We start from the raw sequence: 125,672 nt of genomic DNA on the forward strand, positions 1-125,672 counted from the left end.
GGGTTCATATTCAGGTTCGTGCCCATCTCTACTTCTTAAGTCACAGTGAGTGGCCCTGACACTATGGCAGCTAAGCAAAAGACGCGTTAAAGAACAGGCAGCAGCCAGACTCCAGGTTGACTAATTAGTAATCTTGATTGTGAATAAGAATAATGGATGGGATATAAATCACGCTCCTGATGAAGTGGGCACGAAATCTGTGATTTGCAGCCGGCCCCAGATTGAGCGTGGAGGATAAAGGTCTTAGCTTCTTATATATCCCTGTTGGAAGAATATGGAATAAAGGACAGCAAGAACATCGTCATTAGGAGGGGTTTACCTCTGTAGTCTGTGCATACTTCTGGACACTTTCTGTCTATGCTGCTATTACTACTACTGTAGAGTTTATCTGAATGTTTACAACTACTACTGTAGAGTTTATCTGAATGTTTATGCTACTGTACATGAATGTAATTTGAATGAATTTGATACTTTTCATGTTAAAAGTTTGCACTGCATATTGCACTGGCACTTTAAGAACTTTCAAAGTTTATTAACTGATTGATGTTTTGTTTGGTTTCCGTGGGGGTTTCCCCTCTGTGCTGCTAAGCAAAGGACACCAGCAGCAGAAAGCTACTGAAAGAGCATCAACCAGCTCTACATATTTGAGAAGAACCTCCTCAGTGTGGCTCTCCTTTAATTATTGCTTTTTCTTTCCAATTTTCTCCCTAACCTGCATAATGTGAGCCTTTGCAGGAACTGGGAACTCAGAGGACGAAGGAGACTCCTCCTCCACGTGCATGCCCACGTGGATGAGAGCCAGCCTTTCCTTGCATTGTGTATAAAAATACACAGAAAGGGATGGCAATGACAACGCTGACCATGCCATCTGCTGCTCCCCTCCTGGCACAAAGTAACCTTTGATCCCTATGAGCCACGCATTGCCAATGCCATTGTCCAGGAAAAGCTGAAGAAAAAGTGCGTTCATGTGCGCCGCGCACATCCCGCCAATGAAGTGAATACTAAGGACTCAGTCTCTCCCTTTTGGAACCAATTGGTTTCATGATGAGTGTAGACAGACTTACTGTTAAGGAAAATGAGATGCTGCTGGATAACCAAGCCCCTCTGCCACTGCCTGGCCTGCCTGTGCAGCCTCTGTATGGTAAGAACCACAACAAAACATGAACTTTTCAGTGGGGGGGTGGTCATTACAGCCCTGTTTCCCAGATTTGATTCAGCATTCCAGAAGCTGCTTTAATGAGCCAAAACAGCAATCTCTGTGTGTATTTTTGTCTCATTGATTTCATTATGCACACCCCTAGTCAGGAATCGTTTTTAGAAACTGACACATTTCCACTGAAGAAACTAGGAGGTGGCTAAAATTCTAGAAAATCCTGGTTGACTTAGGGCCAAGCTACACATGACAAATGACACTTGAACAGCAAGTGTATTTCTCCCTGTTCACTTGCCCTCCACTCAATCCACTTGCCGTTCAAGTGTCATTCGTCATGTGTAGCTTGGCCCTTACATAAGAAATTCAGCCAACTCTACTATTCCTAAGTCAGATAACACAGCTATACAGGAATTTCCTGAAAAAAACTTATCTAACATGACTAAAAGAGCAGATAAAAACTAATTGTGCAAATACAGCTTAATAAGTATTAAAATATGTCTCAGGCTACTGCCTCCAAGATCTGTCCTAAGTCTCTTGAGATTTTGTTACTTCTTTTTTTTAAATTCTTAGTTCATTTTACAAAAATAAAATGAGCACTGTTTTCTTTATGGAGGAAAACACAAGACAACATTTAATATTAACCACAAAGGCTGCTGTTAGAATTTCAAGGTCAAATTACATTATGAAGTACATGTATTAGGACAGTAGTCTTCCACCCATGAGTTGGGGCCTCAGGTGTCTATGAGCCCCTGCTTTGGAAAGCACCTATTGCTAGTGTGCATCTGTAGAGAGCACAGGTATCATGTTTCCTGCCTTTTTGTATGCATGCTGAGAATGGCAGCAGGACAGCAAGGCAAAGTCACTCAGCAGTAAAGAGGATTCCACGATGACTCTGTCCCTTGGCTTCTTGCTGCAGCACACCTCCTGGGACTCAGTTTGTTTCTCCTATCCCTTGCTCTCTTGATTTGCTGCTCGCAGTTCTGGCCTTGATATCATATGACAGCAGTATCATATGACTTCCTAATTTATACTTGCAGATCAATGGGTACCATGCTAGGAGTGGTCCAGAGCTGTCAACTCTAGCCTGGGAAACTGCTGGAGGTTGATTACCCTAGATGGTTCCCAGATTTAGAAATGCTGAAAAGCCCTGTATTAGAATACCACAGCAAACTGGTATGACGGGAGAGCAATATCAAGCAGAAAGGCAATGGATGGAGGGAGGTGTTGAATTGTTCATGGCCTGGACCTTCCTTCTACAGTCCCCTTCTTCTGCCTTCTTCTCCCAGCTGGGATCCAAAATTGGAACAAACCTGGCTTGGGGAAAGCATCTAGGAAGGGGACAGTGGGGGAATCAGTGGGTGTAGAAAGTTTGAAAATGATTGCCCACCTCCTGCTTCTCCACAAATACAGCCTGCCATCTTACAGCTGTTTGGCAAACTGGCATCTGACATAAAGGTCTACTGTCATAACCAGCAGCGGCGCTAGGGTTTTTGGCATCCCCCCCCCAAGGGCACACATACACGCACCGGCCTGAGTGATAATGTCACATGTGACGTCATCACGGGAGCGTGCACGCCGCCAGCCCGATCGCTGTGGTGGGTGGCTAGGATGCCACGCGGGTGGCCTCTGAGCTCTAGAAGCCAAAAAACAGAAAAAGGAAGTATGCCAAAGCGTAACTCAGTACAATATTATTGTCTATACCACAGTACAATTATCAATATGTCTACATTGAGTTTTCAATGATCTACAACAATTCAAATATACATGCATAGAGAGAGAATAAATTTCAATATAGTAGAGTTTTCTCCAAATTAACTTATAGCGCCCGAAGGTATACAGTTCCAAAAAGGCTGGTTGGTAACATCCAAGGTTGCAAAGTTGCAAAGGACGGGTAGCAAAGCAGGTGGCAACGAGCTACACCGGTCTCATTCCTTCGGCTCGTTTCAGAAATAGTCCTTCATCAGGCCACAGTTATCCTACAATTCATATTAAAAAATGTCAATACCAAACCATTCAGGAATATCCCGGTGGTTTCATATCTCCAGCCATACTTACTATTTCATCAGGCGAAATTCATGTAGAGAGTCAACCATCAAATAATATCAAATGCTGAAATCAGATGACCAGGGCACGCACTTCATCAATTAAATACAGAAGCTCAAGGCTAATTAACAATTAACATTACATAACTTCATTTAAAGGGGCTTGACTACCAAATCTATTGCACTTTTCCCAAACTCATTTCTATATTCCATTAACATCAGCAAGGCCAACATGAATTGCACATCAACCCACAATCAAGAACTAGACCAATAAATACATTTTTTCAGAACCGTTTTTATGTTCAATTATCTCACATGCGACCAATATCGATTATGCAACAGGGTGGCTCTCAGAGATTCTTGAGAGAGTACCTTCCGACCGATTACATCACCAAACTACATAAAATCACTACGTTTAAAGAGGTATATCTAATAAATATATTGCACTTTCCTCATTGCACATTCCCCATTGCAAACCAAAAATAATTTCAGTCAGAGGGAAACAATTTGGTGAGGGGGGGAGGGAGAACCCAAATTAAAGGAACACCGAATAATCAATGTCATTATTCAGACCCTCTGGTATCATGGTGTGTAATTTAAAAATCCACCTAATTTCAGCCTGTAGGAGAAGGCGTTTATTAAAACCAGTTCTCTTAACCACCTCCAAGACAGAGTACCTAAAAGTTCTATCAGTTCCATGTCTATTCCGCAGATGTTGATAAAGGGGCGTATCTTCACTCTGGTTTCTGACCCTCGATATATGTTCCTGTATGCGTGAACGCACTGGACGGCTGGTACAGCCTACATATAGTAATGGACAACTGCACTGCAAGAGATACACTACATTATTAGTGTTACACGTGGAGAAGTCCCTAGGTGTTATAGGGTACCGTAGTTTGGGGAATTTCATCTTCCTGAGGTCTACGCAGAAAGCACACACACTACAATGCCCGCATGGAAAGTGTCCAAGCGGTAAATTATTTTGTTTAATCGGGCTCAAGAAATCGGAATGTACTAAGAGGTCCTTTAAACTCTTGGTCCGACGGTATCCTATTTTGGGCGGAGTTGCACAGCCCGGAATATCTAAAAGGACCCGCCAGTACTTTTTGATAATTCCCACTATCGATTCGGCCAGGGGAGAGTGGTCAATTGCCCAGGTGATACCCGTTCTCCCTGTATCGCGTTGCCTATAGGAAAGCAATTGTGAGCGGAGCGATCGATCTGCTCTTAATTTGGCCCGGGAGATCACCCAAGATGGGTATCCCCGCGCCATAAAATCATTTGCCATTCTACTAGCTTCTTCCTGATAATGACATTGAAAAGAAGCATTTCTTTTAATACGCAAGAATTGCCCCACCGGGATGCTTCCTACAACCCTTCGTGACAACAGTTAAGTCTTTTGTAAAGGATACTACCGATTTCATTAAATTAATAGAGGATATGGAAGTTCCACCTGAGGCTTACCTGCTAACACTAGATGTGCAGTCACTTTACACCTCAATTCCCCATTGTGAAGCTAGGACAGTAATAGAAGGGACATTAAATATGCGGTCCACCCCCTTTCCCCCGACCAGTTTTCTTTTGGATTTCTTGGACCTCATAACTGAAAAGAACTACTTTAGATTTGAGAACCAATTTTTCTTTCAAATTAAAGGGGTCGCGATGGGGTGCCCCGCGGCCCCAAGTATTGCAATTTTGTTTATGGCGTCTCTGGAAAACAAGTACTTATATGACCCGGAAAGCAACCCATTTTTTGAACAGATTATTTGCATAAAGAGATACATAGATGACATTTTTTGCATAATGCGCACTCCTGCAGCAGTGGAGAGTTTTGTAGAATGGCTGAATAACTTGGATGAAAATATACGATTTACACATCAGGGGAGTGGGGATAGCATCCCTTTCCTGGATGTTGTGGTGTTTAAGAGGTCAGCCACGTCTTTAGGAGTGAGGCCCTTTAAGAAACCCACAGATAGGGCAGCCTATCTACAGTATAATTCCTACCACCGAACAGCTCTCAAAAAGAACATCCCGGTGGGGCAATTCTTGCGTATTAAAAGAAATGCTTCTTTTCAATGTCATTATCAGGAAGAAGCTAGTAGAATGGCAAATGATTTTATGGCGCGGGGATACCCATCTTGGGTGATCTCCCGGGCCAAATTAAGAGCAGATCGATCGCTCCGCTCACAATTGCTTTCCTATAGGCAACGCGATACAGGGAGAACGGGTATCACCTGGGCAATTGACCACTCTCCCCTGGCCGAATCGATAGTGGGAATTATCAAAAAGTACTGGCGGGTCCTTTTAGATATTCCGGGCTGTGCAACTCCGCCCAAAATAGGATACCGTCGGACCAAGAGTTTAAAGGACCTCTTAGTACATTCCGATTTCTTGAGCCCGATTAAACAAAATAATTTACCGCTTGGACACTTTCCATGCGGGCATTGTAGTGTGTGTGCTTTCTGCGTAGACCTCAGGAAGATGAAATTCCCCAAACTACGGTACCCTATAACACCTAGGGACTTCTCCACGTGTAACACTAATAATGTAGTGTATCTCTTGCAGTGCAGTTGTCCATTACTATATGTAGGCTGTACCAGCCGTCCAGTGCGTTCACGCATACAGGAACATATATCGAGGGTCAGAAACCAGAGTGAAGATACGCCCCTTTATCAACATCTGCGGAATAGACATGGAACTGATAGAACTTTTAGGTACTCTGTCTTGGAGGTGGTTAAGAGAACTGGTTTTAATAAACGCCTTCTCCTACAGGCTGAAATTAGGTGGATTTTTAAATTACACACCATGATACCAGAGGGTCTGAATAATGACATTGATTATTCGGTGTTCCTTTAATTTGGGTTCTCCCTCCCCCCCTCACCAAATTGTTTCCCTCTGACTGAAATTATTTTTGGTTTGCAATGGGGAATGTGCAATGAGGAAAGTGCAATATATTTATTAGATATACCTCTTTAAACGTAGTGATTTTATGTAGTTTGGTGATGTAATCGGTCGGAAGGTACTCTCTCAAGAATCTCTGAGAGCCACCCTGTTGCATAATCGATATTGGTCGCATGTGAGATAATTGAACATAAAAACGGTTCTGAAAAAATGTATTTATTGGTCTAGTTCTTGATTGTGGGTTGATGTGCAATTCATGTTGGCCTTGCTGATGTTAATGGAATATAGAAATGAGTTTGGGAAAAGTGCAATAGATTTGGTAGTCAAGCCCCTTTAAATGAAGTTATGTAATGTTAATTGTTAATTAGCCTTGAGCTTCTGTATTTAATTGATGAAGTGCGTGCCCTGGTCATCTGATTTCAGCATTTGATATTATTTGATGGTTGACTCTCTACATGAATTTCGCCTGATGAAATAGTAAGTATGGCTGGAGATATGAAACCACCGGGATATTCCTGAATGGTTTGGTATTGACATTTTTTAATATGAATTGTAGGATAACTGTGGCCTGATGAAGGACTATTTCTGAAACGAGCCGAAGGAATGAGACCGGTGTAGCTCGTTGCCACCTGCTTTGCTACCCGTCCTTTGCAACTTTGCAACCTTGGATGTTACCAACCAGCCTTTTTGGAACTGTATACCTTCGGGCGCTATAAGTTAATTTGGAGAAAACTCTACTATATTGAAATTTATTCTCTCTCTATGCATGTATATTTGAATTGTTGTAGATCATTGAAAACTCAATGTAGACATATTGATAATTGTACTGTGGTATAGACAATAATATTGTACTGAGTTACGCTTTGGCATACTTCCTTTTTCTGTTTTTTGGCTTCTAGTTACTTGAGGAAGTATACTCTCCCTCCTTACTGTTCCCCGGCCTCTGAGCTCTCCCACTTGGTTGCCCTGCGCCGCTACAGATGCCTGCCCTTGGCTGCTGCGCCCGGCTGGGGCCGTGTGCTGGCAGCGGCACAGGGCGGGAGGGCTAGGAGGCTGCAGCTCTGTGGCACATGCTCCCACCCCCCACGCCTCCTTCGGCACCCCCTCCAGCACCCCACGCCCTGAGGCCACCGCCTACCTGGCCTCAATGGGCACGCCGGCCCTGGTCATAACTTATAGTTTGGCCTATAGAAATATCAAGGGGGGGACAACACTAGTCTTTGTCTACCCCTGTTGCCCCATCCCTATACTGTTTATTCCAGGAGCCTTCCATCTTCTGAGGGCCAACTTATCTGATGCTTCTGGTAGATCAGAAAGCGAGCTAAAGCAAACACACCTTTTTGCCAGTGGTGGTCATATGCTTCACTATGACAGCAAACCAGTTGTGGAAATCCTTGCAAATTTACTAAAAGTAGGCTCTGAAAGATGTTATGACCTACGCTTGTGATCACATGACTTTTCCATGCACTTGTTTCAATGAACAACACACTAGAAGCATTATCTGGTAGAAGCATTATCTGAATTCTTTCTTAGAAGCGGTGTTTTTTTGTTTTTAGAAATGATAGTACAAGTGATTGTACTGATGGAAAGGTTAAGCAGAAAACTGAGCTACTTAGCTTATTCATATATTTGTATGGGTCATTCCTAGCAAAAGATCTTCCATCTCAAGACCTAGTTCATGACTTCCCTTGGCCTGGTTATAAAAGGGCAATAGTCTGTAACAGCGTGAAATAGATTGAGCTCCATGCTTCAGCTCCTGACCTTGCCTGCGTGAACAGAGTGCAATAAGCTGCACTGAGTTCTGTTTCGCAAACATACATTGGAAGCCATCGAGTCCAGCTAACAAATTTTGCCAAGGGTTAGATATTTAAAAGAGGGAAAGCCTATGTCTCTATAAACCAAGAATCAAGATACTTAATTGCATTTTCTTTATCTCAGGAGTGGGAGAGATTAATAGTGGAAGAAAAGACATTCAAATGAGATGTGACATTTTGCTACCTTCCTTTCAGAAAGCCCAACTGAAACGTGGACAGAATCTAACTTTTTACAAGGAGGATTTAGAATTTTGCACTAAGGAACAAAATCACAAGTCCTGTGGTTAGAAAGCACACATTCTGTGCTTGGGATTACTCATGCCAATAATCTATTTACTAAATCTACACAAGTTATTTTAGTTACATTTTTCGGAAGGGTTTCTTACTGTATAGGAAATGGAGGTGAAAAGTGTGACTTGTGGAAAAGTGTGGTGGGGGCCACTTCGCATATTACATTTTTAAAAATACCCTCAGGGAAAAATTATACTTTGTTTGTCTCCTCATAAGTCATTTAGGCTTTAAAAACAGCCAGAGAAAGATTAAAATGATCTGGGCTGAGGAAGGAGGGATTAACCTTTTACCTTCTGCCATTTTCCTAACCAAAAGTGTTTCTTTGCTTGGGCATGCTATTCACTCCTGAAAAAAGAGAGATGAAAAGTATGTGCCTGTCTTTTTTCCTTGCCAGAATTAATAACACCCAAAAGGAGGAGGACAGTTCTGAAATGATGCAGAGGAAAATGTTTTTTTCTTTAAAATTTAAAAAAAAAACCTTTTCCCTGCACCAGTCCTTTTTACTTCTCCCCAGGAGATGCTTGTTAAAGCTAAACTACACATCTGGGAGTCAGATGATCACCCCCCCTCGGGGGCATACATTTTGGCCCTAACATGTTTTAGCATGCACATTAAAATATATAAAGTTTGAATTTGAGAGAATCTGTTTGCAAACACATGAATTATACAGGTAAACACCAGGGAATTACAATGGGCTGTAGTTCACTATTGAGTGTACAATGAATGACACAAAGTTGGATTCATTTTTGCATAACATGTGACTATACAAGACCAAACCTCTATCTTTTGCTGTAGGCAGACAGCACTTCAAGGCAAAAGCAGAAATAGGAGCAGCCGCCATTGGTAAGACAAAGTAAAGGAAGGAACTGAGCCTTAAGCAGCCACACAAGAGCTGCAGGGATACAGATATTTGCATAATGGGCACTCTAGGGAACCAACTATAAGGAGAAGCATAGTCTTTTCATTGCAATGATGTACTTAGGAGATAGGTAGTGCACACACAGCATTTTCTTCCCCCTCCCCTTTCTCCAAAGCATGCCTTCTCTGTGGTGGCCCCTACCCTATGGAACAGCCTGCCTGAGGAGGTCAGGAGAGCACCCGTGCTCTTGGCTTTCTGCAAACAATGCAAAATTGAATTTTTCAAAATGGCTTTTTTATTCAGATAGGAGGGCAGTATTGTAGGGAGGGGGTCTCGGATGTTTCGCCAATGAGTTGGGAACCATGGGCTCCACCATTATGTTGCTTTACATATTATCGGTTGCATTGAACATGTACTCGTATATACTGCTTGTGCTTCATGTTGTCTAATGTCAATCCTAGAACTGATTGTGTTCTGTTTCAGCAATCCTTCAACCTTGTATTGGATCCTTGCTAATGCTATGTCTCTGTAAACTTGTATTCATCTACCCTATGACATTATTTTATGGAAATGTCCTTGATACTGTATGGAAATGCCTGCCCTTGTCCTTGCTACTGATTGTACTGATCTCACACTATGTAATCCGCCTTGAGTCTCAGTGAGAAAGGCAGACTATAAATGACATAAATAAATAATAAATCAATAAACACAAAGGACACTCAAGCATACTAAAACAGAGAGTACCTAAACACATCCCCAGTTGAATCTCCTCAACAAATAATCATTAACAACATCTGAGTATCAGATTACCCATGGTGGGAAGAGAAATTGCCTTTCAACCTTCTGCTCTTCAAACTTCCATCACAAACTCCAGTTCCATCATGCAGAAAGGTTTGTCTCTGCAGAGAAGGAAAAAGTAATGGAATTGTTTACCAGAACATCCTGTATAGTTCAGGAACAAATTGTGTGTCAGATTCAGAAAGGTGCTAAAGCATCCATCAGTCGTAATATCAGGAAACAGAAAAGTTGGTGTCACACACAAGCTATAAGGCCTGCAGCAATCTGGGTGGGAGTTACCCCTCTGAGTACAGTATTGCCAATTACAAGAGAGCATCAATAAAATATATACTAGAGACATTAAAAAAGAAAAAAAAATAGAAGTAACAATTCAACCATAAAGATTCCTCCAGGCTGCAAAAGCCACAGAATACATATTGGGCTCAAGAGAAATTTCAAGTCAGCTTTATATGAAGCAAGAGGAAAGGGTGGGAACACTGTAAGTAGCAAGTGGGGGCCATGGAAGTAAAGTATTTCATTTCAAAATAGGAAAGTGGAATAAAGTTTTATTAAAGGGGTATATTCCAAAAGGCAGAGTCTATTCATCAAACAAATATCATGCAAATATGTGAGGATGGTATTTTTTCAGCCATATACCATTAACATATAAACTGAGGATGATGAGATATGTACCAAGTTAGACCACTGGTCAGTCAAGGCCACTATTGTCAGCTCCAGCTGGCAATGGCTCTCCAGCAGAGGTCTTTCACACAAGGCAGATGGGTGGTGTCCCTCTCCCCCTTTATTTCCTCTTTCCCTTTCCTGCTTCCTTTTCTCCTTCCCACCAACATACCTGCCTCTCAGTCATCCACTTCCTCCCCCCCTCCCTTTCCTCTCTCTGGCAGGAAAAGTCTGCCCAAGTTACACAGTGGTTTCCAGCCCTCGGCCAGGCCCACTGGCATGGTGACTACAGCAAGTGCCAGGCCTGGCCCAATGGTGCAATGGCTGCCAATGCCAGACCCGGCCAAGTTGTGTTGGTAGTGAGTTTCTGCTAGTCACTGCTGGGCTTGTCTCCACAATAAGTCCTCCACCATCAGGGGACATGGCAGTGGAGGGAGGTGGGGCAAGGCCTTTTCCAGGGCTGTTTTAGCCTACCAGTCAACACCTGCTTTTCCTCAACAGCTTTGATTTACAGAAACCAAGGTTTGGGAGTATTGTTGCTGTTGCTTAGCAATCACCAACTGCTACTGAGAGCTCAGTAGGCATTATTTTCTTAATCCTACAGGCATTTTCTGTTGTGGGGGGGATTAATCCCCTGATTTGTACTTATTTATTTTATACATTTCAGAATTTCCTGTGACTTCTTTAGGTTTTAGCGAAATTCCCTCCAGTCGGCCCCTAGCACCTTTTTGCAGTTCTAGCAATTAAATCATGTCTGTGCCATGGTTTCTTACTGGAGGAACAAAATGTCATAAGTAAAGGAGGGAAGTCTTCCATTTCCATTCTTTTACTTCTAAAATCCCTTTTATATGATGCCTACAAGAGAAAATTCAGTTTTCATTTCCTCAGACAAATAATTGCAAAATAAAATAGGTCTTTGGCAAAAACCTTTTCTTGGATCCAGACATTATGCCACAGGTACACCACAATCAAAACACATTTCATACAATTAATTGTGTGGTAGAGGGGCAGGGGAATGAATAATGTGAACTCCACAACTTGAGATTATACATATTCATTCCCTCCTGTCATTCCATTCTGAAATTCACTATTGACATCCAATGGATGTCAGAGTCTGTAAATGTGAAACTTTTTCACTTCTTTGAATAGAAATTTAACATGGACAGCACATTAGACATAAATGAACAACTGCCTCTATTGAATGTGATCCTTTTTTTTTTTTTACTGAGGTCGGGGAGAAAGAGAAAAAGAAATACACCTTTTCATCTCTACAATGCATTATGAAATCATTACCACATGTGGGATTTATGGTCAAGGTCTTTCTCTTCCTCTGAGATCCCTAAGCTACCAGCACCTTCACCTACAAAACTCTGTGTGCAACTCGTTTTGCAAATGCCTTTTCTGCCATCTAGTGGCCATTCTTTATAAAGCCTTGGAAATGTGCTTTAAAATAACAGCACTTCTCAATAGGGGCTTTGCTACTCAGTGGCTCTGAAAGTGAACCAGACTTGTATTGTAGCCATTATGCAATAGTCTCTCAACTGACTTTTCAATGACAGCAGTTCAGTAAATGGAGGTTGTTTTGCTATGGAAGAACAGTGATGTTTCTATTTACTCTTTCTCAAAAAAAATCCTCTCTAGATTGCACTCCAAAGAGCAAAACAGTAAAGGCATTGCTGTTGACGATGAGGCTGTCATTATTTTTTGTGAAATAAAGAAAGACTGAATAGCGTTAGAAACAGGATGTGTATTTTACTCTTGTATTTCTCCTGTCTATAGGTTAGTCATGTTTGCTATATCTGCTTTCCTTTATAAGAGGGCTAATATTATACAGAGTTCATTTAGAAAAGGTGATTTTGGTACATATAAATGTCTCGCCTTCTTATGGTGCAATCCTAAACAGAGTTACTCCAGTCTAAGCCCATTGAAGTCAATGGGCTTAGACTGGAGTAACTCTGCTTAGGATCGCACTGCAAGTTATTTACTTCATTTATTGCCTTTCTCCTCAGTGAGGATTTTATCATCATGACAAACTTGTGAAGTAGGTTAGGCTGGCAGTGTGTGACTGGCCTAAGGGCACCCAGCAAGCTTCTCTGACAGAGTGGGGATTCAAACCTGGTCTCCCAGCTCTCTTCCTTGCTATGCATTTGGGGCTATTCATAGCTCACTTTCCTCTTAAGTAAAGCTATTGATGGTGAGTTTCTACCAGCCGACAGGCATGAAGGTGTATCTCTTGACATCCTGCCTGCCCTCTTCATTGCTACATCTTGTGAAAGAGGTTACTTCCTTAATTTTAGTTTCTCATGGTGCCAGTGGTGCCCTGGCACAGTAACACCAAAACCATCCACACCACGAAAAAATTCACTTCTAGTGCCCAGCAAGAGAAAGAAAAATCAAAACAAATTTGCTCCTGAAAAAGTCAGGAGGACAAAGGGGAAAGGAGAACTGTGGGTTGCTGCTGGCATCATCTGGAACTGCTGTTATCACTCCATGTATAACTGATGGGAATTCTGCCATAATGGAGCTCTGTGAAAGCACCACAGAAAGGTTTGTGATTCCTGAATATAAACCCAGAATAGAGCAATGTTAAGACCCATCTTCATCTTTCCTTATATATTTCTAAAATTGCAATCCTAAACAGAGTTAAATCCTTCTAAGTCCATTGAAGTCAGCAGGCTTAGAAGGATGCAGTGCTGCTTAGGAGTAAGACTGTATTCTAAATGCATTTGCTCTGATTTTCCTTCAATGAATGATCTTGACTTTCAGTAAAATGTAATGGAATTCTGTCTTAGGACATTCTAGCTTGTAATATGATGGTGGAGAGTGTTCCCAAGTCCTAGCTGACTTATGGCAACCCATGCTGGGGTTTTCAAGGCAAGAGACTAACAGGTGGTTTGCTATTGCCTGCCTCTGCAACCCTGGCCTTCATTGGAGGTCTCCCATCCAATTACTAACCAAGGCCAACCCTGCTTAGCTTCTGAGATCTGATGAGATCAGGTTCACTAGGCTTATTATTTTATCTGAAACTAAAGTTAAAAAAACAAAGACAGCAAGTTTGGGAAATTCCAAGCATTAAGACAAAAACTCTGCTTAAATTTTTCTTCCATTCCAGATTTTTTCCCTATCTGCTTGTTTCCAGGCATTCCCTAACAATCTGAGGTTAAATATGCATTTACTGTTGGATTTTGCTACTGTTAAAACAGATTAGCTGAATCCAGTTCAGGTCATGTCAGGAGGACTGTGCTTGTGTCATGGGAGACAGAAATGCTGTCCCTGCTTCACTGGCTCCAGGAGAGCCATTTTAGATTCCAGAGCAGACTTCAGACCTCTTCAGATCACTACACCACTCATAAAGTCCTAAAACTTCGTATTTCATGAGTACACAGGTTTACCAAACCAGATTTTTATTATCCAATAAAAAGACCACTTAAGCATAGAAGTTATTAAACTTGAACTGCCGTGAAAGATGAAATATACAGTATATGCAGGCACGGAGAAAGGCCAAAAGCATGAAAAAGCTAGCCAGAGACTGATTCTTGATTCCCATTAACTATATAAACACCTGTGACACTGAGAGATCTCTGTCTTTTGGTGCTACACCTCTGAAGATGCCAGCCACAGCTGCTGGCGAAACGTCAGGAACTACAATGCCAAGACCACGGCAATACAGCCCGGAAAGCCCACAACAACCAACTAACTATATAAAACTTCTGTTTCTCTAGTTAATCCACGTGGAAGGACTGGGGAGACTCAGGCTCAATTCCTCACTCAACCATGAAGCTCACTGGATGACCTTGGACCAGTCTTACTCTCTCAATCTAAACTACCTACCAGATCTGTTATGAGGAGATGTTCTAAACTCCTCGAAGGAAGAGTGGGAGAAAAATGTTGTAGACAGCAAGATACTCATTTTGCACTTTTCTAAGAGAAGATGTTTTTCTATCCATCAGTACAATGAACTGGTCCACCCAAATGTGATAGCAAACATAGCATTTTCTGCCCCCATTGTGACAAACCCCTCACTGGAAACTTTGTACCTTACATGAATGTATACTCACATGCACAACACTATTCCACCAACTATCATCCTCAAAAAAGTATAGTATGCTAGTGCATTTTAGACACTGCAGAATTTTTTCCCATTTACATTTCTTTTAATTAAATTGAAGGTTGAATTGCCTGTCTTTCAACATCCGCCACATTTCAGATGGGACATCAGGAATTAGTTATCCTCTCCTCAAAGTGTCATCAATTTCTTAGCCTCACAAATGTGTTTCTGTTCTATGTGGAATACAGAGAATTAATTAGTCGTTATTCACTAGAGAATCTTTCCATCTCCATTATTTAATTACACGCTTAGTTCTTCACACCAAAAATGGTTCCCTTTTAACTACTTTAAAACATCAGAAGGGCAGATCCTTTTTTTTTTACCTCAAAACACACTTGTGTCCAAAGTCTGGGTTTAAATCCTGGTTTCAGTTATTTTTTTAAAGAAATAAAAGCACACAGAGCTCATGTGTAAAGCAAAATGGTAATTCACCCTTGAAAACTGCAGAAAGCAGCATTTAGTTTTTTTAAAAAAAGAAAATAAGTCCCAATCAGCCAGTAACATAAACACAGCACTTGAAGTGAGAAATAAATTGAACCCTGCAGCAGTTACATTTTTTTCCCTTCTCTTATTGTTTTTTTTTTTTAAAAAAATTAAAAAATTCCTTGCTGGCACTAGGTTATTTGCGCCCACGTGGTAAACAATGGCTTGCAGATTCTGACAAAACAAACTGCTGGGATGATTATTCATCCCTCCATGAGAGTGCACACTGAGTGGGGGAAGGGGGGGCTCCACGTTCTAAATTTTCTGAGGCAGACCCATGTGAATCTCAGCTCAGTCAAGTGTGCTACAAACTGTCACAATGGTCCTTGGTGCCAAGAAAAGCAAATTTAGGCAAGAGTGGCAAGCCTGAGTTGCATTTTAATAGCTTGTCAGTTCCACGAGCGCGCACACACAGACACACACAAACCGACCACCTAACCTTTTCTGCCACTCTATTTATGGTGCAATCAGAAGTGGAGTTACCCTTCTAAGCCTATTGACTTCAATGGACTCAGGGTGTGGCTCTGAAGGGCGTTTAGGACTGGACAGCTAAAGGTCTAAGCTGAGTCACCATTACAAATATGATCACTCTTCTGGACTACAGAAGTTTTAAAAAGTAAGCCTACCAATCATGATAATTGTTGCTGAAATATCAAATTCTACAGCCCACACTTTCAGGTCATCCCACGGAGCATCAGACAGAGATTAAAAAATCCATCTTTATTTGGGGATTTTCACCATCTCCTTTCTGGAGGAAGATATAAAAAGAACAATAAGTCGGCATGATAAATTATGATAGAAAGAAATTCACCACCACCACAACAAGAGCTTAGAATTTGAAGGTGTGTTCTATTTATGCAACCAAGACCCACTTCTAAAAGTTATTTAAAGCTCAGCACTCTCACCCCTTTCTAGTTCTACAATCCCAGAGTCATTTCCCTTTGGAAAAGCATTTTTCAGAAGCCCCAATTAACCTTGATTGAATTCTGCCTTAGTAATATCAGGAATTTTAATTGACTGGGAAGGTGCTCATAAATCTCTGCTCAAAATACAGCTTGGCCATTAGCAAATCCCCTGCTGGCACAGCTAACGTGTCACAGAGAAGGACTTCACTATTCTAAAGATAAGATGCTTTGGCAGATGATAAAAACAAACATTCTGAAGAATTAATTCCCCAGTAGCCAGGTCTTGGTCTATGAGAATTCTTGCTTCCCAGACTTATTTAACTGTGTGGCTAACAATTAATGAGCAACATCATCAGGGGCAAAATGGCTAAAAACAAACAAATTGAAATTGAACCCAGGCAAGATGGAAGTGATGCTCGTTAGGAAAGCAGAGATCTTAAAGGACATTGTTATACCCATTTTCGATGTAGTTCATCTGACCCTTGCAGGCTCGGTTAAGAGCCTAGGGGTTATACTGGATCCAGTGCTACTACTAGAAAAGCAAGTTAAGGCAGTGGCAAAAATGCTTTCTACCACCTCACTCTAGCTTGGAAGATGGCTTCCTACCTCGACATGGCCAATCTGGCCACCTAGATCCATGCTATGGTAACATCAAGACTTGATCATTGTAATGCACTATACATAGGTCTCCCATCTAAGTTAACTAGGAGACTCCAGTTGGTACAAAATGCTGCAGCTTAGTTGTTCTCAGGAGCAAGCAGGAGCATGAACGTCACTCCCATCCTGCAGTCACTCCATTGGCTACCTATCAGTTACTGTACAAAGTATTAGCTATCACATACAAGGTTGTTCACAGCCTTGGTCTGGTATACCTATAGAACTGCCTCTCTCCCTATGTCCCTTCATGGCAGCTTCACTCATCTGAACGGGGTCTCCTACAGGTGCCACCACCATGCACATTGGCGAAATCAACAGCCACCAGTACACATGCATTCTCTGTGGTGGCCCCTGCCCTATGGAACGGCCTGCCTGCACTCGCCCACTCTCTTGCCCCCACTCTCTTGCCACCTCTTCAGATTCCTACATGAGTGGCTTACAATTAAAATCATTACAATATAAAAAGACAGTCATTAAAAACAATGGTAGATTCTCATGTAAAAGATTAAATATGAGTATTCCGCAGTTTGCGTCTCCTACCAAACCTAAATCTATGTTATTGCTTTACCAACATAAAATGCATCTTCTATAATACTAGACAATTTGGCATGTTTATTTGTTTGCAATCCTAAGCAGGTGTATTCAGAATGCTACTCAGATATATTCAGTGGGGCTTACTCCCAGGAAAGTCTGCTTAGACTGGACTTGTTTGTTTTCAACAAGCAATACTGTGAAAATACCCAGTACTTGAGAGACAGCTGCAAAATGCAGCATACTGTGCTATAGGCTGAAAAATGTATCTTAGTTTTGCCATCTGAAAGGTAGTAAAAATAATAGTTTAAATTATTTTTAAACACAAAAGAAAATATTATTTGCATAGAAACTCTCATACATCATAATGGGATTATAGGACTTACAGCACTATGGATATCTAATTACACTTTGTAACACTGAAAACACTGAACTCTTCAAAAGCTTTATAATCATCATACAAATCATAATATGTTAACTGTAGAAACATTAGTCACATTTAAACAATAAATGTTTCCTTGGGAAAATGTAGCACACACAAGAATCACAATTCTGTAATGCCACAGGTCACCTTATATAAAAATCTTGCTATTACATTTTTAGTGATTTTTTTTCCCCATTAGATGGAATGGATGTGATTCTCTGGTGTGATGCTGGTTCCCTTGCTTCACTTTGGTTCTGGGGGGATTCCATTCCCTTGCTTCAGTTTGTTTCTGTTGGGTTAAGTTGCAACAGTGTACTATGATTCAATTTGATTTTCCCATAGGAAACAATGGCCAAATTTTACTGAATTTTACCAAATTAATTCTGTAAAACTTAGGAATATCATTTTTTTGATTCAGAATACCCAGATTTCACCAAATCAGTCAAAATTCGATATTTTAATCCAAATTCCAAATCAAACTGTGCGCCTCCAAAACAAATCACTGCATATGACTTCTTCACACTTTCCCCATACTTTTAAATCATGCCCATATTTGGAGTTCTTCTTATCTTCCACTCCCCTAAAATTCAAATTGTCCAAGAAGAATAAAAAATTCTTGCTTGGATCCCATCCCATTGCAGCAGAGACACCATCCTCTTCTCAATGCAACTAAATATGCATAAAATCTACCTCTAAGCCCCCAAACCTTGGTAGCTGGTTTCTGGATTCTACCGGCTACCTCAGCTCCATGACTGGTCTATTCTTGCTGGGATCACTGAACGTACTCCTCAGTCTGCTCTGGGATCCTATGGTCTACAACAAGCCCCCAACACACTGGATCCTTCCTTCTTCCTTCTGATTTCTACACAGAATAGGAAAGGTATATCATTTCCTCCCCATCTTAACCTACCCCCCTCCCCATTTTCCAACTCATACTGTACCAATTACCTCTCTACTAGAAAGGACCTCAGATTGAAGACACTCGCTTCTCCTCTGTCCTGCTCCCCATTTTCCCATATTTACTTTCCTAGCTTGTCCTGCTGCAAACTGGAGTAACTCTGATTGATTGTTTCTGGGTGTTGTTAGGAATGTGTTATTTGCTTGTGCTTTGTTTTAATATCTGCTGGTATTTACTCAAGGTAAATTCCTCCCCCACTCTTAATCTTGTACCAAAATCCTCAATAAACTCCATATTTCTTTTAAAACCTTCAAATGTATTGTCCTATTCCTGCTGAATCACACTCATTATGGTGACTCACAGCCACCCCTTGCACAAACAAGAAAGCTAATTCCCCATGTCAGTCTATACACATATGTTCACATGTTTTCAGGGATGTGGTGGTAACACAAGGAAACCAGCCGTCATGATAGTTAGAGAGCTGTCCTCCATGTCAGTATCTCTAGGCCCTGCTCCTCTGGATCTCTTCAGGAGATACTGCCAATCAGCTGTAGAATAGGCCACAACTCCTTAAAGAGGAAGTCTCCAGCAACAACCTTTTCCTCACCCCAGGGTGGCTTCCAGTCAGGTAAGGGGAGACCCCTTACCTCTCCCCCGAACAATTAAGAGTTCTGTGAAACTCAAAAGCATGCATTCTCCAGCACCAATAAGTCTAATAAAAGATACCGTTTTGCTCATGTTGTATCCCTTTCCCTTTGGATTATGCAGGGCAGGTATCTCTACTGAACAGAACAAATTATGTGAGAAGACTCACTACAGAAAAGATAAAATACTCAAATGACTTGACTTATGCAAAATAAAATTAAACTACAGAATACAATCCAGTGTCCAACAATGTACATGCAATTCCATTTTGATCAATAAGGCATGTGTACTTGGGTCACATGGTTGCTGCCTTAAAGCATATGAATGAAAACACTGCCACATAATCAATATTTACAGCAAGAGGGACTTGTACAGATGCTCTGAATGAAGGTTAAGCAGTAGCATTTTTTACCTAAAAAAATTCAAAAGTAGATTTTTCAAATTATTCAGATTTACATCTTGTTTTGTAGTGTGTGTGTCTGTGTTGGGGGGGCGGGGTGTCAATCAGCTTTTTGTCCTCAAAATATCTGAACGACATTAAACAGTTGGAGATAAACTTTTTAAAAGCCAAGGGTTGGATCCAATGAACTTTTTCTTTGGTGAAAAGGGGAGGAAAGTCTGTTTTGACTACCTGAAAAATCTTTGCTGGGGATTATGGGACCTGCATAGAGAAAAGCCATATGGGATGGGGCTGTGGTAAAGAGGGATTGACCAGGATTGAGTCAAAAAGCTGGCTGGATCCAACCCCAGATCTCTCCAAACTCAAATGGAAAGGCAAGAACTTTGCAAAGAGCTGCAAGGCCTTTTATGTCAAGGGTATATCTCCAGTGGCCTAATATAATGTGGTTGGAAGTGAAGGTTCAACAGCTTACATCAGAGGTGACTATACAGAACAGATCATTAGAGTGAAAAGTTTCATGTGTTTTGGAAAATGATCAAATGAATTATATGCCTGACATACACACATTCCACACATTGTGAAAAATGCCTTTAGGTAGAATGAGAAAGTGACATTCATGATCGGTAGTTAGCTGTTTTCTTGAGCAGCTGGGAGCAGAGGTCTTGGTTTTTGTTACCTATTGATTTAGAGAAATTCTTCCTTTCAACCTCACCCCACCCACCCTATCTAAAGCCTGTGTGTATTGCAGAAAAATCTGCCTTCTCTCTCTCTAACTTAGAAGTCAGCTTGAACAAAAGCAACAGCTCTTACTTCTAAGTAAGTATGCTTACAATTCAAGTATACATTGGCTTCAAAATAGGTACTGCATTTTTACTAGGTTTTGGACATCATACAATTGTTCTGTGATTTTTATTTTTATTAGATACAAATAAAGTACAATTTTAGTTCATGGTTTTACTGGGATAAGTATATGTAACCAAGTGGACTATAGCCTTAGTGTTTTTGTGTGTTGTGTGTGTGTTTGTGTTTTGCCCTAGTGGCATATACAATGGTTTTCATGAACATGTACCTTATATTTAAGAATTTTTTTCTTCCTTTGGCAACAGAAACACCTCCATAGCACAATTTATTGAATTATCTCACAAGCTATTTCTCAGAAAATCCATTCACAGAGTTGTATTAACAGTGTATTTGTTTCTGTTTCATAAGATCTCTAGTGTAAAGCACAGGGAATTGTATTCCCCATGTTGCAGCCTATCTCCAAATACAATTATTTGGAAGTAGTGGGAATACTGAGCAGTCCACATTTAATATGGGTTGCAAAGTACAGAGAAACGAAGACCTGTCAGGGAAAAGGCATAAAAATGCAGTACCATTTCCTGATTCTCACCTTTGTGAACTGTTTATAGTGTGAGTTTTTACCTGAAAGAAGCAAGTGCAAGTTTTCAGGGAAGATAGAAACAGGACATAAGGAACCAGAATACAAGGACATTTGGGTCAGCTTATTAAAAAGATTCTCATGATCACATTTAACACATTGAAGTTCACATAAATATTTGTGGAGTTTAGCTAGTTGAACCATTTTTACCCAGTAATTCACACAAACCATTCAAATTGCTATACTCCATTTTTAATGCTGTTCTGAATATGCTGAACTGCCAGCCAAAAGAACATTTAATCAATTACATATTTCCTTCATAACCAGTCTTTGGATTGCTTCCAGTGCACATCTTCTTGTAGGTGACAGTCTCTGGATTGCAGGGCTGTGTAATTTGGGGCAATCCAAAAATTGTTTTGAGGTGCAGTGGGCATGAAGCTGTTCCAGTTCCTTATTCACATCTCTGCCCAATACAAGCTTCTGGGAGGCAGCCCAAACAGGAGCTCTTAGCTCCAGAACCAGTGTATTGGCACCAGATGGCCAGATTCACTGTATCAAGGTATACCCTCCCCAGTGTGGACCCAAAGCAGCTATGAAGGGCCCACCTTTCCCACCAAAATCCAAGTTTGTCTGCTTTGGCTGAGCAGCTCCAAGTAGTTGTGGTTTTAAAGTTTTTTTTAGTCCCACCCTGATGAGCAGTTATAATTTAGCCTTTTTAGCCCAGTTCAGACATTTGATTGGGGGGGGGGGAGCAGGAGCCCTCTTCTTCTGTGAAGGAAATGGAACTGGATATGGTGTGACATTCAAGTAAACAACAACTTTATTGAGCAGGCAGGAATGGTATAAGGACAGTCAGGGAATAAAAGAGCTGAAGTAAAATTTGTTGGTAGAACAGAATACTCTTTAAATCACAGGCAAAATAGGTTTCTTTAAGCTTAGTTTCTATGTTCTTGTTCCTTACTATAAGAGGTGTTTTGTTTATTACTTAGGTTGCAGCAACAATGTTTTTTACAACTCAGGTTTCCAGACATTAATTCAAAACTGTTTCCCCTTTACAACAGACCCGGGGTCCTCCTCAGAGCCAAACCCCCTTTAGACACTGGGCAGGTATTACTATTCTTCACCTGCTAGAATAGGAGTCTCCACTTACTACCAAACCCTCTTTGCCAAAACACACACGTTCTATCATGGCTGTGTAAACAGATTTCAGTTTGTGCTGGCTTTTATTCTTAGAATTCTTAACAAACACTGGTGTTACAGTTAGGGCAACAGATTTCTTTTCCCTCATGCCAGAGGAGAACCTGTCTGACCTTCACTGTCGGACGGTTATACACGTTCTCCTCAAAATCCTGTCAGCAATCCTCTTGTCCTAAAGGTGGATTCTGACTGGCCAATCAGAGGGAAGGGTGAAGCCTGCCAATCAAGTTCTTATTCCAGGGCGTTGTTAACTCCTCCCTTTCCAACTCTCTGAGTGCTGCACCTAGGAAACCCTCCTTTACAGTGCTTTCCATCACAGCAGCTTACATTGTTCACCTGTCCTCCATTTTATACTCACAGCAACCCAGTGAGGTAGGTTAGACTGAGCATGCGTGACTGGCCTGAGGTCACCCAACAATAACTGGGCTTTGGAGCAGGAAGTCATGTAGGCCAAAACAGTAGTTCTGGCGCCCCCCAAAAAATCTGTGAAGCACTCAGATTCTCAGATTCCATTGTCATATACATAAACTTTGGATCAGCACCTTCCTCAGCTTAGTATTAACCTTATTTATTGCTTTTTGCAAAATATATGTTGTCTTGAAAGCTGTTAAGTACTTTTCATTTTTATATTTTGATCATTATTATGGTTTTTTATCTGGTTTTACCTGATTCTGGTTAATTCCTGGAAAGGTGTCAGGAGCTGTAAACTTTGAACAAATGCTACAGACCCCCTTATCTATACCTGCTTTGATCCATAATGTAGTAATTCACATGTTAGTGGCAAAATGGTTACAACACTACTAATATCAAGAGGCTTGAAATCTGACAAAGATGAGTTTCATTCTCAATTTTTTTTTCTTTTGACTTTAAGTGGAAGAAAAAAAGAACATCAGGATTTTTCTAACATTTGAATTAAAAACACATTTTTATTTCTTTTATACCCCACCTTTCTCTCCAATAATGACCCAAAGCACCATATATCATTCTCCTTCCCTCCATTTTGTCCTCACAACCACCCTGTCAGGTAAGTTACTCTGAAAATGTAGGGTTGCCAACTCTGGTTTAGGAAATTCCTGGAGATTTGGGAGGATGGAGCCTAGGGGAGGGGAGGTTTGGGGAGGGGAGGGCAGGGAGCTCAGCAGGGTATAATACCATAGAATACACACTCCAAAGCAGCCATTTTCTCCAGGAGGTCTCTATCATGTGAAGATCAGTTGTAATTCTGAGAGATTTCCAGGCCCTACCTGGAGGTTGGAAAGCCTATTAGAGTGTGTGACAAGTCAAAGGTCACTTGGCAAAGTTACACAGCAGAGTGAGGATTTGAACCTGGGTCTCTCAGCTCCTGTTCACACACTCTAACCACCACACCACACTGGCTACAAATAATATATTAAAACTTAGATACTGGGTTAAGAACATGCTTCATACTATGCATTATGTTTTAGATACCTGAGAAGAGATATAGCTGTGTGCAACTGCACAGACAGCTTTAAAGGGGGATTAGACAGATTCATGGAAGATATGTAGCTACTAGCCATAGCGACTAGAGGGAACCTCGAGATTCAGAGTCAGACAACCTCTGAATACCAGAGCCAAGAGGCAACATTGGGGGAAGGCCTTGGCCAATATGGTCTGTTGTTGGCAAGAATAACTGGTTGGCCACTGTGTGAGACATGATGCTGAACTAGATGGACCACTGGGCTGATCTAGCAGGGCTCTTCTTACCTTCATATGCCACAGATCTGGTACCTGCCTACATTTTGCCAAGATGGGTTGTGTTGCCTACCTTTCTCCCCTAAGAGCATCCAAAGCAACTTCCATTGTTCACTTCTCCATTTTATCCTCACAACAACCTGTGAAGTAGGTTAGGCTGCGTGTGTGTGACTTGCCCGAGGTTACTCAGAAAGAATTGGGCCTTGGCATAGGTCCACATGAGGACAGCTGACTGTAGTGGTGTATGATACGTGGTGGAGTAAGCTTTATTTTGGGGCACAAAGGGCATGTGGCTTCCCCTCTTTTCTGCCTGAGCATTTCTCCTGAGGGCAGCCAGTTTGGAGCAGCTTGCACAGGAACTGGGCTTTGGTGCCAGAAGTATCATAGGTCTACCTGGAGGGCTGAGACACCTGACTGTGGGGGTGTATGATATGTGATGGAGTAAGACTCATTTTGAGATGCAAAGGGCATGAACCTGTTCCAATTCCTTATTCACATCTCTTCCCAATACAAGCTTCTGGGAGGTAACCCATATAGGAGCTCTTACCTCTAGAACCAGCGTTTGGATTGGCACCAACGCATGTCTTTTTGTAAGGGACTGGAGTGCAGGGCTGTCTGATTTGGGGTGATCCAAAGATGGTTTGGGGGTTCAGCTTCCTCCCTCCCCCTTACTGACTATACATTTCTTCTTAGGCGAGCCCACTTTGGAGCAGCTAGTACAGGAGCCATCATAGGTTCACTTGACTGTAGGAGTGCATGACATGTGGTTGAGTAAGCCTCATTTTGGGGTGCAGAGGGCATGTATTTGTTCCAGTTCCTTATTCACATCACCTCCCAATACAAGCTTCTGAAAGGCAGCCCATATAGGAGCTCTTAACTCCAGAACCAGTCTTTGGATCAGTACCAGCACACATTTCTTCATAGGGGACAGTCTCTGGAGTGCAGGTCTGTGTGATTTGGGGTGATCCAAAGATTGTTTATGGGTTCAGTTCCCCCCCTTTCTACTTGTGCCTTTGTCCAGGGGGGAACCCTACATTGAAGCAGTTAACTCAAGAACAGGGCTTTGTAGGAGGACCCAGCATAAGTCCATTTAGAGGGCAGAGCCCCCTGAATATGAAGGTGTATGTGCTCCTTCAAACTTCATTTTGGGGTGCAGAGCTTTTTCAATTTTCCCCAATATTTGTGTTTGGATTTGCGAATAAGGAACTAGGAACTACGAACCAACTTCAGCTTCATGTGTCATTGACTAGTTATTTTTTTCTGACCAAAAACTAGAAACGATCGACTTTGCTTGCACTGACAGTGAGACACTTGCATAGCTGACTGACAGAAATGATAGTTACATGCCTTTTAGCACTCAGGATAAGATCAGAGAGAGTGAGGGGGTTGTTTGGGGGGGTTATTTTTGTTTTTTCCAGTTTTTTGCAGCTGTCATGCTCCACACCAAATAAAGTTGTCTCATTGATCGTTTTCTTGGATATATTCAGCAGTATGATATCCCATTCACTCTCATCTAGTTCCCAATGAAAATAAATCCAGAAATATAATGTTAATTTAATCATAACCCACTTCACTGGGATAAATCAATACATGCCTCAGTACTAACCTTAAGTCAAATTACAACAAAGATATCCTGAACCTGCTATATACCATTATCACCTATATTTCCATTGTGGGGATGTTCTTCATCTTAAACAGCATTACAAAGACCTTATATTTTCCTTAGAATTATGTGCAGATATTGAGATACAGAGGTTATTGAATTTTTTTTTTAAAAGATGCACCTGTGTGAGGGGCGGGGGGGAATCACCACTGAAATAAATATATGAAACCAATTTGTCACTTAACGCAAAGCACAGTTGTGCTGACAGACGAGAATCGCAAAGGGATTGATTACAAATCAGATGACACTCACCCACCCTCATATCCTCACTTTCCTACATTAAAAATAAATTCTCATTCATTTTGGATGTGCCTTAGTATAGAGGACAGATTATACCTCTGAGCCTAAGGGGTACAGTAAACATAATGTCCCTTCTCAGCCAACAAATGAGTTTGTCTCACATAATAGAGTTTCATAAACAAGATAAGGGAACAGAAAAACAGACTGTGTGATCAGTAGAGAATCTGATTGCTATTAAGGAATTGTTTCCATGAAGGACAAGCTCAAAATTTCATCCTTTACTATAGATATCATAAGGGAGAACAGCAGCTGGGTAGGGTTGGTGTTCACCAACTGAAGGTGAGAAGGCCCCAGAGGGAGAGTTTAATCTTAATGACACCACCCTGTCAGAATTTTGTTTCCAGGAAAGAAGCAGGCCTTTTAATTTTGAGACATCTAATATTTTTGTTCTACAGCTGTCCCAGTCTATCATTAAAGAGAAATCAATACTTCCAGAGCACAAACAAACCTCCGTAAAAACTGCAGACAAATTTTGAATTACCTTCTAGCTCCTATTTATCCTTCCCTCCCAGCTAAAAAAAACCAGAGCATAGTAACCCAAGTATCTTCTTTGGGGCAAGAGTGCTTTTTGAATTTTGTATTAGTTTGGATCAGATCATAGCTAGCATATGAGGAAAAAAATAGTAATTCAGCTCCTGTGCAACACATGTAACTAGTGCTGGGCATAAAATAAAAAGTTGACTCAAGCACAAGTATCTCTCCTTCTCTTATGCCCTTTTCCATTTGAAACTTCTTCTACTAGTGGACATTTTCCAAAATAATGTAAGCAAGGGCCTCTATCGAATAAACAACACCCTACAATTTTCCAGAAACAAAACCTATGGCTAGATAAAATAAAACATGGCCCCAATGGGAACTATAAATTAGCTATTATGGAAATAAAAATATTATTCCAACACAAAGTGCAACAAATGTCATATACAATATTGTCATCAACAACTACTGATGAACACATATATTTGGGGACAGGAGAGTGATGGTTCTATTTGCCCCGGTTTCCATTGTTAAGGAAACAGACATTAAGTTAGTAAAGCTACACTACTCGTACATATAGAAATAAGTATGGGGACAGAGGAATGGGTTTACTCAAAACATTTTTCATTTGACAAGCATCAAGTATGGAAAGCTGGATGCAGGTCAGAAAGAAAGGACGTTGGCAGGGGGACAAGGCATAACAGGTTCACAAAATATGGACCTTCAGTCCCGTGGAGGACGCAGCCACTGACAAAACCCATTGTCCTGCCACAACAAGTTGCTGAAACTTTAGAGGTCCAGGTAGACTTTGGTGTCACCTGAACCCTGCTGACCAGTTTGTTCATTGTCATCCAGGTCCTTACAGCCTCCAGACACTGACTGAGCACATGAACAGCTTCTATGAATAGAAGACAAGATGGACTTGAGTGTCATCTCCATACTAGTGACAAACCAGCTCTCCAAGTGTTCTCTCCCAATGACCTCACATACATTTTTTAAAAAAATGGGAGACAAGATGGAACTTTGCAGAACCTCACATGCCAATGGGCTAGAGGCTGAGGAGAAGTCTCCCAACACCACCTTCTAAAACCTGTCCTATAGAAATGACAAAGACCAGACTAGCAAAGAAATAATCAGGCTGATGTCTTCCAAGCAGTTGGTGATCTAAAAAGCCAAAAGGAGAGGTCCAAGAGAAACAACAAGGATGCACTCCCCATTTCAGATGACTGCTGTAGATGATCTATCAAGGTGACAAAAGCTATTTTGGTGATGAAAGTGATGAAGATAATTCATTTCCTCCAGAAATTCTTGGAACTGCACAGTCACCATCTTCTCCTAGATCTTTCTCAAAAATGCCAGGTTCAATACTGATCTATACTTTGTTTAAGTCAGCTGGATCTAATGTTGATGTTCTCAGTAAACACTTAGCAATTGCCTGTTTAAGAGACAGGGAAAGAGATCAACATCAATCCAGTCTGTTCAGAAGTCAGTCTCATTTTATTCAATTGGGCTTCCTCTCAAGAAAGTGTTCTTAGGATTGCAGCCATTCTGATCCGTCATTCAAAGGATGCACTAGGGGCGTGCACTAAAAAAAAAATGGTGTTATTCGGATTCAAGTATTTGGAATATTATATATATTCAGTATTCCTAATATTTGGGTCCAAAAATATTGGTTTAGTATTCAACTCCATTTTCCAAGCAGACTACACCAAAGTTGCAGGGAACCTAGTCCTGCCTGTCCAGTAAAGACCCCCCAAGTTTTAAGGCCCCTGAACAAGGTGGCCTTAGCCACATTCCATTATTTCCTATAGGGTAAAAAATCAAAGGCTTTCTCCAGGACACAGGATGCCTTAGCCAACACACAACAGCAATCAATGACCAAAAGCCTCCCAATGCAAACAGAATCAACAAAGACCAACAGAAGTAACATCACACCAGAGAATCCCAAAGAACCATTGTCAAACCAGAGAATCCCACCAGAGCCAAACTGAAGCAAGGGACACTGTTACAAGCACAAAGAACCAGTATCACTCAAAGATGCCAACTAAATTACAGGGCCAATTCAAGCACAAAAAAACCCAAAGTCAAACCAGAGAATCGCACCAGATCTAATGCCAAACCAGAGAATCCCTGCATCCAACGTAGCAAGCCAGTAATACAAGGCAGCAGCCAGACCTTGCAATGGCATGTGACAAGCAAGAAACACTGACACAAACACACAGGGAGTAATGCTGCCTGTCTCCTTTCCCCTGCCTCCTGTTGCTTGGGAAGCTGCAAAGGAGGGAAACAAGCTGCTGCAAATAAGACTCCTGGATATTCCTGAATATATCCAGATTATTCAAATATGTAAATACTGGTTTATCCAAATATATCTGAATATGCTGGATATACCTAATATATCCAAATAATTCTGAATACTTATTTTTGGGGAATATATTCAGTATTCCTGAGCCAAATTTCACACTCCTAGGATGCACTGATAGTATTTGTCATCCATAAAGACAGCCTTCCTCTTCAAGATTTAATTAACCACAAGGAACAAGAGGCAACGCATACTTGATAGGCCTTAATGCTCCACATATTCTGTCCACATCCTCAGTTGTAGCAACTGAAAAAAATTCATAGAAACCTGACAAATATTGGCCTCAGGAGCACTCAGATGATATGGCATCCATGTCAGATCAGATGTGAGTGATTAGTCTGTAAAGAATGTAGTGAATTTATTACAACAAATTTCCAAAATATCCACTATTTGCTCCTTGAAGCATAGACACAACAAGCTTCTAGTAATTTGGAATAACTCTGCTAGTTAACAAAGTAGAATTGATATGCTGGGAGAGAAATAAGGTTTTCATTGCCACAGAGTAGGCCTCAAAATGAGTTGTCATTGTGTTCAGTTGGATTCAGCTCAACAGTCACTGTAGCTATTGTCTCAACTGCTTCGCGCTGTTTGGGTCCACCAAGATCAAGGTCCTTGATGATCCCAAGCATGTCGGGTTAAGACCAATCATGTACACTGCTCACAAGACCTCCCAATTCCAGAGCCATGCTATATCAACAGCACACTTCCCCATCATCATGCTAGCAATAAATGATGCCAGTTTGACATGTTGTGCCTGTGTTGCGGCTGAGTGGGTCTGAGTGATTTTAATGTAGCTTCATTCATATAGTAACGTATCGCATGTAGATGTCAATTGTGTATGGACTTATATTTAGATATCTGGAAACCTTTTATAAAAGCATATGTATAGATTCACCAACAGTGTTTTTGTTTTTGTTGCCAGCATTGGGAGTTTTTTTGTTTTTTGTTTGTTTTGCATTAATAAATATACAAAAATTAAATTAAATTCATAAGATAATAAAGTCAAATATATTGGTAGCGCTACCCACAACCTGATGCATTCACTATACACGCTCTGAAGGTCTGAAGAAGGCAACCCCACAAAGATTCTGTTAATAGGTATCTAGGATGCGTCACAGCAGAATTATTAAGCAGGTCACAGCTAATGAATTTTCATTATAGATTTCCGGCTATTCCCTACTTTTCTGGGAAACAGCCAATATTATTTATTTGGGTGTACTTTGTCATTCCTAATCTGCATGTAAGGCAATTTTCTTCTTAACGCAGGGTTGCAGCCAGAGCACTGACACCGGAGTGAAGATGGTAGAGCAGAACTTCACCTTCCTCCTGCCGCAGCAGCACGCCAAGCCCCCCAAAGTTCTCCTCCTGGAGGTCAAGGGATCCTCATGATCAGCATGGAGCCCGGAGGGGGAGAGGGAAATCAAGGAAAATCACTCAGTCTTCCTCCACCAATGGAAGTGCTGTTCTGCCCTCTTAACTGTACTTATGCTGATGGAACATCAGCTTTTGATCCAACTCATCATTAACAATATATTGTTGTTAGCTTTTATTTTACTCTTGTAAGCTTCATCGCTTTCATAGTGTTTACTCCACTTACTAAATGAACATAGGAAATATCCTGCTTGACCAGACCAGCTGGTTCCATCTAGCCCAGCATCTTCTCTCACACAGTGGCCAACCAGTTGTGCTGGAGGGTGAACAAACAGGGCATAGAGGCCATGGCTTCCCCCTGATGTTACCCTCTAGCCCTGGCATTCAGAAATCTGCTGCCTCTGAGAGTGAAAGTTGTCTTTAGTCAGTATGGCTAGTGGCTGTTGATAGACCTACCCTCCATGAGAAGACAGGCAATGATGCCAGCACCCTCCATGGTGCAGAATACAAGCTAGAAGCAAATATTACAATTTATGAGGCTTGTGTGATGATGAAGCCACATAAACAACAAGTTAATAAAAGAGTGACAGGTTTGTCTAGCTTTCAAGTATTGCCTGTATCACCCCAAACTGCTTTTCCTTTATTTAAGAGCAATTAAAATGGCTAGGAAACATAAAAGAGTTGTTTATTGTTTCAGCTTTGACAAAACAGGAACAAAAGAGAAGGTTGCATTTCTTTAAAAACAAACCAAGGCGCACTCTATTCATGAGTCTCAGAGCTTCAAGGGAAGCCAAGTTCCTGCTTTGTATTTTGTTCACATTCTCACCTTAATTAAACACTCCATAGAAATTCCTCAGCAGGAGAGGAGGAGGAGCAGCAGCAGATCAAAATCAAGAAAAGAGATGGAAATTGTGTCAATATTTTTCATGCAGTTAGGCAGCTTTGTTTTGGTCTCTGCCTCTAGAGGAAAAAAGATTAAAATACAATCAATCCCACCACCTGCACATAGCAGACAGGAAAAGATGATAACCGGCAAAGATGTTTTGAAATCCAACAGCACACACCTGTCTAATCCAAGAGGGGTGGGGACAATGAAAAGCATGCTACCATCTTGGCTATTCTTCTTTCCAACAGGCTTCAAAGGGTTTCAATTTACCAAAGCAAAAACTAACGTTTCTTGCAATTTGCAAGGGGGGAAGACAGCCTTATTGGGAAGTAATTGATCTTTTTTTGTTGCTGTTTATTTTTTTTTTCACAGCCACCACCCTCTTTCCAAACATCCTTTTTTTCTAATTAAAAGCACCACATTCACTGCACATCTGTTCCGTGTACAGACAGTGACACCTAGTGATCAAAAACTGCATATTTTGTCAGAGAAATTGGTTCTTCAGATTAGTTGCAGGTGGCAATCCTAAATACACTTTTCTGGGACATATTTCTTAGAAGATGTATTTAGGATTGCTCCCCTAAATACTACATTATATTGAGGAACTAATAATAATTAGGGTAGGCCCAAACCCAGCAGAACCTTTTTGCTCAGGAAAATTCCCAGAAGGAACATACTACTCTGGATGCATAGATCTTGGAAGGAAAACATAAACTCGGTTTTCTTGAATGACAGGTTCCCAGGCTGCATAGCAAACCGCTCTTCTATATGGAGGTGAACCAGTCACTGGATCCAGCTGCTTGTTGGCATGTGAGGCAGAGCAACAAGAGGCGTGGTGGCTCAGCAAGCAAGGCAGGCTATGCTGTCCTTTGCACAGTCACTCTTGCATGTTCTTCTGGCAAAACCGTACCTTGCTCAAGGCACCACAATACCTTGAACAAGCCCTGCTCTGAGCATGCTCAAGCCCTTGGACCTGGGTAAAGTCGTGCTTTGCTTCTCAGCTGCCAAATGGTATGACTCATTACATCTGCAAATCATGTTTGAAAGTGCACGGAGTGTATAATCCAGCACCTGGGTAGTAATCAAGTACCAAATCAGCACTCTTGATGAGATCTGAATTATAACCAACATTTTCTGCATGCTCAGATCAGCACCAATTGAATGCGGGGGTGGGGGAGCTGGGGCACATCGAACTGCTCTTGTTCGTGCTTCAGCCAGTTTTGCATCAAAAATCACCACATCCTCAATAGAAACAATACATTCAGGAAAGTTGTTGGAACTTGGAATGTGAAGAGAGATTATTGGGCCACTGACCATAAGACAAAAAGCCTCTTTAAGCACATCCATGGATTTGTGCATGTCCCATGGAATTTGACAGACATAGCACAAGTGGCTTTTTGGAGACTCTCTCAGGCTCAAAAGTTGTTTACCGAGGGCATGATGGACTGCTGTTCAAGAAACACTCATCCAGTGCTTCTTAGGGCATGCAGAACCAGCACAATGACTCGCATCCTGGCCCTTCTGTTGAATCATTCACAAGATCTCAAATGAACTTAAGTGCAGTCCTAAGCAGAGTTACACCCTTCTAAACCCACTGACTTCAACTGACTAAGAAGGGCACAACTCGACTTCAGACTGCATTGTAAAGTGATCATTTTGTGTTTATGACAACATGTAAAAATCAATAAGATTCTCGGCCTTTAGTCTCTTCTAAAGCAGAGATTCTCATGCTTTGTCAGCACAAGACTTCTTGCCTCCCTAAATCATAAGCAAGACCACAATGGCCCCGTCTGCCATTGACTCAGCTGAAAGAGCAGGGTCATGATCATCCTCTGCCTCACGTGGCACAGCACCAGTGACAAGCTGGGCTCCGAGAACACCAGTGAGTACAAGCACACTGGACCACACAGTCTTGCTATGAAGCCTCTAATGTGTCACTGGGTGTGTCATATCATATCCCAGTAGAAGCAGCCATCAAACGATGCACAGACTTTCAAAACCACATACAGAGCTGAAAGTGGAATTCTTACAGGTGAGTTAATTTTTTCAGAAACTGCAATGTTTTAATATGAACCAGGAGTATTGGGGAGAGAGGTGCAGAAATCCAGGCTCCTGCACGCTAATGTCATTTATACTAGGTGTGTTTGCTGAAGACAGCAGGAAGCTGATGTCTCCTCCTGTCTTGCATTCTGCTATTTTTAACATATGACAAATTCTCTACTTACTCCCTTATTTTCTTCTTTGCCCAGCATGCCCTATGCTAATGTTGTGTGCTCTCCCTATACTCTCAGGAACTGCCTGGAAAGGAGATTATAAGAAGCTACTATCTAGCTGATATCTGTGTTTCAAAGTATTTTGCACTACTGCTAAGAATATTAGCAAGAGAATAGATCTATTAAGGGCCAGGCTATGAAGTAACTATGGCACATGACTGCCACGGGGACTTACACTCAGACAAGCTCCCAATTCAGATTAGGACCACAGCACACAGGCTCCTGCCTTTTCCCTTCCCCAGATTTTTCAAGACCCCAAAACAGCTTGGGGGTTTATTCATTCTGTGGGCAGCTGCAGGTTTATTGCTGGGCAATAAACAGATGTTATGCAGCTGTCAACAGGTCAAATAGTACTCCCCTGGGTCTGCTTTATGTTGAGAAAATGGTTCAAGAAGGGAGGCAGGAGCTCCTTCTATCCCTTTTGCCATGGTCCTGATCTGAAGGGTCCCATATATTTGGGAACTGAGTTCACATGGGGAAGTCATTGGACTGTAAGTCCCTGTGGCGGTCACATACCCAACACAACCTGCTCTTCAGCCCTAACTGGTTAAGGTTTATAAAATGTTCAAGGCCAATGTAATTGTAATACTAATCCCCTTCTCCAAGGACTAATGCTCACTTTGGTTGGTTCCCTTTGGAGAAGAGAGCACTAGAGACTATCATATTTTGTAATATTTACATGTACATCACAGGTGGAGGCACAGTGGCGCTTCAACAAGAAAACAGATCATCTACCCAGCCACAGATCCCCAGAGAAGACCCTGAACCACCAAGATGCCTCAACTCACTATCTCCCTGCTAGCATCCAAATCTATTACACTTCCACTCTCACTCAGACATTTGTCTCTGGCATCTCTCTAGCCAAGGACACAGTTCTTCTCTGCCCCCCTCCCCCATCCTTCATCATGGAAAATTACTAATCAGGTAGTTCCTGAATCTCCACTGATTACCTGCAGATCAGGTATCATAGGAAAAACAGAGGAAGTCCCTTTGTTCTCTCAGCCCTCTCACAGAGCCATATGAAATTGTCATCTACCCGCCTGACTGACTGAAGACTTGATAGCATCATATAAAGACAGTTTTAGCTTAATTTCTGAGCATCCATAGCATGCAATCCTAAAGCCAACCAAGCTATGGTTCTTAATTAATGCATAGACCCTGAGGTGGCACACTTCTAAAACTTGCATAAGTTCTGCCACAATGACTTTGCCCCTCATCTGACGAAATTCTGCTTTCAATTCTGAAACTCTTAGAAGGTACAGACACTTGTACCTGTTATCCTGTTCAACAATATACAGTTTTTAAAAAATCATAGAAATGCCAGAATGTTGTTCTCAAAATGTCATTACAAAGCCATCAGTGAAATGTAGTCTCAGTCACTGAGAGCTCTAGAGTTGCCAACTCTGGGTTAGAAAATTCCTGGAGATTTGGGGGGTGAATCCTAGGGAAGAAGGTTTGGAGGAGGGTCCTCAGCTGGGTATAAAGCCATAAACCCACCCTCCAAAGCAACCATTTTCTCCAGGGGAACGGATCTCTGTCGTCTGGCAATTATTATGCTTCCAAGAAGCCTCCAGGCTCCAGCTGGAGAGAGAGAGAATGCAAGATCAAGAGAGGGCAATTATATTAATTATCAACACACTAGTAAAACTGCCCCATACGCTATGTTCTGACATAGTAAACCAACTGGAAAACACTGCATTTTCCCCCCACTACAATAATTATCTTTAGTTAAGAACAATGTTATTTTCCAGGGCATCTAGCACAATTTAATTAAATTTTGCTACTGTTTCCACTTAATATTTGTTGATAATGCCCTTTTTTTGGAACACTGGCTATTTCAATTTTTGTATAAATTCTTTGTAAATTGCTGCAACAACTTGTGGCTAGTAAGTGGAGATCAACTATTTTAAGTAAACAACATAACCTGGGGTGTTTCTTGGCAGCAGTTCAATGAAGCATGTTTTCAGACACAGCAATAGCTCTTGAACCTTTTAAGAGCAATGAAATTCATTCTCTGATGCTACTACCTAGCCCCTCCTAATCATTTTTTTAATTAAATTTTATTAAAGGTTATCAAGCACATAGTCCAATTCAAGTCTTACTTTTACATTCACATAACAATAACTTATTTACAAGTTTACTATTAACATTTAAAGTTTTTTTTCTTTAAATGGCTTTCCTCATATAGATCCATGAAAGTTTTGTTGTTCTTCAATTACTTATATTTCTATTAATGACTGGTAGATTGTGTTCGTAGACTGTATGTTGCTTGTTGTAATGTAGTCAAGAAATGGCTTCCACTTACTGTAAAATTCTGTTGTCTTTTCTTTTTCTGAGGATTGTTGAATTCTTTCTGTAATTTTTTTCATAATCATTTGGTCCCACACCTCACTAAGCCATTGGTCTATATTTGGTGCTGCCTTAGCATTCCATTTTATTGTTATTATTGCTTTTGCTGCTACAAATAGACTACTTATGAGTTCCCTCCTAATCATTTTTGACTGCCATTAATTCATATGATATGATGCAGGCAACTAAAGTGTTCCAGTGGCCTAATGCTACAGTAAAGCAGCTGTTTCCAACTTCAGGAAAATCTTTGCCTGTATAGAAGGGTTAAAGTACTTAGAAAGAGTAACAGTACAATCTTTTACAGAGTTACACCCTGAGAAATCCATCAAAGGAAATGGCTGGAGAAGGGTGTAATTCTGTTAAGGATTGCACTGTAAATCCCCTGCATACTAGTTATCAAGTGTGTGTAAAGGTTCTGGGCATAAGAATCCTGCAACCTCATTCTACAACAACCCAGAGAGCCAGTTCGCTGTAGTGGTTATGAGGGTGAGACTCTAATCTGGAAAACCAGGTTTGATTCCCCGCTCCTCCATTTGAAACCAGCTGGGTGACCTTGGGTGAGTCACAGCTTCTAGGAGCTCTCTCAGCCCCACCCACCTCACAGGGTGTTTGTTGTGGGGATAATAATAACATTCTTTGTAAACTGCTCTGAGTGGGCATTAAGTTGTCCTGAAGGGCAGTATATAAATCGAATGTTGTTGTTGTTATTATTAGAAACATGTAAAGCTTACAACACTTAGTTTCTCAACTGCAAAGTGACTGAACTCACACCTGCCTCTGAATCTTGGTAGATAAGACAGTTACTTGAACCATAAAACTCTGGAGTGATTGTGGTTATTCAGAGGTGAGAGGAGCACGCTTAGTGCATGCTCACAGGCACCTTGTGCCCACTTGACAAAAAGTTCTGAGGAGTCAATTGTACTACCCAAGGCTCATTCCAGACTTGTGTTTCCCCCAGGGGTCATTTCATAGAAAAAAAGCTGGAGGAACTCATTAGCATAGCTCATTAGCATAACTAATTAGCATATGCCACACCCCTTGACATCACTGGAAATGTGTCATTAGCATAACTGACTTGCATATGCCACACCCCCTGACATCACCTATCCTGGCTGTTTTGGACCCAATCCTGGCCATTCAGGGCTGAAATTGGGTCCAAAATGGCAAAAGGGGGCTGAAAATGACCGAAAGGGGCCTAAAATGGGCCACTGCTTTGCAGGAGAGTGTTCCACCACCATCAGAAGCCTGATCCGGGCCATTTTGACCCCAATCCAGGCCGAAACAGGCCCAAAATGGCCAAGAGTCAGGTGGGTGGGGCCACCTGACATGTGACCTCTTTGAGGAACTACCGGAACTGCGTTCCTGTGCATCCCCCCTCAAAATGAGCCCTGGTTTTCCCTAATTGAGACAATAAAGGCACCTGGCAATTAGAAGTGGCACTTAATTTGTTGATCATTCCAGCAACCAAACAAACAAGGCCACCTGAATTGTTAGCAGTCAGACTTGCCCTCATGATAGTAAGAAGGCTTATGAATATGACAATATGATAAGCCCCTCTCTGTATATGTTTTAAACACGGAAATGCTGCCTGGCCAGGCCAAAAATGGAAGCCAGATCTCGGATGGGAAATGGAAAATTCCAAGCATGTGATATGGCAGGTGAGACCAGCTTTCAGCCCCCCCGCCTCAGAGATATGCAAAGATCCTAAGACAATAGGGGCTTCCTGGAGTTTCTGAATTAATCACTTTAACACACCCTACTGACCTTCTCTTATCCACTCTCCCATTTCAGGTAATTCGGGGCTCTGATAGCCTCATCCATCCATTATGGGTTGTCCCGTCAGTCATCGTTGATAACTAATTTTGTCCAGAATTGTTTACTCAAACCTTCCCAGTTTTATTGTCTCATCCTGGAGACAACTTTCTTTCTTATTGTCTCACCCCAGAGACAACCTTTCAGTTCTTTGTCTCACCCCGAAGATGACCATTAAGTTATTGTTTTGGGGGCAGAAGGTGTAATCTTACCCCAAGGTACATTCCACAGTGTAATTGGACTTCCTCTCTGCCATAGTTGTGTGCATGCCCTCGGATCCAGCATCCACCCTCAGACTTCCATATGAGCTCTTCCAGCATTGATGAGCTGGTCATTCAGTGCTCTCTCTCACAGACACTTTCTTCAGGACTGGTAACTATTACACAATCCCTCAATTCTATCCAATTTTCCTCACTGCTTTCTAGTTAGCTCTGTGTGTGTGGGCTGTGCATTTGTGTGCAATTGTCCTTTATTATTTTAAATAAAAACTCTTTTGATTGGACATCTGCTTCATTAAGAGAGTTCTCTAGAAGGGACAATCCTTGTATACATAGGTGGAGTTCTCACTAAGTTACCCACCTCTTGCTGACTCTCCTAGCATGCTAATTCCCCCAACTTGCAGGGAGACCCCTTATTTTGGTAACAGTATGACGTAGAAAGTCAATCATTTCAAACTTGCCTCAGACTTCTGAAAGTTTGGTCAAAGATTTCTAAACAAACCAGAAAGACTGCATTCTATCTTCCCATCAGTTCCAGGCAGTCTACAGAAATCTTGAAGCAAGTAAGGTTAAGCAAGTTAACACCTGACACAGGAAGTGGATTCCCTTCTTTGCTATCTGTTGCTTAATGCTTTTGGGTATTTCAGCCCACCCAGAAATTAAAATAATAATAATTTCACAAGTACCAGATGCATGAAAGACTATTTGGCAATCCAGACTTCTCCCTCTCATTTATTGTTCTAATGCAGCTCAGAAACTAAAGTTAAAAAAGTAACAGAACTACTAACTGGTTACAGACCAGAAGCAGAATTGGGTGCACAAGGTACTTTATTTACACAGTTGCAGAGTTTCCAACAACTAACAATTTATTTTCTAGGTTTATTAGATGGAGTAATCATTTCAGCCTTGGAAGCATAAACAAGATTCCTTCAAAGTACCATTTTTGTGAATCTTAGAAATCTACAACCTGGAAAAAGCAAAAAAAATAAGGAAGACAACAAAACTCAGATGGTCATGACTGAATTCTAAGCTTAGCTTTCAGGTAATCCTTCTTAGTCTATTTATATTCCTGTTTCATTGGAATAATTCACATCAGGATGCAGTACCTACTGTGCTGTAAAGGGCTTTTTTTAATAACATGCTTTATCAAGATGCCAAAAAAACTTACTGCCTTATACTTTTCCTGTGAACTTCACCTTGAACCTTACACATTTTTTAAAAAAAACTAAAGACAAGCAACAGTAACAAATCTCAAGGAGCAAAGGCCAAATGAGACACGGGAGACATGCGAGTTGCCTCCATATAGTTTTTACTGAAATGCAGCTGTGTGGCAGCACTATGGATCTAATCAAAAAGATGAATCCAGGGGTATTTAATTCTATCCTCACAGGTGATTCTTCCAGTCAAAATCCCTCCTCCTCATAGCTGCTTTCCTCTGTACAAGGGGAAAGATACTTTTTCCCTGAGGGGAATAAAGCAGCAAGGGGCAATGTTGATCAGAAAAGTAGCCAATAAGGAACGGCTGAGCACGCCCTCTGTCTGATGCTGCTCTGACCAAATGTACAGTCCCATCCCTAGAGCTACACCTCAGCAGCCACCATAGAGAGGCAGCTCACGTGTCTTCTCAAGTTTAGCTTATTGCTTATTAGTTGGGCCCTAAAGACAAACTGACAGTTTCAAAAACTGGGCCTGAAAACTGTGTGTGTGCACCATTGTCAGAATGAAAGGAAAAGTCACAAAATGGGGGGTTCAACTGGTAAACAATGAAATAAAGGAGAAAGATCCAGATATTGCCCCACATAGGCGTATGATGCCTTAGAAGTCATATGTTCAAAATGTAACATTTTCACACCACAATACTCCAAGGATTGTTTTCTGGCTTTCTTTTTTTCTTGAGAAATATTCTTTTCATCTGGACAGAAGAACTAATGGATATCTACTTAATGCAGTGTGAAATCTGAAAAATCCAAGAGATAAAAGGAAAAGGTAGCATTTTCATTTACTGTGCTGAATCAGGCCTAGGGTTTGAAGACAAAGAAGAAAAAATCTGAGCCTAAAGAGATAAGGGAGGAAGAGCATCTTGGGATTGTTTTGGAAAACGTTTTACTCCCTTTTGGTTGTCATCAAATACAAAAAGAAGAGAGCTAAAATCTTTCCTGTCTAGGGAAAGCAGAGGATTGTATACGCCGCTCTTACCAACTGCAGGGTCAACATTAAAAGGAAGCAAGATTCAGAACAACATGCTATAAAACTGGCACCTGGCCAAAAAAAAAATACAAAGTAACTATTCTTGGATGAACCTTGCCAGATACCTCATCATGAATCTGTCTGAGTGGTACGGATTAGGCTTGAGATCCATTTCCAGTTATCTTACATTTGCACAAGGGAGGAAGACATTCGCTTTCTGTCCTCAGTCTTTCCAAATAAATTTCATTTATATTTGGCACTTAAGCAAAAAGCCTGACAAAGATTACTAAAGTGTTTAAAATTGAAACATACTGCTGTAAATAGTCCCATTACTTTAAAAGGCAACTGCACCTGGAAAGATAGATATCTAACTAAATCCTTCAAAGACTGCAGGTTGTCAACCTTATCTTGGACCAACCAAGAACTAAGGCTGAAATTGGCATGTAACTCTCAATTCCCAACCTGTTCAACCGGCAAAGTGGTTCAAAAATAAATAAGTGAAAGTTTATATTTCAAACTATGGGAATATTCAGACTTTGATTCTTTCAAAACAATTATTCAGCGCTTCAGATTGTAAAGGTGTAAGTAAAAGTTTGTCACCGAACCAAAAGCACAAAAAAAATCCAAATTTAACTTAAGTCTTATTTTTTCTATTATTTAAGATTGCAAAAACGTTCCCAAAATCAAGCATCCTTTGTCTTATATTTCTGAGTATCCACACAAATACCTGAATATCTACCTGAGCAACAGGGAAGTATGTCCATTGCCACATTTGTCAAAAATAGCCAGGGTGAAAAAGACAAGTGCAGAACAAATGGATGGTGTGAATGACTGAAAAAGTAACATATTGGTACTTGAAAAGGATCCCAAGTATTGGTCTTTGACCAATATTTACCTTTTTGTCATCTTGAATATTTCTTTTAGAAAAGTGTCAAATCTATAAATAAATAATTCTAAAAATAAATAAACTTTGTAAAGGTAGACAGCTATTTAGCATTAGACCACCTAGAGCTATTTACTTATACAGCGGAGGTATCTTTTGTGGAATGTGGTTACTTCATATTTTGTAATATAATCACTTGGACGGCACAACGCCCAAGCTTCATTTCTTGCAACTATCTGCCAGCATGCACACCTCATTTTCCACTTACTGGTTTTTCTAAATATATATTTAAAAAAGTAACACCTACTCATTTAAAACAGGTATGTTCATGACAAACTTATGAATGTTGCCCAAATAACATCTGTCCAACAATAACAGGTATCATTTCCCTGTGGTGACATGTGCAAGTGACTGAAAAATATGTCACCACATTTATGGGAAATGGTGCCCTATAATTGTGGACCTGCCAGTTTAGATGTTGCTTTCTCCATGTGGCCACATCAATGGCACTGCTTCATATGGAAAAATGTCAAACATCTGAGTCACTGAAGAGCTTCTTTCAATTACACCTAGTTCCTAAGCTAGTCCTTTATCTAGATTCTGCTGACCCAGCTACAGTGATCCATGCAACAAATAACTTCTAGATTGGACTGTTGTAATGCACTCTATATAGGGCTGCATTTGAAGACATCTTAGACACTCCAAATCATGCAAAATATGGCAGCAAGGCCCCTCTCTGGAGTCAGCTGTTCAGAAAAGGTAACTTGCAGCTCTGCATTGACTGTACGGGCTACCTCTGTGCTTCTAGGCTCCATTCAAAATGCTGGTTGTTACCTTTAAAGCCCTTCATGGCTTAGGGCTCTCATACTTACCAAACAGCATTTCCTAGTATACTCCCTTGTGCCAGTCACATTCTGCAGACAGCCTCCTCTTCAAGGTGCCTTCCCTTAGGACATGTGGCTACAGGAAGATCACAGGCCTTTTCTCTGGTGGAACCACTCCTTTGGAAAGGCCTGCCAGAGTGGGTGAGGAGGACACCTCCACTCACTACATTTAGGAAAGCATGTAAGGCAATCTTATTTCAGAGAACATGTGGTGGGGGTTAAATTGTTTCAGCAGATTTAGTTGTGCTCTTGCATATTAAATCTTGAGTGCTTTTACATCTGTAATTTATGTATTTTGATCTGTGTTTTAATTTTGTTAATTTGTCCATTATAGGCTGTTAGGGTTGCCAGCTCCAGCTAGGGAAATTCCTGGAGATTTGAGAGATGAATCCTGGAGAAGGCAGGCTTTGGAGAAGGAAATGACCTCAGCATGATATAATTCCATAGAGTCCTCCCTCCAAAGCAACCATTTTCTCCAGATCTCTATGGCCTGGAGATCAGTTGTAATTCCGGGAGATCTCCAGCCACCACATGGAGGCTAAACAACAAAGGGAACCCCCTGGGAACACGAACAACTCAAAAATACAGCAACCAGGGTCACAAACGATCAAACAATCAATGCAAATATATATTATTGTATTATTCAAAAAGTGCAAGAGTGCAAAAGTGCAAATACATATCAACACAATTTAAAGTGCATATATATATACAGGAAGAAGATAGTCTATTGGATAAACAGTAAATATATTCATATGTTACAACAAATGTTTCTGGTGGTGAGAGAGTGCAAACGGATGGAAAAAAGGCATTCTGCCTATGCGTGGAAACTGTCCATATGTCCAAGGATGGAGGTAGGACGTGTCCAAAGATTGCTGGTGCTCTTACACTCACTGGATACCCTCTAGAGGCGAATGCTAAATTCAAATGCTGGCTGTGTTCTCTAAATACTCAAGAGGAAAGGAGTAGAGGGAGTTTGAGAAGTACATTTAAACAGTGCATACTCCACTACCGCTCTAGCACTCTCATGCGGTATGGAAGTATATAGAGATTTGACATCTAGTGTCATCAAATATGACACTAGATTCCGGACAATGCATATTTGATGACACTAGATGTCAAATCTCTATATACTTCCATACCGCACGAGAGTCCTCTTGAGTATTCTGGATATAATTCTTGAAAGGAATTATTTTAAATTTAACAACGAATATTTTTACCAGACAAAAGGGGTGGCAATGGGTTGCGCCGTGGCCCCTAGCATTGCCAACCTCTTTATGTCTCGGATGGAAGAGCAATATATACTGGCTGAGGTTAACCCCTTTAAGGACTCCATTGTCTTTTACAAAAGGTACATTGATGATGTTATCATCATCCTCTGTACAGAGTCTCCAGAGGAAAGCTTTGTCAATTGGCTTAACACTCTGGACACCGACATACAGTTTTCCTGGGAGGGCAGTGAGCAATGTATTAACTATCTAGATGTCACCATTTACAAACGCACAGCTGGCAGCCTAGGAGTGCGTCCCTTCAGAAAGCCCATGGATCGATGTTCTTATTTACATTTCGATTCATTTCATCCTAAACATTTAAAAATCAATATACCGATTGGGCAGTTCCTTAGGATTAAACGGAATTCCACCAATCATGATGATTTTAGAGAACACAGCCGGCATTTGAATTTAGCATTCGCCTCTAGAGGGTATCCGGTGAGTGTAAGAGCACCAGCAATTAGGAGAGCAGAATTAACACCACGGGACACGCTTCTCCGCCCAAGGAACCGACAGCCCGAGACCAGAATAACTTGGGCGTTAGAATATAGTCCCTTTTCTGGGGCTATCAATAAAATTGTGAAAAAACATTGGCACATGGTCAGTGGAATTGCCGGCTGTGAGAACCTTCCCAAAGCAGGTCTTAGACGCACTAGGAGCTTGAAAGATTTTCTTGTTAGATCGGAATATCAACCGCCCAGTCAGGTACACCCCCTTCCTGGGGGACATTTCCCTTGTGGGGATTGCTCCGTATGTGCTTTGATGGTCAATGTATCCATGCTTATAACACCTAGAAGAGGCTACTCCCCTTGCTTCTCGAATTGTAGATCATCCAACGTAGTTTACATAATACAATGTACTTGTCATTTGAACTATGTGGGGAGTACTACACGACAATTACGTGTTCGTATACAGGAACATCTGTCACGCATTAGAACCTGCACTAGGGAGGCGCCCTTAGTGGAGCATTTTCTGGCCAAACATAAGGATAGTAAGGAGCTGTCTGTCTCTGTTTTGGAAAGGTGGGATTCATATGCCACACATGACTGCACCAGGAAACTTTTGCAAGCTGAGGCTAGGTGGATCTTTGAGCTTAAGAGCCTGACGCCAGGGGGTTTAAATCTTTCAATGGATTACTCCTGTTTTTTAGGCTAAGGGGATTTTCCTTTTGTACTCTCCTTCTTCCCTGTATGTATTTATTGCTTATCTGTCATTTCTGCATTGTACAGTGATTTTTGTTACATAGTTCTGTATTATGTTCTGATGGTACCGTCCCTTTAAGGGCTTATTCTACTTTGATTCATGTGACCCAAGGCGTGTTATTTAAACATGGGGTGTGTCTGGGATTAATTGTAACTATCGGTGTTCCTGAGACTGCAATGGTGTGTGGAGTGAGGAGAGATGCTTGTGGACAGTAAGGGAAACGACCACCTGCTGATATTGTAAATACTTGGATATATTTTAGGCTTTGTATAATATTTATTACTGATGGGTTGATTTTATTTATAGTCCATAGAGTCTAGCCCAAGAAGAAGAAAAACCGAAACGGGAATTGGGAATAGCAAACTAAAGCCCGTCGGCTAGGTGTCTTTGGACACGTCCTACCTCCATCCTTGGACATATGGACAGTTTCCACGCATAGGCAGAATGCCTTTTTTCCATCCGTTTGCACTCTCTCACCACCAGAAACATTTGTTGTAACATATGAATATATTTACTGTTTATCCGATAGACTACCTTCTTCCTGTATATATATATGCACTTTAAATTGTGTTGATATGTATTTGCACTTTTGCACTCTTGCACTTTTTGAATAATACAATAATATATATTTGCATTGATTGTTTGATCATTTGTGACCCTGGCCACCTGGAGGCTGGCAACCCTATAGGCTGTATCCTCACAACCTAGCTGCTGCATTGTTCATCACTGAGTCCAAGGAGATATAGCTAGATAGAAATGTTTTAAATAATTAAAGGCATAGTTGTCAGTTTTCCACAAGAGGGGGTTAGTAATTATTTAATTGTATATGTTAATCTTCTTTTGGTCCTCAGACCTTTTTGTTCACTCTCCCTTTCTCGATGGTTTTGGTTGCTCTGTTGTGATGTGACAGTTGTTATGACTATAATGTTGGCAGGGGGGCTGACTAGGTTTGGTGCATGTAGTCAACTGCTTAGAGAGGAATTTGAGATCTTTCAATCTCAGTTGCCGAGAATATGAACATTCAACATGAAATCAATCTTCCTTTATCTGTGGCAGTGAGGCCACAAGTATATCAGTGATACCTTGAGGGCTTAAGATCAATTGAATGGTCTTTTCAACACTTACTGCTTATAAAATGAGACAGAAAGATTGCCTTGTATTAAAGGTGAGCTATAAAAAACCCACTGGAAAGAAAAAGATATAAAGCAGTTTATATAAGCCATTTGGCTACCTGAGTGGAAGTGGATAGGATGTTGGGTGGTAGACCAACAGTCCTATCCTAAGCAGAATTACACCCTTTTGTAAGTGGTCATACTTGCCCTCAGGATACTAAAGCTTATGAATATGGCAACACAGACAAGCTGCCTGGCTAGGCAGGAGATGAAAAGGGACTGGAATGTAAGAAGAGAAGTAAGACTAACTTAGCCCCACACCCCAGAGTGTGTGCATAACCATAGAACAATGGAGATCTCCAGAAGTACTTGAATGAATCCATTCACACACCCTGCCAATTCTATCCTTTACCCACTCTCCTATTATAGCCTCACCCATCCAGCCATCGTGAGTCATCAAATAATCATTTTAAACCTATAGTTCCTCTCAGGACGACCAAATCAAATCTTCTTATTTCATTGTCTCACCTTGGAGATAGTTCGGCAGCCTTATTGTATCACCCCAGACAGTCCTTTGTCCCACCCTGGGAAGAACCATTAAGGCATTGTTTTAGGGCAGAGACTCAGTCCTGCCTCAGGGCATGTTTCACAGTATATCATCCTGCCATGTGCTCAGTGTGTGTGTGTTCTGCACCTTCCATGCATCCTCAGATGGCATGTCTGAGCCCTTCTCCTTGCCATGAAGTACTGGTCATTGAAGCTGCTCTCCCTTGTACACCCCCAATCTTCTGGACCTGGTAACTATAAAACCAATTCTGCAACTCTCTCCAACTTTCCTCCCTGTTTTTTCTAGTTAGCTCTGTGTGTGCGCCGTGTGTTTTGTATGCAATTGAGCTGTAATATTTTAAATAAAAACCGCTTTCTGATTGAACATCTGCCTGCTTATTGAAAGGTTTCTCTAGAGGAAGGGATCATCGTATACTTAGACGCCAAAGATCCCAGTTACCCGCCTTACGCATAGCCATCTTCCTTGCTGCTATCCCCCCACAATTCTCTTATTGCAAGGAGATCAATTCAGGTAACACTTTAGTGGGCTTAGAAGGATGCAACGCTGTTTATGATTGTACCTCAAGATGGAAATAGGGGACTGCCAAAGATAGAACTGGAGAAACAACAAATATACCCAGAGCACAGAGGATGATGGCAGGTCAGAATACTGTATGTAGGCACAGTTCAAATGTGCCAATACTGGCGGGGCATAGTAGGTTGGTTGTTTATGAGGCTTATACTGTAGTGGATCATTATCTGTACACATAGCAATAATGGCATTTAGATGTTTTCTAAGCACTTAATGTAATGACCGCCTAGGAAATGACAACAGCAGAGTAAAAACAAAAACAAGGCGCCTAGACCTAGCCAAGTGGCCTGGGAAATGAGGTCACACTAATATCTTTTAATGTAAAACACATTATGCAAAGTATCTAAAGAACTGCTTCCTTTTACACTAGATAGGTATGTATAATCATTCACTGGAACAAGAGAGAAAAATGCAAGATGTTGCAAAGAGACTAGATCTCAAATCTATGCACATAGCTGCCAATTCTCCTAATTTCAGTTTAACAAAGCCAGCATTTCTAATGCAAAAGAGAAAATAGGATCCTCAATACCAACAAGCTGATTCACCCACTGTTCAACAGAGCTTTGAAATTAAGAAATGCTTCATAAATCAAGCTTGCTATATAGTTCATAAATCTGAAGGAAGAAAGCATTCGAGTATGTAAAAGGACTACCAAGAACCCTACATAAATTTTCTTAGTGTTTTGGCTTGTCTTTCTCTCACTCCATTTTGACGTAGTACCAGCATCAGCTTGCTACATGATGCCAAAAAACAGGATTTCTGGGCATTTGCACCCTCAAAAAAATAACAATCAACAAAAGGAGTAGAACTGCACCTTAATCTCATCACACCTAATGAGGATAATCGATCCAGAGAGCTATCAAGTGTTAGGCAATCAGATCATTAATCAACACCCTACTTAGCCATAACAGAATTCTGCCACAGAAACAATTATACCTATATACCACTAAAATGTTCTCAGTTCAGACAGATCTAATTTAGATTGCTAATTTCCTGCTTAAACCTCAGCTCATTAAGGCAACCAAGACTGCTGCGAGAGGCTCCTCCTCCCTCTTATCTTTTTTGGAAATGTTCCTAGAATCTAAGTTCACACACAACCTACCCTCAACCAAGCCAGTAGCATACTTGGAAAGCTCTGTTTGCCCTGTCACCTCTCCAAATGGGGGGGGGGGAGAAAAATTTTGTATTTTCAAATCAATCATCTGCCTCTGTCATTGGAACCACAATCTGTACCTATAGTTAACTGGTGCAGAGACAGGACTACCCTTGTATTGTGAGTTGTCATGCATCCAGTATTGCTGTTCTTGAATTACTCAATAGAACAGGGGTCCCCAACCTTTTTGACATTATGGGCACCTTTGGAGGGTGGTACCTGCAACCACATGATGGCTGCTGCAGGCAGAGGAGCATCACACATAGCAGAAGTTCAAGCGCAGGGGATAAAGGAGTAATTTTAAAAATACACTAGAAAAGAGAAGTGAGAGAGAACAAAACCAACATTGCAGAGGCAGGTGCTGAAATATTATTTTAATCTGATTGGCTCTCCAGTGGCCAACCAGAAGCCCTGCTTATCAGCAGTACTATTTGGCCTCATTTCCTTTCTCAAAATGCTGGGTGGGCACCAGAAAAGCATCAGCAGGTGCCAGGTTGGGGACCTCTGCTTAAGATTCTTGTTTAAAGGTTTGGGCTCCTGCTTTGAGAACTGGGTCTTTGCTGGGCCTGCACAGACAAGTAGCTCTATCCTTGGCTTTATCCCGTTACTGTGCCTCCTTTGGCTTCTTACCTCCTTCTTGAGCGGAACATGGTGCATGGTGTGTGTGGATACTTGGAACATTTTGCTCTTAACATGGACATTCTAGTGTTATTTTGACTGCTTGAGTTTGCTAATTTTCCAGACTCACTCTGTTTCTATTTTCATTTTAATGGAATTCACAGAAGTCTTTCCAAGTTTGAAGTGGAGCATTGCTGCACTTTCAAAAGATAGCTGTTTCTATGGGTCACTCTCCAAATTGCAGGTGCATCTTTAAACATGGTGTAAAACTTAACACAACAACTTTTTTAGCAACAGGCATGGGACGTGCAGAAAATAAGTTGTCTTCCCTGCTCTCAGGCTACTCTAGAGTGCTGTAGAATAGTGGTTAAGAAATTGGGCTGCAGTGCAGCACTCTGCTGGTTTGATTCCCACTACTGCCATGAACTCTGTAGACGGCCTTGGGTAAGCTACTCCTCTTGGACCTGGCTCCCCACTGACTTTGTTCACCACTCTGAGTGAGGCACTAATCTGTCAAGAAGAGTGGCATATAAGTACAGTTATTTTTATTGTTATTAATTTGAGCGAATTTAAAAGGGTATCACATTCATGCTGATCTGTATATAGAGTGAACGTGTCTCCATAATTTTGCTCCTACTTAATGAAGTGAGCTTTGTCTCTCACTGAAACTCCAAGTGGATTACAAAACATAAAAACAATTCAGACAGCATAAAATTCTCAATTAACAATGCAATAAACAGGATTACCAAAATAATACAGCCAGCTATTAATACCCTTGAGTTGCACATTACTTTGTGGTAGTTCACAACTCTCTAATAAAGTCTTTAATATGATCTTAATATCTATGGGTAAAATACATCATCACAGGTACAAGATGTTCAATCATCATTGCCACCAGGCAAACAGTATAACCATGTAACAGGATAATACAGATATTTCCTAACATTGTCCATGCATCTGAACAGTATGTAACAATATAAACACTTAAACATATATAACAAAGTGCTTCAATTAAAAACAGTTGTGGTTTTTAATTGAAGCACTTTGTTATATAAGTTTAAATGGGTTTAACTCATTTGGTTAAACCACCTCTGTTAGTCTCTTGCCATGAAAACCCCACCAGGGGTCGCCATAAGTCAACTCTGACTTGAGGGCACTCTCTACCACCAACAACACTATCACAATGGGGAGGGAGAGGCTTATATCCTCAATTGTTCTAGATGAATTACTTGCTGGAAATAATCAGCTCCTTTAAAGCACATTTACTATCCACATTTACTAGAATGCAAGTCCCATCATGTTAAAAAGAATTTTTTTCATTAGCATGCATAGGTTGCGACTCTAATCTCTTTCTCTGTCATTTAGGTAGCACCACGGTCATGCTGTTATCATTCTCTAAAAATCAATGGAGGATGAAGTCCTAAGCAAACTGACTTTGAAGTAAATTCACTAAAATCACTGGGATATACTTCAAGTATACATAGTTGGTAACAAGTTGCCAAAGCATAAAATGGAAAATCACTAACCGTTATGTAAGTCTAACTAACTACAACAGACACACAAAGAAACAAAGCACACTTCCTAATATACAGATCCTTTCTCACTGTTCTGAACAACCTCAAAAACCAAATTCACGTGTATATCAAATATAAGACGCAAGCCCTGGAAAAGGTGCAAGACAAAAAGATTGTAATAAAGGAGGAGCTAGTGAAAGTCAATGCACATGTGATAATCTCGCCTTCTGCCTACACCCCTAACTGCTCTAGGGCACGTGAAATGTTGCAGATAGCAAAATCGTTTTTTGTAACAACCTCAGGTTGACTTTCATGCTCCGAGCCACAAACAAAAATACTGGCAGTGACTATGCAGATGCCAGAATCACCCTTCAGAAGCCATTTGAGCTGCTTCTTTTTGAAGGTGTGCTAAAACTCAGATCTTCCCATCACAGGAGACCTGAGTAATAATGACCAACACACAGTTCTTCCAAATAGCCACACCCTAGTACCGTATATGGAAATAATATAGCTGCTAACTAATAAGAGATAAAAATAATAGGAATTCGTGTTTGTAAAGTCTACACACATCTCATGCATCATAGCTAGATGCAAAAGCATTTCGTTTAGGGAACTTGCTCAGTCTGCACTCAGCTTTCGCCTATCTAAGCAACAGCTGCGTGTACAATTTACTCCTTTTCTTTCCTACTATTATGCATTCATACTTGAAATTGTTGTTCTACAATGAAAATGTCCTAAAATCACATGGTAGCATTAGAAGAAAATACTAAAAATAGGAACCATGACCAACACTTCCAGGAACCGTTTCCACAATGCACATGACTAATTTTCTTAGCATTCCATTAAACACCCCTCCTTTTTTGACATAGATCCTGAACAAGGCTTTGAGAGAGTGAATTTCTGTTTTGTTTTTCCCTTCCAGGAATTGAATTGACATCACAAAGAGCTGTTGAACAGCCTACTTATCAATGGTCAAATGATGTATCAGTGGTATATGTCTCCTGACAAATTAGCAAAAATGAGTAAAGGCATGTCAAACAAATGTTGCAGATCTGAGCAACATGAAGGAACATTTGCCCTAAAGCTAAAACATTTTGGTCACAAATTCATATGATAATACAAAAAATGTTGACGATCAATATACAATTTAAACTAGAAGCCTTTTTGTTGGGATTAATGGATAAAGAGTTGGAAAATCAACATGGTATTTTATTTCTCTATATGACCATGGCAGCTAGGATTTTATATGCGCAAAAATGGAAAAGTATATTATTGTCTTCGAGGACTGGATTATGAAAATGACAGAGTTAGCGGAGGTGGCTAAACGTGCAACTCTGATCAGAGATAATACATTGTCTGTTTTTATGGTTAACTGGAAACCCCTTATTGACTTTCTGCATGAGACAAGGAAAAATGAACTGATGATTTGTGGCTTTTATTTTTAAGAAGATAAATTTGTAGAAAATAATTAGAAGAGGGGCAGTATTGGAAAAGGTAAATTTTGGAGATATCAAAACTAAAAGTATAATGTTTGTTAAAATATGATAGGTGTTGTAGAGAAAAATGGAAAATCAAACATATTACTGTTCTTTGTTATTTCTAATCTTTGTCTTTCTTTTTTTGGATTTGTTCTTTTTTTCTTTTATTTCTTTGCCCTTTTTACTAGGCTTTTAATCTTACTAATAATTTTTTTTTAATTTCCTCACTGCACACATACACACACTTTTGACAATTTTTCAGAGGGCACTTTGCTCAGGAATAATCATGTACTCCTCTCTAACTTCCATTGAGATTGCACAATTCCCACTCCTCTGTTGCTTTCTCCCCTTCCCATGATATACATTCAAGTGAGGAAACTGTGATACAGAAAGCACTGCCTTTACTAAGAATTGGTTGCAATCATGCTTCTTACTCTATCTCCATCCCCCATAGCACAACCCATGTGGAGTGAGAGCAATTTGATACAGCAATTATTGCCCTCACACTAAATTGGCTTCATTTGCACTCCCTGACATCAGTACACAGCCAAATTTGATTGGCTGTATGATATCACTATTTTTACTACACCATTCTGATTGGTTGAGAGCATACACTGAGGGAAAAGAAGTGTCTCCCCCCCACAAAGGAAAATAGATGGCTGTAAATAGCCATGAATAACATTTTTAAAAGTATCTTGGGAGGACATTTTGTCTCAAGGTATTACTCAATGTAGATGGTCTCCGTGCAAGTTTGGGGAATTAGTGTGCAAGGAGAGGCAGTGATAGGGCGTAACTGCAAGATCTTTTCCACCAATGTATACCAGGTCCCTCCTCTGAGGGACTCTCTTGAATAGAGTTTCATGGAATGAGCAATATTAACCATCCAGAAGAGCAGAGTTGTCCACGGAGGAAAGCAGCTTGAGCAACCAGCACTTTAGCAGGAAGGCTCAGATAGGATCTGAGGGTGTAGGCATGTGGATCCAAGTAAGTGCACACACACTGAATGGGGCTGGGGTAGTCCAAAAGTGCACACACACTGAATGGGGCTGGGGTAGTCCAATTATACTGCATAGCATACCCTGGGGCAGGATGGCATCTTCCGCTCAAGAACAATAACTTAATGATTGTCTCAGGGGCAAGACAAAGGAATGGAGGAACTTCTCCTGGGAGGAACTATAGTTATCGGCGAAGATTGACAGCCTGTGATGGCTGCATGAGAGGGGCTATCAGAATCCTGATTAGCCTTGAATAAGGAAGTGAAAGGAGGGAGATCAGAAGGGTGCGCTCTGATTGAATCAGGGGGTTTCTCAAGCACCTCTATCATCTGCATTCTGCACACCTCTGGGGTGTGGAGGGCTGAAAAGACAGTCTCACCTTTAAGCCTTGTATTCCAGTATTCTTCCATTTTCCATCCGGGATCTGGCTACCGATTCCTACCCAGTTTTGCTGCATTTAAAATGCATGAGAATGGGGACTTATGACACTCCATATCCATAAGTGCTCCCCCAAAAGGGTAGGCTAGGGAGGACTGCTATCACAGGCACTTTTGACCCTGAAAAAAAAAATTGAGGCCAAAAAAATCTAACTAGTATCAAAATTGCTTGGGTAACATTTTTTTCCCAAAAAGGAAAAATGAATGCAGGGCCAGCTCCTGTTTGGTGGGGGCGGGGGGGGGGGGGTTGACAACATGAGGGATTCCACTGAAGCTGCTATCCCCACAGAGGCAAGTGAACAATCAAGCTGGTGGTTCCCAGTGACTAATATTGCTCAAGCAAACTAGCAGCAATGGTATGTAGAAGCTCAGTCACTGATGGTCCATCACCCATTAATCTCCACTGAAGCAACTGCTTACTTCTAGCTGCCAAGGCCACTCATCCATCCTCTGGTTCAAATCTAACTACTACCATGAGCTCAGCAGGTGGCCTTGGGTAAGCCCCTCCTCTCAGCCCCAGCTCCCCAGCTGTACTGTGGGGATAATAACACTGACTTTGATCACAGCTCTAGGTGGGCATTAATCTACCCAGTGGCATACAAATGAACTATTACCATTATTATTACTTGCCGAGGTGCAATGGTTGCTCAGTCACCTGGCCACTGGCCAGTAACAGTCCCATTTCCCAAAAGCCACTTTCCATTTTCACTGGTAGGTGGTGCCCATTTCCCAAAAGCCACTTTCCATTTTCACTGGTAGGTGGTGCCCTTGGTTCTTAAAGGAAAAGAAGGTGCTACTATGGCAGTAGTGGCACATGGGGCAAGAGGGAAAGGAAGCCCTGACCTCTTCAGGGAGCAGGATAAGCTTTGTGCCAGTGGAGTGGGGAAAACCCTCCTGGCCCCCCAGCAGCTGCATGATGATGCTGAACTTTCAAAATGAATGAGAATGCAAAGGAGAGAAGGCAGCGGCCTGAGCATGGGGTTCCTGGCCCTTGGGGCATGGGAAGCTTCTGGTTATTGATATAATGTCCTCTTCACACAGAAAATGGGACAGAGCAAAGTCTTATCATTTTTATAAATCCATGTAAGTTACCTTTTCAGCTTTCAAGTTGCTACATAATATGTTTCTCAACTATCTTGGCAGAACTGAGACTTCTGCTTACGCACGATTTCCGATATTATTTCCTCTTTAGATGAACTTTCTCACTTTAAATAGATGACTATGCAAGGAACAACAGCCACCCTTTGAACCACATCCTGCATTAATGAATGACAGGCTGTTAAATTAATAAGAACCTGGATGAATTTACAGTGGGGGTTGGGCCAACCAGGCTCCATTTGGGTTCGTCTTTCTCTCTTCCCTGCTAAATCCATCTCGCCACAGAATCTGCTGGGTTTTGCTAGTTGCATTCAGGGCTGGCACCAGCGTTTCTTGCGCCTGAGGCAGCTTCAGGGGTGTTGGTGTGTGTGTGCTTTGTGCGCGTGCACACACCCGGACTGCGCAGTGATGTCATCACACGGGGCAGGGGCAGGGGCAGCACATGGGTGGCCTCCCAGTCCTCCCGTTCAGTTGCTCCACGCCGCCCTGGCCGCCTGCTGCGCTGGCCCGCACCTGTGTGCTGGCGGCAGTGGTAGCAGCAGTGGCGACAGCAAAGAGCAACTGAGTGGGAGGCTCGCTCAGCTGCCCCACGCTGCCGCCGCCAGCACACACTCCTAGCCGGGTGCAGCAGCAGCCGGGGACACAGAGCAACTGAGCTGGAGGGAGGATGCACGTGTGCCGCCCCGGCCGCCTGCTGCGCCTGGCCCGCAGCTGTGTGTTGGCGGCGGCAGCAGCAGCACAGGGCAATTGAGCTCCATGGTGCACGCCCCCGCCCCTGGCACCCCCTCTGGCAGCCCTTCGGTGCCTTAGCACTCGAGGCAGCTGCCAGCCTGACCTCAATGGGCACGCCAACCCTGGTTGCATTAAGCAAAAAACAGAATTTCTACCATTAGCACTTCAAAAGGGAAACTGCTAACAGGATGATGCCTGCTCTTACACCTAGATGCCCCAAGTTTAATAGAAAAACTCCCTCTATCCCTATACAGACCATTGTGTGGATTTTTTAATCCCTGTTCTGGGGCTATGTTCAGCATTAGATATATGTGTTATACTAGTTTAGCTTTTTGATTTTGTTAATCATTCAGCCTAGATCCTTGCATTATTCTCCACAAACTTTATTTCTGTTTTCACTTTATCTGGGTTTTCAGTACTCCTTCCAAACTAGAAGAGACATCAACAGATCCCTAACACTATTGTGTAAATAACTGATCAAATTCAGGATATAGTAGTAACAACTGCGCTTTTATAGCGCTCTTCTAGACAAATTAGTGCCCCACCCACAGCGGTGAACAAGTTAGTGTTATTATTAACACATCGGGATTTGCATTCCCATTCATGTTGTTATGAACAGCTAGAGCTGGACCTGGAGTAATGTCAGCTGTATAATAGTCTCACATTACGTGCATTATATAGGAAGGTTAGGCTGGAGGAGAAGGACCAAGCCTTAGTGGCAGAGTTTATGCTTTCTACGCAGATGGCTCCAAGTTCAATCCTTAACACCTCCAGTGAAAAGGATATCATGCAGAAAAATCTGGTTAAGGGCCCCGCTAACACAAGACCCCAAAAAGCTTGTCAGAGTAGACAACATTGAACTAGAAGGACCAGTAGCCTGAACTGGCAGCTTCATAAATTAGGACAGAGCTCATTCGTTAGGTTAATATTCTTTGTGGAGGTATCATGACAGCCATTGCCCCGGTTTTGCTATCATAAAAATCTGATGCTGAAGAAACCATGAGACCACTTTAGGTTAATTCAGGTCTCAAGCATAATTTCTCCAGGCCAGGAATGTGCATAAGGCCTTTTACTCACTAATCCATAAACACTCCCCTCCCTCCTCCCCTGCAAAAGAACTCTGGGATTAGGACAAAATGACGCAGGCAGTTTTAAACTCCAGAACCTTACTACAGAAGACTTGGCAATGCTAAGGCATCTCTCACTACAGGAAAAATAAAGTCTTCCGGAAGGTCTAAATACATTTTATAGGCTGGAGGAAGTGATTTGCAAGAAGGATATAATTTAGGAATCTCCCATTTTAGTAATTAAGGCACCAATTAATTGCTTTCCTAACACAGTTTTGAATCCTACTGTACCTCTTACACCCTGCAACATCTTTTGAGATAAAACAGATACATTAACTGAATCAACAAAGGGTGCATAGTATAATGATTAAAAATCACTTTTCCATGGATAGCTGATGGTATACCATATTAGTGACACATGGCTTCTTCTGATATTTCTACTCTACTTGCTTGTAATAATGACTACATTTGTAAACTGGAGATAGGAAGTAATAAAACCTCAACTACATTTTACATTGAGTACATAGTTAATTTCCATGTGGTGGGCAGGGGTGTGTGTGTCTGATAAACAGGCCATCTCTTCAAAGACACATTTTTGTGATTACACATAGATATCATGAGCTACTTTATGCCCCTTCACCATAAAATTTCTGGCCACAAGCTTGCTGTAGGCCCAGTACAAACCTACAGCCAGCGTTCACATGCATGGACATGACCTTATCCCATATATATCATCTCATCAGTTATGAAGTCATTTCTGTTTTATTTCTGAAATGGCATGAACTGCAGCTATCATGATAAAAGACTTGCAGTTCAGACCTCTGGTCCTCTGCCAAGCATATTCCATCTACCAAGGCAGGTTTGGGCCCAAAGTTTGAGTTTACAGGCCTCTTTGTCAGACAGGATGAAACTTTTGTGACACCCCAAACTTCTAAGTTTCATCTGTTCATATTTATATTTGTAACCTGCTTTAACAACCTTCAAAATAATTCACAATACGTATATAAAACATGCAAAGAAACCATTCTCTCAAGCAGCACTGACGTTATCACTCCCGACAAAAGGGTTTCTGCCAGCCTACCAGAGGAACCCAAATCAATCTGATAAGCCGTAAAGCAGGCCTGCATGTGTCTTTACAGTATCCCAGACTGATCACTTCTGTTCTAATCAAGCGGCATGGTACCTTTACATCCTGATGCCCTTGTAACACCCACTCTAGCCCACCTTTTGGATGGGATATAAAGACCCAAGCATATCCATTCCTACTTGCATTTGAAGAAGGAAACTCTAACTCTTGAAAGCTCATACTCTGAAAATCTTGGTGTTCTCTAGTGCCACTGGACTCAAACCCTGCTAATAATCTACACTGTTCTTGCACATATACACTGAACCCTCTCCCTAATCGGTCCGTTGGGGACCATAATTATTTATCTAAGTAAATAAATAAATAAATAAATAATCGTGGCAAAGAGCAACGCTGGCCAGTGTTTAATTAAGTAGTCCCTTAAAAGATTTTAATGTTTTAATACTAATTTGACTTTCCCGTAACTATGAAGATCTCTCCTACACAGCAGAAATCAGAAGCCAGGACAAAGAAACCACCCTCGTCCATTGAGTCATACTTTCTCGGCCTCATTGGCTCGATCACGAGGCAGACGAGCCTCCCCTCGGCTCTGCCCCAACAGACTTTGCCCCCTTCCCACGACCGACTCGCCCACCGGCGGCAAGAGGGGACGGGCACGTGCCACTGCCCCCCCACGCCCTCCGAAACGGCGTTCGTTGTGACGTAAGCAGCAGAGCCCTGGTGCATGGACCAGACCACATCGAGCAGAGGGGGGGGCAGTGTGAGAGCTCTGAAGGGAAAGTTCATCCGGCGCTCCTTTCGTCGTCTGACAAGTAGCGTGTGTGTCGCTTGGCGTATATTTCGAAGCGGTTCAAGTTTTATCCAAGTCTGCCCTGAACTGCGAGGCTGGGGAAAGAGTTGAAATCCTAACCTCCCCTAAAGCCTGCAGTTGGGAGCGCCCAGTTGCGTCAGTGCCGGCAGGAGGCGTGGGTTTCACTCCGGGTTTTCTCTCCGCAGAAGCCGGGAGTGCCCGCGTGCTTCGACTAGCCAGAGACCCGGCGTGACCCAGCGCTTTCTCCAAGGCTTTCCCTTGGCGCGGCTGCGGTTCTCTTCTCGAGGCGCGCCTCTGGACGCGTGGAGACGCCTCGGCAGCCCTCCAGCAGGTCAGCGGCAGCTTGCCCAGGCTCCTTTCCGTGCTCGCCGGGCTCGCCGAGGGTATCGTGATTATGTATCAGAGCCCCGCTCGCTCCCTGTGCTCGGCCCTCTCGAACTTCTGCTGCGCTCCTCCTGCCGCCGCCTCCTCGTCCCTGTTGCGCCGGTCTCCCGTGCCGGTGAAGAAAGCCCTCTCCGTACCTGTCCCTCTCGCCGCCGCCTCCTCTCGCTGCGGTTGCTCTGCCGCAGGTCCAGGGGCTGTGAACCCTCAGGCTGGTGAGTGTTCAGAAGTCGCCGCGGGTGGGATCTTGGGCTTGGGACCTTCTAGTGTAGGCCACGGGGTGGGGGATACGCGGCACGCGAATGGCTTGCAAGATTTGGGTCCAGTAGCCCCGTAAAGACCAACTAGATTTCCAGGGTATGAGTTTTCGAGAGCGCTTTCTTCAGAAGCATTCAAAAGTGGAAGGATGTAATTTGCCTGATTTGGGGGAAGGGGAGTTGAAAAGCAGAAAAGCAGCATCTGTAGTGAGAGAAGAATCCAGCATAGCTTGGTTTATAGTTTCAGGTGAGTAGATGTGTTGGTCTGCTGTAGAACAGGCAGATTTGAGTCCAGTTACACCTTACAGACCAATCTGGAAAGCTAGTTGGTCTCTAAAATGCAACTGATCTCCAGACTTAGTTTATAAAGCCTCATGTATTCAAGGCTTGGGATGGTAGGTGCTGTTTCATTAATCTTCACAACAACCTTGTGAGGTAGGTCACTACCATTTTACTGGTGGGGGGCGTTTAAGCTGGAATTTGAAGTTATGTCTCTTGGTGGTGGAGATTGCCGTCAAGTCCTAGCTGACTTATGGCAACCCCTGGAGGAGTTTTCATGTCAAGAGACTAACAGAGGTGGTTTGCCATTGCCTGCCTCTGCAGCCTGGTCTTCATTGGAGGTCTCCCATCCAATGACTAACTGAGGGTGACCCTGCTTAGCTTCTGAGATCTGACAAAATCAGGCTTGTCTCTTGGGCTTGTCTCCTAGCAGCTTATTTGCTGCTAGGATGCGATCTGAAGTGGAGCTCTTTTTTATGCTAGTCCAACTATGCAGTGTCCTGTTGTCATATTGGTTGAAGATTCAGTATATGCCAAATAAAAAATTCTGAGGGGGGAGGGAGGTTCTGGCATGCCTGCTATTTATAGGCCTATTGCTGCCATAGCTTTTAAGTAAGGACTGGCTTTTTAGTGTGTTAAAGTGATGATAATTCCCAGTAGTAATAGTTCTAGAGATTGTCTGTGGCAGTAAAAATAAACAGGAGTGTTGTGGCTTCTTAAAGACTAACAGAACATTATTCCAGTGTAAGTTTTTGTGCAGTAGAAGTGGGCTGTAGTATATGAAACTGGAAAAGAATGTTGTTCAGGGTGCCACAGGACTCTTTGTTCATTTGTTCTCCCTGTAAGGCATTATAATACATTATCATGCAGTACATTCACATTGGACAGTATTCATGGTTTTGCTGTTTTGTTAAGATAAATTACAAGTTTCCAGTGTATTTCCCTGGGTTACCTGCCTGAGCACCATTGACTGCTCTGTCATTTCAAGCAATGCCTGTATCACATTTAGGGGGGAGATGTGCTAAGCCCCCTGCTAATTACTGGTATGACATTTGCCTGGAAAAAATGGAAAAACTTTACACTGTTTGTTTCTCTTATATTTTATCCTGCTCTTGATCCAGAGATTGGTTTCCAAAGAGAGCCAGTTTGGTGTAGTGATTAAGAGCGGTAGAACTCTAATCTGGAGAACCAGAGTTTGATTCCCCACCCTTCTGCTTTAAGCCAGAACCTCCAAAACATCCTATCATTAACAGACTTGCTCAGATCTTGCAAACTGGAGGACGTCACTTCTTGTATTGAGTCGATCTTAACAGGAATTTAAACAGAGTATAGATGTCCAATGTCTCTGCAAGACTGACTCCTCAACCTGCTCAGCCCTAGCCCTTGACAAATGTCTGAGGTACGCTCTGCTGTGCAATAGCCATCAAGAATTAGGTGTAACTTCATCTTGCAAATAAAATGTGTGAGTTGTATAATCAAGAGGCCAGTCTAGATCATGCAATAGAATTTGAGGAAGTTCTTGGCGTAGAAGAATGTATGGCAATAGCAATTGGCAATGATACTACTTATTGTCATGGCTATAACGATTAATCTTCACACTGAAATAGTCCAAAATGTGGATCAGTGTAATGTTAGGAATGGCATCTTCTTGACAATTTCAAAAGCATCTTTAGAGTGGAAGTGCTCAAAATTCTTCTGTGTGTGTTTTTAATGCATTTTAATGCATTTTGGCTTTTATAGATGTCTGAAACTGGGGTGTGGGGGAAGATTTTTTTCTCCCCTAAGAATGAGTCATGCTTGGGAATCTGTCTATTTGGAGTAGAGCCTCCTTGTTCTTTTCTCACCCACATAGCCATTCAAATTTTAAAAGGACAAGTCTGGGAGTTCTTTTCCACCAGTGATGTAAGAGAAGAGAACAGAAATATCTGTCTCAAATAGAAATGCATTCTTGAACCATTTTACCTATACCTGGATAGCTCAGGTGAGCCTCTTTTCATCAGATCTCAGAAGCTAAGCAGGGTCGGCACTGGGCAGGGGGTTGGACTAGATGGTCTGTATGGCCCCTTCCAACTCTATGATTCTATGGTTAATAATTGGATGAGAGATGTCTAACGAAGACCGGGATTGCAGAGGCAGGCAATGGCAAACCACCTCTGATAGTCTCTTGCCATGAAAACCCCACCAGGGGTTGCCATAAGTCAACTATGGCTTGAGGGCACCACATGCACGCGGGAAGAGCTTAATACCTGGTACCATGTCCAGGATGGAACTGAGGCTTGGCCAAGGAAACAGATAGTGGTCATGTGTATAGGATCCCAAGCACTTCATTAATTCCCCCTTTCCCCCAGCATACACACATCAAAAAGAAATGTTGAGGACAAGGTAATAGATACAAAAATCTGTGTTTTTAGGATGCCCTGTTCTGTGAAAAGGCTGATGGGTCAGAAGCCAATCGGACCCTTGTGAAAGTTCTAATGATTTCTGAGCTTCAAAGGAACCAAGTCCATGGGCCAACCATGGTGTAGATGCACACCTGAAGCATTCCCTTTCCATGCTAGTGTAGCACTTCAGATTTCAGATACATTATTTGGAATCTTGTTAAGTTCATTTAAGTTGCATTACATCTTTATATACCTGCGTACATCTTTTTTACCCATAAAATGTTGGTGTTTTAATGACCCTGATAGCGGTGGGGCAACCTTCACAGAAATGTTTGACTGATTATATAAATCTCAACTATCTGTGATGAGCAAGCTATTCATATTGCATGAGAGTTATTGAGCAACTTACAATAAGCTTCATAGGCATGATGAAGCAACTTTTCCATTCTGGTGGAAGAGCCAATATTCCTTTTGCTTCAAGGTTGAGTAGAAGTAGCTCAGTTTGCCCTGGAAGAGTTCCAGACAGTTTATTTCATAGGTTCTGCCAGCAGACTATTGAGCTTTCTACAGCAGCATCTGACTGGCGGCTGCTGGAAACAGAGTGCTCTTTGGTCATTAAGGCCCTGCACATGATAGTGGGACAGTTCTGCTTCACTTGCCACAGTGCACGTGGTGGCTTATGTGCCTGTCACATTGCATTTTATGTACAGGACCTGTGCACCAAGATTATCTGTGCAGGGGAAAAAACAGTTGCAGATTGTGCAGTTGCACTAGGGGGTAAAAAAAACCATCCAGGATACTGAATCACTGCAGCAATGCTAGAGGATACCAGTGTGACAGCCAAACAGCAACTGCACAAATACAATCTATATGGAGGGGATAAGACAAAAGAATTATTTCACTAAACATGCTCCGGTGTTCCATAAGGACTCTGTGGGCTCTTGCAGTTCAGTTGTAAGCAGAGTTACACCCCTTGAAGTCAATGGGCCATGGTGTCTAAAGGGAACCTCCATATTCAGTAGCAAACCTCTGAATGCCCGTTCTAGTAGGCACTTGGCCTCTATTGCCTGTTTGTTGACCCTCCAGGTAAGTGGTTGGCAGCGGTGTGAAAAAAGTTGCTGAAAAAAGATGACCTACTGGTCTGCTCTGGCTCTTTCGTTCTTATGTGCTTAGAAGTGTGTAACTCTGGTTACCACTGGGCTGTTGGTGAATTTGCAGTCTTGTAGCTGATACTCCTGTTTTCTGACTTCAAGACATGAGTTATCAAGATCTAAAGAACAAAAGTCAAGGCCTTTGCCCACACTATAGACCACCAAAAGCCTGAGTGAGCCCAGATAGATAGCCCTTTTCCTAGGTTTCCTGGGGGTCACTTAAAGACCCATATTCTCTTACAGGAGAGCCCTAGAACAAAAACCCAGGCCAGGGAATTCATGTCTTCAGCTCCTGAAAAGATCACCAGTGGCCTAAGAATTTGCCTTTCTAGCTTTCGGTATTTAAAATTGTAAACTGCTTGGGTGCTGAGACTTAAATGCAGTAAAAGTAAGTTACACCCAAGATGGTTGTTGTGGGTTTTCCGGGCTGTATTGCCGTGGTCTTGGCATTGTAGTTCCTGACGTTTCGCCAGCGGCTGTGGCTGGCATCTTCAGAGGTGTAGCACCAAAAGACAGAGATCTCTCAGTGTCACAGTGTGGAAAAGATGTGGGTCATGTGTGGAAAAGATGTGGGTCAGCCGCTGGCGAAACGTCAGGAACTACAATGCCAAGACCACGGCAATACAGCCCGGAAAACCCACAACAACCATCGTTCTCCGGCCGTGAAAGCCTTCGACAATACATTACACCCAAGATGTCATCGCTAAACATTAGACAAGCAGCACTCTGACATCTTGGCACTGTTTGAGGTCTCTCCCCCACCCCCTTGGCAGGCAAGCACCCATAAAGAAAAGGGGAAGCAGGTTTCCTGATTACATGCTTTTATGTCACTTTCTTGCAAGGATGCTTGCCGTTGTACATCAGTGCAAATAAAACAAAAAATGCTTATGTGACAGCAGGCTATTACAGATATCTGTAGGGTCAAGTATTCAGTTTCCCCTCCCCAAGGTATATTTTAATGCCCCCAATGTCTTCCTATATAATAACAGGTGTGCTTGCATACTATACAGTAAATAATTCCTTGGTTTTATTTATTTATTTATATAATTCAATCAGTATGCACAGTGCTGGAGTACAAGATTTCTATATTTACATTAATCCTGAATAGTGCATTTGTTATGTGTTCTAGACCTATTTGTTTTCGATATAAACAGCAGTTGTACATACTGTCTTTAGGTCACTGGTCTTCAACTGTTGGATCAGAGCTAACGTGGGTCACATTTTAGTTCAAAGAGGGCCATACAAGGATCACTGCTGTCCTTTTTATTTTTAGTTTAGTGTGGATTTTTCTCTTTCTTGGAAGGAGAGAGGGAAAGAAATGTGCGTGTTAAAAATAGTTCCCGTATTCCGTGTCAAAGTTAAAGCTGGTCCCTCCCAAAATGTTGAAGAGTATTCTTCACTTCGATAGCCATCCTTCCAGATCACACATACCGGTTCTGGGTGTATAGCTGCAACCTGGCTTTTGACCAGCCTATCAGTAAACTGCAGTCTCATCCATGATACTATGAACATGGAGGAATTTGATTAAAAGGTCATTGATAAGAGAATCTGCTTAGTAAGGCTTACACACTGCAATCATGAAGACAAGTCAGGCTAGGGTTCAGTTGTAAGGCATTCAGTTAAGAATGTTATAGGTTCAAGGCAACATGGTAGCTTCATGGAAACTACAAACAGAAGCTGAGAATATTTTGTTGAATGCGAGCTCAAGTAAAGCACAGCCTGGGTCTTTCTTTTCAAAAGGGAAATTCTTAGGTCTCTTTGATGGATGGAGTGTGTGGGGCTGATGCACACTCAAATTTCAAAACTACAAAGCAAAAAAAGTTGCACGGACATGTTGCTGAAACTGCCACAGCTTATTGATTCTCCATGTGGGAAGGCCATAATTTGGGAGCAAGTCTGAATCTAGGGTTTTTTTTACCATCTCTGTAACAGTTAGTTATAACTATGGGGTGAAGCATTTCCTGTACCTTTGGAAACATTGTGGCAAGAGACCATTAGGTGTCGCCACAAGGCCATTTTATCAAATATAAGAGCTCATGTGACTTCAGAGGCTGTGGCTGATTGAGGCTGTGCTGCACCATTAAACTTGTTTACCCTTAACGCTGATGTGGTCTTCCAGTTTTTCAGGTGTGTATGCAAGATTAACATTCTTAAATGCTTTTTATTTGAAATATTGGAAAGCGGGCAGTTGAGAACTCTGGTAACGGAAAGTATTGACAAGTTTATATGGGTACACTAGAGATCATTTCATGCAGTTTTAACTTTCATCCAGGAACTGCTAGACAAAAATAGATTTACAAAGGATAATCATGCGTGGTTTGAGGACCTTAAAGCTATAGTGTGACTGATGGTATCGGTCCTTCCTCCCCTGTTCCTCCTGATCTGGGTGACGGGAATCAGGATTTTTCATGTAGTTGATACTTGCTTTACTCGAGGAGTCATAGAAAAATGTCTTTGTATCCCCAGGACAAGTTAGCCGACCTTGAGAGCGAACAGCTGCTTGTTCAGACAAGTTTGCTGAATGTATTAAATCAAACTGGCATTTCTTTATGATAGGAAATGGTGAGCGCTCCGTTGCCAAGGGGGGTTGATCGTAACATGTTCTGCATTGAGAGCTTGACTTGTCAGTCACAAGAGTAGTGAAATCACTGAGGAGTATCTTGTAATCTGAACTTGCAGAGGAAAACGAAAGCTCTTCTGAAATTAAAAAGTGATACCTGTTTTCAGAAAACAGATTAAAATGCTGTTCAGTAGTCATACACTTTGAATCTGGCTTCTCTTTCTCTGTCAAATGTGGCCACTGGATTTTAAATCCCTACTCCTCAGGCAGAATCAAGTCTTTGAAAATCAGTTCAGCCATCCTCTTACAACTGTTATTGTTGCTGGTTTACCTTGCAGAACTTCCATTTATTATCCAGAGCACTCTTTTTTTTCCCTCTTCAGTGGGCAGGAGTGAGTGGGAATGGTTGTGCTGTTTTCTTGTTTGTGAAATGATGATGCACAAATGAACAGAACAGAACATTCATGACTGCTTTGGCCCTTGGCTGCGGGTGGGAGGTAAACCCTTGCATCATGAAACTTGGCACACAGGAAAGATTACATAAACTGCCAGTTAGTTTAGCAAGGAGCTGTCAGTTTTTTGTTTGCTTTTCACACTTTTAGAAGCTGCTGCTATTGGCATAAATAGTTGTGTTGTGCAGTCTGATGGGAAATGTCTGGCACGTGACAAGCCACTTTTGGATGCACGTCAAATAAATTGAGAAGCTTTACAATCAACTGCAAGTAAGTTCCAGTCCTCAGAACTCTGCTGTAGAATTGAATAGATTCTGATGAGGCATGGGTTTGGCAGGCAAATTGTTCCCATGCTGACAGTAGTAGTAACTTCTATGTAATGTTCCCTAAGCGATAAAAGGAAAATGGGGGCTTTAAGAGGAAAATTGTGCATTCCCAGCTCAAATTGAGACTTTGTGGCTCAGTATGCTGAGTGACTTCTCCGTGCATGGATTTTAAACATTTTCCTGGTTCAATAAATATTTGCCCTTACAAGAGCAAGTAAATGTGTCTGCTAAATTAATCTACAAAATCAATTTCAAAGCTTACAGAAATATTTTGTATGCCTTTCTCAGACCATCCTTCAGTCCATAAGTGATTTGTGTATCATCTTTTCCTTTGGCCCATTGTAGATTCCTTTTCAGTGTGACATAACCATCTTGCACCCCTCATTACACACAGGGCCATGGTTGGGCCAGAGGGAATTAGGAAACTTTTCTTTTGGAGTATAGTGTTTATTAGATCATTTTGGTTCTCTTTCTCTTACTAACAGTTTTAATTTTTGTATTCTTTCTGTTATTAACAGTTGGTTAGCTACAGAGGTAAGTTTCAGTGTGAAGTGTCAGCTAGTTCTGAGCTGACTGGTCTTGAACTTTTCTGAAAGTGAAATTCCATCACACTTGCTTTAGGGTACCATGAGCAGGTGGAAAGAACTGTGATGTATTTTTGTTCTTGCACATGAATTGCCGGTGAGGAGCTCTTCTGAAGCCTTCCTTTTCCTATCTTCCCAGATGAGAAACTAATATCCAGACTCGTTTTTGAGGCTGTGGTAAGGACTTGGTGACATAGATGGACACTGTGTCTGGAGGCAGAGTGGGATATTGGCACGCCCGTTTGTGAAAACGAGGTCCATTTAACTTGTGGGATGAGCCAGTTTCACAGCCTGTCAGGGGTTACTGGTGTGACTAGGCCAACACAGTGTTTTTCAGGAAGGGAACTCATCACCCCTCTTCATTATCATTAAAATTAATATTTTCTTATTGTTGCCTACAACTAGCTAACAGTGACTGCTACCCACTTAGAGATGACATTAAAAATTGATGGTGAAAATATTGTCTAAAACAAATACACAGCTGTGGTTTATCTTTCCAAGCTAAGGGTTTCAAGTACTGTATTTAGAACTCATGAGGGCAGATGGCTGCAGAAGATACTAACAGGACTAATACAACACTATTAATAGGAATGAAAGAGAGCCAAGAAATTTCAGATTCTGTGGTAGGCTGATTAAATGAGTTCAACAGGAAGGGACTGGTGATTAATGGAGTTCCAGATAAGAGGCAACAGATACTTGTAGCACGGCAAATAGTGACTTTCACTCTTTGAAATTATGATTCAGTGCTTTTTAGTCCTTGTGTCACTGCAGGAGTGTATGAGTTTCTAAAAACATCACTCTTCATGAAAAACTTAGGACCCTGCAGGAACAGCCAGTGTAATGTAGCTTACAATCACAATGCCAAGGGAGCTTAGGATGTCCTGGACTTGGGGGTTTTCAGTGGCGGTCTCAGCCCTCTGGAATTGGCTGCCTAGAGAAGGGTGGTAAATGTCAGATTTTGCAACCTTGGGCAAGGGAGGGTCAGAATAATCCAAAAGGCATTTCAAATTAGCTGTTGTATTGTTTAAATCTGTTTCTTTTAATGGGTGTGGCCTTATGCATGTCATTGGAAATGGCTTTGATCATCAGAACAGTGGTATATAAATATTTTAAATCAAAAAATAAATATTCAGTGAAGTTCACTGGCTGAACTTGGGCCACTCTCACTCTAGCTCAGTTTTTGTGAAACTAAATTGGAGGACAGGGAGCCTTCTCTTTTGCCCTGAGCCTCTTAGAGGAAAGGTTGGTTAAAAAATGCAATAAATAAATACAATTCTATTTGGTATTTCCTCCCCAAGCATACACTGCTTTCTAGAGCATGTGTACTGTCTTGGGGAAGAGCCACACAGTAAGTTCTTTCTGTAATGTTCTAGATTTCATAATATTACCCAGCAGTACAAGAAGCTGTGGCACTGCTACAGTTCCTGTGGTATAGAAGTAACTGTAGTTTTGAATATTGCAGAACACCAGTGTCCGAGCCTGTCTCTGGAAGAAACCTTTTACCAATGCCTTCCTCTCACTGTTGCTGTCAGCAGCTAGCCACTCCGTAGCTGAGCAGGAGAGAAAACAAGGCCACTTTTTGACCTGCTTCTGATGTTTCTTTTGGGGGCCTCTGTATCTCTTAATGAGAGAGGGTGGATGCAGAAAAGTTCCCGTGGACTTTAGTATTGTGAGGTTTGGTAGTATTGTGAGGTTTGGTAATCACATAATGGACACTTTTAAAAGTGATGTAAAGAGTGCTAACGTTTGGAAGGTTTACATCTGAATGTAGCATCTGCATCTTGGGAAAAGAATTCCAGGATTCTGGGACTTGGAAAGAACCGTTGTCTGAGTATTTAGGATAGACACACTCTGAGCTCCATGGAGATCAGAGTAAATCTGCCCAGTGCAACATACTTTTCTCTTTGGCTCTTTCAGAGGAAAGTAGTAACTCTTGTAAAGACAGGAGTATGAATGCACTCTGCAAACATATTTATCGTGCTATGTAATGTCTACACCAGTCTAAAAACTTCCATCTCTGAGACTTGAGCCTCTTAAAAGTTTGTGTAAATGTTTGTGCAGACATCCTACATGGAGGCCTTGTACGGTGTTGGCCACATGGCAAAGATTAATTGGAACATGAATTTATTTATTCTGATGTGTTATGTGGGGAAAGCTGTGGCCCTCAACCACAATGTTCTGTCTGTCTACAAGGCTTTGAACCAATCCCGGGGATTCTAGCCCTGAAGAAAGCGCCAGAGTCTGGCCAGTAAATTAGAGCCTTAGAATTGCACTGGATGGGCAGGAGTGAGCCAGCTGTCTTTAAATAAGGAGAAGTAATGCTTCTGCCTCTCAGGGCACTGGTAGCTGTGGACAACAGCCATAAGCTGAGCTCAGCTTTTATTTTGGGTTTTTGTTAGAATTGGAGGTCTGGTGTACTGAAGTAAATAAGCACCCTGTGAAAGGCCCATCCAAAACATAACTGTTCTGATACCATTGCCGAGGCCAGGTTCTCTGAAAGTTTGAAAAAGCTGCCTAGTACTGGGTAGAAGCCTGTCAGCTGTTGCAACGAGGTTGCAAAAGAACCTTAAATGCTGGGGAGTCCTATCTAGAGGGAAAGTATTAATTTCTCACCTCAGCATCTGTGTCTGAGCTTCAACCAGTTAACCCCCTGGTGGAAGACATAACCTCTGCAGAGTGAGGTTGAGAGCCAGTTGTAGATTTGTCTTACTGCTTGTTTCACACAAACTTCAAACTGTTTCTACAACTTGTTCTCTGTGAATAAATCTTTGGTTGTTATATTGTTCTGTTTGTGTTAAGTCAAATATAGCTGGGAAAGGGGTTTCTAATTGCCTCACTATCAAATACCACATTATTAGGATCTCAATAAAAGCCCTTTAGGAAACCAAAGCTACACACTACCATCCAAATAGTAAAGGCTTGAGTTTCCCTTTTATGAATATTGTGGCGGCTGGGGTTTAAACTGAAGGAAAGCAGAGACCACTGTGTGGGGATAATTGGACAGCATTCAGTCGAGGGGGCCTTTATCTCAGAGGTCTCCCCCTTGACCTGCCGCAGCTCCTCCTTCCCCTATCATATCGCCCCAAACAAAATCAGCATCAGCCAAGGCCTTGCAGTTGCAGTCTATATATATATATAAACAAGTGTCCTGACTGACTCATCAATGCCCAGCCCAAACTCCTAGACTTAGAAACTTGAAATTTGGGGAGAACATTCCTTTCATGATATAAACACCCACGAGGAAGAGATTTTAAGAAATTCACCCCCTAAGGGGGTAAAAAGGGGTCAAATGTGTTTTCCCAAAGGGATACAGCTTCCCTGTATGGCTGGCAGGTTACTGCCTGCTTGCACCCTCCCCCACTGCAGCTCAGCCACTTTTCCCTGATGGGGCCAGCTTGTCAAGGTCATTTGCATCTGCGTGCTGATTGGACCTCACAGCATTCCACACATCATCCCCCCCAGAGACAGTTGGAACTCAGAGATCATTTGCGTATGCAGCCTCTTCGGGCCTCACCCATATTCTAAACAGTATGCAGTTTCTATTGGGAGTCATTGAATGTCTCCTGAGGTAAAATGCACCTCCCAGTCTTTCCCGAAAAAATTCACTAGTGTTGCCAGTCTCCCTGTGGGGCATGGCTTTCCTGTGTGGCTGGCAGGCTCCTGTCTGCTCACACCCCCTCTCTATGATTGGTCAGCTGTGGAACTCTATGTTCTGAGGTAAAAATCAGGTAAATTGCAGACAGTTGAAGAAAAATGGTACAAGACTCCTGAATAGGGATTTTAGATAGAAGTCAATATGGCAACTGAGATTTTAAAAGTAACTGGATTTAAAGTGGTTAAATACCGTAGCGAAGCATGGGTATCGAGTTAGTGTATAAGAAAAGGGGTGATCACCAGGAGCTAACCATCACAAAACTTTACCCTGTATTAGCAGGAGCGGGGACTGTTTATCCTTTTCTTTGCTGAATTGGCTGTTCTTTGTTTTCTTCAGTGTATTCCATGGGCAACAGTACAAGCAGGCTATATAGTGCTCTTGCAAAGACTCTGAGCAGTGGTGCAGTCTCCAAACATCAGGAATACTTGGAACACCCAGACTCCGAGCTCCTGGATCCTATAGATCCTAAGGACCTGCTTGCAGAATGTCAAGTTGTTCTTCAGAAACGTCCTGCCCGGCTCCAGAGAGACTTTGTGGACCTGAGGACCAACGTTGCCAGAAGCCACCAACCCATTAGAGTCATGCAGTGGAATATACTTGCACAAGGTATAAACCTTAATCAAACTGTTTGTGGCTTAGCAAGGATATACTTCTTGACCCATTGAGTAATAAAACTGTGGAATTCACTGCCAGAAGTTCTAGTGATGGCCACAATCACAGATGGCTTTAAAAGGGGGTGAGACAGATCCATGAAGTTTTAGCCACTTTGGGTTCATCGATGGTTACTAGGCTTTGGTGAATAAAGGGAATCTTCATATACAGAGGCAGCAAACCTCTGAATACCAGTGCTGGGAGGCATCAACAGGAGAAGGTCTTAGCCTGTATGTTATTTATTGGCCCTCCAGGACAACTAGTTGGCTGCTGTATGATTCCGGATGCTGGATTACATGGACCACTGATCTGGTCCAGCAGGGCTGCTCGTATGTGGTCTGCAGTCTCTTACTGTTACATCAGCCACAACCGTTGATCATTACATCAACGGGGGATGTGGATGTACATTACATTGCAGGGGAGGCTGAATGGAGCAAGGCTGAAAATTATAGTGCAATTTTAGCAATCAGGGGATTTGAGCCTGCTTTACACATGGAAGATAATGAGGTGGAAAAGTCCTGAGATGATAGATTGAATTGCTAGAGGTAGACCCCGGTTTGGATGTTCCTTTGCATTAAAAACTCCATGCAAATACAAAACTATAGTTTTTAGCCCAGTTCTTTGCTTGCCTTGCTTTGTTTGCAGAGATGTTTCAAAGAGAGGATCATTGCAAAATGTGATCCTTCAGCTATAGTCTGATGAAGGGGGAATGCACTTAAAAAACGGTATATCAGGAAGGCCATAAATATCAGTAGCCCAGATATTTGGGTGTTCCCATACCAGTTTTGTACTCAGATGATCTTCTCCCCCTCCTTTTTTAAAAAATTCTGAAATTAACTGGGTCCATTGTTCCCTAGGGGATCTTTCCAGGGGGAGGCACCGGAGGGGCTATTGTTTCAAGGAAAGTACACCAAAATTACAGCAGAGTGAGGGCTATCTGTCCACTAAAGACCTCCTCAAGTTTCAAGAAGATTGTATGGTCCCCTGAACAAAGTATCCCCAGCACTTTTAAAAAATCTTGCCTTGAAGCTGCCGCTGATCATAGCAGCTTTTTTCCCCTTTACGGGTTTCCTGGTCAAAAAGGGAGGAGAGTAGGAGATTCTCACAGACAAATTAAGCTCATTAGAGGGAGCTTAACTGTGTCCAATCACAATGATTTTCTCATGTAGTCTATAAAACAATGGTTATGATTGTACAGTTGCATTCCCACAAATGAGCAATCCTATTCCTCTGTGTAAATTACCTCCCTCCCCCTCCCCTTTTGAAACATGCAAAAGTAAGAAAAACAAACTGTTGTGACCTTTGAAATATGGCCCAGGTTCTTGAATATTTCAGGGATAAATCAGGATAGGAACACTGGTATATCCACGAATCCTGGAGATGACTGGAAAACCCAAATATACCCTCACAATACCAGTAAGGTATTTTTAGGTATATTTTCAGACCAGCTATACCAAATTGCATACCCCATTCTGATATGTTAACAGTCTGTTTTGCTACCTCTTGTGAATGTGAACTAGGCTTTACAGTTCTTTCAGTGTGAATCATCTCATTTGAGGCCTCCATTTGAAACATACTAAGTAAAGCCAAGTTATAATTGCAAAACTGTTAAACTGAATATCCCCAGAATGGCTGAACAAAATTGCATGACTCATGTGCTGATTACTTTTATGTGGGATGTAAAAATAATCCACCAGTTGCCATTTGAACCAGAATAGCAGTAGTCTTCCCATAAGTCCAGAAATGCATGGATTAAGCATAAATGTATGAAAGTGAAACTTCTGAAGAAAGCTTTAACTACCATGAACATGTTCTTTCATTCCAGCTCTTGGGGAAGGCAAAGATAACTTTGTTCAGTGCCCTATGGAAGCCCTCAGATGGGAAGAAAGGAAATGTCTCATTCTCGAAGAGATACTTGCATACCAGCCAGACATCCTGTGTCTGCAAGAAGTAGACCACTATTTTGACACCTTTCAACCACTCCTTGGTCGACTGGGCTACCAATGTACTTTCTTCCCTAAGCCATGGTCTCCATGTTTAGATGTGGAATGTAACAATGGTCCAGATGGCTGTGCTTTGTTCTTTCTTAAAGACAGGTTTACTCTTATCAGTAGTAACAACATGAGGCTCACAGCAATGAAGCTAAAAACCAACCAAGTAGCCATCGCTCAGATACTAAAATGTAACGAAACAGGCAAATTATTCTGCATTGCTGTCACTCACTTGAAAGCACGTAATGGCTGGGAAAGATTTAGATCTGCACAAGGTGCTGATCTTCTGCAGAAACTGAAAAGTATCACCCAAGAGGCAGAGATCCCTCTAATTGTCTGTGGCGACTTCAATGCTGAGCCTACTGAAGAGGTTTACAAGGAATTCTCAGATTCCAGTCTGAACTTGAATAGTGCTTACAAGCTGCTGAGTGCTGATGGGATGTCAGAACCTCCATATACAACGTGGAAGATCCGCCTCTCTGGAGAAAGCAGGCACACACTGGATTATATCTGGTATTCACAACATGCCTTACAAGTGAATGCTGCTCTCAGTCTTCTGACTGAGGAACAAATTGGACCTAACAGGCTACCATCTTACAATTACCCGTCAGACCATCTGTCTCTAGTATGTGACTTCAGCTTTAATGAAGATCCGGACAGGCTTTTATAATTTGATGTGTGGGATTTTTAGAAACTGCTGGGTTTATGCAGTGGCCCTTGAAACTCTGCTTCTGAAGACTATGGAAAATTATTTATGAATAAGATAATGATTTACTTTGAACTATACCTTTTAGAGACTGTCATTATGACCTTGCCGTGACAGTAAAAAACAAAACAGTGCTTATTCCTTATTTCAAGAGACGCCTTGTGTATTATCACTTGGTACAAAGGCTCAAGAAAAGCTCTGTCACTATCTCTTGTATTGGAGAACTGATTCTGTAATAAGTATGTAAGAGCTTGGGGTTCATGAGTTCTAAGAGCATTTGCCCCAGATGTGACTATTATGCACTAAATTCACAAAAAGGGCCAAAAATGTGGAATACATAATAGGGTGTCACACTACATTGTAAGTTGTACTGATTGGCCAAATGTTGGCAACTCGGTTTAGAACCCATTTCATTCTATACATGAAAAAATACTGCAACACAAGTATTAGTTAATTAAAATGTTTGAATTTGCACTTAACTGGTCTTGTTTACTGGGTAAATTAAAAAGGTGTGGAGCCTTTAACTTCTGTTGTGGATAAATAACCCTAAAGTAAAGCCCTCTTCAGAATCTCATTGGATGTAGAAAACTTTGCATCTAAATTCAAATGCCTAGAATTGGTTATGTCACAATGGCTAAAAACTTCACTCTGTATTGAAACCAGGGCCTTGAAAATAACTGGAGTTTTAACATCTTGGTTCTGTGGATAGATTTAGCCTCTCCTGTCTCTAAAAGCTACTTCAGGTAGATTACATACAGGTCACTGTGGATCACCATGTTGAAGGTTCATCTGTTTCAGGTTCACCTGAACTGCATTTCCTCTCTGCAGCTCTTGTTCATTTTCCTCATTTGCACAGACCATTCTTTATTTCAAGTTTACTGTCCTTGCCATAGGTCTAGGAACAGCACAGCTCAGTCATGAGCAGCCAACAGACCTGCTAACCTACAGGCAAGCATCCAACCCCAGGTGTTTGGCCATGGCTGCTAACAAAATCCCTCTATGTATTACACTACAGATAAGTACCTGCTATGCTCAGCCTGGTTTCAATTTCTCCCAATGCAGTCCTAGTCCACGAATACATCTTAATTCAAGAACCCCCTACTTACTGAGCATAATATATGTGACCGTTATATTCTGAGGGGAGAAGGATCTGGTCCCTGTACAGCTGGAAACAAAGGAATACAAGGTGTACACTTGCTCACGGCCCTCTAAGAGAAAGTGTTTGCTGAAAAGAGTTCTGGTTGGTCAGAGTGGTATCACTTCAAGGTTTTCACAGCGCCTTAAGATGGCTACATTTTTATGCAAATTCATTGACAACTGCTGGACAGTGCTCAGGTGATACCTCCTCAATGGTAGCATTTTGGAGAACAAAGTTCTTACCAATACAAACTAGGGGTTTTCAAGGCAAAGACTACTGGAGGTGGTTTGCCATTTTTGTGGAATGGAAAGTGCCACAGCTATGTGCTGCCATTTTCAGTATTGTTTTTAAAAAGTTCAGGCCAATTATAGCTGTATTCCATACAGTAAAATATGACCACCTCATGACAATTTAGAAGGTAATGATACTCTATTATATAACAAAACAAAACCAATTGTAGATCATCAGTATTCATACAGGAAAGCCTGAATATTGAGAGTTCAGGCAGTGAAAAGCATGCCCCCACCATTTAGATGATATGGTAACATGACCACAAGGCGTACAGTTTGGCAGACTATGACCTGGTCTATCAACCAAATAATTCTTTAGCAATACAACTGCTCTTCAAGACCAGAGGATAAGGACTGCTGCTTTCACTCAATAGACTTAAGCACACACAAGCTCTCCAAGCTTCAATTAACGCAGCGATCGTATGTGCATCTTTACTGAAGCTGATTGCAAAGGCGAAGATTTCTCCCCAGGAAAGCCACTTTTTCTGAATGGAGACAAATGACAGAACGTGCAGCTGTTAACATACCAATCTAATTCCTGTTATGAAATTCTCTTTAATTTCAAGAAAAATACAGCTGTTTAATTAATCACAGCATAATTTGGACATTATCACTTCATAAATAGTGCCTGATACAGCCCCCGTTTAACACCTTTTCAGATTTTTTCCCCTCATTGTTTCCTCTCCTGTTATTTTAGAAGCAGGGCAATGAAATACTGGAGGGCGGGTAGCCTTTCTTGCAGCATAATTGGTGAGAACTGAGAGCCTTTATTGTAAGGTATTTTTTAACTGTGTTGTCCAACTACATATTAATTAGCATGAAAACTATAAATCTGGCTGAACATCAGACATATTAAAAGCGTTTTTTAAAAAAAGAGACTAAACTTAAATTTCATGTTTGTATTTCAGTAAAACCTACTTGAATACACTTTGAAACAAGAGTACAACAAAATAGAATATACTTTAAATGTTGAATATACAAACTATTATAGTTCATTCTGAACACTGGTACTTCCCTCTAACTTCAACTAAAAAAATGTACAGGCTTTTACTACTTGACACAAGTTCATGCCAAGTGTGACCTTTCAAGTGACAGAGTAGAAGCTGAAATTGAAATGTAAGCACAGATGTCAGGGCTAAGTGGTTGACTCCAGGCCTGGTGCAGCAAAAGGCTGACACGCGTGTTGCCACTTTGTCCACAAGTAAGAAACCGACAGACTTAACTACCATACAAAATATGTTACATGTAATTCTATAACAATACTGTGCTAGGTATAAGATTTTTTTTAAAAAAAACTGTTTTAATAAAAAATGCTTTACACAAACAAGCCATTAGCTTATTTCAAGAAAGATAACTGAAAATCAGTCTAAGGCTTTCATTTTAAATTTGCTTAAGCTGTATGATACAAAAATCCCTCTAGGTCTCAATCATGTCTTAGAAGCTCTTTAATCCTCCTTTAATTCACATTCTAGAATACCTAGTAGCAAAGTTTAACATAGCACCAGTTGAATACTGTGAGTACACAGTAGTAATTGCTGGTATGCATATTAGATGCATCAGATTTGTCTTTTGTAACAACTGTTTAAAACCTCCAATACATAGCAACCAAGAATCCCTCACAGAATCCGCTTAGTGTTCCATGCATTAGTGTAATGTGATAATGCAGTGAGCTTCTGGAGCCCCCACCAGTTGGAATTTTCCTTTTTCATCAGCTTAGTATTTTCTCAATTTGCAGAGGCAGTTGTGTCAGTGTGTGGCTGTGGTTCAATTCCCACTGAAACATGGGACATTAATTCATTTCCAGTAAGTTTCAAATATATGCATATTAACATTTTAAAGTCTGTTTCAGCCTTCATTGTGTCCATTTCCCTGCCTCCCTAAATATGTCAGTTAACTCCACAATGAACTATGTAGCTAATGTTCATAGCTGCCTTTTCTTCATTTCTCACATGTTACTATTCCCTCCGTTTTCAGTGTTACAGGAAGAGCAATGGCTGATGGTGTACTGACAACAACTACATGAGTAACTGTCTTGGTTCCATCTGCTGGCTTTTCTTCTTGTACAAGCTGCAGTGTTTTAACTTCTCGTTCCTGCTTTAAAGCCACTGTTTCAGATTTGACTTCTGGCCCTTTGATGACTGCACTAATAACTCTAGGAGGAGTATGGCCACCAGACTGCTGGGGAGGCATGGAGAGTCTCATCACTGGTGTCCCATGTGCTAGAGATACTGGAGTAAGTGCTCTCACAGCCAATGGCGTTCCCACTATGTTGATACTTCCTGTCCCAGGCAGGCCAGTTTTTGTTTGCAGCTGGCACTGTGCAAGTTGTGTAGCAGGGATGGTAATTATTTTTGCAGGCTGCATTGTGATTTTCTCTCCATTTTCTGCAGATGCTGGCATCACAGTAGGGATTGTCTGGATTACCACCTTTGGGGTTGTTGCTGTTGTTGGGCTTGTGTTGGTAATTAACGGTGACCCTGCATTTACTGACTGCACTGCAACAGTTGAAATTTTCTGTCCTAGGGATGTCATTACAACAGGTACTTGCATTGCCACGCGAACAGTTCTGTCAAATATGTAAAGACAAACAGTGCAGCATTAAAACCAAATCAGCAGCAGGAACAAATGACTTAAATTAAGATACCCATAATTAAATCTTATCTGTACCCAAAAAGGGTATTCTCCCCATGCACACCCAAATCAAAAATTTAAACTAGAGACATCCCCATACCAGACTGTGCAATGATATACTTTCATTTGCTTCTCAAAGTTTCAAGATTTAAGTTGTCTCTCTGTGGTTTTATGAATTGCATTTAAAAAAATCAAAACACAGTTTAAGAATTCAGGATTAATCAAGTAAGAACTAGCTTAAGAATCTGCTTTTTATAAAGTTCTGACTTCACTATTCAGCCAGTAGAATGTTGAAATTTTCCAAAGCAATCCAGTTTGGTTTATATGTCCTACACCTAAACCGTTCATGTGTCTTTTGATTCTCAGTCTGAATAAGCACATTTAAAAATGCATCCAATGGTGCTCCCCTGACTTCAGCCTATCCAATGCACTAACCTGGGAGCAGTCGTTGCTGGAACAGTAGTGGTGGTGGGAGAACAAGGTGACATTTCATGCCCAGAAGAGGAGATATTCACCACTCTGGTAACTGGCTTCTCTGCTCTTGTGCAGTTCAACTGAGAAGCGTTTTTTCCTGTGCGAGCAGAGGCCGCTGCTTTTAAGAGATTTTCAGCAGACAACGTCACTCGTTCTAACGATTTCTCATCTGTTGGTATTGACAAATCTTCACTGCCACATTCACTTTTGTCATCAATTACCACAATGTTTTTGGGCATTTCTTTAAACTGATATACAAGCCTTTGCCCTTCAACCTTTGCCAGTATTCCTCTTTGATAGTAGTATCTGCAAGGAGAAATACAAGAATACTGTATAGAGCTTTAGTTATAATAACTTCCCATTTCACTTTTACATTTCTAACCAAAAGACTGAAGGTCATTTGCTTAAAAAAATTAAATAACCTATGCATACTGGATTCTCCAATATAAAATTAAAAAGTGACCAAGATTTACAATAACACCATTAATAATGGGAAGTGTGGCAACAACAATGCTCTGTGGAAGGTTCAAAAGCATAATGCTACATTTGCAAGACAAAGTATCCAATATATCTATGGGTGAAGCTTGCGATCAAGCATAACTGCACAGTTCCCCACCCCCACCCCTTTTTTTAAATAAGAAGTTTCAGTAGTCTTCCCCATCCATCATTTTTACATACATATATACCTCAGGGCCCTTCCCATGGTTTCATAGTTCATGTCGGGCTTGTTCTTGTGTTTTCCCCATAGTTTAGAAACTGCCTTTGAATCCACAAGTTTAAAGATGCCCTTCTCTCGCTGGGTCCACTTGATATACCGAGGACAAGTATTTTTGTCCTGAAGCAGATCTAGAAGGAATTCCCACAAGTAGGTTGTATTTCCTACAAAAAAAATGTCATTTTCATATTTTAAAAAGAAAAAAAAAACTTCCCTTGCTACTGTCAAGAAAACAGAATGATTAGATTATGTATCAACCATCTTAAGATGTGCGCACATACAGTACTTAAGAAATGAGTTTTAAAAACCGGTAGAAGTCAAAATTATAAGATACAGCTATAGAAGCAGTATTAAAATATTAAATGCCAACTTACTCAGTTACTGGGGAATAGAAGAGAAAAGAAACATCTATAGGTTGCTAAGTAGATCTTCTTAGAGAATAAAATGTTCCTTCCAGTCTGACTTTTATTAAAGGAATGTTTACATTTTAGCATGGTTTTTTTTTACCAATAGCCTTCAATCTTACTCCATATCTCCTCTGGTGAATGTGCCAGAGTTCTCCAAATAATAAGCAATACTATCAATTGCTTATTTCAACTCAACTATCCACTTCTAAATAAAAACCCAGAATAGGCAACATTTGGAAGGAAAAGTGAGAGAATTTTTTTAGTGAAGGATTAACAAGAGATTAAACTTGCATAGTGCAACTGACTTAAATGTTGTGTTTGAATGGTAGATCAAGTTTTATCTGCCAATAATTAAACAAGGATTAACACAAAAATGTCTCTTAAAAGATCAGAAAATCTGAACATAGATAACAAAATCTTTCAGTTTCGGAACAAGCCAACTTTCCTAAAGAATAATGTAAATCATTATGATTTTCTCTGTCAGTATTTGGCAAATTAAACAGAGCTATGACTGCTTGTCCAAAGCAACATGTGGTTTGTTATCTTATACATGCAAAAAATATTTTTTTTACTTCCAGCTCACTTTGACCAAGACCTGTAACAAGCCTGAAGTTACTTAAAGACAACTTAAGATTCCTGGTATCTACCTTCCTAGATCCTGCAGCAGAATGTTAAAAAATATTTCACAAAGGCCTGTTTAAGGCTTGTGTCTTAAACTGTTTAAGACTTGTGCCTTAAACTCTGTGATTTACTATTGCATTTCAGTAGGGGGCAATCTTACAGTATTTTTCCTACCATGAGCTGAAGTCATATTATACAAGGACAGTGTAAAGGTCATTCCTCATTTCTGGACTGAATACACATACTTTCTTCCCACTTGATCTGAAGAAGTGAGCTCTGACTCAGAAAAGCTCACACTAGAATAAATATTGTTGGTCTCTGAGGTACCAATGGATTTCCATTTTATTTTGCTACAATAGTTATCCCACAGGCATACTATGATTTTAGGAACAAATGCTTGTAAACTAAATGCTCTTTTTTGACAACTCTTTCCTTCACATATCTCCAATGCCAGGAAATACTCAATCCAATTAATGTCACCTCTGACTTTGTTCTTATCTCAAGAAACACGGTCAAATACAGTAAGCAACTAACACTATCTGGTGAATAACAATGAGCAAGTAAGTAAGGCTAAAAGATAAGTACAGGGTAAATGAATAATTTCCCATGATAAAATATTCTCCATCCCAGAAGCTTGCTGGGTGACCTTGGGCCAGATACACATTTTCAGCGTAACCTACCTCACAGGGTGATTGTGAAGATAAACTGAAGGAGAGGAGAATAATGTAAGCTACCTTGAGTCACCACTGGGGAGAAAGGTGGGATATAAATGAAGTAAATAAATATATCCCAGAACAATTATGAACGGTGTCCTGGTGCTGTTAGCCCTTTGGAACACTATGCTGGTTTTTAGCAGCACAAAAGAGTTGATTCTTAATGACATGATAGAAGCTATACCCTCTTCTGATGAATATTCATTTTTAGCCATTCCAAAAAGATCATGTGCCTTGCAAACAGCTCAAAGCCATTCTCCTAAATGTCTGTGACACTGTGACACTGAGAGATCTCTGTCTTTTGGTGCTACACCTCTGAAGATGCCAGCCACAGCTGCTGGCGAAACGTCAGGAACTACAATGCAAGGGCCACGGCTATACAGCCCGGAAAATCCACAACAACCATCGTTCTCCAGCCGTGAAAGCCTTCGACAATACATCAAATTAAGGTGTGTTTACTAGAACAGGGTTATACGTCCCTTAAAGAGCCAGATTCACAGTTTGGGAGTGCTGCTCAATACAGCAGTCAGCTTAAAAAAAAAAACAGGTGGCTGTTACGGTTTGGAGTGCATTAGACTGGCTTTGGTTGGTGTAGCAACTGCACCTGTTCCAAGCTCAGTCAGATCTACCCACTGTGATACATTCCTTAGTTACATCTAGATTGGACTACTGCAATACGCTCTACTTGGAGCTACCCTTGAAGAGTATCGGAAGCTGCAGCTAGACTGCTAGTTGGGGCCAGTTATTTGGAGCATGTGATACCGATATTACAGCAATTATACTGGCTACCAATCTGCTACCGAGCACAATTCAGGATCTTGGTTTTGACCTATAAAGCCCTACATGGCTTGGAATCGGGGTATCTGAAGGACCATCTTCTCCCATATGTCCCTACCTGGAAATTAAGATCACTAGGAGAGACGCTTCTGATTGTCCAATCTGCTAAAGAAACTCACTTTCTGGGTACATGAGAAAGAGCCCTTTTGGTGGCAGTCCCAAGATTATGGAACAGCATCCCTGGGGAAGGGTGCCTGGTCCCCTCACTGCCCAACTTCAGAAAGCAGCTGAAGATATGTTTTATTAGTTTTGTTTTTATGTTTATTGGCAGTCCTAAACTGTGTTTTTAGACTTTGTTTAAGTACTATTTTAGTTATACTGTAAGCTGTCCTTACTTCTTGAAAGGTGGCTAATGAATGTTTTAAATAAATAAATATTGCAAGAATTATTGCACAAACGTCACCTTTGCCTTCTCTTGCCTTCTTCTTTATGCCCAAGTCTGGAGATGAACTAGAAATGGCTGATGGTGCTTGAGTTTTTGGCTTACGGCCAGCTGCAAAAAACAGTTTGAAAAGCTGAAACTAAATTTATTTATGAATTATGTACTAGTTCTGCGCACCCTTACCAAAAATACAAAACTAGTCATTAACATTTCTCTTTTACAGACAGAACACTGATGGTGCATGTGTAATTTGCCCATCTCTCCTGAAATGTGCATGACAGAGTGCAAATCTGAACCAATATTGCTGCAACCATCACATCTGTTCCCTTTAAAATATAACAAAGGCAGTACATTTGGCCTGTTGGTTCAATCAAAATAACTGTTTGAGACAAAAGTTTGTCTGAACATGCAGTCTGAATTTTCTATAACTTAAATCTATAGTCTCACTTTCATTAAATCAAGATGTTAACCAATGGAGCACCTGTTGGTCTATGATTCATGTCGTTTCTTAATTACTTTTCTAGCCCAAAGGGTGCTCAAAATGACATACAAAACAGACAACTGTATTTATGTCTTAATCACATTATCTACTGCTTTACTGTTTTCACTGCTGTAATTCACCTTAAGGAATATGTACGTAAAGGCAATATACAGAAAAGTTAATAAACCCCAGAAACTCTGGGGCAGACACACTACTTGGAACTGAGGTTCCTAAATGCCTTTGTGTATGTGTTATATGCCGTGAAGTTACCTTTGACCTATGGCAACCCCATGAATGAAATCAAAAAGAGTCCAGTAGCACCTTTAAGACTAACCAATTTTATTGTAGCATAAGCTTTCGAGAATAACAGTTCTCTTCGTCAGATGCATGGTACAGAAACTGGTCAAAAATAGAAGAGGAGGGATTTGACCAGTTTCTGTACCATGCATCTGACAAAGAGAACTTTATTCTCGAAAGCTTATGCTACAATAAAATTGGTTAGTCTTAAAGGTGCTACTGGACTCTTTTTGATTTTGCTACCACAGACTAACACGGCTAACTCCTCTGCATCTATGCCCATGAATGAAAGACCTCCGAAATATCCAAAGTGCCCTTAAAAAGTACCTTTTTTTTTCTTCATTGGCTCATGGATCTCAGGAGATGTTGGTATAGGAGATGTATCCATTGGTTCAGCCTCCTCAGTCGATACCTCTACTACTGTCTCTGTGATCACATCTGGCCTCATTGCAGCATGAATGAACTCCGGAGTTGACACACAAGGAGGGACAAAAACTTCCACTAAAGAAAGCAAACAAAGGGAGGCTTTTATCCAGGTTATTGTAAGGAACTATAAAAAAATATTGCATGGGTAGGTTAGGTCAAAAGCATCCCACCAGTTCTAAAAGTCATAGCATCCCATACTATCAGACAGATATACCAGTGCTCGGTGATACACACTTCTATTGTGACATAACAGTCCTCAGTTTTTTAAAAAAGCAATTCTTGCTTTTCAGAAGTGGAATGTTCTTGTAAACTTGAGAGCCCCTAGTTCTTGACATGAGAATCAATATCAGTCCTTTACAAATTCCTTGCATCCTACCACGCTTCCGCTAACTGAAGAGAGAGAAGGATCAATTTCGCCCAACTCCTCAATGCTGCCCTCCTCCCTACACATGTGACTGTGTTTGTGAGAATCCCTCTTTTCCCAGCAATGCCTTTTCCTGAGTCACAGGAGGCTGTGGGATGGGAGGGGGAAAGATCTGCTTCTGCAAACTGAGCATCTATAGGATACAAACCATAAACATTAGATGAACTGAGATAGGATTTTCTTTGTAGAATGAAAATTCTTGATTAAGAACCATTTACCAGTTTGGGGGAGGGGAGTTGCACTTTTTTAGCAGAATCCATAAAGAAGCATTCTACTACTTTTTTTCTTCTTAGGACACAGTCATCTGCACACTAGTAAACAATATACACGAAGTACAAGCACTTAACACTTAAAGCATTTTCTTTCTAAAAACAGCAATAGCAGCATAACACAACCCCAGAAAAATCAACTGATTTTACAACTGTTTTTTGTTTTTGCTCCATTCAATATTACATCTTGGGGATACTTGGATTTTTCAGGAAATACTGGTTCAGGGAAGTTTTATGAAATGCTCTGGATATAGCTATGTTCTCTCATTCCATAGAAATGTGGCCTCCTAACATTCTGCAAAACTGCTGTGGGTTATTAATTATATTAAAAGGGATGGATCTAAACAAAACAATTCACCTTGTGTGGAAGTGCACATCTATGCTTTGGAAGTCTGAAGATCTCGGAGCTGTGAAGCATGGGCTTCCACCCCTCCCCAATAGATTATTTTTGGTAGGACATAGAGTTTAGGTTGACATAAGGAGTTGGAGCTAGTACAACATTTCTACTTGTGCTAGAACTTAGTGGAAGCAGAAATGCAAGGAGAACACTGTAATAGGTCCTTGCATCAACTCAAACTTATTGTATCTCATTTACATTGCCACTTATGCAAGATGTACAACCAATTTCTGTGCATTGTAGTATAAAAACATCTTGCTCAAGCAGAACAACATTAAGTCCAGTTTTGTTTCCATTTCAACATCACTGGTTCCTAGCCAACAAATATACCCTCCAAATAAAACTCTTGTTTTTTACATAGTCTTGGGTTTTTAATGGATTGGGAAGGACTCAGTCTGTTCCTTAATCAACATTTGTATTGCAATGGCTAACAATTTAAATCTGTCAGCTCAGAAGCACTTCTAGAAATGGAATAAAATTAAAAACCTTTATTAACAACTTTCTATTTTGTCAATCAACAGTTTCCAGACTGACACAACCCAATTACTGACAGAAGAATTTAATGCCCAAATCTATGCAACTAAAAAAAGTTTACAAATAACTGTAAAAATAAAATTGTAGGCAGAAATTGTGAACTGCCTTTCCCTTTTGAGGTCACTTAGGGCCAATCTAGATGCAAGGCTTGCCACACAGAAGCTACATGAATCAGGCTCTGTGCAGCAGCTGCTCCAAATGCCAGCTGTAATGCACAAAACAACTGAACGTGCAGCGTTTGTGCAGAGGTTGCAAAGCACTGCCGCTGACACAAGGAGAAGGCTTCCAAGCAGCCTCCATGTGTGACTTGTAATCTAGTCTTTAGAAGAAAGCATATCAGGGCCCAAGATGTGAAGGCTCAGGAAAATGGGAAGAAGTTCAGCGCTTCATTCCACAAAATTAAAGCCAAGGAATAGCTCTGTTGGGACTGAATGCAAATTAAACCACTGTTCCGAAATATTCATGTACTACTGACATACCAGGAGTTCGGGCATCTCTTAAGCAGGTTGGAGATTCCATATGAAGCAAGGCTTCTGCTGCTTCAATTGTCTTGTCTGAACAGTGCACATTGCTGCCATGAACAGATGCTTCCACTGCACAAAGAAAAAAGAAAATTTGGTTGACAACAACTATGTGATATGATCTCTGCATTGGTCAGTATACATTAGTCAAATGGATGAGAGCCAGTTTGGTGTAGTAATTAAGAGCGCAGGACTCTAATCTGGAGAGCCGGGTTTGATTCCCCACTCCTCCACTTGAAGCCAGCTGAGTGACCTTGGGCAAGTCACAGTTCTCTGGAGCTCTCTCAGCCCCACCTACCTCACAGGGTGTTTTGCTGTGGGGATAATAATGGCATACTTTGTAAACCGCTCTGAGTGGGCATTAAGTTGTCCTGAAGGGCAGTATATAAATCAAATATTATTATTATAAATCTTAAAAGCAACTAATTCCATTACAGTAAAGGCTTAGAATAATAATAATATTAACATTCGATTTATATACCGCCCTTCAGGACAACTTAATGCCCACTCAGAGTGGTTAACAAAGTGTTATTATTATTATTACCCCACAATGATCACCCTGTGAGGTGGGTGGGGCTGAGAGAGCTCCAGAGAACTGTGACTCACCCAAGGTCAGAAGAACTAAAAAGCTAGTTTATGTATTTATACACCACTTTTCTCCACAATGAGTACCCAAAGTGGCTTACAAACTATCTCACAACAAACCTGGGAGATAGGTTAGCCTGAGAGAGTGACTGACCCAGGGTAACCCAGTAAGCTTCCATGGCAGAATGGGAATTCAAACCTGGGTCTCCCAGATCCTAGTCCTGACTCAAGCCACTACACTATACTGGCTCTCCTTTGTATGCCCTTAGATTTGTTGAAACCGCTCACTCCTCAGAGTGCATAAGCTTAGAGACATTTCAAAACTGACTGTTCCTTTACTGTCAGGTCAAAACAGTTTTGTTTCAAATACTACAAGGCACTTTTATGTTTTAATCAGTTAGCTGTGGATATAATCAATGAAGGCACTAATCATCAAACAAAAAATAATAACTACCCAGTTGTGAACATGCAAAACTGCCTTATACCAAGACAGTCTGAAAATGGCTCTCCGGGGTCTCTGTAACAACAGGGCTTTCCCAGCATGTTACCTGAGAGAGCCTTTTAACTAGAGATGATGATGGCTGAACCTGGGACATTCTGCATGCAAAACACATGCTTTACAAAGTTATGCCCTCCTCCCTTAACAGTTATTAGGGATCAAGGGTTCTGAGCCAGAGAAACTGGCTAAGAGCTTACTGACCACATTCAGGTATCACAACAAACCTGCACTTGCGATGAGCATGAACATGGCTTGCTTGCTATGATCACAAACTACCTCTCTTTTCCTCTCATATGTGGAGCACAACCAGAAAGCAAAGATATGATACTCAATTTTGTATCAGGTCTCAGCTGTTACTAGCAGACATGTGATAGCATGAGAAAGACATAATGGGCTTCTCTGTTACTGGCCATGAACATGGGCAGTAAAAATTTAGTCTGTGGCTACTTCAGATGACCAGCAATGTTTGAGGCAGTGAAATAAGGCACCACTCTATTTGTCCAGCAATAAATGTTCATTTCTAGAAATTGCACTGTTTCATAACATTTGTACTGTTACATAAAATGAACAGAGTATCAATAAATTAGGCAACCAAAAGTTAATCTGTGATCAACAGTTGCGTATCACACATTTTAGAGGTGCTTAAATTACTATATTACTATTTCATGGCTTTGCTTTTCCCTTTGAACAACTGAAGGGAAGTACATGCAGCTGAGTTAAATCTTACAATCTTCAAAAGAAATAAAAATAAGTTCTAAGTAAAGCTTAGAATTTGTTTGAATCAATGAAAACACATTAGCTGTTCTTTACAGATTTTTCCCACAATAATGTACTCTAATTACTTTTGGCAACCAGAAAACATTTGAAATACGTAAACGCACAGAACAGTATCAAGATATATATCCCACTTTTTCCCCCAATGGGGACTCAAGCTATCTTACAACATCTTTCTCCACAAATCCATTTTATCCGCACAACCATCACCGTGTGAGGTAGCTCAAACTGTGAGAATATGACTGGCACTAGGTCATCCAACAAACTTCCTTGATAGAGCAGGGATTTAATCTTGATCTCCCAGATGCTAGCCTGGCATGTTAACCTCTACATCATGCTGGGCTCTCTGAGAAATCAACACGGCTTCCTTTTTGTCAAACAACTGTACTAAACCAAATGTTCCAGAAAACTAAGATCACTAATGTAGGCAATATCCAGGTTCATGGTACTACACAACCCCAGATGGTTCCAAGCTTAAAACTGAGGCTGAGCTCCATATATACCAGCGCTCAAATACGGTATGTGAAGAACCTCTGGATTCATGACTGGCCCTTAACTTCAAAGGTGCTAAGTAAAAGCTGGTCCAGCAGAAGGGTGTGGGTGTGTGTGTGCAGGTGCACGCTTACCCCATTTGCCTACTTACCCTGACATGCCTGTTATAAAACATGCATGTCAATATTCAGTGATGTTGGAAATCTCTTGATGCATAAGCGTCCTACATCTTCATAAATGTATCTTAATTGATATTTAAATACACAGACATTTCAAGAGTCAGGCAGTTATTTACTAACAGCTGAATCCAACTATCTTTGTGTGCAAGAATCACATCTTATGCTCCCTTCCCCTCAGAAGCCTTTTCCAAACCTGGATCAGGAAATCTACATGGACTAACAGTCACTTGTGTTAGGGGGGGTTGCAATGTGAATGGGAGGACCACTCATTCTTCTCCGTTTTCTCAGCTCTGCTCACAGAACAAGGAGAAATATTACTATCTAGATTACTAGGGCAAGTTTACAAACTTGCAATACTAAAAGAAGCCTTAACATAAGGACTTAGATACTCTTATTTCTGCAAGAGGATTTTACAAAGAAAATATCAATCAGTTCTAAAAAACAATTAACTATGTTATAAACCAATATTATCAGAAACTAAAAAAATTAAAAGCAATTTCTTTGTTTTGTTTCCCTAACAGAGATTTTTTAAACCAGTAATATGTCACCTATTACATATCACCCAAAGATGAAGGTGTATACACACACATACACAATCTCCAGTTCTTTCCATTTATGGAAATTTACTGAAAGCTAAACCACTCCAGCTGAGCTGTCAGCATCCAAGTCTATCTTTAGAATAAGCAGGGTCACCAATCCCCAGTGCCAGTAAGCTAATGAGGATTCAAGTAGTATTTCTCTGCTGGAACTTCAAAAGAGCTATCTTATTACATCAATATTCTAAATTAAGTAAGTGACAAAGAACCTCTTTTTTAAAAAATAAAAAAGGCTTTTGATCCTAGGACCTGATTCACACATGAAACTATATACAAGCATAGCGGTTTGATATGCCAAGTGTGGGGGTTACTTCATGGGGAAAGCCATTCAAGCAATTCCCTACATGGTGGAATGCATTTTAACCAACCAAGCTACCAGACAGAATAACTAGAAGTGCAAATCAGGCTTTTTCACTGCTGAAAGGCAAAGCTTGCCAAGTGTTAAGAGGTACTATCATCCACAACCAGAAAGCCGTGGCTGAAGAATGACATGGAAGACGGAGATGAGCCAAGGACACAAAGTAGCAATGTCAAATACATGCCATGCCTTACCAAAGACTTGAAGCTGAAAAAATTAATCCCAGCACAGAGGAGCATGGGCCTGAACACTAGTCCTTGCTCTAAAAATGGAATCCTAACATCCATCTCAAGGAATTGTTCTAAGAATAAGAATTATAAAATGCTGGAGAAATGAATAATGAACTCTCCTGCAGAACCCAATTAATGAGCAGGAAATGGACTAGCATAGATCTCTTGAGGGCAGTGCCCTTTAACCCAGACAGCGTTCCATGAGTCTGTACATGCAAGGACAGATGCTATCTACCACCTCTGCTTCTAGTACTTAAAAATGAGAAAGCGCACTGGGCTTAAGTTATGGTTTATCCTCTTACGTACTATTCTAAGACTTTCAGATAGCTGTTAAGTCTCTCTAAGCAGCGACTAGAAATAATTCACTACATGTAAGAGAATGGGCCAGTAAGTAAACAGCAGTCAAGTATAAGAGACGTGGTAAAACTAACCAACCTTGAGGTTAATAACCAGAAAACCCTAATACATACACAAAGCCAGATTTTATTTTGTAAACACAATCAAGAAGAAACAGGTGTACTGGAAATGCTATAAACTGGGGGTCAGTAATCTTCTATAATTAAAATGCCTATGTTAACATTCAGATAAAAAAATCAACAAAATCTATCTGTATTACTGAGAATATGCAACTTAACATTATGGATAAGTGACATGATCATTCAGATTATTCTATTCAGAAATGCCTAAATATCTGCAGTTGAACTATTAACCAGTTATGGCACTCAATTCCCCATCCATAACCCCCAATACATGGGTTAAAAGACTGGTCTTTCACCATGCAAAAAAGGGCAGCATATAGGAATAAATAGCATATAGAGAAAAAGAAGGCAAGAGGAAATTCCCCTGAATATAGAACAGGAATTCAGGAGGAAAAATAATAACACACCTAAGTAGTAACACAAAGCTACTGTAATATAGAATTTGCATAGCAAAATTCAATTTTTGAATGATGATAAATATTAGATTTCCTCCATTGTTCACTAACAAATTCTCCACAAACTAGCAATGTGCTGCATAAACAAGTCAAGGTCTATCCCAAATATATCTGATTTACACATACTTCTATCCCAATGTATATTTTCATGAAGAACTATTTTGACAATGCAGCAACTCAACCTTATACAGAATTGTACTGGGGGACATATCAGTTAAAAGTAAACATATCAAGTGATGGTGGACCTGTTCTGGATCTATACTTTCAGGGTAGAGATACAACCTGAAAACAAAACTCAGAAACATCTACTTCTTCCTGGTTCGTGCTCATTGGCACTACTGGGTCCTTACGATAATTACAACCCTCTCCCCACAGACATACCATCCACAGGAATGTTTCAACTTAAAAAAAAAAAAGCATATTAGCTTTTCGGAAAGATACAAAATAAGTATTTAACAAGTTAAACATGCCGGTCAGCTGAAAACAACTTCAAGGCAAAGTATGTGTATCTGTTGAGGGGGAAAGCAGAGCTTACCCCAACCCCCCCCCCCCCACACACACACACAATTTAACTTTTCAGAACTGCCCCCTGCACTCCCAGTAACCTTGGAAGGAACAAAAAGGCAGGTTCAAATATGAACAAGGGACATCCTGGTTTACAGTTCAGACCCGATTCACATGGAATAAAATCCTCGTGGCTACCATGAAGACTTTGGACCGCATGTGCACTGGGCGTTCTGTGCTTCCCAAGTATGTGCACGCCTGATCTGGACCAGGCATATGACACACATAAGAAGGGGCTTCATCTCCCCCACCCCAAGCCATTTTTCTGATCTCAAACAGGCCCAGGGAACTGCTCTTCTCCCTGTTGGGGAAATTTATAGGTAGCCATTATTACACTTAAGTTTCCAAGCAGGGCAAATAGCAGCTTCTCATGGCCACTTCAATCAGAAAAACAGTGCAGAGGGAGAGGCTGAAGACACTTCTCTACATGTGCCATGAGCCTCAAATGCCCGGTACACACTGATCTAAGGTCTTCATGGTAGTCATAATGACTTTTCAAATATGTAACTTGGCCCCAATTAATTATACTACTCTAGCTCTCCCAAACGAAGTGTGAATTGATGTATTGTCGAAGGCTTTCACGGCCGGAGAACGATGGTTGTTGGGGGTTTTCCGGGCTGTATTGCCGTGGTCTTGGCATTGTAGTTCCTGACGTTTCGCCAGCAGCTGTGGCTGGCATCTTCAGAGGTGCTACACCTCTGAAGATGCCAGCCACAGCTGCTGGCGAAACGTCAGGAACTACAATGCCAAGACCACGGCAATACAGCCCGGAAAACCCCCAACAACCATCGAAGTGTGAATTGTTTGTCAAACACATTGAGAAAACATGGACACACAATCTGAAAGCCACATCTACTTTGACAGTTCATGTAAGAAGTTGACTTCCTGACATCTCCTCAAATGGTTTGTTTTACCAACCTGGCATCTGATTTATTTGCTTTATTTATAGTCCACCTTTCTCACTGAGACTCAAGACAGAGTGTATGTCAATGCAATAAACCAGGTAAGACATAATAAACAACATAATAGGGCTAGGATTACAGAAATGTGAAATAAAGCCTAAAACATTAAAATGCAGTAAAAACCAATGCAGGGAGCAGGATAATACACACAGCAAACAGATAAAATGCACAGTGAATGCAGCAGTATAGTCCACAGTCCTGTTCACTTTGTAAAAGAGCTTTCCTGAACTGTTCAGTTGTAATATAGCCCCGTTTTCTTTATAAAAAGCCCTCCTGAACATTCCTATTTTACATAGTTTGCAAAACAATGGGAGCTTTCCAGACCTCCTCAAGCAGGCTATTCTACCATGAAAGCAAGTATATGAACAGTTGTTGCTCTTGCCCCTTTGCAGAGTGGCACCTAGACGGTCATGCTCAGATCAGCAAAACATAGCTGGAGAGGCGGTCCTGCAGATATGAGGATCTACAGCCATGAAAGGCTTTGAATGTGATAGCCAGTACCATGAATTGAACCCAGAAAGTGAGGGGCAGCAAATAGCTGCAGGATAGGTGTTATATGCATGCTCCACCTAGCTCCTGATAATAACTGAGCTGTGACTTTCTGTACCAACTGGAGTCTCCAAGCTGATTTCAAGGGCACACCAATGTACAGTGTACTGCAATACTCTAGTCTTGATATTACAATGAGTTTTGTACAGAATTTGTTTAAAGCAAGATAAAAATTATTCAAAAGGCAGGAAGCAACTAACGCTGCCTGATGTGACATACAGCCAGGGATCATAACAAAGTGCAAAAATTTGCTTTAACAAGGATAGACTTTTTTTTCAAATTAGTGCACAGTATAACAGAATGCTGTCAAAATTTCAGGTCTGCAATAGACTCAATTTAGTTGCACTCAAATTGTTACAGTATTTCAGTTTAAAATGGGGAAAACTCAATTTCAAAACACTGCTATAAAGTTCAGCGTTGTATGCAATTAATCTGTCAGACAGGCCAATAGCCCCAGAGCGCTTTCCTTCCCTATCACTGCCCTCTAATCAGGCATGAGATCAAGTCCTGGCATGCTTTGTTCCCTGGCACATTTACACGCATTCATAATATTAAAAACACATTAAAAACAAAATATTAAAAACATTAAAAACAAATTGGTTGCTACAGATATCTCAAAGGGTTTTGCATGTTTGTTTGGATGTGGTAGCCATATTTTTTCACTTACCCCAAAATAAGCAGCACTAAGGCTAAAAACCAAGATTTATAGCATCCCAAAACATTCAAGGGCACTAGGAACTTGAAGAGCAAGGGTGAAGATACTGTGTGCTCTGCTAGCAACCAGCTGAAACATAGATATACTGGGCTTGCTTTTCTCCTTCCCACCCCCAATAGCTATCATTTCTCATATCATTATATCACTTTAGAAATTTAAGTAACATTCACAGCCAAATTCCATTCAGCGATACAAACTTGCACAGACACTATCTGAAGACCTTCTTCAGGTTCCCCCTTTGAAAATGAGACAGGCCTCCCAGAGAATAGGCCTTTCAAATGCCACCCATTTTTATTTACTTTATTTATACCCCACCTTTCTCCCAATGAGGATCCAGAGCAGCTCTTCTCTATTTTTCCTCACAACAATCCTGTTAGGTAGGTTAGGATGAGAGTATGTAACTGGCCCAAGGTCATCCAGCAAGCTTCCATGGCAGTGCGGGAATCAAATCTGGGTCGCTCCAAACTTAAGACTGTCACTCCAGCCACTACATGACTCTCTCCAAAGAGATGCTCAACTGATACTGTCTTTGTAATCTTTCATGCACTGGGTGAAATCTGTTGTGCTTGTTCATACTTTTGGTGGTAGATTCTCCACCTCTCCCTTCATCCTTAGTGTTCACCATCAATGCTACGGATTTACTGGTTTAAATACAATCTTCTAGGAATTTTTTTTTAACCACTGATGGTTATATAGATGGATTAATTTTTTTAAATCATGGTGATTATGTTTATTATTCCTATGAGCCACCTTGTATGTCTGATAGAAAAAAGGGCAAACAAAATTTCAATATTGTCCCACCAAGATGGTGGCACAAGGTATCCTATCCTTATTTAGTGGAACTTTGGCATCACACCAGTAACTTTGAAAAAATTAAATACAGCAAAAGCACAACAACAGGCAATACCTCTGACGCCTACAGAATGCGCCAATTACTATGCCACAATTGCCAGGCAACATATGCTGAACACATTACTTGTCCTTTTCTCCTTCTCTCCTTCTTCCAATCATAGCCAATCAAGGTTGCAAAGATTAAAAAAAAGATATTATTCCTTCCATGGCTGTCAGCCATGATGAAATAGTCAAGTGGATACAGCAACAGCCAGCAGGTGACATATTCAAATCCTGCTTCCCAGCAGATGGCACCATTCTCTATTTCCAGTTCTAAAACCTGTCCAAAATCAGTATTTTCTATACAATTCACAACTGACAGAGACTGGTACCTATGTTATGGAAATAACTATTTTGTTCTGGAAGTCCGTCGGGCTTCTTCAAAATATGCAACGAAACATCAGCTGCCTCGCGAGATCATCATCGATTTTTCATCTAAGAGGATCCAAGACACTATCCTATACAACTCATACAATGCGGATCTGGACTTTCTGGGTAATAAAGTTAAGATACTGAAGGACGTCCCATTTTTAGTTCGGAAAAGAAGATTTAAGTATAAAAAGTTTGCAGCTCTTCTGAGGGAACGTGGAATAAAGTATAAATGGCTATTTCCGGAAGGTATCTGGTTTAGTTACAAAGATCAAGCTTACAAAATAACATCAGAAGATCAACTAAGGGATTTTGAGGACAAAAATCAAGAATTTCAGCAAGACACCAAGCAAGAAGAAAAGGATTTGAAGTCTGAAGGGGGGGGGGGACGAGCACTGCGGTTGCAGTTGCTCAGAGAGAACTGCGTCCGAGGCCCAGGGCGGGGAGGAAGACTTAATTTGGATTGTAATCTGTATTTTGCAAGGTCAACCACTCCATCAATATCTTACAAAGTTTTAATTTTTTAATAATGGCAGTATGAAGGGAAAGCATTATTTGTAGTGTAGTGTTGTTATATGTTGCTGTTTTTTTTTTCTTTCCTTCCCCTGCCCCCCTTCTTTCCCTCTGTATTGTTAGTTAATGTAGGTAATAAAAAAATTTAAAAAATTAAAAAAAATAACTATTTTGTTCTTAGTAAAATCTAGACATGGAATAACAAGAGGTTACAATAGTTGAAAATAAAGGTGAAGTCAGAACCACTGAAAGCTAGTGATGTAATGGTTAGTGTCAGACTAGGATCTGGAAGACCCAGGTTCAAATCCCTTCTCCTATATAGAAGCCTGAGGGATGATCTTGGACCAGACACACAATCTCAGCCTAACCTACCTCACAGGGTTGTTGTGAGAATAAAATAGAGGAAAGGGGCACAATGTGAGCTGCTTTGGATCCCCACCAAGGAAAAAAGCAGGGTATACATGAACTAAACAAAATAAATAAATACAAAGAATTCCTGAGTGCTGTGTTACAAAGAAAAAAGTGTCAGAGGAACCTGTGCATAGTATTTATATCATCCAAATCAATGTGGCACAAATACTACATTCATACAACATGGGGAACTGTCCCTGTAAAGACATACAGGATGATGTCTACTCTGACTAAATTCCTCCCACTTCTCCACCCACCTAGGAGACACACAGGATGCAACTCAACCACCAATGCCCATGGGAGGGAGGAGGAAAATCAGCACACTCTTCCCAAGCTGGCCATATGTATTCCTAAGGATAAGGAAACTGATTAGCACAAGGGCCAAAACACAATCCTGTCCATTTCCTAGCCTTTTGGGTAGAGATAAACACTGTGCCCTTAAAAGCCCGTATCTTCCTGTGCCAATACCTTCTAATGCTCAAACCCAGATATTTCAATAGGTAACAAATGGAATTCACAGTGGATTCCCCAAACCATTTTTTCTTCACATGATACGTCTTCCAGCAGTCATGTTCTAATGAAAAAGTACATGAATGGCATTACTGTAGATAGGGTCACCATATGCCTTATTATTTCACATCAAGTCATCAAAGGATGGGACTGTGCAACAAGTCCCTTTTGCAAAATAAAGGGTAAACTGGCTATGGTGTTTTCCAGAGATTCTGGTCAGATTTAAAGATCCCAGGATTTGAGATGGGTGGTGAACAGGGACACTTTACATGTGGAACGCCTTCCCCTCGAGGCTCACCTGGGACCTGCCCAACTCTCTTTTATGTACCACACCAAAACAGTTACTTTTCCTCAGGATTTTACTTAGAGTTGATCTCTAAACTGATTTTACAGTCTGCTTCTAGCCTGACAACTATTTTATGAGACTCATTTTATGCAGCTAAATGTCTTCTGTTGTTTTAATGCTGTGGCTGGGTTTTGTTAAGTTTAAGTATTTTATGATTTTATCACGTTTTATTTTGTAAGCAATTTCAAGCAGATTATCTGGAGAGGTGGCATATACAATTTTGACACAAATAAAAGGTTCAGTTAAGGGTCCCACAAAAAATCTACTGCCAAAATATCACCTTAAAGCACCAAGTATCACCACAGTCATATTAATTTTAATGGAAACTATTTCCCAAAGTACACTTAAAAGTCCAACCCCAAAACCTGTTTCCTCAGTCAAAATGAATTCAAAACTATTTTCCAGGAAATATGCTTCAACTATCATCTTTAAACTATAGCCGAAGAACTGTCAATTAAGTATATGATTCTTGACACAAATTTACTGTATGAATTCTGAGGAGGCAAACATGTAAGTAAAACTGAAATCCAGTAACCCAACAACAACCAACTTCTGTTCTACTACATAATGGGTCCACTTTGAAGTTACAGGTTTGAGAAAATGAAAAAAATTCTAATGCATTATAAGGTCCCCCCTCCAAAAGCAATATATGAAAACTTACATACTTTTTTCAATTACTGTGAAGAGCACTACAATAATATTCATTCAGAATACACAAGAATACAGATGCTTAAAAAGCAAACACAACACATCAAAAAGTAACACATCCCCCCAAAACAGGTTAATATACAAGTAAGTTTTAGTGCTCTGAAGCCAAATATTTGCCTGTTCATTCCAAATCAATACATGAAATTCAGCTTCACTCCCCTCCCCCGTCTTTCATCCTCCCTCCCTCAATTTTGCCTATCTCCCTCTATTACCTTCCCTCTTTCCCTACCTCTCAATAGTCTACTCTGATCATTACATTTCTCATAGCCTACTTTCCCAATCCCTCCTTATAGCTGCCTGTGCATTTAGGCCCTATGGTAATCATCCAGCTAAAGAGAACTTTTACTTCCCTCGTTCTATATTTAACCACTCCTCTAAGAAGTTAGATCATTTGTAAACATTCCAAGACCTCATCATAGTAGCTCAGCCAAAGGACAGAGGCTGACTGGCAAGTATGCAATAGCAGGCTTTAAACTCATTGTGAAGTAAATATTCCTTACATTAATAAAGCAAGAATGTTACATGCAAGTGTAACTGGTGCCTAAATTGAGGAAGGGGGTAGGTGTATAGATGGTTATTTAAATTTTTCAATTTCAAGTTCATGATAAAAACAAAATCACCACCAACAAAATTAATTTCTATGACTGCAGACCCCTTGTAATGATATAGAAAAATTACTTCACATATCTTCTCCCTCCTTCCCCAGATGATCTACATTAGACATTGAGAATTCCTATGTATAATGTAGATATAGACAACATATTTTCAATGATGTTTATTGTTTAAATGTGAATTATATGAATGCGGTAACACTGGGCGTTTAATGATACTACATTACTAAAGAGTTCTGTTTTCAATGTTATTTATAACCTGATATCCAAATACTGTGACGATATTAAGAGTGTTTCTGTCCAAATATACTTTTGTCTAACACAGAATTTAATTGTTATTGTTGTATATCTCCAATGGCAAAGAAACAAGCACTAAGTTAGCATAGGATGGAGCAGTATGCAACTCTCTCTCTCTCAATCAATTACTGGGTGTATTTGCAATTTTTAATGCATAAAATAAAAACATTTATACTTTTAAATTCTATAATTATGCCAAATTGTACAATTTTATATGCTAAGTTATAAATAGTGGGTTTTATGTTGTTAAATCAATAGAATAATTTTATATTTAATAGGAAAATAAGTATTGTATATATTTCAATTTGTTCCAAAATTTGTCTCCACCTCCAGCTTCAAAATTTCCAGACACGTTACATTTCTAGATGCCCTACAGCATCTGAGCCTGGATCTTTAAAAGAGCAAATGGTCCTCTGTGGCTTAAAGATGAAGGAAATTAGCATCAAGGATTATTATGCTTGTTCTCCCAGTACAATTCTATTCCTTCCAGGAGAATCCTGTGCATTGCACAGGCGAACAGGAGAGAATCTTAAGGGAATATACTTCCTCTAGGCTCCATTTCCTTCTCCTGTTTATGTTAAGTGTAAAAGATACAAGTTTGCAATATAATAATGCAAATACAGTGAAAATCTTCTCTAGTTATAAATATGACTGGCTTTCCTAGAAAAGTAGATTTGTTCCATTAATTCTGCCACTGATTGATCAGGTTTAGATCAAAAAAGAGATCTAAAACAGACTAACAGCACTGACCTACAATGAGGTTTAAAGACATTAAGATTTCAAAATCTGGTCCAAAAGATGCCCACACGCCATCAATCAATACGTACAAAGGGATAACTGATCCATGAGAGAGTTGCTCAAATGAAAAGCCTTCTGATGAAAGCAAGATACACAAATATGAAGAGGTCAGGAAAATCCTGCACCTCACCAAGGAGGCAGTGCATCCATGGAATTCTGCAGTTCTACACCTCAAGAATTGTAGTTCTTTCCCACTTGAAATATTAAGTAATATAGACAAGAAAGGTGTATCACAACATCAGTGGAAGACCATGATCTTCAAACAAGCAAATCTCACTAGTATCTTAACATGACATTCTAACTGAAGCACATTTTGTATCTGAGATTTTACACAGTGACTTTATAACCGGAAAAGACTAATTTTTATTATCTGAAGTTTAATATAAAAAATATAACGGCTATGTGTAGCATTGGTAAATGTCCAAGGATAACTGGCTGTATCTGCAGAAACATTTTCAGGGATAACACGTGTTTAAGGGGCTTCAACGAAAACCAGCAAGGATAGCAGAACAGTCTTGCCCACTTAATAATATACATACGCAACAAACGAGTAAAAAAGGCAAACATTTCGGGAGTCTCCACATCAAGGCAGAGACACCATAGGGAGGTCACGGCTCTTCTGGACGAGCTCTGAGGGCTATCGAGCCCTACGTGTGTGTGTCCCCCACCCCGCCCCGCCGCCCCGAGCGCTCCAGCTCCGCCCTCGCTTCCGTATTTACAATCCTTCCTCTTCCCTCCAATTCCGTGCTTGCATTGTCAGCGCCACAGGGAGCTGCCAGTCACCTCAGCCGCATCCGGATAGGCCTGACGAGCCCTGGCCCCGCCCAATGAAGACCGCAGCATTCCAATTTCGAACACGCGTGACAGTTGATTGGTCGGCGGGGCCCGTCACTCCTCCTCCCCCCACCCCGCGCACAGGGGCTCCTGAGGGAGCTCCGAGCTTCCGCTATGGGGGAAGGGGGAAGCCAAATACCCTTGCTATATACGGCTGGCTCCGGAGTGGCCCCCGGGCCCAGTACCGAAAGCAGCCCCCACCCTTCCTCTCACAGACCCCCGGGCAGCTCTTGCGCCCTCTCAAGCACAGAACAAAGTTTAGAGGGCGACAAACGCCTCCAAGAGGAGGGGGGACCTTGAGCCCATTGTGGCCCGCCCGAGGGAGGGGGCGCCTCAGACTGGTTCGAGGAAAAGCCCCCTTGCCCGGAGGCTGCCGAGGGTCGCCGCCTTCGCCACACGCGCCTGACGCGGCGCGGCGTGGCTGCCGGGAGGGCAGGCGCAACAATCGCCACACGCTTCCTGGTTCAGGCTCCGACAGGAGGCGGCGGCGGCGGCAGCAACACACGCACGCTTCTGCGCCCGCCCGCAACGCGCAAACACTCCGCGCTCGGCGCCTGCAGCCTGGCCAGGTTGCTACAACGCGCACCACACGCGCCGAAGCGATCACTTCCTGGATTCCCCTCCCTCCCTGCCTGCAGGACTCCAGCCAGCGCCAGTGCCACCCCAGGAAGAGTCGAGGGCAGCGTGCGCAGCCCCAGCCCCTCTCGCTCTTCCCGGCGGCACCCCAGCCGCCTTCTCGTCCCCACCGGCCGTTTCCCGTCGCCGCTTACCGGCACGGATGAGCAGGTCGAGCTGATTCGCGGGCCCCTCATGCAGGGAAGTCGCCATGTTTATGCCGCTGGAGCGAGCAGCAGCGGCGGCGGCTTCGCATTGACCCGCAGGGGCTCCCCGCGCTCGGCCGCGCGCCCGCGCGAGCCCGCTCCTCGGCGTGCGCGTCCGCGCACGCACAGAGCGCGCCACGAACCGCGAAGAAACGCCTCCTGCTCGCCCCTCGGGCTGCACGGTTCGTTCCCGCGCACGGCCAGCCAGCGACGACGCAAAGCTGCGCACAGCCTCTCCGCCCGCAGCGGCGCTTCCTCCTCCTCCTCCCCCCCCGCCGCGATCCTTCCGCCGCTCGCCTCGTAGACAGGAAGTGCCGGGCGGGCGCTCCTCCTCGCCCTCCCTCCTCCCCGTCTAAGGCCGCGGGGCTGGAAAAAGAGCTTGCCTCTCCCGCAGGCGTCTCGTCGAGTCCCGGCCGAGAAAAAAGCAAGGGCCGCTCGCTTCGTGCCCGCAAGAAGGCGAGTGAGGAACAGGATGCCGAAGAAAGGCGGCAGGAGCTGGAAGGGGCCTCCTCGCAGGCGCCGGCGCTTTCCGATGTTCTTACGGACCGATGAGCTCTTCTCCAGCTGAACATCCCGCTCCTCCTCAAGCGTCTCTCACCGCGCAGAGCCAAAGCCCTTCGTCGTCCCCGGAAAGGGCAATCTTCCCCTAAACGGGGTCGAACAGTTCCTTGGCTGACGCGCTGTGGATTTCTGGAATCGACGGGCAGACGTGCGACCCACTAACGGTTCTCCTATAATAAGTCCTGTTATTTAAACGACGACTGTCCGTAACCCGGTCGTAGGACGTGGACGATACACTAGATGCGACACACAAACATAGCACGTGGCAGTGCTTCCTTGAAACTCCCACGCCAAGGACTGATTTACACATCAAGACTCGGAGATCGTAAAATGGCATGCGCCACATCAGCATATAGGTGGCAGATCCCGTTTTGGAATGTTCCCCGCGTTAAGAACACCCTGCAAATTGCAAAGGAAGTCGGAACCTTTCTTGTTCCTGGCACTACTTTTCTATTCGTATAGCGTTGGTGTGAAGAACATTCAAAACTGAAATCCACTAGTTGCAGTGGTGCAGTCGACTCTTTCGCTTCAGTGTTCTACCACATCATTCTGCAAGTGTAAATCAGCACCCAGAGGAGAGCAGAATTAGAGGTCATACTCAATGTTATTTTTATAGCACCGCAAATTTGTTACTTTGTTTAGAACATGCCTGTTACTGTTAAGTCATTTACAGAAGAAAATGCATACTTTATTTATTTAAAAAATTTAACCCAGCCTTTCCTCTGGGTTTATATTTTTAGTTCGACACTTCCGTTATACTAAACTACTAAAGTGTTCCATAGGAGTTCCATTAATCACAAGATACATGCCATGTTGCATCAAGCCAAGGTCCATCTGATCCAGCATTACATCATACGCCTTTGTAAATTTGCACACTATATGAAGTCTATTATCACTAACAAGCATTCGTATAACTATCCCCCAGGAATTTGTACAAATTAATCAAAACCTCTATGTCAGCATCAAGTAGTATCAGACAACAAGTGTAGGCTGCAACCCTAAGCATACTTACTTAAAAACAAATCCCACTGAATTTAGTGGTTCTTACTTCATAAACATGCAGAGACTACAGCAGTTTTCAGCACTGCTGCTCAGTTCCACTTATCTACATACTTAGTAAGCATGTATGCCTACCCACACAAACTAGTGTAGATCAAGGAATCTGCACAACAGGCCCACAGTTAAACAAACCGAAGGAAAATTCCAGGTCTGCAGAAAAATAAAAATACCAAAAAAAGTTAAAACAGAAAACATGATACTGCACACATGTACCCCTGGATGGCAGAGGCAGGGGGAACAGTAGCTGAACGCAAGACACACTGCTTCTGCAGCTGAACTGGGTCTGAGCTGGACTGAAGAGGTGTAAGAAAGGACACCCACGCCTGATTCAATATCTCTGTTGCCCAGCTCAGGTCCAAGATGCCTGCTTCCGTAGCCCACCTCACCTTCTATATGGCTGCAAGAGGGTTGAATAACTACCACAGGAGCTGTGGGGCAGAAGTGGTTGCTAAGGATAGGAAAGTGAAAGTTGAGAGGGCAAGGAATGTAGGGGTATCTGGAAGCAGCTACAAATAAAAGGGAAAGGAAGGATTGATGGGGCTGAAACAAAGCAGAGAGTTGGAGCCTGCAGGCAAGCACAACCAAAGGTATTGAGGGCTGGCAAGGGGAAAAGAAAGTGGGAACTGGAGCAAAAACAGCAAAAGTTGGGCATTGAAAAAAAGTGGCAGAAAGGGTGAAGAGGAAAGGATGTCTTTTTCCCTCCTGCCCCCATGAATCCTCACAGTCCCCATTTGTCATAGCTAAACATACACAATGCAATGCCCATAAATACCATTTATACACAAAGTGACATCCAATTAGTGCAGCAGCTCTTGTTTAATCTGATTTATGCACTACAAAAACAAACATGCTTTCTAGGTCTTACAAGAAGCACAAGACCCCATTAGAATCTGAATGCTTGCAACATATGTACCATACTGAAGGTCCAACAGCACTCCTCAGTTATGTCAAGGTTTTAAATATACTATTCTGTGGAACATGTACAGAAAATGAAATTGATACTTCAAAAAGCAGACAAAATCTGCTTATGGCTTTCTCCTTTATTACATTTTACTTAGCATTAAAATCAGCTAGGTAAATATAGGATTTACTACGGCAGTATCAAGACAGCCTTCCAAACTAAAAATCATTACTAATGAATATATGCAAGAGTTTGCATACACAGGCTTGGCTGTAGCAGAAAATTTGACAGAATGGATGGAATAATTTTTGACAATTTTCCCTTCAGGGTTGTTCCTGGGACTCCCCTGCCCCCACAGGCAGCAACTCAGGGGGCATTTTGGGATGCCAGCTGGAGGGGAAGTCACTCTACTGATGAAAATCCTTCAGTCAGCAGAAGCTTTCTGCTGCATCTGTTTTACAACAGGGCTTCCTACACACATCCCCGAGTCAAAAGCATCTTACAATTGCATGTGTTGCTTCGGAGATAGCTGTTTTAGCGATTAAAGCAATCACTGTATTTAGAAATTATTAAGACTTACTTTGTAAACCTACTTCAGATTATCTAAAGCAGTCCTTTTTTACTGCAGCTATCTAGATTTTGCACAAAATACTAATAATTTCTCAATATTTCAGTCTAAAATATATTTAGTTATTAGCCCTGGATCCAAACAGGGCACTCTAAGGGGGGGGGGGGGCTTGTGTGCTTTCGCACACACAATCACACACACTGCATCCAGTGCTATTTCTGGAGGTCCCCTAAATTCTGGGGACAGCATTTCAAGGGGGTCAGTAGGCTGCCAGAGGGGATGGTAAGGAAAGTTCCATTTTGTCAGTGGAGCTCAACTTGCAGTTCTTTGGACCTAGCCCATTTTTTTTCACTCTGTTTTTAAAAAAATGAGTAATAAGGTCTGCTATTGGTCCATTAATCTTGCCCATGTCAAACAAAAATCTTATTAATACTATAAATCAGCTTTAATTGCCAAGAAAGAAAATGGGAATGGAGCTGGGTACATTTAGAAATTCAGTATTTCCAAAATAAAAGGTAAAGCACATGTTCCATGACAATATAACAAACCAGTTGTCTACAGATTAATGCTACAGATTATTCAATCAGTATCTTCACAGAACACATGGCAAATTAATCTTCCCACTGTTCCTTTAATACATATTAAAGATTTGAAATTATATTTAATATTCACTATTACAACAGTTCATTTACAAAGATGTAAAAATGTCTGTATACCCTAAAAGGAAGATGAAAATCCAAAGAAAGACATTTAAAATTTGTGATTTTGAAATTGACAAAATAGTAAATGAAGATTTGGAGTGGGTTTAAATAATTTGTAGTGATCTGATATAATCTGAAAAAGAAAGAAAACTTGCTTCAGAATATACATTAACACTTTTTATTGAAGGGGCTAAAGGGTTTTCTATATCTTTATAACCCACCCTTATTTATAACTCCATTGTTCAACATCTACATATAAAAATACAAAAAAGTTATACATACCACACTGTTCTCTGCCTCAGGTTTTTTTTCTACTGTGACATAATCATGATGGATCTTCTGTTTAGTTCTGTTTTTCATGTACATCTTCTACCTCTCTGTGGCAATAATATTTTAAAATTAAAAGACTTTGCTTGTGCCACAGGGAGGATTTCTGATGTGAAGTCAAGAACAGGAAAATGTCAAATATCGAAAAATTATCAGCTTATCTAAAAAGAAAACATTCTCACATGATCTCACTGTTTTGGAAGAAAAATCAAGTTATCGCCCATTCTGGAAAACTCAAAGCACACGCAGAGGTACATTTCACTTGAAGACAAATGATAGCTCCTCCATTAATCTTATTTTCTTAAGTAAGAGACAATCTTTTGTGTTGCCTTGGGGAAGAAGGTATGGTCTTAACCCCCTCCCTTTTTTACAACTATTTGTACAGCAAGTTCAATGAGCGCAATTTTATAAGTATGTATGTAAATATCCCTTTCATGATACACTTTACCAGGACAAAAATACAATGTCTTTTGCCATGAACTAGAGCCCTCTTCAGTTCCAAAAAGAAAAGTGTTAACTCTTTAAGGGACCACAAGACACCTGTTTACTTTTGCTGCAACAGACTATCATTACCTATCCTTGTGGAATTTTTCCTTGAAAATTAAGAAAGCCCCCAAAAGTCCACCTAAAAAGCTATTCTTGACATGACAACAGCTGCATGTACAAAAACTATGTGAGAGGGGCTGTAGTAATGAAGAGAATTCAATGAAATTGAGTGAAAAAGCTGGATGGATCCAGCCCACACGTACTTAATTTATAGTCCACCTTTCTCACTGAGACTCAAGGTGGATTAGTACAGTCAATGTCAAAAACATTTCCATAAACAATGCCATAGGGTAACTAAATACAAGTTCACTAAGACATAGCATTAGCAAAAATCCAATACAACATACTGGAGTAATGAGTCTGGTTCCTAACTCATCAGCGGATCATCTGAGATCCCCTCCCAACAATACAGCCCTCCTACCTTACTTCTTTTCATTTGAAAATCAGATTGCCCAAAGTATTTTTGATATTCCCTTCTGATTCAGAAGCAACTTGTCACATAGTAAAGGAGATACTGCCTGCAAACCCCAAAGCCCCTTTGGGTGTGCCTTTCTTTGAATCCTAGCAGAACTCTACTTCAAGGAATTGATGACACCACTGACTCTTTAAGATGGTAACATTTTAAGTGCTTTACAGTGCAATCCTAAGAAGGGCACAATCCTGTCTTAGCCCATTGATTTCAATTAGTTTAGACTGGAGTAACTCTTCTTAGGACTACACTATTAAATATATAGTTATTTTTTGGAGTGAACTGTAAAGTTTAATTGCATGGTTCTCATAATCCTGCCTAAATGACAAAGTATAATCCACGAGCTAAAATGTTAGCACCTCAGAGGTATCAAACAAACATGGCTTTTCAATTACAAGCCGAAGACGGTTCTCATGTACCTAGAGGATCTTTCACTTTTTCCTCCCTGCCTCATCCCTTCCTCCCTCCCTATTTCATGCCTGGGGAGTTGTTTTCTTAATGGCATGTTGCACAATGGGGGAGAGAGGTAGCTTCCTTATGAAATTGTACATTACTTCTTAATATTCTTAATATTAAAAGGAATGACCATATTTAATATTTCCATCCAGTTTTAGAATCAGAACTATTCCCTAATATAAGCACACAACAGAATAGTTTGAAAAATTAACAACTTTAAAAACCATCAACACTGTGAAAAATCCAAGCTTAAACAAAATACCAATTTAACAAGCACTGTTAGCTGGTTAACTGTGTTTTTTATTGTCAGAAGGAAAACCACAGTAATCTCACACCCCAAGAGGCAAACCATCTGCTGGCTTTAAATATTAGCTGAAAGGAAAATCAAGTTTCCTCCATCTAGAGCTGGAATATTTGTGCAGTGTACAGAGTGGCTGGATTTTAAAGTTCCCTGGTACTGAAGTTCCCCCCCTTACTATTAGCCAGTCCTATTACATGAGGAGGAAGAGAAAGGCAGCATATTTGAAAATGAAATTCAAACTTTAGTAAAGCACACCAGTTGATTAAAGTTTGAAGGACCATAACAAAAAAAATCTACCTGTTTTTACAGTTTCAGTTTCAATTTCTTGTTCTTCTGCAACATCTTGTAACAGATAAGTTTCATCATCATATACAAAGATCTGGGCAGCATATCCTTGTTCTACTCTGGCACTTGGCACCGGCTCAACAATCACTGCTGGATAGTCAGACACTGGGACATTTTCCTGTAAAGGTGAGACAGCATTTTAGAAGTTCGCCATCAAAATTACATCCCTCTATGTTTCCCCTTAGTAGCTTTAAAATAAATCTGTGTGTACAACCACTAAAACAGGTGGCAAACATCATCAGTCCTAAGGCCATATAAGAAATGCATCACAGCACTGCTAATATGCAGACTTCACTGCATGTAATTAACAAGTGACATGTCATTTTCATGAAGCTGACAAATTCCAAATAATGTTGCAGAAATAATAAGAATGGAAATAATTAAGGCAAAAATGCAGCCAAAATTAATCACTTCCAAATTCAATTTCCAGACAAGTCCGATCTCATCAAATCTTGGCAACTAAACAGGGTCAGTTTTGGTTAATAATTGGAGGAGAAACCTCCAAGGAAGAACAGGGTTGATATGCAGAGGCAGGCAATGGCAAACCACCTGTTAGTCTCTTGCCTTAAAAATCCCAGCAGGGGGCACTATGAGTCAGCAATGACTTGACAGCATTTTTACGACCACCAAATTCAATTTCAGTGTGATTTCAATGGGACAGTTAAGCATTAGCCTAAAATATGGGATTTTGATCACAGCCAACTGCCATGTCATTTGGGTTTTTCTAAATATTTAACAAATATTTGCCATTTTCTTGGAGCAAGAGAGCTAGATTGTTCTTTTTCAAAATGATACTTAAGATGTGGCATAGAAGCCCATGAAGAATTTCTGCTGACAGACCAGAGGATGATTTTTACCAATTCATTCCCCATGCTATTTCTGGGGGTCCCTTGTCTCCCAGTAGGAGCATTTGGGGGGTGTTTTGGACGACAACAGGAAGAGGGAAGTAAAGAAATCACACTACTAATAGAAATCCTTTCTGTTAGCAGAAATTTCTGCTTGAACCAACCCATAGTTTAAATTGCCCAGGCCAGGCATGTTGTACATTTTATAAGGGAAAGAACATGAAGATCACCAACCACACTGTACATATTTTTCTCATCAAACCTGTACAGCATCAGACATTATCATTCCTTCCACTGCAAAGCGTACAAGTCTTCACTAAAGAATCTCCTGTACAACATGTACCTCCACTATCCATAACCAACATTCACAAAGACCTCATGAAAACAGGCAATTTAACATTTCCTGACCTCGCCTTGAATTTGCACTCCATTGCAGTCAAACTCCAGACCTGAACCTCCACTGTCAACTACTGCTGATGTCATGGTGCATTCCCTGGAACAATTACAATGATTGTGGCAAAGTAGCCAAATCTTCCCAATGATGGCAACGCTGAAAGCTTAGTTTGTAAACCAAGAACGTTTCCAACATTCAGCTTCTCTGCTACTGCTATTAGAAACCCTGAAAAAGAGTAAGTGAACAGTGATTTAAAATACGGATTTTCTATATAATAGTGTACAATATTAATGGTTTCATAATACTTTAAAAGTGTGCACATCTATACATCAAAACAGGGTATCAATAAGACTAAAACAAACAAGACTAAAACAAACATTTTTAATACTCTCATCAGAATTACTGTTTCGCCATCACATGATAGCTACAGATGTATGCTTCGTATCTGGAGAACCCATTCCATCCATATACATTATATGTACAATTATTTTTAGTTCAAATTGTTGTATGCTCATCTTTTCACATAAACAATATTGTTCATCAATGTTTCATACAAGTTAATACTCTAATAATATCAGAAAACTTTGTAGAAATACTCTGGTATTAAAGAACAACAGTAAGAATGGTAGTTAAAAGAACTAGAATACCAAATTAGTATCTGGTGCTCTAAAGAACTCAAGTGTTCTGATATCGAATGCTTAGCTAAACCAGCCAAACTCTGCTTCAGTACAACAGTGACCTGGCCTAATTTAAGAGTAGGTAACCCATCATGTAAGCTAAAACCTTCTATTTTTGAAAAAAATGAGTACTTCTGAGCACATGCAGAGAGGGTTTCCACATCCACAATACACTGTTAACTCTCAAGACTACGGAACAATGTTTTCAATAGACAGTATGTTTGAATTCCAGGTAGACATGCCCATCTACAATACCGTTTTTCCTTGCCTTCTGAAAAGAGATAAGCAAAAGAAAGATAAATATCACATTTCTACTATTCTAATCAAACACTATTCCAGAGTAAAATAGCAAAGAGTCCAGTAGCACCTTTAAGACTAACCAGCTTTATTGTAGCATAAGCTTTCAAGAGCCACAGCTCTTACCTAGATTACATTTGCTGCAAATGTTTAATACATTAAAATATGACTATGAAGTTCACCACAATACAACTGCTTTTGCACCGCTAATAGACATTTAAACTACAAAAGGGAAGACAACCCATTTTAAAGGCCACAGCCTACTACATTCTTGCCTACTACCAGGACAAGAAACATAAACCTGAAGTCTGTTGGGGTCCTTCCCTCTGGTTGCTTGCCGCTAACCAAATGATGAAAACTCGAAAGATAACAACAATCAATAAGGCATCTGGAATATATTGCTTGTTTCAGCAGAACTCCATGTATGGCTAACTTACTGGAGAACAGTCCTGTTTCCTAGGACACTGATATATAGCAAGAACTCACTGCCTGTAACAGTCCTGCCCTGTTCTTGCTGGAACCTCACATGAGGTTATTACTTGTAGGAAGCACATACATAAATGGGGGATAGGCACAGAAACCACAAGAAAACGGCGCAATCAAATTAAAAGAGAGTGGGTCTACAAGCATTTCTTCAGTACTTTGATACAACCCTAGAACATAGTACCAAAGAAAAGGAAAAAAGCTCTATCCCCCTCTAGAACAGTGTTTGTAGCAGCTTCTCTCCCCCGCCTGGCAGCAGCCTGATCCTGGATGTTTCAGGCCCAATCCTAGCTGTTTTGGGGCCCAAACTGGGCCAAAACAGACCTGAAACAGCCAGGATCGGGCCCGATACGGTCTGGATCAAGCTGCTGCCAAGTGGGGGAGTGCTCCCCTGCTCGGCAGCGGCCTATTCCAAGCCATTACCCCACCCTACTGCAGCGGGGAGCAGGCTCACCTTAAACCATTTGCTCCAGGGGAACTGATCTCTGTCTGGAGATCAGGGGGACGGGGCCACCACACACGAGAGGTGCCAGTACACCATTCCGGAGCGTTCTGACAGAAAAAAAGCCCTGCCACCATCAATGGCATTTATTTGCTGAATCAAAGAACTAACTACTGCCCAACTGTCAATTTTTGGCAGTGAATACTACCCTAGCAATACCCTTGAATATTTGTAACTGAAAACCATTTAGGGCAGGGTAGATTGATTTAACTCAAGGAGATTTAAATAAGCAATTTAAATAATTTTTAAAAGCCAATTTAAATAAAACTTTTACTATTTAGAAACTTACAAATGAAACTGCATACTAATTGGTGACTATTGATTTAAAACTGAAGAGAGTCTTCCTACAATGGGAGAAGATCTCACTTAAGTTTATTAAATATTTAAGTTGCTGTTATCTGTTTTGGAAAATATGATACATTGCTTTTGGAGGATAACGTCTATGACCTCAAATAGAGTCTCTTTTTACCTGCAACCATGAAGGAACTAGAAAAGATTCTTAAAGATAAGGATGTGTCACTGGGGACCAAGATCAAGAAGATAATTCACACTATGGTATTCCCCATTACAGTGAAGAAAGCTGACAAGAAGAAAACTGATTCATTTGAAATGTGGTGCTGGAGGAGAGTTCTATGAATGGCCAAAAAGACAAATCAGTGGATTCTAGATCAAATCAAGCCTGAATTCTCGACAGAAGCTAAAATGACAAAACTGAGGCTATCGTTCTTTGGTCACAACATAAGAGTCAGTAGAAAAGAGAATAATGCTAGGAAAGATGGGAGGCAGCAGGAAAAGTGGAAGGCCCAAATGAGATGGCTGGGCTCAGTAAAAGAAGCCACGTCGTTTCATTCATGGGGTCACCGTAAATTAGAAGTGACTTGATGGCATGTAACACACACATGATAGGGTTTTTTAGACAATCAACACTAGATGGTATTTTTTTTTTCCTATGGTTCCTTCTTGTTTTAATCTACTTTTTAAAAAACTGTCTTGCCCTATCCCAGCCTACCCCAAAAAAGTAAACAATCTCAAGGAGAAGCAAAGGCTGGTGGCTGGTTTTAGTATTAACCTATAAAGCCCTATGTGAACTGGGACCAGCGTATCTGCGAGCCCGCCTCTCCCTATATGAGTCCCAGAGGACACTTCGATCCAGTGACAAACAGCTGTTAATGGTCCCTGGTCCCAGGGAAGCCCACCTAGCGTCAACCAGGGCCGGGGCCTTTTCAGTCCAGGCTCCAACCTGGTGGAACACTCTGTCTAAAGAGACTAGGGCCCGGCCGGATTTGTTATCCTTCCGCCGGGCCTGCAAGACAGAAATGTTTCACCGGGCATATGGTTGACGCTGGTTGGGCCTCCCCACCGGCCAACTAGAGGAAAACATACCCCCCCCTACCCACCCAGCCTGTTAAATACTTTGGAGATGGTTGGGTGGTGGTTATTGGAGAAGTCTGCTGCTGTGTGTTTTAAATATTTATGTGGTTTTATTGGTTTTAAAGTTATATGTATTTTAAATTAGTATATCGATTGTAATTTGCCCTGAGCCTGCTGATGCAAGGAGGGTGGAATATAAATTGAATTAAATAAATAAATAATAGTTAATAATCAGGTCATCCTCATGAGATGGAAAGTAATTCTCCATGTTGTCTGTCTGCTAGGTACTCATTAATATTTATATTTTTTTTATATACAGAGAGAGCCAGTGTGGTGTAATGGTTATGATGTTAGACTAAGATCTAGGAAAGCCAGGTTTGACTCCCTACTCTGCTATGGTGATCTTGTGCTAGTCACACAACCTATCTCACAGGGCTGTTGTGAGGATAAAATTGAGATAAGACCAATGTAAGCCACTTGGAGTTCTCACTGGGGAGACAGGCAGGGTATAAATAAGTAAATAAATTATAATTTAGAGTTGTGAGCCAGTTGCACTGATCCTATATGGATCAATGAAAGACACCAGGTGTGACTTTCCAGTACCTGGTCCCACTTACCATACAATAATATCGGTGAAGGAACTATTGCACCATATTACAATTGACGGAGCTGTTTTCTTTACAAAGAATAACAGCCTTTCATTAAAAGATCATAAATTCAGTTTTGTATATTTGTACTAAATCCCAATTTGATTTTAAACTAGGCAAGCTTTTTAAGAAGAGTTTATTATAGCTGAAATTTATTTAAAGATTAAAAATCCAACTTTTAAAAACTACTGATTTTTACTCACTATTGTTGGGGGTAAAGATTTTTTTTCATCCCTATAGGTCTATCAATACATCTGCTTCTCAACATGGCCCCATCTGTGGATACTAAAACCCAAAGGATGGAGCCATAAGCAGATGAAACAGATCATTCTGTAAAACTAAGAAAAGCCCCAGATTTGTAAACAAAGCTGAAATCTTTTTTTAAAATGTCAGTTAACCCCCACCCCAATAATAGCAGTGCCTGTACCTTTAAGAAACAAATGTCCTCAGATCTCAGTGACTACTGTGGCGGTTCCTAGGCAACCACAACAATATTGTCAACTTGCAGATTTCAGTTTCTGTAAGTAAAAGGCAGGGGAGGGGGAGCCTTTTTCCCTAGGGCTATTTTGGCCTCACAGTCCACCTCTGCCCCCCTCCCTCCTGTCCTGGAAGGAGAACTTACCATGGGTCATGCCCAGCTACCATTCAATTTGCTCATCTCATGCAGGTGCAGCAGCAGCTACAACTTGATACCACACAACTTGCCTGGCTCAACAGCAGTCTCCACAGAACATGCACAACTTGGCTGGCCCAAGCAATGGCCACTACACAACTCACGGAGTGATTTGCTACCATACAACTTTTGCAACTTGGGACAATCTTTTCCCAAGGAGTGGTTGCCTGAGTCACAGAAAGCTGAGAGCCAGTATGATGTAGTGTTTAGAGTGGCAGACTAGGATTTGGGAGGCCCAGATTCAAATCCTCTCTCTGACGTTGAAGCTTCCTGGGTGACCTTGGGCCAGTCACACACTCTCAGCCTAATCTACCTTTCACAGTTGTTGCAAGGATAAAATGGAGGAAAAGAGAATGATATAAGGTGCTTTGGACCCCCAATGGGGAGAAAGGTGGGGTAAGAAGTAAATAATAAATAAAGCTGAAGACATGGGGGCGGGGATAAAAGGGTGGTTGTGAGCAGGAAAAAGAAGGAATCAGGGAAAGGGGGGAGCATATGGGGACTGTCAAGAGGAAGGAAAGAGGAAATAGTGTGGGGAAAGGGATACAGGAGGAAATGAACTGACTCCCACAGGTTCCTTGCAGGTTCCCCACTCATTCAATTATAAGTCTAGTAATAAAATGATACAGAATGTAACAGGCAGCCATGGCAAAGAAGAATAACATTATCCTAACCACTAGCAGACAGAGACTAAAGATGCATTCAAAATGGCTGCCACATGAGGCAGATCCACACAGAAGAAGCCAAAGTGTAGGGGAAAAGAGGGGTACTGGGAAAGACAAGTGAGAGAGAATAACAACAAAACTGATGGCAGCTGCCATTGAAACATTGTTTTAACCTGACCAGTCAATCTGATCTCCAGTGGCCAGTCAGAAGCCCCACTAGGCAAGTGCCCCACCTGGCCCCACTCACTTTCTAAAAACACCCGGTGGGCACCAGCAAAGGTGTTGGTGGGTGCCATGGCATCTATGAGCACCATGTTGGGGATCCCTGCTCTATAGAATCAAGTTCATGAAAAAGCTATTCTGCAGGTCTGAGCAGAAGCTGGCAGGGCATAGCACAGACCAGGCACAGCACAGGCAGCTGAGTCAGCACAATCCCATATCCCACCCCCCACCCCCGAGCAGTTTTACACTTTTAACAATTGACTGAGCATGAATAAGTCCATATAGCAAGTTCACTTTCCAGATTCCACCATACAACTACACAATACATGTGACCACTTTTTTTTCTGAAAGCTACTGAACACTCTGTTGCGTACAACCAAGCTCACATTTCCACCAGTCCTTTGGGCAGTACAAACACTTGCAAAATTTACACCAAGCATTCCTAAAACTACAGTACCCACCTGAGGAAATAAAGAGACAGATGTACAAGACAGACTCAGGAGTCACTTTTTAAAGACAGACGCAGTTAGAAATACGATAGCATGTTATCACCTACAACTCACAACCAGTATCTCTGCAGTAAATGATCCAACATTTACACTTACCCTAAAAATGATATTTCTTTCTCATGGTCCTTGAGAAGTTGGACCCTGTCATTACTACCCAACCTGAAGCAACAGCTCACCAGCAACAACAGAACACCCAATAGAAATGCAAACCCATGAACTAGCGTTTGCAGCAATCCTCAGTGCAACTCTGTCCTCATATCTATTCAAGAGACACCATCACAGAATCCAGCAGCAACACTGGCACCATCAGCCAGCTCATTCAACTTCATATCCTCCTACGTGAAAAAAAAATATATGCCAGCAATACCCTTCTGCTACTTACTTGGGCCAAACTGGACTCACTGTACGCAAAATAATAAATAAGCCCAAATGAAATATTAAAAATGAAACACACAAAAACATCTACTCCTCAACATTAAATATCAGACTTAAAAGACAGCAGTGTATAAACAGAATAGTTTCTAAGGCTGTCTCCACCATGATGCTGCTGAGTAATAATTCACATGCAAACTTGATACTTTCAGACTCAAGAAGGAGTAGCTCATTACTTATAGCATTTATCCCTTCTCACAGGTTTCTGTATTTTCATCATAATTTTCTCAGCAGCTGGGAGTCGCCCATATCCCTTGTAATGGATGATTTATTTTTTTAGCTGGATTTTTGTTTTCATTTGTGCTCTGAAATATGTTAGCACATATTTGTCCTCGGATGCTGGGCCACAGGTCTCTCTAATGATTTCTTGCCATCTCCCTTCTTCTATTAGTAGTTTGTTGGCATATATAATGAATATCTGAGTTTATAGTGCGAAAACGTGACTCACTTTACGTCACAATTCATTATCTCCAAGGTGCCACAAGGCACTTGTTTTGGATGCAGAAGACATATAGCCACTGATCTGGAATACATAGAACATTTATTTAAATTGTTTATCTTCAGGAAACTTCTTGAGATGATATACAACATATTTAAAACAAAATAATTAAGAAATCAATTTAAAATAAATCTAAAACGAGTATAACAGAAAAAGCAGCATAGCAAATAAACTAAGCCCCTCTCCCCTCTTATATTAAAAGATCTGCATTGGCTGCTTGGTTACAGATCAAGGGATGTATGAGAGCCAATAAAGTGAAGCTCAGCTAGGCAGAGGTACTATTAGTTAATGACAAAGTTGCTCAAGCACTGGGGAGTCAGACTGTCCTGGAGGTGGGTTGCACTCAGCATACCCTAACCTAACACTTTGACTATTGTTCAGAAATTTGTTGGTCCAAAATGCCACAATCAGTGTATTGTCAGGAGCTAGAAATAGGGACTGTATTGCTTTCTGTGCGAAAAGACTTGCACTGGCTGCCACTCTTTCTGGGCACAATTCAAAGGGCTGCCTCTTTAAGAACCTAAATGAATTAGGGTCAGTGAACCTGAAGGACCACCCTTGCCGGTGTTGTCAAGCCCATTGTTAAGATCTTCTGAAACCCTGCTCTCTGTCCCCACCTTTAGAGGCAAAGTGGATGGTGACCAGAGACTGGGCCTTTTCAGTAGTGGTCCCTCTCCTTTAGAATAGCCTCCTCCATGAGGCTTGCCTGATGTCTACCTTATTGACTTTAAGCGTCTGACTAAGACATTCCTTTTCATGCACGCTTTTATCTCTTAAATGATTTACAGCCTTGCCCAAAATTCAATTTATCTACATATTTTTAGGTTGATCAATGTGTATTTTATGATGTTATGTCCTGGTTTGTTTTAATGGTGCCTTGTTTTTTAGTGGGTTGTTTTATGGCAGAGGCTCGTTTCTAATGGTTTTGTTTTACTGTTTTACTTATAAGTCATTTTGAGCAAATCTCTGGAGAAGCAGCATATCAATTTTCTAAATAAATAAAATAAATACAGTAATCTAACCTGAACATGATCAGAGCATCGACTACCACGATCAAGTCTCAAAGAACAGCTACAACTGGTGCGAGTGTGCACGCACACATGCGCACGCATGTGTTGCCCTCAAGTCAGAGTTGACATATACTAGAGGAAAGTTGTCTTCAAATTTTAAAGCAATAGCCACTTTAGACACCCAAGAGGCAACTTACCAAAGCATCAGTAAAGAACCATAAAATGCCTTTCATAAGCTTAAATCTGTGTGGATTTAGAACAATGAATATGTAGTGTTTACAGCCAGTGTGGTTTAGAGGATTAGACTAGGTTCTGGGAGACCCAGGTTTTGAAGCCTCACTCTGCTAGGGAAGCTTGCTGGGTGACCCTGGGCCAGTCACACATACTCAGCCCAACAGGTTTTTTATGAGGATAAAACGGAGGAGATGAAAACAATGTAAGCTACTTTGGGTCCCCATGGGAAGTGAGGTAGGTATAAATGAAGTAAATAAATAAGCTGTATGCAGACCAATTCTTTACATGCTTACTGAGTTCAATGTTTCATTGAGTTCAATGGGGTTTACTCCTAACGTTCAATTTCTCTGCCTGTTCTATTATTACAAAAACACAAAACCATTTCTTGAAAGGACAAATAAAACAAATTTGGTACTTGCTCTAATTCCTAAAATTTATCACAAAAACTGAGAATCTTTTAAGCTGCTGTTCACATGTTAATTTGAATTAATCTGTCGTGATAAGTTGAGTTTTCTAAATGATTCCTTAGCTGTTTCTAATATTTCTCCAGTGTTAGTGATAGCACATTCTAAAAACTAGATAGCCATATGAAGTTCTACAGTCAACTGGCAAAATGTGTTTCTATACACCAGCCAGAAAGCCCAGTTTTCCATTATTTTTCCAAGATGGTTGTTGTGGGTTTTCCGGGCTGTATTGCCGTGGTCTTGGCATTGTAGTTCCTGACGTTTCGCCAGCAGCTGTGGCTGGCATCTTCAGAGGTGTAGCACCAAAAGACAGAGATCTCTCAGTGTCACAGTGTGGAAAAGATGTTGGCAGGTCATTTGTATCTACTCAGGAGGGGTGGGGTTGAGCTGAGTCATCCTGTAAGAGTTTCCCCGGGTGTGGAATGCTAATGGCGGGAGGCTTCACTGTATCCTGAGGAGGTTCTTTTGCATATGGATTGGTGCTTGATGTGCTAATCTTCTCTGCAGGGCTATTGTCGAGTATAGAGTGTTTTATGTATTGTCGAAGGCTTTCACGGCCGGAGAACGATGGTTGTTGTGGGTTTTCCGGGCTGTATTGCCGTGGTCTTGGCATTGTAGTTCCTGACGTTTCACCAGCAGCTGTGGCTGGCATCTTCAGAGGTGTAGCACCAAAAGACAGAGATCTCTCAGTGTCACAGTGTGCCAAGACCACGGCAATACAGCCCGGAAAACCCACAACAACTATAGAGTGTTTTGTTAGCCTGGTGTTTTTCAGAACTGGAAACCATGCTCTGTTCATTCTTAAGGTTTCTTCTTTCCTGTTGAAGTTTTGCTTATGCTTGTGAATTTCAATGGCTTCCCTGTGCAGTCTGACAACGTAGTTGGAAGCGTTGTCCAGTATTTTGGTGTCCTGGAATAAGATACTGTGCCCTGTTTGAGTTAGGCTATGTCCAGCCACTGCTGATTTTTCAGGTTGTCCAAATCTGCAGTGTCTTTCATGTTCTTTTATTCTTGTCTGGATGCTACGCTTTGTGGTCCCAATGTAAACTTGTCCACAGCTGCAGGGTATACGGTATACTCCTGCAGAGGTGAGGGGGTCTCTACTGTCTTTTGCTGATCGTAGCATCTGTTGTATTTTTCGGGTGGGTCTGAATACTGCTTGATGGGAAAGCTTATGAAAAAGCATAACTGATATTTCAAACTAGCAACAAAGCCTATTGTGTTTAACAATACAATGGGCTCTAGTGGAGCCTTATGAGGGCCACGCTGCCCCACTGTGTGGGCTTGAGAGGGCTGTGCCGCCGGGCAGCATGGCCCTCCCAAGGCCCTGTAGCCCTCCAGAGAAGCCTGCCATGGGGCTGCACAGTGGGCCAAATTAGGGGCCGAAATTGATCTACTGTAGAGCGCAGTAGCACTCCAGGGGCCATCATGCCGCTCTAGCAGTATTCCTGAGCTTCACAGTGAGCCAATTTTGGCCCATTTGAGGCCGAATTGGACCCGTTTGGGGCCAAAATCAGCCTGCTCTGGAGCTCAGGAGCACTCCAGGGGCTGTCGCACCACCCTGACAGGGCTCCTGCTCTCAAAAACAGCCTCCAGAGGTCTGGGTTGCCCGCACTGGGCCTTTCCGCAGCGGCAGCCTCCTCCAGGCTGGACCAGCGGCGGTGATGGCAGCCTCCTCCGGGCCAGCGCACCGGGCCTTCCTGTGGGCAGCGGCCACTCAGAGGCCTGGTGCAGGCACACTCACAGGCTCCTCAGAATAAAAGGTGAGTCAATGCATCTCATGAAGAGAGCTGTGGTTCTCGAAAGCTTATGCCTCAATAAAGTTGATTTGTCTTAAAGGTGCTACTGGACTTTTTACTGTTTTGCAACTACAGACTAACACGGCTAACTCCTCTGGATCTGTCACCAATGCGGGTCAACTTTTATATAGTAGGATGCTGAATGTATTTGCAATTATTCTTTGAAATTCAAATTAATAGGATTTAAAAGTGAACTTAATCTTGAATGGATCATTATTCCCTTAAATTATATTTTTTAGATTATGGGGCTTAGTTTTATGTTTCAGTCAGCTCATTTTTATTTTGAAAACTTTTATGGAAGGACCAAGCAAAACAGTAAAGCCAGTAAAGCCAGTTTCATACCAAAGCAAATAGTCACAGTGTATTTGCAGGTATTAGACTTAATCTGTGTAAAATCAATCCACAGTATTGATTCTAGCTTAATATAAACAATGTTTATATAGAATTAAATGTACATGTGTAAAACTTTTGTTTTTTCAGTTTCATAAAGCAGGCATACTAAAGCAACTAAACCAATGCAACTCCCTGGATATATCATATTCATAAAAAATTAATTTCAAGACAGTTGTAAAACTGTATGGGACAAGGAAAGGTGAACTAGTACTCTCACAATAATATTTAGACATCTCTATCACTGTAACACTGGTTGCACTTTGGGGATGGGAGGCTGTTTCCTACTAAGCTACTTATAAACCTCTGAAAATGGATTTACTGGTGACAAAGGCAAAGGCAACAGAAAGACAGGCAAGCGTGACAAAAGTTCAGTGTCTGTACAGGGTATTGTCTGTGCAAGCCACGACCCTTCTATTGCATGTCTCCCCAAAATATCCTATTTCAGTTCTAAACATCAGCTGACAAACAGCTTGGTTGAATATTGTGACCTGGCACACCTTGTTCCTACCACATGTTCTAGTAAAACTTGCAAAAACAAGCCATATAGATCACCAATGTAATCTTAAACAGCCAAATTTAACATTGGGATATTTTCTATCAATACAAGTGTTCAAATGTCTTTTACAGCACAGTTTTTTCTTCTTTATTAAACATTAAATAATTACTTTGAGTTTAAACTCTTGTAACTGCAGCTAGCTCAAACCTACCTCTTTGTCTCTCCTGAAAACAGTCCAAGATCTTAAAGCTGTAACACGTAAGTATGAGTTTGGGAGTGTGCACAGACATGGACCTAATATTCTGTTCATATGAATATAGTAGTCAAGTGTCTGCATAAAATCATGACAGCTGAGGAGAACCATCATATGACCATACCCTTTACTTACTGCACTGAGTAGGAAGGAGGAATCCCATTCAAGATCCAAAAGAAAAAAACTCACCCCAAGCTACAGCAATCGTTTGATTTAGTGGACCAATAACTGAGAACCCCAACAGCACAGAAAACATGTCAGGGCACATTTACAACACTCCTCCCCGAAAAAAAACAGTCACGTGCAGAGGGCAGTGATCCACATCCGTTCTTCGTAGACGTGGAAAATATGTGTAAGCCACGCCGGGTACAGCAGAATTGTTGTTGTTGTGTCATTAAGAGAGGATGGGGGAGGGCTAGCTTGCGCAGGCACGGAGGAAGGCGCTCCGATAACAGCGTAACCGCCACCCGCGCCAGGGTTTACACAGGCGAGTCCGGGAAAGGAGGCCATAGAGACACAAGAAACTGAAAGTAAAGGGGGAAGGGAGGTGGCTTGCCTGGAAAGTGGAGCCATCCCGTTTGACAGGGAACGGGCTGGATCCAGGCAGCGGCGATGGCCTCGATTACCCCACTTACTCTTCCCCTCCTTCCCCACTATCGTCAACAAAAGCCAAGCCAGCGACGACGGCAGCAAGAGGGGGGAGCAAGGGCAACAGAAAAGACAGGCATTGTCTCACTCACACACACACACTCACACCTTTGCAGTCTACAGTGATTCGCGTATCCCAGAGATGACACGACCTGCTTGCCAGCCCCAGACAAAAACCTGACAGACCAGCCTTCGCCTAGCCTGCCGCCTGGGATGAGGATTCCTTGGCCCGTTCTCTCTTCCTTAGCTGTGCACCACACACGCACCCGCGAAATTGCACAATCGTTTAAGGAAGAGGAGGGGGCCGATTCATAGTTTTGGGGATTCAGGGACTTTCCAGAACCAGTTTCTGACCCAAGATACTTTCCCACCAGGCTTCCCTAAGAGCCACAGGCACAAATCTTTAGAGAAGCAGAGATGGGGAGCGCGAAGGGAAACGGGATTCCCCACTCCCCACAATGGAAGTCGCCTCCAGTCCTTCGGGGGGCGGGGGGGGGGGGGTGTTGAGCTCAGCCACCCAACCGTAGTTTTTCAAAAGCCCAATGAACTGAGGGGGAAGCGATTACGGGAGGGGGGCTTCTGCTCTCCCCTGGCAAGTCCCGATGAGATGGCCCCCACGAAGGGAGGACATTTGGCCTCGTCCCTGCGAGCGCATCCACTGGGCGAGAGGGAGGGCTTGACGCGAAGGCTCGTCCGCCTCAGCCTCGGCGGCCACCACCGCTGAGGCCGGGTTCAGCTGCCATTTCCCTGAGGGCCAAAAGGCTCAGGGTCGCTTCTGACGACGACGACGCGCGGGCAACGGCGCCGGACCCCCCCACCCCGTTCCCCCTCCCTTACCTTTCTAATATGTCAAAGGGAGGCGTCGCGTCTCCCCTTCCCTCCGGCCGAACAGCGGCGGGAGGAAAAACAGCCGGCGGCAGCAGCCTCAACCAGCCGAGAAGCAGCGCCAGGGGAGGAGAGGGAAAGGGGGCGCTCCTCGCTAGCAGCAGCCGCCCAGCGCCGGGGGAGGAGACACGGGGAGGAGGGAGGGGAGGGAAGGTAGGCCGGGCGGCCGGCGCTGGGCCCGTGAGGGCGCCGAGGCTGCGCACCCTGCTCGCCTGGCTCTTGCGCTCCCTCGCCCGCGACCGGCCTTCAGCTTCTGCACATGCTCGCGCACCTGAAGCGCCCCGGCCTAGTAGGCGTGTGCGCAAGGCTCGCACATGCCCACTCGCAAAGGGAAACGGCGGCGGCTCTGCCCTCATTTTCGTTGCTGCCCGCTAAGGAGGTAAAGTGGGGAGACAGGATGATGGGAACGGCGCTTTTTTGGCGGTGGCGCTCTGTGGCACGGAGCGCCAGCCACCCTGGGGGAGGGGCTCGCCAAGCCCCGGGGGGGGGCGGGAATTGATGGTGCAACCTTATGGGAATACCGCCACTTTTTTTTTTTTTTTTTTTTACAAAAAGCAGTGGGTATCAATATATCTAATCCTCAACATGGCCAAATATGTGGATACTAAAATCCAGAGATTAGAGCTATGAGCAGACCAAAAGGGGCATTTACACACGCACACGCATATGTGTACATTGGAGAGCTTAAAAAAACCAAAATAATAGCACTACCTGTAGCTTTAAAATACAAATGCTCTCAGTTGCCTTTGCTAGGCAACCACACAGTATTGTCAACCTTCAAGTCTTGATTTCTGTCAGTAAAAGGCAGTGAAGGGGGCAGGGCCCTTTCCAGAGCTGTTTTGGCATTTAAAGGATGGCTGAATAGATCTGGCCCAGCTGCAAACGCTAGATGACACTACCGTGTAACTTAATATACAATGTTTAATTACTTGTGCTTGTTTCACCATTGTTTTCAGCTATGTATTGATTTCTGCTTGTTTCCAATTTCTGTAAATTAGTGTTTGCGTGCCCTAGTGCATTGTTTATTGAATGTCCCAGCTGTTGATTGTATTGATTTACATTGTGTCCCAGTGAGCAGACTATAAATTACATAAATAAGTACAGTAGCACCTTAAAGACCAACTAGATTTCCAGTGTATGAGTTTTTGAGAGTCAAAATACAGAGAATAATGTAAGCTAATTTGGATTTCCATTGTAGACAAAGGCAGGTTATAAATGAAATAATAAATATATCTGAAGATGAGGGCAAATAAAAGTTTAATTGGGGTGGGCAGGAAGAAGAGAAGGAAGCAGGGAAAAGTGAAGACAAGAAGAAAGAGAAAATAGTGTAGGGAAGGGTTAGTAAGATGCCCCCATGAATCCTTGCAGATTTCTCATTGTGCAACTGGTTATAGGTAATGGCTGCTGAAGACTGAGGGATATTGAAGACAGAGGGGCAGATAAATATAGGTTGGCTGGTGGGTGGGAAGGAAACAAGAAAACAGGAGAAAGGGAGATGCTATAGGGAATTTCAGGGGGGAAAGGAAATAGTGAGAAAAATGAGATTTCCCCCTTCCCCACAAGTCCCTATGGCTTCCCCACTTGTAGGGATATATTTTCTGTACTGCAATAGAAAAAGCAGTAATGTTTGTTTAGGAAGTAAATTTATCTCCCTCCTTTCCCTTGCAGAGTGGAGATGCTGTGCCTACAACAGATGGTACCCTGCTTTTTCAGCAAGGAGTAGAAGAGGACATACATGACGCTCATCTTCCCACCCTCAAGTTTTATGCTTACAATAATCCTGCTAAATAAGGTTTCTAAACAGACTTGGGTGGAAATTTCATGTCCCTTTAATAGAGGCTTAATGGGATATTATTTCTCTCCGTGCTGTAAAAAGCTTCAGCAGACTATTTCCACACATGAAACTGCTATTAAAAGGACATGACATTTTTCTCCAAGCATGTTAACAACAACCTTGTGAGTTAGGTGTGACTGAGAAAGAGTAGTAGTTTGGGGACTTGAAACTGGGTTTCCCGTATCCGAGTCCAGTATGAGCCACTATACAACACTGGTTGATCTCAGAAGGTAAACGAGGTTGGCCTTGGTTAGTAATTGGATGGGAGACCTCCAAAGAAGACCAGAGTTGCAGAGGCAAACAATAGCAAACCAACTCTTGTTAGTCTCTTGCCTCGAAAACCGCAGCAGGGGTTGCCATAAATCAGCTAGTACTTGTTGGCACTTTCCGGCACCATGTTTATTCCTACTGACATTTCAGTTTCTTCTTTGCTGGATATAGTCCTGAGTGTTAAGGTCTGGCCTATTTCTGTAGATACCATCAATTCTCAAGTTAAACCTACTTTTAAAAAACTAAGAGCCTAGCTTCTAAACAATACTTAAAAGTCTGGGGGAAGGCCACTGAATTATAGCTGTACGCTGAATTATAGCTGTGTATAAGCTGAGGGCCCCAGGACCTTGATTCTGTCAGCATTAAATCACTTCTCCTTATGGTTCTATTTTTGTAATCAGTGGTCTCTTGCAGGGAGTCCTAATAAACCGGCATAACCTGAGGTTGCAGTGACTTTGAAATGGAGGAGTTCCTCCACATGACCTAGCGGTAAACACCTGCTAGGTTCAATCCCTAACACTTCTAACTAAAAAGAATCTCAGGTAGCAGGTGTTGGAGGGGGACTTCCTGTTCTGAGACCTTGAAAACCCACTACCTGTCACAATACATGGTCTAACAAGGTATAAGCAGTTTCCTGTGTTCATTGAAGGATATATGATCAGGCACTGTTGCTATTGTCTCTAGGCAATGACCTAGCGGTCCTTACTGCAGGCTCAATTGACGTGTATGACCGACCTTGTATGCAAAATGCATACTTGTAAGCCATTTCATCAGTGTGTTTGTTTAAAGCTTATGCCAACAGTGCAATATGTCATGGCCTTTGACCTTAAACTGGGGTCCCTGCAAACTTGTATTCCATTAGAAAAGTACAGTTTCATTAGACTGGCCCATCACTCATCTTTCCTGATACAGATCTGACTGACCTAGAAAGATTCCATTATTTTGACAATGCTCAGGAACAATTACCTCGGTACTGTTCATCCACTGAATTCAATTGACCTTACTGCAAGTATGAATAGGGTTGCAGCTTTATAGACATTTGGGTCATAATCCTATACAATGCCTTTTATAACAGGTCTGTTATCAGGTTGCCGCTGTGGTTAAGATTACTAGGGTTTTACCTTTAGTTAGTATCTAAGGCAAGAGTTGCCACCTTTTTTGACAACCCTGCACATTAAAGATAAATAATGTTTATCCATGATGTAATCAATGCATCTGGAAGCATATTAAATGCAATTGCTGTTAAAGGCACTGGAACAAAACAAGATGCACTCAGTGTAGCTACTGGGCCTTTTGTCCCAATGCTCTTTCACTCATTTTCCTCCAGTACAGTAGTTACAGCTTCATGCCATTTATTTAGAGGTATGAGGTTAGGCATCTGGAGTGGACTTTGATGTTGCCAATAAATATTTAGGCATATACAGCCGAAGCTTACCTTCTGCCCTTACTTTTGGACTCAAACCATTCTTGTCTGTTGGACCTGACTCAGCTTCTATCACTTCTCCCTGCAAATATCCTGAGTATATAATGGACTTTCAGACCCTGGGTATCTCTTGTTATCTGGCAGACTTGGCCCTAACAGAATGTACTTCTAGATGAACTGATCATGCTAATTTGTCTGCCTCCCACAAGTGCCCTCTGTTACATTTTCACCAGCGGACTTTCTCAGTCTTCCTATTGTTCCTATTGTCATTCTGAAAATTATTAGCACTTTAGTGGAGTGCAGCCAAATACTCTCTTACCCTACCTTTTTCTCCAGACCTTCAGATCTGACAACTTGGTTGGTAGCTAAGATTGTTAAAGCAGAGACGTGACATTATCTTTAAATAAGGTTGCAGAGGGGGACAGGAGTCTTGTGCCTTGAATATCTTGATAATTGCATGGAACATGAACTTTTGGTAGGTGAAACTTGTCATGCACTGTATCATGGGGAGAGTCTTTCACTATTCCTATTTTTTCTCATTCATCACTAAGATTTCATTGTGAGTGTCAGAGCTATTACGAATATAATGTTAACATTGTGTTCGCATCCAAATTATTTTTGTGATACCCTCTTTTCTCAAGACTGATCTGAGAAATATATTTCACAGTTAAAGAAAAGTGGTTACAGTCCTGTGTTCCACAAATTGGCCAGGTCTGGACTCCTCAGAAGTAGGGCCAAGCTCTGGGCTAGCCTGGAGCACTGGGCTTGCGCCTAGTGGACTGGTTGATCCAGCAATGCAGCCTTCTCAAGCCTCAATAGGCTGGATGTCAATTAGGCTCAGCTGCACTTGTTGGCAGGTGGTGCAGCTCCTGAGGCTGCACTATGGTCTGGCCAGGATCCTTCAAGGAAGTACCACTCTCAGCACTCCACTTTGGATCTACAGGGAGGTGGCATGCAGCCAGTCTGGCACTTTGCCTCCTTTGTACCACTTCAGCCTGGGCCTTCTGCTGCTGCCATTCTTGTGGAGTGGCAGCGAATCCTGGGGGGGCTGGGTACATGTCCTGCCTGGTAGAAGCCTAGTGGTTATCTCAGGGACTGGTCGCATGGGCTCATTTGCAGGCTCTGGCAAGGTGGTGTCTGCAGCACTGGAGCGTGGTCTGCAAGTGCCTTTGCCATGTCAAACCCTCCCTGATCCCACAGGTCCTCCTGATTCCCTGGCCTGGACTCTTCAGGCTCTTCCTCTGAGCACCCAGAATTGCTGTGCTGGTCAGAGGTGGTCATGACAGTTAAGAGCCTTCCATTTTGTCTAGGAATATGCAGTCCATTGGCCTGGTTTTTCAGCCATATCCCTTAAGTGAAAAGATAACAAAAGTAGGCTAACTATAGACAATTAGATTTGCTTCATTAAATGCACATGCTTTAGGGACTCTCAGAATTCTGCAAACAATAAATGTTGTAATGAGAATAAAGACAGTGGACGACAAATGCTGAAGTGAGATTATTAGGGAGAAAAAATGATCTTAGGCCAGCATAAAATGTAACAGCAGTCATATATTCAGGAGCTCAAAGGTAAAAATTATTATAGTATACAGAACTAAGAAATACAATGTTGTCATTTCATCAGGTATTTTTATACCTTTCTTAACTGGGAAATTTTATAAGCTGCCCTGAAAAACCACTACACGCTATAACCACAGGGTTTTCATCCATTAACAACATTCTGGTATACACTAACAACCAGGGTATTGTCTAATTATAGGAAAGAGAAAATGTATTCCTATTAAATTCTATATCAATATATGACAAATAGAGAAAGGAAGAAACTGGTTATTTATAGCTAGGAAATACCAATATGGTTTGCATCCAAGTGTCAGTTTATTATCTGAATCATAAATGGATTTCTGGGGGGAAATGGTTCATCATCAGCGTGTAATTCTGTAAATCAGGTGAATGGGTTTTGAAAAAGAACTAAGTTTTGCATTTTCTAGGGGGGAAATACGTTACGCATTCCTGTTTGTCTTGCTTGATACATCTCTTGTTAGCAGAATGGCTTTCTCCCTCAACCTTACTGTCTTTGACTTAGTGCCCTCTTCTGTTTGATATATGCCACTGCAAAAGAAAGCAGACAGCTACAAAGAACTTACTCTGTGAACTTCAGACTTCTTGACTCTGTTCTTACTTCCCACTCTCTGCGAGCCTCTCCCAGGTTCCTTGACTCTGCTGTCTGCTTCTCTCTCCAGCCTCTCTTTATCTGCCTGGACTGTGCTTGCAACTGACCTCATCTTATTTCTCTGAGCTCTAATTTCATCTTATCCTCTCTTCAGCACATCCAACTGGCTGAAAAGTTTTGACCACAGAAAGATACAGCTATTTCTCATTTTCTTTTGATTGGCTCTAAACTCACAGAGACATACAAAATCTCTACAGAGTAATATGCAAGTCGAATATTCAGATATATGGTAAAGCATCTATCCATAACTGCTGCTCTACCAGTATACAGCTTTGGCCTACTAAAAGAGCTCCAGCATAGTGTACTTGATAGAATGTTGGACTAGGATCTGCAGAGCCATGTTCAAATCCACATTTTGCCTTAGAAGTTCACTAGGTGACCTTGGCCAGTGACTCTCTCAGCCTAACCTATCTCACAAGGCTATGGTTTTGAGGATGAAAATGAGGGAGGGGGCAATGATGTTGTAAACTGCTTTGAGTTACCATTGGGAACAAAAGCAGGGTATAAATATCTTAATCAAATCTGATGTTGAGAAACTATATGAAGCTGAATTCATAGCCAGATCGTACAGTTCCAAGT

The 125,672-nt window shown here is 41.6% G+C and overlaps 2 protein-coding genes across 6 annotated transcripts; one reads left to right on the forward strand and one right to left on the reverse strand.

The window, feature by feature from the left end:
* The first annotated feature begins 57,434 nt into the window (after positions 1-57,434).
* On the forward strand, positions 57,435-73,084 carry NOCT (nocturnin). Of its 3 annotated transcripts, XM_054990052.1 has the most exons (4): positions 63,739-63,803; positions 64,839-64,958; positions 69,590-69,859; positions 71,730-73,084. In XM_054990052.1, coding segments are annotated over exons 2-4 (1,107 nt in total). In that variant the 5' UTR covers positions 63,739-63,803; positions 64,839-64,957; the 3' UTR covers positions 72,566-73,084. The 3 variants fall into 3 exon arrangements, with proteins under 3 accessions (XP_054846025.1, XP_054846026.1, XP_054846027.1); XM_054990050.1 differs by lacking the exons at positions 63,739-63,803; positions 64,839-64,958 and adding an exon at positions 57,435-57,823; XM_054990051.1 differs by lacking the exon at positions 64,839-64,958 and having other exon boundaries at positions 63,728-63,803.
* Positions 73,085-74,776: 1,692 nt separating this feature from the next.
* ELF2 (E74 like ETS transcription factor 2) lies at positions 74,777-119,395 on the reverse strand. Of its 3 annotated transcripts, none has more exons than XM_054989767.1 (9): positions 119,289-119,395; positions 106,192-106,402; positions 104,891-105,056; positions 84,117-84,230; positions 81,915-82,088; positions 80,831-80,920; positions 77,821-78,013; positions 77,096-77,440; positions 74,777-76,595 (listed from the first exon to the last, which is right to left on the reverse strand). In XM_054989767.1, the coding sequence occupies exons 2-9, from the start codon at positions 106,264-106,266 to the stop codon at positions 75,968-75,970; spliced, it is 1,785 nt and encodes a 594-aa protein (XP_054845742.1). In that variant the 5' UTR covers positions 106,267-106,402; positions 119,289-119,395; the 3' UTR covers positions 74,777-75,967. The 3 variants fall into 3 exon arrangements, with proteins under 3 accessions (XP_054845742.1, XP_054845743.1, XP_054845744.1); XM_054989768.1 differs by lacking the exon at positions 119,289-119,395 and adding an exon at positions 113,104-113,160; XM_054989769.1 differs by lacking the exons at positions 104,891-105,056; positions 106,192-106,402; positions 119,289-119,395 and adding an exon at positions 98,654-98,930.
* Positions 119,396-125,672: the final 6,277 nt, after the last annotated feature.

This window comes from Eublepharis macularius, chromosome 10 (assembly GCF_028583425.1).
Source record: "Eublepharis macularius isolate TG4126 chromosome 10, MPM_Emac_v1.0, whole genome shotgun sequence".
NCBI lineage: Eukaryota > Metazoa > Chordata > Lepidosauria > Squamata > Eublepharidae > Eublepharis > Eublepharis macularius.

Coding starts and splice junctions, on each gene's coding strand:
- ELF2 (XM_054989767.1), bottom strand. CDS start 106,266: ATGACATCAGCAGTAGTTGACAGTGGAGGTTCAGGTCTGGAGTTTGAC. Junction 82,089..84,116: donor AAGAGATGCCCGAACTCCTG/GTATGTCAGTAG, acceptor TGCTTTCTTTAG/TGGAAGTTTTTGTCCCTCCT. Junction 78,014..80,830: donor GAAGGCAAGAGAAGGCAAAG/GTGACGTTTGTG, acceptor TTTTTTTTGTAG/GAAATACAACCTACTTGTGG.
- NOCT (XM_054990050.1), top strand. CDS start 57,622: ATGTATCAGAGCCCCGCTCGCTCCCTGTGCTCGGCCCTCTCGAACTTC. Junction 57,824..69,589: donor GGCTGTGAACCCTCAGGCTG/GTGAGTGTTCAG, acceptor TGTTTTCTTCAG/TGTATTCCATGGGCAACAGT. Junction 69,860..71,729: donor GTGGAATATACTTGCACAAG/GTATAAACCTTA, acceptor CTTTCATTCCAG/CTCTTGGGGAAGGCAAAGAT.